The sequence below is a fragment of the Eumetopias jubatus genome, unplaced genomic scaffold, assembly GCF_037043125.1.
Source record: "Eumetopias jubatus isolate StellerSeaLion01/CBP00866 unplaced genomic scaffold, mEumJub1_p1.0 scaffold_3, whole genome shotgun sequence".
In the NCBI taxonomy this organism is placed as follows: domain Eukaryota; kingdom Metazoa; phylum Chordata; class Mammalia; order Carnivora; family Otariidae; genus Eumetopias; species Eumetopias jubatus.
In genome coordinates this window covers 136,505,876-136,650,054 of record NW_028274809.1, presented here as the reverse complement: position 1 = coordinate 136,650,054, position 144,179 = coordinate 136,505,876, and the positions used below count along the sequence as shown (strand labels likewise).

The window sequence follows — 144,179 nt, the reverse complement described above, 5'->3', positions numbered from 1 at the left end:
ACACATTGGGTTAAACGAGCTGCAGATGGCTCTACATGAGACTGTGCATCCTTGTTCAGACGCCCTCCACTGTCCTCGACACAGTTTCCCCTCATTTCCTCGTTCTCCAAACCTCCAACACCTCCTTCCCCTGATTCCCACTCTCAACTTAGGACCTTGCTTTCTAACTCACTGAGAAAGAGGAGAAACCTGAACGTCCACACACTGTGGCCACCCCGAGTGCCTGGCCACCAGCATCGTGCACCTCCGCCCTGCTGCTGGGCCGGCTACTGCCCGTGCCCTTTCCCTGCTCCAAGCCAGAGAACATTCGCTCTCTGTAGCTCTATCTCTCTGAAGGCATTGCACCAGTGGTCCACCCACCTTCCAACTGTCAGTGTTTCATCCTGTACTTATCATTCCCATCACCATATCTGCTGCTATTTTCCTACTTTTAGAACATGCTTATCCCACTTTCCTCACCAGCAACCGCTTCACTTCTTTGCTCTCCTCTGCAGCAAAACACCTACAAAGAGTTATCTAAATATTTTGTTTCCAATTCCATTCCTTCCTTATACCCATTTCAATTAGTTTTCATCCTCACTTCCCCACCAAAACTCAGATTGCAAAGGTCATTGAAAACCACCGTGTTGCTGAATGTTAATGGTTGGCATGCATTGTGCTCAATGGCACTGCAGCTCTGCACCTGTCAGTCACTCCCTTATCCTGGAGAACACTGTCTCCACTTGGATTTCTAGCATTTCTCTCTTCTTTTTTCCTCCTTCCTCCCTGGTCTCTCCTCTCAATCTCTCTGGCTGGTTCCTCCTCTCAACCCTGACCCCTACACAGAGGAGCATTTGGGGGACTCTACTTAGTCTTCATTTCCACCAACTCACTTTTGGTCATCTCACCCATTCCAGGGGCTTTATTTTTTTATTTTTTTAAGATTTTATTTATTTATTTGAGAGAGAGAGAGAACACAAACAGGGGGAAGGGCCAAGGGAGAAGCAGACTCCCCACCGAGCAGGGGACCTGATGCAGGACTCAATCCCCGGACCCTGAGATCATGACCTGAACTGAAGACAGACGCTTAATCCAGTGAGCCACCCAGGTGCCCTGAGGGGCTTTAAATACTATCCGTAGGCTGACTCCCAAATGTATATTTCCCACCTAGACCTGACCTCTGAATTCAGGCTTGTATATCCAGCTCCTACTACATACTTCTGTTACCGCACAGAGAACTGGTTCTGAACTCAGGTGGGGCTACACCCTGCTGGAAAATCAATACTCGAGACATAAGTACTGCGAGGAAAGGAACGGTTGCTCCATTCAAGAAGTGGGGGGCGACCTGGGAAGATGGTGGACTAATGTCCCAAAGACCATCCTCCCCATCCAGGTGAAGCTGGAGGGTTCTAAAGGAGAAGGCTCGGGAAATGGAGGGGGCTGCTCCATGCTTGAGAAGCAGGTGCCCTGACCGTTAGTCCAAGGTAGACATGACCCTGAACAGACTTGCTGGCATCAGCCGCGGCTGCTTTCCAATGCAGTCAGGCCTTATCTTCTGTGAAAGTCTGATCCTTCACTCCTCAAGGCCGGTGGTATGCAAGTCTCATGGGAGGTAGGTTAGCTCTGCTGCACACCAAGGGACTTCGGTCAGCCAGCGAGGCGTGCATAAGCTTGAGGCAAGTTAGCCCTTGAGACCAGTTGGAGGGCTGTTACACCTCCACTTGGGTGTCTCAAATACATAGGCAAAACCGAATTCCTGATCTACACCCCCCACCCCCAACACACACAACACTACCTGCAGCCCCCCCAACCCAGTTGATAGCAGCTTCTTCATTTTCATTGTCCAGGCAAGAAACATAGGGTTCTTCTGGACTCTTCTTGTTTCTCACACACCACATCCATCCAGAAATCAACATAGTTCTACCTTCAGGACACGTCCAGGACTGGTCCATGTCTCGTTTTTCCACTTCTAATCGCAGGTCCACATCTCCATCATCCTCAGCTGCGTTTACCTTCCCACTGTTCTCTCTGCTTCTCCCCTCACATCTGTGGGCTATTCCCAACATAGCAGTCACAGGGGTCTCTTTAAAATTCAAGTTAGAGCTTGTTATTCCTCTGCTCAAAGTTCTGCAGTGGCTCTCCTTCCACTCAGAGTAAAAACTAAACAATTGACCTATGAGGCCTGGCACCATCTGACCTGGCATTGCCCTTCTGACCGTTCCTTCTTTGCTTCCCTCTGCTCACTCTGCCCCAGCCATTCCAGTCCTCAAGCACACCAGAACAGTTCTGCCTGAGGGTCCCCCCACTGGCTAGTCTCCATGCCTTCATCTGTTGGTCCCCCATAGTCAAATGGCTAACTTCTCACTTCCTGCAGGCATCTCCCTTTTGCAAGGAGGTCCACCTGGTTGTCCTTTTTCCTACTTCAGTCTACCCCCACATTCCATTCTCTTTACCCTGCTCTGCTTTTTTCCATAGCATTTTTCATCTTCTAACATTCTAGGGCGCCTGGGTGGCTCAGTTGGTTAAGCAACTGCCTTCGGCTCAGGTCATGATCCTGGAGTCCCGGGATCGAGTCCCACATCGGGCTCCCTGCTCAGCGGGGAGTCTGCTTCTCCCTCTGACCCTCTTCCCTCTCGTGCTATCTCTCATTCTCTCTCTCTCATCTTCTAACATTCTATAAGTTAGTTGATGTGTATTTTGCTAACTGTCGCTTCCACTGGAATGTGAGCTACGTGAGGCCAGAATTTCTTGTCTTTTGCTCACTGATATGGCCCCAGTGCCAAAATGCTGCCTGACCCAGGGTGGGCACCAATGACTGTTACTGGGTTTGTTGTTGACAGAGGTGCTAAAATCACCAAACAAACTGTCAATATCTGTAGTTTTGCCTCTAAATGGTAACAGTTTATTTTCAGTCTTTTCCGTCCATATTCTCCTTGGGAATTCTCAAAGGCAACTCCAAATAGTTATAAAATCCTCAACCAGAAATGGAATATTCCATTGCCAGTGGTCATGGTTACTCTGCAACCCAACAAACACTAGTCCTAAAGCTTGTTTCCCCAGCCAGTTACCAAAGTAAGTTTGAAGGCTCATGTTCAAGGTCAAACCCACTAAAAGTGATGTAGAGAGTCAGATTCAGGCAATTCTCTCCCAGTAGTTAGGCCGTGAGAAAAGGAAAACAGGCTCAATACATCCATTAACTCTCTTCAAGAAGCAAAAACCTTGAAACTCTACTTCAGAGCATGGGCCTCAGAGCCTCTAATCCCAGATGAAAATAACACTCAATTCAGGATCAAGCTTCCATCTCAAAAACACCATTTATGGTTTTTGAAACCATGAATTACCTCTCAAAAAGCTACTGGGGGAAGAGGTGGTTTCCCAGCAACTAGCTGGCTTTTAGGACGGCAACTTCAGTTTTTAAATCAATTGCAAAGCCTCAAATGTGCCATTTAAACTGCTCTTTTTTTTTAGAGAGGAGGGGGAGGGGCCGAGGGAGAGGGAGAGAGAGAATCTCAAACAGACTCAGCGCTGAGCATGGAGCCAGATGTGGGCTCGATCTTATAACCCTGAGATTATGACCTGAGCCAAAATCAGAAGTCACATGCTTAACCAACTAAGCCACCCAGGGGCCCCTAAACTGCTTTTAATAAACCAAGTTATTTCTGGTAAATCCAACTGGGGCTGCTCTACATCAAGAGAAGTTTCACAGTCTGAATAAAGCCTCTTATCTCCTTCACCCCCTTGTCCAAGTTACATCATGGAGGCTTCATCAGAAAAACTTAATCCTCCTCATTCTAAAACACAACACAACAAAAAACTTCTACTGTCCAAAATTTCTCAATGTTAGTTAAAATCATTAGCTCCATGGAAAGCATGGCATTTGTCTTTAACTCCCTACATCCTTGGTCCTTGAGAATAAAAAAAAAAATAAAAATAAAAAAAAAACAGTTTAGGTTAAACATCTTATTCTCTTTAAATATTTGTGGTGTGGTTTCAATGGAAAGGTTTTCTAGAATGAACAGACCTTCTATAAATAAAGTCTTGTCTTCCTGAAATTCCCCAGGCATCATTGAAAACTAACTACTTCTTAGTAACTCAAAGGAAAGGTGGGTAACATTATTGGCCTTCTTTCATAGATTCATTTATTTTTTTTCAACAAATATTTATTAAGCCCTGTTTACATGCCAGGGACCACACTAAATGCTGGGCCTATAAAGGTGAACAAGACAATAGCGGTCAAGGAAGTCTTCCTGGAGGAAGTGAAAGCAGAAACTCCTAAGAAAGCAGATGGGGCAGAAAGACTGGCAGGTATCGATAGAGGAAGGAAAAACTAGAGTAAGGAGTTAATGTCAGGTAGAGAATGGTTAAAATATCTCATCAACTTTTTTTAAATTTAATTTAATTTAATTAATTTATTTATTTGAGAGAGAGAGAGAGGGCAAGAGAGCAAGCTGTGGGGGGTGGAGAGAGGAGCAGAGGGAGAGGAACAAGTAGACTCTGTGCTGAGTGTGGAGCCTGGCGCAGGGCTTGATCTCAAGACTCTGAGATCACAACCTGCGCTGAAACCAAGAGTTGGTCGCTGAACCAACTGAGCCACCCAGGCGCCCCTGGTTTGTGTCAATTTATGACAGCAGTCCTAGGGAACTCATACAAGCTGGTTTGAATGAGTAGATGTTTTCAATTCAATTCTAAGAAGATAGGGGTTCATTTCTTCTCATACCAAAAGCCACTTGCTAAGTGTTTCTTGGGCGCCTGAAGATTCATAAACTGAGTGCATTCATATTAGCAGCATTGATTTGTGCATCATGAGCTGAAACAATTAAAAACATGTTGTGCTCATTAGTAGAAGCCCAGGTTATGGAACAAAAGCTGAAAGAGACCTGAGGCCATCTGCTCTAGTCTGACCCCAGCCTGGGATGAAACATTTTCTGGTGGAGGAATGCTAGCCTCCTCACCCATCAGCCATTTTCATTTATTTTGAGCCCAAAGGTACATCAAGATAATTTTCACACATTGGGCTTAACCTGTCTTCAGGGTAATAAGTAATACATAAGTATTACATTTAATCTGTCTTTCACAGAACAGACTGTCAAGGTCTTTTTTTCTTTCTTTCTTTCTTCTCAATGTGAACTGTATTTATAGAATTAACAAGGGGAAAAATGGTTATGTTTTCAAATATGCATTTCGAAATTCTCAGTTTTAGATTTCAAAATAAAACCTGAATAATTCATTTTTTTAAAAAAGGGGCTAAATATTATGCTGGATATTTATATATAACTATTATTTTGTTCTAGTTTTATTGAGATACAAATGACATATAATATTCTATAACTTAAGATATACAACATAATGATTTGATTTTTGTATATATTATGAAATGATTGCCAGAATAAGTTTAGTTAACTTCCATCACTCAAGTTTCTCTCTCTTTTTTTAAAAGGATTTTATTTATTTATTCGTAAGAGACAGAGAGAGAAAGAGAGAGGCAGAGGGAGAAGCAGCCTCCCTGCTGAGCAGAGAGCCCAATGCAGGACTCGATCCCAGGACCCTGGGATCATGACCTGAGCCAAAGGCAGACGCTTAACCATCTGAGCCACCCATGCCCTCAAGTTTCTCTCTTAACTATGATCTCTTAAAGTGTTTTTTCTTTTATTATAAAAGTATAAAAAATAAAGGCAACCCAAAAGAAAAACATGTTCGTCTTTAAAAATCTGGAAAACATAAAGAAAAAATAAAATTACTTGTTAACCCACCATTAATAGACACATATTGTCACCATTTTACTGTATTTCCTTCCCACCTTTTGTTTTCCATACCAATCATCCCTAGTTCCTTCAGTAGCGCCTCATTTAAAAGGGTTTCTAGATGTTTCAGCACTCTGATTACTGTCTCTTTCGCACGTTCCAGTTGGCCCTTCATAAAATGTAGCAATTCAAAGTGAAGATGATGCTCCAGCTAGTTTGTCTACAGCTGAATAAAATGGGACTTCTCTTATGCTCTGGAGAAGCACTGCAGTAAAGTTAAGGGATCAGAGCCTTTGCAATGTTGTAGGACTCAGTTCAAATCTTGATTCTATTGATTTATGGCCTGTGCATTTCAGGTTCTCCATCTATAAATGTTGATAATTTTACCCATTTGAAAGCTTGTTGGAAGGCATAAAATAATATATATAAAGTGCTTGTTATGTGATATGTGGAAACATTGTAAGTTATAATAATAGCTAACGTTTATCAAGCCAAGTACTGTTTAATGCTCTATAGGTACAATTATTCTCCCTGTTTACAAGCAAGGACGCTGAGGCCCAGAACGTTTAGGTAACCTAGCCCAGCTCACACATCTTGGGAGGTCACGGTCCAAATTCAGAGCCTATGTTCTTCACCACTATGCTATATTGTACAGCAACTAACATTATAACTGCTTTACCTCTCTCAGTGCATACTAGAATTGCAGTAACTTTTTTGGAAGTCATAAAATTTTTGCGACTCATTTTAAGTTTGCAATTTATTAAAACAATTTTTTAAAATTTTATTTATTTGTCAGGGAGAGAGAGAGAGAGAGCACAAGCAGGGGAGTGGCAGGCAGAGGGAGAAGCAGGCTCCCCACTGAGCAAGGAGCCTGATGTAGGACTCAATCCCAGGACCCTGGGATCATGACCTGAGCAGAAGGCAGACGCTTAACTGACTGAGCCACCCAGGTGTCGCTAAAACAATTCTTAAGTGGAAACAACCAATATGTCTTTCAATATGTTGAATAAGCAATAGAATAAACAAACATTGGTATATCCATATAATATATTACTATTTATCAATAAAAAAGAATGAGCTATCAAGCCAAGCAATGACATGAAAGAATCTTAAATGCATATTGCTAAGTGAAAGAACCCAGTCCAAAAAGGCTACATTCTGTATGATTCCTTTTATATTACATTCTAAAAGAGGCTTAACTATTGAGATGATAAACAGATCAGTGGTTGCCAAGGGCTCAGGAAGTGGGGAGGGTTGAAAAGGTGAAGCACCAAGGATTTTTTTAGGGTTACAAAACTATTCCCTATGATGTTGCAATGGTGGATACATGACGCTATGCTATTGTAAAAACTCATAGAACTTTAAGACACGAAGAGTGAACCTTAATGTATACAAATTTAAAAAGTTGTTTAGGAGGTTGGAAGACCCTAGGAGGGAATGCAGAATGTGATAAAATCATCTAACTACATTATAAATGTATGAAACAACCTCACTGAAGGGGGTGAGTATAAAAGGTGCTGATTTAAGTAACTTTCATCTGGCAAAAATAAATGATATATAAACACTGTAGTCTAGTTAATAAAGGCTTTTTTTGTCAAGTGAGTATAGGTTAACAATTCTGATACCACTATACACGTATATTGGAATTGAACAGGTAAGTAAATAGAAGGCAGATGTAGGAGCCAAATTTCTCACTATGGGGGTAGGATGTTATAAACAAGCAAGGTGACAAGGCTAGAATAATCCATATGGTAGTGGATTAGAGCGGGACACATCAGTGTGAACTCATGTTTACTTAACAGAGATACAGATGGTTAAAAAGAGCAATATTTATGTGTGTGTGTGTGTGTGTGTGTATGTTTGTGTGTGTATTCTGATTAGTACATACACATATATTTCCTTGATCCGTCAGCTGGAGAGGGCCTAGAAAGCAATGATCCCTTTCCCCTGGTAGCAACAAGAACACTTAGGGTCTAGATCTTGGTTCTTGGTTTACAATACCATTCTTCATTTCCTTGGAGAAATGGCTGATTCTAACACTGGGACAAGAAATATACAACATGAACCTGGGCATCTATTTAGTGCCAGAGGAATTGTTGAAAAGAAAAGAAAAGATCTACAATGGTGAGGTATGTCAAAGGGTCATAAGAGCCAACTGAAAGAGTTCCCAATGACGAAAGGTGGAAAAATTTGAGTAACAAAATAAGTAACACAGTATTGAGTTATAACCTAAAATATAAAATAAGTATCCATGAGTCCATGCTGATGTAAATAAATGATTGGATAAATAAATAAATTGGAGAGGATTGACAAATCTCTCATGTAGAATTCTAAGTAACTTACGTAGCTACTCTACCCTCAAGGAGTTGGTGCATAAACTCCCTGCTCCCTCAGTGTATGCTATTCATGGAAACTTCCTTCCAAACAGTACAGTAGGGAAAGGGTTGGGGGGGGGGGCAGAAATCTCACAGTTGAGAAATCTGACAAATACTATTTCAGCCAGGTGATCAAAATTAATATCAGCAGTAATAAGTCGAGTAGGTAGTAAGTACCCTTGATATAATGTGATGAGAATGGCATTTTACTGTTGTGAACTTCCTCCAAACTCATAACCTCATCAAACAAATCCAACTGAGGGACATTCTACAAAGCAGCTGACTTCTCCAAAATGTCAAGGTCATTGGAACCAAGGAAAGTTTGAGAAACTGGCACAATCAAGAGGAGCCCTAGGAGAAATGACAACTAAATGTAAGGTAGTATCCTGGATGGATTCTGGAACAAAGAAAGAACACAAGGTAAAAACTAAGGAAATCTGAATAAAGCATGGGCTTTAGTTAATAATAATGTATCAGAATTGCTTCATTAATTGTGACAAATGTACCAATATAAGATATTAATGGTAGGGGAAACTAGTGTGTAATATATTGGAATCTCTCTACTTCTGATTCATAATATTTTCTGTTAGTCTGAAATTATTCTAAAATAAAAGTTTATTTTTAAAACTTCTGGTGGTGCCTGGGTGGCTCTGTCGGTTAAGTGTTCGACTCTTGATTTCAGCTCAGGTCATGATCTCAGGGTCCTGAGTCCGGCTCTGGTTGAGTATGGAACCTGCTTAAGATTCTCTCTCTCCTGCTCACTCTGCCCTTCCCTCCCCCCAGTCAGCGCCCCCAGGGGTGCTACTCTCTCTCTCAAAAAAAAAATTTTTTTTCTGATGTTTTTCAGGTAAACTACCATTAAACCATGTTTAAGTGCTCAACAATGTTTACAATATCATAATTTATATAATTGTCACTCAGAGCAGAACAAAGCAGGATATTAATGTCATAATCTCTTCTTATACAGCTTTTAGTTTTTCCAGTAATTTCTATTTCTTTTTCTTCTTGTAATCTCTTACAATAATTCTCCATTTATTTTTACAAAAGTTCCAATGTATCAGATAGTTTTCATGCCCCCTTTTTTTTGTGGAAGCCTTGTCTCCCAGAGCCCTCTGGGGCCAACAAAGACAATTTTGTGAGAGGCTAACTTAATATAGTCTTCTGGTGGTATAACCTGATTTAAGGATAGAATTTAAGGTAGCTGGAGGAATGAATGAATTACATACACTTTAAATGTTCTTTCCTGCTTTTCTCAGCTAGTGTTTGCTGAATAAAGTCAATATAATTTCAATCCAAAGCAAAGATATGTGATATTTCAGTTAGCCTCAATAGCCTTAATGCATTCAAGAATCTTCTGGGATGGGGTGCCTGGGTGGCTCAGTTGGTTAAGTGTCCAACTCTTGGTTTCAACTCAGGTCATGATTTCAGGGTTGTGAGATTGAGCCCTGCATGTGTCGGGCTCTGGGCTCAGTGGGGAGTCTGTTTGAGATTCTCTCTCCCTGTGCCCCTCCCCCCCTTCCACACACACTCTCTCTCATAAATAAATAAATAAATAAATAAATAAATAAATCTAAAAAAAAAAGAAGAATCTTCAGGGATGCAGCTGCCATCATTCAACAAACCAGTGCTGCTGGGTATGGCCAATTAACCAGATACAAATCCACCTAATTATACCATTACCCACATGGCTTCAGTTGGTACACAAGGAATCCATAATAGATTTTGCCAAATTCATGAACTTCAAATACAACATTTTAAAAAAATTCTTCTATATCTAACATCACTAAACAACAACAACCCCAAAAAAATGTTTGAGGACAAAGGAATATTTTTTTGCTTGGAATAATATACGTTTAAATTTATTATTTATTATGTTGGCCATGTCTTTTTAACCTCATAGAACCAGTACCTACCACATAGTAAAGTTTCAGTATTTTTATTGAAGTTGGTTGACTTTCCTAGTATCTTAATGTGAAGATCAGTTTTACATTCATTTTAACTTTTCTTTTCTCCAAGATCTAAATATTTGTTTTGGCTAGATTAAGGGAGATTTCCCAGAAAAGTTTCCTTTTTGGCTGTTACAAAGTTAGTTCTCTTCCTGTCTCTAACTGTGGAGACAATTCAGAAAAGATTAACTGTAATCTCCATGCTGCCGGTTTGTTTTTCATTTCCTTGCATTTCAAATCCTGTTCATTTTTGTGTGTTAGCCCCTCGTATGATAGGCAGATGCTTGATAAATATTTACTGATTTGATTTAATTTAGGAAAAGACCTTATGAGCTAAACCCTATAGTTCAATTGGCAAAACTGGCCTCAGATCACCTTAACCTTGTCTCTGAATGTTTATCACAATCCAGAGAGTACTGTATGACCCTGTGTGCAAATGAGTCACTGTATCCCCTGCAAAGGCAGAGTTAAATATCAAAGTGCCAGGAAATGAAGAATTGAATCCACCTCAAAACCACCAAATTTCTAGCCCGTTGAGCCTTCTTAATAGAACTACATCATCATTCTTTCCCATTTTTCCATTTACGTTCAAGTACGTTTATCCTTATATTATCTGATTTCAACCCTGGCCAGAAGATTTTTACCATTAAAGGCATATGGATGAGTTTTCTGCTAAATGGTTTGAATAAAAGCAATGAGGTTAAAGGAGGTTTCTTGGCTACTCATCAGGGCAGAACAGTAGCTTCTTTGTCTTTTCAGATTCTCTGGTGCTTGGCCCTTGCCTCTTCTTGGATAACTTGTTGCTCTTGGACATGCTGGGCCTCAGCCAGGTCTGGTCCTCAAACCAACCCACAACTTATTCCCTTCAGGCAGCCCAAAGCCGGCCATGAGCACAGAGACCCTCTGTCCTCAGCAGTCAGGCTTCCAGAGTGGCCGGCCCATTTTGTGAATCTAACACCTGATATAAAATTTCTAATTACAGACACCAAATTCTCTCGCCTAGGAGATCTGAAAACGCAAGCTCCGCTCTTTGTTAGGACGTTTTATTTTCATTGGAAAGCCCCTGCCAAATGTTGGCCACATTTCACTCTGTCTGATCCATGCTTTTTATCTCTTCTCAACCAGACAAACACATAATGCTTCATTTGCTGGATGACCAGGCAATCCATCCATTTCCGAGATCAACTGGTACGCAATGCTCCTGCCGGGCCACTGTGCTGTGCAAAGTGCTCCAAAGGTATTTCTCAGGTTCTGGCAGGACTATCATTCCTCAACAAAGGCCTTACAATTTCAAAGGGAATTGAGATCATTCGGTTTCAGCTGCATCAGTGGTTCTTCCCTGAGTCTTTAGACACCAATGCTAGATTTAGAGATAAAATGGTGAAATGGGTTTGATGCCGGATTTAGAGATCAAATGGTGGAATGGTGGTATATAAACATTTGACAAGTGGCCATTCTGACACATGCATATTTAAATCTTTTTGCAAAATTGTACCTTTTTGGATGGTTTACATCCTAAGATATTGGTCAGTCGACTTTCCATCCACAGTACTAATGGAGAGCCTGGCCCATGTCTGTGCATCAGGGACAGTGAGACAGGAAGAAGTCCAAGGATTATAAAGCTCTGACTAACCCTCTTTCTTATTCCAAGTAATGCTTGATATTCATGCAGCTTCTGTTGCACGTGCACCCCAGGAACCTGGGTAGTACTCAGAATGGCCCCAGCCAACGGGAAAAAAGAGACTGCTGAGGTCTGACACTGCCCTGGGCTGTCAGGACAGAGGGTCAAGGTCAGAAGTGGGTCAGGGAGAGATGAGGGATCCTGGAGGAGTCTGCTGGGAAGAGCAGATAGTGTCCAGGCCTCTGCCTGGGATAGCTGGCATACATTTGGCAAGACTGTCTCCTTCTTGTGTTTCTTTTGGGAAACAGTATAGTAATGGAACGCTGAAGAGGATTCAGATAAAAAAAAAAATCCTGCATCAACTCTGGGCCCAAGCCTTCACATTCATCCATTCATTCGTTCATTTGTTCAGTGATTTATTGAGCAACTATGGTCATAAGTACTATTCTAGATTCTTACAATACAGCAGAGAATGAACCAAATGAGTCCCCTGCTCTTTTAGAGCTTACCTTCTAAATGGGGATGGCAGAGAACTGACAAGCAAACATACCAGATAATTTTAGTTTATGATAAGTATTTTGAAGGAGTGGGGGCCATTTTACAGGGAAGGACTCTCTGAAGAAGGTGATGTTTTTGGTAAGAACCAAAGGACATAAAGGGGGACCTCACTGTGCAGTGATCTAAGGAAGAGAGCTCTAAGCAGAATGAACAACAAGTGCAAAGGCCCTGAGATAGGAAACATCTGGGGTTATTTGAGGGATTGAAGAGGCTGGAGCAAGCATAGTGAGTGAAACCGTGGCTGGGATGAGCTGAGAGTGTCACACAGAGGCCTCATCTGGTGAGCGCTTGCAGGCCATGGCAAGGAGTTGGTATTTTAGTTTTGTTACAATGGGAGGGCAGAGGGCAGTCACTAAGCTGCTTTGGGTTGAGCTTCCCAGGATTCCCACAACCTAGTAGTCATTTAATCTTCTGGGTCACAAAGACAAATTAAATTTTGCGTAACTGTGTTAAATGTTTCAGTCATGTTGTCTAACAGGACCACAGCCCCTACTAAGGGAAGCTCCCCTTCTCACATACCTGCTTAAGACACATTAGTTAGAATAAAGGTACATCCATATGTCATGAACTGACCCTGCTCCCAATAACTGATAGTATCAGTTACCTGTGGTAGGCCCTACACTCATTTATCGAATGTTTATTAAGTGACTGTTATATACCAGGAATACAATGGTGAGCAAAACTGACACATTCTTTGCTATCATGTGTCTTACACTTTACCTAGAAAGCCTGACAATTAAATAGGCCAGACATCAATTGTTCTGCTATGATAGGGAAAGTTATGGGAGCATCTAGCAGCATAGTCAAGTAACCTGATCAAGGAAGACTTCCTGGAAGAAGTGATGTTTAAGCTGAAGGCTGAAGACTAAGTAAGAGAAGGACAGCTGGAGAAGAGGAAGAGTTTTCCAGGTGGAAGGAAGAACATATAACCAGAAGTAAGAGAAAACACAGCCTATTTTAAGCAACTTAAATAATTTCAGTACGAGGTGAGGGAGAGTACAAGATTGAGAAGTAAGACATGAGGCTGGTGAGGTACCTAGGGACCAAGTCATGAAGCTAGAACATGAAGTGTTGTATAAGGATGTTAAAGTAGCTGTACTTTATCATGTAGGCAATGGGAACTCTCTGAAGGATATGGAAAAATGGATTGGGATTGGAGGAAGATACTGGCAGGAAAATCATTGTACTGATTCAGGTGAGAAATGATAAGTCATTTGGCCAAAAATAGTAGTCATAGAGATGGAGCAAAGTTGACTAATTGCAGATACATTTATCCACAGCTTAAAAAGATAATGGGGCACCAACTCTCTTTCTGAAAAATTAGAGGGAAGTGAGCAGAGAAAGAAAGAGAGAATGAAACTAACAGAGAGAAAAGCTGAAGAGGCCATGATAGATTGTGTAAGCCAAATTTATAATGCAGTAAGAATATGTAGATGCTATGAAGAAAAGGAAAGATATGCAGAGTATAGGGAAAGAAAAGTACGTGTGACCCACGAGAGAGGGAGGGAGGGCTGGCCCAATTCCTGACAGTTCCCTGGTTCAGTTCCCAAAAGGTTCAGCTTTCTCATAAGCTCTGTTCCATGAATTCCCATGATCTTCAGATCCCTTAATGTTGCACCTAAAGGATCCTCCCCCTGCCCCCCACACAAGCTAGTTTGATTGAGTTATAGTTCTTGCAACTTAAGGAATCTGAATAAATCAGAAATAGTTATACAAACTAATTCTTCAAGGGGCGCTTGGGGGGCTCAGTCAGTTGAACCTCAGACTCATGGTTTCGGCTTAGGTCATGATCTTGGGGTCCTGGGATCGGGCCCTGCACCAGGCTCCAGGCTCCGTACAGATTCTGCTTGTCCCCCTCCCTCTGCTCCTCCCCCTGCACTCTCTCTCTCATAAATAAATAAAAAATCTTTTAAAAAACTAAGTATTCAAGAAGCTAATTAATTAATACAGAATACAAATTAATGCAGTTATAATGAAAAGTATAACTTCTGAGTGATCACAGATGTTCTTTTTTATGGATCAACTACTTTTCAATATAGTAAATCCAACAACAATCAAAACGTGGCTTGAAGAGCATAGATTCAGAACAAAAAGTATTGAATGGCCATGATGTCTGATGGGCCCATCTCTCTGCCACTCAGTCTCTAAGGGGTGATGCTGAATCACAAGAAATCACTTCTGAGGCAAGAGAACACAAACCCTGAGCTGGTTACTCACAGAAGATGAGGCAAAAGAACCTGGATGAGAAGCTACCTCTTGGTTAAGAAGCTCTCCAGTTTATACTGGAGAAGTCAGGTCAAACATCCAGGGCGAAGTGAAGGGATGAGGGAAACCCAAGACGATCGATCATGTTGGACATCAGGAGGATGGGTTAGAATGGGACAAGGCTCCAAGTGTGGTGACCACTGGGAGTCCAGTTTGGTTGGGTACAGTACAAGAAAATTAAGTAAACTACCATGTTTCAGGCCTGTGTGGGAACAAAAAAAAATGTGAAAATCTGGCCCATGCTCTTTTTTTTTTAAATATTTTATTTATTTATTTGACAGAGAGAGACACAGCAAGAGAGGGAACACAAGCAGGGGGAGCGGGAGAGGGAGAAGCAGGCCCCCCGCTGAGCAGGGAGCCCGATGCGGGGCTCGATCCCAGGACCCTCAGATCATGACCTGAGCCGAAGGCAGACGCTTAACCGACTGAGCCACCCAGGCGCCCCGTGGCCCATGTTCTTAAAGGACTTACGGTCTAGTGAGAAACACAGACATGTACACAGATAACATAAGGTGGGAAGTGAGAAGACAGGTAAGTACAGGTGGTAGGGGTTTACAATGAGGTTCAAGATAATAACAGCTGAGCTCAGATAGGAAGGTCGAGTCATAGTTATGTAGGAATGTCAGGAAGTGCAAAATTTTAAGTATATTTGGAAGGAGCTGAAGCACCAGAAGCAGGCTGTATTAGTGGTATGTAAAAAGAAAAGTAGGGACTAGCAGAAGAAAAGCCTGGAGAGTTAAAGGGAAGTCATATCATGAAAGACATTTTTATTTCCAAGACTTTTAAAAAAAAATAAACAATGGTAAAAATTTTTTCAACAAAGAAGTTTGCTCAGTTGCAAAAATGAATGCTTAAAATATGTCTAAAAAAACCTAAAAAACAAAAACAAACCAACAAACTAGAAATATAAGGAAATTGACAAAACACCATTATAACATAGCCGTTGGTAAGTAGATTTTTGAATTCCAAATATCAAGTAAACACAAAATAACAAACATTCTGCTGAAAAAAATAATCGAACTCAATTTAGTAGAAACATGTTAAGATATGGACACTACAAATAGGGAATATAAACTTTTCTCTTTGTGAACTGGAGACAAAAAACATACACTCTTTCCTATTTTGATGTAACATCTCTTAATATTGGTCATGTGTTTAGCTACAAAGAAAATCTTAGCAAGGTATCTTACATAGAGATTTTATAGATTTTTTTTCTGATTAGATTCAATTAAGCTAGATATCATAATAAAATTGGACTTGGTTTTATAAGAAGTCACTGAAAGATTTTTAAGCAAGAGAGTGACACAACCAACCATGTAGCAATGGGTTGGAGGGGAGTTAGGAGAGACTGGAGGAGGGAAATCAGGTAAGGAAATACTGCAACAGTCCTGGAAAGAAAGAATGTGGGTCTGAGGCAAGATAGAAGTAGTGGGGAATGGAAAGAGTAGACAATTTAAAATACATTCAGTAGATAAAGAACAAGGACTGGCTGGCTGATTGAATTTAAGAGAGAGAGAAGTGGGGGTGGGGGGATGCAGAAGAGTTAAATGATTAAATTAGGTGGTGACCTGGTAGAAGTAGTGTCATTAATTTAGATGAGGAAGACACATGAAGGAACAGGTCTGGGGAAATGGGGAGTTCGTATTTGGGCTTGTTGGATTTGAGCCCATAGTCCAGTTTAAGGAGACAAAGAAAATTGTAAATTGACATTACCAGGAAGGTTATCCTTTTTCATAGAAGAAATTCAGAACTAAGGCCATGATAGATGGGAAAGCATCAGGGTTCCTCTTTTATTTGGTGCCCAGTAGGGGATGAGGGTGGCTTATCAATAGTATTTAATAAGACTTAACACCGCCTACCTCTTACACCCAGGAACAGTTAAGACATGTTTAGGAGTATCTTAAGATGGGACAAAAAATGTCCAGTCCAGTTGGGAAGACAAGACTAGGGACTATACAGCCAGTGCCACAAATGTCCACTAAAGCAAATGTCCACTATTGGAAAAGGGGGCAGGACTGTAAGTGAAATGAGAAAAGGCCTTGCTTTTAATAAGTCATGGGGAGAAACTGACCGCTCTGCGCGCGCGCACACACACACACACACACACACACACACACACACACACACACACACGAGTCATGGGGAGACACAGAAGTCTTTCAGGTGTGGGATGGATCATAAACAATGGCCCACAGATAACAATACACTGAGGGGGAGCAGTGGAAGGCTCAGGACACAGAACGGGCATGCTGGGGAGCAGGAGGGAGGGAGGAGGGACCTGAAGCCTGGGAAGGAGTTGGAGCTCAACAGGGCAGACAAAGGGCGATGTGGCAAAGATTGTGTCAAGAAGCTAGAGTTACTTCATGGCTCTTACGTAAATTAAAGCCATTAAAACTAATTTTGCCCTGTAAATTTTCCTGAGAATGTTTCTACACTTCTTTGGATAATTGATATCCAAGACCAATGAGGTTCAGGAGAGACTTTTATCTAACACAGACACAAAGATAAAGCCTAACTTTTTGCTTTCACATTTGAGGATTACAGGATTTTGATTACTTGAGGGGGCTTAGTAAGTGTTGATTACAATGATTTAGAAAATCCTTAGGGCGTCAGATGGTGATGCGACATAAGCCTTCTCAAAGAGTATATTTAACGACTTACTGGTCTAAAGCACGTGCTACAGAGGGCCCGGACAGGGGAGAGGCAGACCTGCTTGGCCATTAAGTGGTCTCGAAACAACATGACCTCTTTCATCTGTGGTTTTCTGACTGTCTTAGGGTCTGTTTTCTGACTTTCTTACTGTCTTTTTCTGACTGCATCTTTCTAGACTGTAAGATAGGAACTGTAATTTCTTCATTCATTCAACAAGTGTTCTATGAGTGTCCACTGTGTACCAGGCACTATTCTACTTACCTTATAATATTATTTTGAGAATTAAATGAAATAACATAAGTGAAAATACTTAGCAGAGTGTCTAGAATCTATCAGGTGCTAATTGTACTCATTCTTCTATACAAGAGGATTTTTTTGGGGTATTTGAGCCATTATTGGGTCAGGCCAACAATGGGCCAAGACACTCAGGGCGTTTATTACAAATACCAGGGTGTTTTGCAGAGCAAAAGAAATGACTAAATCGGGGATCCCAGAATGAAAAGACATTTAACTTTATACATTTTTGAAGCAGTAGGATGAAGAGCGAAATTTTGCCCTTGGGAAAGTGAAGCAGGTTTAAGTCAAGGCTATTCTGGGAAACCTGTGGAGGGTGCAATGAAGCAGCAGGGGTGCTCCAAGTTAAAATCCATTGGAAATATGAATGCCCTACTAGGTCTAGAACATTTAGAAAGAACTACAAGGTAGTTTGCTTCATCAACATGTTCAGAGTTAAGGTGCATGACAAAATAATTGAGACATCTTTAACTGTAAACACTGCAATGCACCCACCGAAGCCTGGAATGTGAATTTGCAATTCAGGATAAATATTTTGAATTGACCGGGTAAGGGCCTTGATAACTCAGATATTAGCATTTCCCAGTGCTCCAAATAAGTCATTTGAAAAAAGAAAGGAAGACAGGTTGACTCAAGCTGGAAAACATGTTTTCTCTCAGTATTACTTTTGCTTTTGAAGTGAGCTGGTTTCATTATCAAAGAGTGTAGCATTTGCCACTTCCCTTTTATAAATTGACCTTTAGCCCTGACCTTGAAGAGCCTAATAAGGTTGGTCAGAAGTCACAATGAGATGGAATATGCCTGATTCCCAAAGAGAAAATGGCAAGATTAAGGTTATTTACATGTTCCCCCTTAGTGCCCAGAAAGGCAATAACATTACTTATTACAATATGTGATAACTATAACTGTCTATTTATTTTTCAGTCTTTTCCAAAAGACTAGAAACTCCTTAAGGGCACAACCTGTGTGTTATTAATCATTGTAACCCCAACTGCTTGAAAATCTCCTTGGAGGAGAGGCTCTGTAAATGCTTTATAGTAAGCAAGCAGATCAATGAATGGAGAGAAAGAGGGAAGGAGGAATGAATGGATGGATGGATGGATGGATGGATGGATGGATGGATGGATAGAAGGATTCCTGGCTGTAAAGAAAAATGCCATAAAAATACAGGAAATGGTACTGAAGTAAGGGGAAGACAAGATAGCCTGATTGACTTAGACCCGTAAGAATCACTGATGAGGGATCTCATCCTAGAGTCATTGGGAAGAAGAAAACTTGGATTCATTTTTCCTGTAGTTTCTCCTAATCCATCATCCCAAAATTCTGCTCTGTTCCTCCAGCAAAGCAAGATTCTATTGGATAAATAAGGCTACCTTGTGAGGCCCAAGAACACGTAAGAGCATCAGGACTCTCTGAGAAGGGCACAAAGTCTATCTATCTCATTCCTGTCCATGGAGTAGCTATCCTGAGAGGCAAGGGCTCCATCTGCCTGAACTAGACTGGATGATGGGTGTCTTGGGCCACTGAGATGGATAGACTCATAATGGATAGACTATGGGGGAGTGAGGGGTGGAGGAGCTTTAGGAATGGAGTCAGCGTAGCCTTGCTTGCAGATTTCAGAGTGTCAGTGGTGAGTTCCAGGGACCATACTTGCTATTTAGGGATTTGGTAAGGTCAGCACCATAGGACACCCACAGCAAAATCCATCTCCTGCCAGGGCAACTCAGACTGAGACTGACAATATTATTCCATCTTGGAATAATAAGAGAACAGTTAATTCATTGACCCCCTCCAAAAGATGGAGAAATGGCTCCCTGGCAAAGGCCTCTGCAGACGTATGAGCAGCCAGGAGGAGACAGCACATCCAGGAACTGAAAGAGCTGGGGGGATGGAGGGGCCTGAGGTTCCCCTCCCTGAGCAATGCTGACCTTCGGGAGGAGGTTGTAGCACAAGAATGGTCATCAGAGAACATAGTCTTTGCCATTCTATTGGCCTGTGGAATTTGGGAACTCTCAACTAACTGCATGGAAAACAGCCCAGGGACTCACTTGCACAAGGGTGCCACCTGGGGACACGATTCACACAAATTCCAAGCTTATAATTCAGGCATTCATCAAGGTGGGTATGTTGGGAGGGAGGGCCAAACATATGGTACAAAGGGAAAGCTTGACTCGTAGAAGATTATTCTGCAGCAATTGCCTCTGACTGTTAAGGAGGTAGCAGAGCAGGGTGTTAGGAGCATGGACTTGGGAGCCAAATGCTAGGGCTTCAGTCTTCTCTTGATTTCTTTTGCTCCAAGACTTTGAGTGAGTTTCCTCATTCCCTAGGTCCCTGCTTCTTCATCTGTTGAAGGGGATAATAAGAGCACTTACGTCACAGAGTGGGTAAGAAGATTAAATAATCCAAGTCAGAGCTGTCATATAAGTACTTGATAAATATTAGCATACATGCAAAGTATAACCTGACTTATAAAATGTGAATCATATCTTATGTGTCCAAACACAGGGAAGGTTCCTACGTAATTGCCTGTAGAGCAATAGTTGGGTATGGAGTGGTGACTGAAGAAGATGAACCGGGACATGAATCAAAAGCATACTTTGTGATACACTCTTTTTTTTCTAAGATACTAAAAAATCCCTTGTTGACCTAAAGTATTTAAGGAACATAGTTTGGAAACCATTGCATTATTGGACCAAAAATAAAAGCTATATGTCCTAGGGGCGCCTGGGTGGCTTAGTTGGTCAAGTGTGTGACTCTTGATCTCGGGGTTGTGGGTTGAAGCCCCATGCAGGGTGTAGAGATTGCTTAAAAAATAGAATCTGAAGGGGAAAAAAAAGCAATATATCCTAAACCGATTATAGTGAGGTCAGGTGTACTGCCCATTCTTGCTGGAATAACCAGAGGCAACGTTTAGAGCTGGGCCCACTGAAGACATTCCTTCTGACATTTGGGGCCTATGCCAACAGGTGTGATCTTGATTTTATTTAAGGGGTTTATGATTGACAATGCCAAGGAAAACATTTAACAGGACCCCAGCTTAGAGGAAATAAAAATCTGTTATTTGGGGTTAGTGAATACACACAGAAGCTTCTAAAACATGTATAATAGGACGTTGGTGAGATAGTGAGTAAAAAATCTAAATCTAAATGCCTGTGAGTTTCACATACTAATACAAATAATAAAGTTTTAAACAAAGGACACAAAAAGAGTAAAGAGCAAGTTAGGAAACATTGACTAAGAAATTAACAATCACCTCAAATTTGCTCCGCGCCATAAGAAGTGGCCAGGGTTTTTGTTAAGTTATTTAGGTCATTTAAAACTGCCACATGAACTGTAATTTCCATTTCTGTTTAAAAAAAAAAAAGGCTTTGAAAGGTAAATTGTCATTCGAAGATGACTAGAGCTTAAATCTGAGAATCATTAATGTTTATGGCTTGTGGTTTTTTTAAATATTACCCCTAGGTGGTGACGTTGAGGGAAAGGCCTGGGGGAAAATGATCTCTGGCCTCTGGGAATTCTTTGTCTCATCTACCCTCCCCTGGTCCTTTCTCCTCTCCATTCCTTACCTTTATCTCCCCGGGGTAGCAAAGGATTAGGAGTTGAGTTTCATGTATTTAATTACACACACCTGGCAGGAAAAATGCCATGGACAAGGCTGTGATCAAATGATAAGGCTACAGTCAGCGACTAATTAAGAATGCCAAGCATGGGGCGCCTGGGTGGTTCAGTTGCTAAACGACAGCCTTTGGCTCAGATCATGATCCAGGATCCAGTCCCGCATCGGGCTTCCTGCTCAGCAGGGAGTCTGCTTCTCCCTCTGACCCTTCCCCCTCTCATGTGCTCTCTCTCTTTCTCAAATAAATATATAAATAAATCTTAAAAAAAGAAAAAGAACACCAAGCATATGAGATAGTTTCATTATTTCCGAATAGTCTAATAAAGTCAATGTTTTATATATTTAATAATATAAACTCTATATGATTATGCCTATAGAGAACGAGGCATAACTGGTATATGCAAGTTATACTTTCAGAGTTTAAATCTTCTCACTTTTGGTCTGCACAACAGTGTCATCAAGGCAAAGCAGAGTTGGGGCGAAGAGAACCAAGGCCAGAAATGGCTGATGGAGCAGAAGACACATGAAAAAAGGCCCTGCGTTCCTGGTAATTAAAGGTCTTGGTGTAGAGTAGGAGGAAATAAGGATAAAATACTAAGGATGAGTAAAGGAAAAGTTGTTCGTTTTGAGATGAGAAGGAACAGAATAGGGATGGAGATGGATTTTAAAAGAAGGAATGGGTTCTGGTCAAATAGGTAGACCTGTTCTTAAGCAGAAGACAAGCTGTAAATACTTACACGCAGGTTCCTTCATATATTTTTGAGGCTAACTGAGATTTTTCCTGTTCTCATCTCTCACCTTCCCCTACTCCCTCAAAATATTTATGGTATCCGAGCTTCTTTGAACCGAGAATCAAGTTTTCCATTCCACAATTAGAGACAATGCTTGATAAGCAAACTAGCTGGCCCAGGTAACATGAAACTCTTTCTCACTAAAATGTTAATAGCTGATACTGGATCCTTTGCTCTTTTGATAGGAAGAGGAAGTAAGAATGGGAAGGCCCTGGCATGAAAAGCCTTCCCAAAGAAGGAGAGGAAAAACAAGAGAAACAAGTCATGTTTATGACATACTTATGTGTCAGGTGTTCTAAGTGCTTTGCATGAATTAACTTGTCTAATCCCCACAGCAACATATCTGAGGGACATCCTATTACTAATCACCATTTTACGGATGAGGAAACTGAGTCATAGAGAGGTTAGGAAACTTGCCTAGGGTCATACTGGTAGGGCCAAGGTTTGAATTCTGGCATTTCTAGTCCTAGTACCCATACTCTTGGCCATGGCTGAAAAAAAATTGGCTCAGAGAGAAGATGGCCCAGGAAGCAAAACTTTCCTATGTGAATCATGTTCCCTAAAGTCAGCTTGTTTACTCCTAAGTGTCAGGGGTAAGGAGGAGTCCAGTGCAGAGGTGGTTTATGTTGCCACAGCATTGTGAATCTGCTACTTACAGGAACACCAGCAGAGGTTACTACATTCAGTCCTATGGAACATTGTGACACCCTCTCGGTCCCATGTGTGTACTGGTTTGCCGCCTGAATTAGTGATCCTGTTGCAGTTATTAAAGCTTCCTGTGCCTCTGAGTCCACATTTGGAAACTGGGTTATTTCCACTTGTCAGCTCTCTGACTCAGGGGAATGCAGAGGGCTAATGGGCTGATAACATGCAAAGTGCTTTGAGCCATAAACCAGGACTAACTGAACTTTTAGAGAATAGTATGACTTGGAAGTGGTATTTAAATTGACATAAATGGCAGAATATTCTCCTAGTAGCTCCTTTGGATGTTCTTGGTTGAGCTGCCTGGTCCACCATGGCTGCCTGAGTTCTTCTCTAGACTTTCACACTGAGCAGCGTTAATGGAAAACTGTCTGGTGGACCTGGACAATGCCCCTATGGCCTGGGATTGTACAAATTATGTGGAGATAAGGATTCCTAATTCAAAATAACAATCTTCCAGTCAGGACCTTGACAGCCATTGCTTATCAAAAAAGATAAAAAGAACTGGATCCACTCCAAGGAAACATTTAACTTAATTGCAAACACCATACCTTAGCATTTAATGCAAATGAGAGTGATCTAACTGACACCACCAAGGGCAGAACCAATTGCAAAACTTTAAAAAAAATAATGATTTACAAAGAGATGTGGGTAAGGAGATACCTGAGACTAAATGAATGGGGAGAGAAGGAGTCTCAGCTGTAGCTATGATTAAGGACCAACAGGCACAAAACGAAATATAAAGCTAGGGTTTTTTAAAAAGAAAAATGTGTCTGATTAATCCACACCATCTAATGGAATTTCCGTCCCATTTTTTTACAGCATAGAAATATTAGTTGTCAACCTATGTTTTCAAATAAAACAAATGACAACAGAAGGGTGATCAAAATATTTTTAATAGATGCAGTCACCAACTCAATGATACTTATGTCTTGTATTCATGTTTTTTAAGGGTCAGAGTCATACCTGAGCACAGTTATGCCCTTCCAGACCTGAGAAAGGAAGCAATCACTGTGAGCCAATAAATAAACACGACCAGCGGGAATCAAGGGGGAAATTCAGGAGCAGAAATGGGACAGCTTAAAATAGTTTACAAAAGAGTTTGAGAGCAAAGAGAGGACATTGAACAACGAAAGGAAGGTGGTAGACGGTCAAGACCATACAGTATTTAAGAAACTACAAATCCAAAACAAGGAAAATAAAAGACCATTTTCCAGAGCGCAGTTGTGATTCAAGCCATTTCAGATAAAAGCTATGACAAATTTCCAAAAAAATTTAGGAGCAAGAAATTTGATTTTAAGATGCTAAGCCTTCCTTTTTGGCAGCATTTTCTCATATCTGCAGACACTTCCTTTTAAGTACTCAAGGCCCTACCTATTACTCACCAAAGGGAAAATATTGATGCGGATTCATTAGTGTGAGAGTTAAGACAGGCATAATATTCCCAGGAGAATTTACAGATTAAAGCTCATCTCTAAATGAGAAGGAATTTTTAGATGGAAAGCTTGTGGAAGAGGCATGAGACCCTTCCTCACGTCCCTTCTCCCAAATCTCACTGAAGGTACATTTTGTGTTTGCCTCTGTCTTCCTTGGTCCCATTTATGACAGTGGTTGTTATCCCGTTCATAAACACGTCTTCACGTTGTCTTTGCCCGGATGGAAAGGGTTTCCTTTCAACAAAGAACAATGGGATTTGTGTAAGGAAAAAGTCATTTAGGTAAAATTGTGCTGTGATATTTTGTTATGTCCAATCTCTGATAAGGTCACTGAAAACCCACTAATGAGCCATAAAGTGTAAGGGAGACCAGTAGTCATTTAACAGTCCCATTTCATGTACAAATGTTCATTGCTTTTGCTGAGAATTGGGGCGTAGGGCTGATGCTCCAAGTCTCTGCGCCAAAGCTTGTTTACAAGGGGGGGAAGGATAGCTTCCTTGGCCACACTCTGCGAGCCGCCCTACTCTGCACTGCACTCAATAGGAAGAAGGGTGGAGTTAGGCACACAGGGTTTGGACAATGCTCCAGTTCTTTGCACCCCAAATATTTACTGAGACAGGTCATTCTTCGGAGATGCCAGGCCTCACCTACAAAAGGTGGCAGAAGGACAGGAGTAGAAAGAAGAGCTCCCTCTGTTCGGTAAAGATGTGCTCACTGGGTCGGGCGCCTGGGTGGCTCAGATGGTTAAGCATCTGCCTTCGGCTCAGGTCATGATTCCAGGGTCCTGGGATCAAGTCCCCCATTGGGGTCCCTGCTCCTTGGGTGCCTACTTCTCCCTCTGCTTCTCTCTCTCTCTCTCTCTCTCCCTCTGTCTCTCGTGAATAAATAAATAAAATCTTAAAAAAAAAAAAAAAAGATGTGCTCACTGGGTCTACAGTGATTGCCAAAGCAGCAGTATAGAAATACAAGAATTGTCCGACACACCCTCTTCAAACCGATCACCCATTTAAAAACTCAGCTTCAGGGCCACTCGCCTATGCACGTCCCACCCAGGCATTTCTGAGTGTCCAGGCAGCTGTTCCTGCTACCTGGAAAAGTCTTCTCCTCATCTTGAGTCTACCTTTTCTTCTGGATTCCCCTCTAGCTCTCTCCACATCCCACTTCCTGTTTCAAGCCTCTCCCGGTATCCCAGTGCACAGTAATCACTTTGTGCTTCAGCCTCCTGCACCACTCGCCCAGCACTGGTAATTCTGCGGCCGTTACCTGTTTACTGCTTCAGCTCCCCATCCCCAGCACCAGATCTGCCACGTAATAGTCAACCTCCACGCTGTGCCTAGAAACGGTGACACATTCTTATTTAGACTGGTGTAAGCATCCCTGTCTCGAGTTCATGTTTATGTAAATTTTATGTAATTTTTAAACGCCGATGAAAGGTTTTTCCATGGTCAACATGTTTGAAATGTAGTACATCCTTGATATGTAGTCATTTTCAGACATCGTGGGTTTTATTAGGATGCATAAGAAACAACACTCTGCCGATCTGGGGAAAAAGGAAGAACAATCACCTATAGAGAGTGAGAGGAGCAAAGAGGATTCATACAGTCCTAAACCCACACTGGTATGACCAACTAGTCCAGTTTACCTGGGACTTTGCCAGGTTTAACACTGGAAATCCCACGTCCTGGACAACCCCTCAATTCCAGACACACTGGCACAGTTGTTCACCTACCGGGTGGCCAGTGAGCATTTTGACAAGAAGCAAATGCAAGTTTTAAAAGCTGGGCTGAGTCCCCTTTCTCCTCTCTTACCTCAAATCCTGGTGCCACAAGCTTCTCCAAGACAGTCTACTCTTCGATGACAAGTACCCAGTTCCCAGGAAGGAATCCCGGGTTTATTCAATTCTCTCGACTTCAGAAGCAGTCTCAGGCCTGGGAGGACAAATGGTCAAGGGAAAAAGCTTTATACAGAGTTCTCACAAAACAGAAACTAAAAGGAATATTTGGAACAGGAAACAGTGACCTTCATGGCATGAGTCCCAAAGGGAAAGTCAAAGGCAGAGACTCAGGAAGGCAGATGTCCAGAGTCCAGGAGAACTCCAACTCACAGCAAACATTCCATACCAGGCCTGCTAATTGGAGAGCCAGAGCAGCTGGTGTGATAATGTTCCTGTGCAATCAACCCAACTGTGACAATTCGAGTGACTACATTAACGAGAAAACTGGAACCTATGATTACAAACACATCTGAATGTTGTCACATGTAGCAGAAAGTAGTGATATATTCTGAGCGACAAAAATCTATACTACACAATAGACACATTCTGAAAAAAAAAATGGACCTCAAAGAAGCGTAACAATAACAATACCATAAATAATGGTGTATTCAAAAATCAACCCCAGCTCTGTAGTTTGCAGAATGACAGGAATTTTTTTCCATAATAGAATGATAGCACATTTAATAATTTCAATCTGCATAATGTTTAACACAGTAACTCAGAACAATAAAACAATAAAAATATAATTGGGAAATGGAAATTTTATTGTTTGTATTTCTATACTATCACTCAAGATAAAGGTGGAGTTGATTTCTTTAAGTATAGATCTCTAGGGGCACCTGGCTGGCTCAGTAGAGTCCGTAGAGCATGCGACTCTTGATCTCAGGGTTGTGAGTTCGAGCCCCATGTGAGGCGTAGAGATTAGATCAAACAAACAAATAAATAAATAAATAAACTTCCTGTGTACTGAGGTACAAGTGCAAGTAAGGCAACTTGGCTTAGAGCTGAAATTTAGGGTACATGGTGCAGGATATAATCTTACCACCAGAGGGTATTGTTTCCTCTTCCGGATGGTTGGCAAGTTTATGTAACCAACAAACTAACCCTAAACCAGCCCCCACTAAAAATGGGCCAGGCCAGATCACAGCAAAGTGGATTAATCTGTAATATTCCCACAAATTCCCTCTCGTCTTCTCATTTTAGAGAGAGAGCAGTTTTCTTTCGGTTGAGAGAATCAGGCTGGCAGCAAGCCAACTTACACACACACTGTATGTAGAAAACAGATCACACCCCTTGTGCTGGTCAAAACAAAGAGAATGGCCACTTAGGAAATTAGCCCAGGTGGCTAGTTCTGATTACCCCGCGAGGCAGGAGTTTCAAGGGAGTCAGAGCTCAGCGGCTAGAATGAGTGAACAGAAGGGATTTCAGGGGCAGCATGGCCTCCTGCTTGAATTTTGATGTAAGCTGATTTACAACTGAAAAAGGTCCATGTCTTGTTAGAGACCAAAAAGCCTAGGAAAGTTACCAGAGAGATTTTGACAACTTCCAAAGTCAGCCAGGGCATCTGTCCCAGCCCATCAGTATACCGAATTTAGAAAGCAAGGCCCTGGAAAGGTGCCCCAGGAAGATGCCCAAGGGAGTCAGTGTGAATCCGGCTAAACGCTTACTCTTGAAAAAGGAAGGCTTTGTCCCCTCCAGCTCGCTCAGTGCCAGAGGCTCTGTCAGGGAGACAGGTTTGAAGTGCAGAAATATGGGATATTAGGTCATCTGCCTGGCCGAAGGCAAGTTCAACAAATCCAAACTTCGAGTCAATAAGTAATTTCCGTTTTTTTAATGACCAAAAATAACACTTGTTCATCGCTAAAACTTCAAACAACACAGAGGTAAGAGTAACAAGTGTGGGACTTCCTTCTCACAGGCAGCGCACTCCCCTCAGCCCCACGCGCCAGGAATATTCCCTGTTGATGATTTGCCCATATTTTTCAGGGCCTCCAATTTCTTTTTCTTTTCTTTCTTTTTTTTTTTTTTTAAGATTTTATGTATTTATTTGAGAGAGAGAGAGAGAGCACAAGGAGGGAGAGGGGCAGAGGGAGAGGGAGAAGAAGGCTCCCCATTGAGCAGGGAGCCTGACATGGGGCTCCATCCTGGGACCTTGAGATCATGACCTGAGCCGAAGGCAGATGCTTAACCGACGGGGCCACCCAGGTGCCCCCAGGGCCTCCGATTTCTGTGAATAATAAAAAAAATCGATCAGTCTTATCTGTCTAGCTCTCCATCTATCTATTCATCCCATGCATGTCTCAATTGCCCATTTGGTTTGGTCTTATTTTTGCAAAAAGGAGATGCTAAAATACATGTTCTTCGGGCGCCTGGGTGGCTCAGTTGGTTAAACGATTGCCTTCGGCTCAGGTCATGATCCCTGGGTCCTGGGATCGAGTCCCGCATCGGGCTCCCTGTTCGGCAGGGAGTCTGCTTCTCCCTCTGACCCTCTTCCCTCTCATGCTCTCTATCTCTCATTCTCTCTCTCTCAAATAAATAAATAAAATCTTTTAAAAAAATAAAATACATGTTCTTCTACGTGAGTTGTTCATTCCGTAGATCATTGAATTTTTTCAAGTCTATCTCATTCTTTTTAATAGTGACACAGTATCCCATTGTACAGACGTCCCATAACTCTATTTAGCCCTTGCTCTATTGATGGACATTTATGCTGTTTCCAACTTCTTTTTCTATTACAAAACTGCTATAATAAAAGTCTTAGTTAAAAGAAATAGTTATTGGGGCGCCTGGGTGGCTCAGTCGGTTAAGCGTCTGCCTTCGGCTCAGGTCATGATCCCAGGGTCCTGGGATCGAGCCCCGCATCAGGCTCCCTGCTCCACGGGAAGCCTGCTTCTCCCTCTCCCACTCCCCCTGCTTGTGTTCCCTCTCTCGCTGTGTCTCTTTGTAAAATAAATAAATAAAATCTTTTAAAAAGAGTTATTAATGGGTATGTTGTGTTCAGGATCATACACTGTGCTAAGCCCTCTATAGGATATTAAGATGAATAAAATATATTTTTGCCTACTAGAAGTTCACTCTCTAGTGGGGAAGAACTATACATATCTCACATATGAAAAAAAGACCTAATAATAAGTCATTATACAAATAATATTTTCAAACAAACAAAATTCTGTGCCTGGGGAGCTGAGAAAAGGGAGGCATCTAATTCTAATAGCTGGATTAGGAAAGGTTTCAGGAATTGACTTCATCTATGTAGAGATTTGCTTTAGTGTGTTTCATGTAGGGAAGTTGAGGTGGAAGCTTGTAGAACTCTTAACAAAGTCATTCTTTTCACCATGCACTGAGATACGATTTTTTAAAATAATTTTTTATTGTTATGTTAATCACCATATGTTACATCATTAGTTTTTGATGTAGTGTTCCATGATTCATTGTTTGCGCATAACACCCAGTGCTCCACGCAGAATGTGCCCTCTTTAATACCCATCACCAGGCTAACCCATCCCCCCACCCCTCTCCCCTCTAGAACCCCCAGTTTGTTTTTCAGAGTCCATCGTCTCTAATGGTTCGTCTGAGATACGATTTTTACTATCTGAATTTCCCTTAGCAGATATAATTTCAGAAAGGTCTGGGAACGCTTTGTCCTTCTTCTAAGCTTATTTTGCTGGGTTTAGTCTGAAACTGAAAACTCACTACCAATATCCAACACGGTAGCGCTTTCTGCTCTAACTGCAACATTTTCTGGGTAAAAGTATGCTTTCCAAATCAAGCATGTCAGAGACTGTTGAATTATTCTTGTTACATGTGGTGTGACTGTCCAGAGGAGGATTTTATCAGTACACTAAATCCAACAATGTGTTTTAAAAAGCAAAACGTGCAATAACTCACTTGTGATAACAAATCTCTTTAGGTCGGAATCCTCCTGGCAATCTGTAAACATGCTGAAAGGAGAGTTTTTATTTTTAAGCAATCTTAATTAGCAGGTCTTTTTCTTATTAACGTCTTCAAAGTGCTTTGAGCTCCTCCCCAGATGAAAGCTTCTGTGTGCGTACAAATTATTATTATGCTCACAAAATACACACACTAAATGCAGGAAAAGTGCAAACAGTTTAACTCTGCAGCCTGCGATGCCCTTGCGACACTTTGATCTGCCAATATAGCCATCAATTATTCTATATCCTTTACTCTCTAAATGCATGCATCAAAGCATTCTCATGCACACCCTTGTAAATCCAGCTGTTTATTCCAAAATAGTTCCTCTTAATTAACCCTTGTTTCCTTCCCCTTTGTTGGCATCTGCTGAATGAGCTTTTCTTCTTTTGAGGAGAAGGTATATGTAACCTTGGCTTTGGAATGGAAAATAACTCACGTTTTTTCTCTACAAAGATGGTCATGACATAAAAGATGGGTATTAATAAAGATTCTTTGATGCCCTGGGAAAATGCATGTGATATAGTAAGTAAAAAAAAGCATGGTACAAAAATGGAGAGAATATTATCTCAGCTGTACTACCAATAATTGCTAATATGAATTGAACACAATCATTTAGCTCACCGACCTGAACGCCTTCCCTATGCAATATACTTTAATCTTCACCATGAGGTGAATTCTATCATCTCCCAGGTAGCTCGGAAAGGTTAAATGATGGGGTTCTGGCCGGCACTGTCCGGTTCCAAAGCTCATTCCCTTAGTGATGGTCATGCTGCCTTTTAACAATGACTGTCCCTGGGTAGAGAGATTTGGGATGATTTTTTTTCTCCCAACTTTTTTATACTTACACATTTTAAAAAGAATCCAAACTCGCATACTAACCACATGAATTAATCAAATAAAAATAAAGAAGGCATTATTTATGGGCGTGCTGCCTTGGGATAAACATAAGAAACATGTCATTAACCTCAGAGTTCTCTGGGTCTTTACCTCTTCATCTTTAAAATGAGGGGATTGAACCAAGAGATTTCACAGGCACCTTTCAGTTCTAATGTTACTTTAGTCTTTTAGTTCCTGATTATGCCACAGAAATGGCACTTTCCTTCAAAAATAAGTAGGTTCTAGTTCCCTAAATTTGCTCAAAGAGCTCTGTTAAGCACTGAGGGAAGAACCACAGAACTGAATGTTAAATGAATCCAGGTCGTGATTCATCTTTGAACACCAAAGAAGAATAAAGACTACTTTTGTTAATGATGAATACTGAATAACTAATGTAAAATTATTACATAATTAATAAATTATAATCACAAGTGAAGAATACGCACATTTTTCTGATCTAATTCCAGAGTAAAAGACAAGTTGCACTGAAACTCAGGGCCAGGTCTTTTTCTGACCAGGGTTTAGTTTGGACATGTCTGGCATGCAGGAGTGAGAAACCCTTTGAAACAACATGGAGAGTGGGTGTTTCCAGCTGAGAGGAGCATTTGATCTTTTCTTGGAAAATAACTACCTGCGCTACAAAGGAAGGTTGCTCGTCCCCACAGAGGGACACAGGAAGCCTGTGGCACCAAGCATGAAGAAAGGACAGGACCATTTATAATACTATAAATGTTAAGATGTCTGGGAAGCATGAAGAATGTTTATTTCTGGCCACAGAGCATTATATTTATTTGTTATTCCTATTTCTGAAAGTAGATGAGTCTTTACTTTCTTTACTTGGAACTCTTCCGTGCCCAGAGTCACGGTTTTCAATGAGAGAAATGTAAAGATTTAGCATATAATGGGTGTTCAAGAAATACCAACTCATTGAAGGAAGCATATTAATAATTAAACTTCAATAAGAAGTAGAGTTTGTTATTTTTTTTGTTTGTTTTTTGTTTTTTTCCAAAAGCACTGTTTTTATTTATACAGAGTCCTAACCACTTCAGCGGCAGGGCAGTAGTGGGAGAGGTTCCTTTTTCAATCCAGGGGCCTCCATAATGTTGGTCTGTTGCTACCAAACACACAGGCAAGTGGCGTCATGGATTTGGTAAACTAACTACAATGTTTAGCCTCTCTCTGCTAGAGCGACAAGGTGAGCATCAGTCTCTGCTTCTGAAAGAATCCTGAATTTAGGGTTTTCAACTGTAACTACTCCAACTTCTATTTCTGAAGGTTGGAAATCAACTGATAGAACAGTAGATAGGCATGTAATTGCAGTTTCCACTGTCTGTTCAAATGTCCAATCAAATTTCTTCTTCACTTTTTTTTCAAGGAAGCTGGTTGACTCCGTCTGTTTAACTCCTGCTGCAGTGGCTTTAAACCCACAGTAGTAACCTGCAGGATCACACTTGTACACCTGAGGGCCTTGTTCTTCATCTATACCAATTAAAATCATACAACAACCAAGAGGCCTCATTTCAGCATTCTGTGTTGTAGACCTGAGAAATATCAGCAATTCTTTTGCACAGCATGTCCACAGGAATCTCATAGCCATACTTGTATTTCCAATTAGCTGCCTCATAGGGTGCCCTCTGTACCTGGGATCTGCTGTCAGCTGTCATTCCTGTCATCACACAGCCAATGTTTTCAGTTATCTTGAATAAGTGAGTCACTGTGCTGGAATCCAGTAATTTGTCAGGTACTTTCTTCTGTGTGACAATTACTGCACAGTCTTTCCCTCTGACAGCTACCGATGTAAGGCCACCCTGGTTAATAGCCTTAAAAGCATATTCTACTTGGTAGAGCCGGCCCTCGGGTGAAAAAATGGTAATGTGGCGGTCAAAACCAGCGCTGGAACCACGGGACATGTCGGCGCACCCACTACTTCAAGCACTGTCTCTGAGCCCCCAGAGTTTGTTTTTTTTTTTAAGGGGAGACTTAGGAACAGTACTCTTTCCTTGTTGAATGTCTGGAATTCCATCTTCTACAGTTGGTAGAATCTTCATGTAAACCATCAATTAAAAAAAAAAACTTTCCATACTATGTGGATCAAAGATTCAAATATAAAAAATGAAATCATGATAAAGTTAACAATATAATAATATAAAATTTCAGTGTGGCAATAAGAGCAACAAAAACATACACACATAAGAAGAAAAAAATGGATGAAACGGGTGAAAGTTTACAAACTTCCAGTTATAAAATAAAGAAGTCTTGGGGATGTCATGGACAGCATGGTGACTATAGTTAATAACACTGTACTGTATACTTGAAAGTTGCTAAGAGAGTAGATCACAAAAGTCCTCATCACAAGGGAAAAATAATTTTTGTTGCCATGTATGGCAACAGATATTAACTAGACTAGTTGTGGTGATCCCTTTGCAAATGTATACAAATATCAAATCATTATGTTGTAAACTTGAAACTAACGTAATGTTAGAGGTCAATTACACCTCAACAAAAAATAATACTAAAGAGTCTAAGAGATAATAAATAAATAAATAAATAACAAAAAAACAGATAAAAAAGATTTGCAATTCATATCAAGATAAAAATGCCTCTACCAATGTATAAAGAGTTCCTAGCAATCAATAAGAAAAGGACCAACAACCCATTAGAAACAAGAGGGGAAAAAATGAACTGAGAGTTCACAGAAAAAGAAACACATATGGCTCTTAAGCCTAAGAAAAAATGCTCAATTTAACTCATAATTTGAGAAACGCAAGCTACAACTGTTCTAAGTTGTTTTGCCCTCTCCAACAGATTGGCAAAAATCTACAGATTTGATAACACGCTCTGCATTCAAGACCTTGGGAAAGGAAGCCTTTGCATTATGGCTAGAACAGTAACTTGGAATAATCACTATGAAGGGCAATTTGGCAGATTTACTGTGGACTAATGAAGCATAAAATTCGGGACTCCTCACTTGTACAGACCCCCTTTTGAGGCCCTGAGAAAAGTCCCACCAATTTTTCAAAATGTTATTTTTGAGAACTTTTCAAACTAAGATATTTTAATCACAATCGATTAAGCCCACTCTTCCCTTTCCACTCAGACTTCCTCTCCATCATGCTTTCCTTTGTGAAGTGTAGCATTGCAATGGCATCAGGAACTCCTGAAATCAGGTAAAGAGAAGCAGACTTGGAGATACATTCAGCTTGGATGTCGTAGGATATATTTATGTGGTATGCAGTCACTTCCATGAGAGCCAGCTTATTGCTAGGCGTCCTGGGATTGGCTTGGTTTCCACAAATACTCCTACCACTCACTCTGCCAACCACCTGCTAGTCTGACTACGAGCTACAGGGCCAGAGATCATACTGAAATATGAATATGTTTTATGGCGCCTGATATTAGAATTATGTAGGTAGTGGAAAGGAAATGAGGCTTGAAATAAATGGAGCCAGAAACTAATCTGTGGGCAATTACTTTAATCATTAGATATGTAAAATTATAAGCAGAACTCTTTTTGCTTACTTTTTACAGATATTTGATTAAAATGGATATTTTTGCCTGCTAGGATATACTTGATAATGTAGCAATTATAAATGCACCATATATTTATAATCTTTTTTTAAACGGGAATCATGTGAGATAGAATTTATCAGAATTTCTGAGTTGTAGGACACAAACCTGTAACAGCACTACACATTGTAAGCATGTTCGTGTGAAATTGGATGCTTTATGCGTCCCAACCGTCAAAAATTTTAAAAAAGGAATTTCAACCAACCATGCTAAAGATTGAATTATCTTTCTGCTTTCTGTCTTTAAAATGATATTACAGGGGTGCGTAGGTGGTTCAGTCGTTAAGTGTCTGCCTTTGGCTCAGGTCATGATCCCGGGGTCCTGGGATCGAGCCCCTCATCCGGCTCCCTGCTTAGCGGGAAGCCTGCTTCTCCCTCTCCCACTCCCCCTGCTTGTGTTCCTTCTCTCGCTGTGTATCTCTCTCTGTCAAATAAATAAATAAAATCTTAAAAAAAAATTAAAAAATTAAAATAAAATGATATTTCAAAATTCTGGCCATAGAAGAGGTAATTAGTGTATATAGCCAAAAAAAAGGGGTGGGGGGAGAGTGAGAAAAGCATTATAGAGATATGTCGGGTAGTTCATTAGTAAAGATATTATCTTATTTTTCAAGAATCTGTGATATTCATGGCATTTTTCAGCTTTTTAACATTTTATTTATTTATTTATTTTTTAAAGATTTTATTTATTTATTTGAGAGAGAGAGAATGAGAGATAGCACGAGAGGGAAGAGGGTCAGAGGGAGAAGCAGCCGACTCCCCACTGAGCAGGGAGCCTGATGTGAGACTCGATCCCAGGACTCCAGGATCATGACCTGAGCCGAAGGCAGTCGCTTAACCAACTGAGCCACCCAGGCACCCCTCAGCTTTTTACCATTTAAAAAGCTATTGTGATTTCCTTTCATATTCTACATAAATATTCATTTCCTTTCATATTCAAAAAATATTCATTTTGTATCTACTTTGAATTAGATAATTTTGTATCTTTTTTCTTAGTGAAGGCCCACAAAATTATAATCTTCAGGCTCCACACAACCAGAATCCATCTTTGTAATTACCCAAGCCCTAGAAAACCTTACATGTGGGAATTTGTCTTACAGTTGTTCTTCACATGTGTGAAATGATGTGTGTATGATTATTCAGAGCCAGATTGTTTGTAATAAAAAAAAGGTTGAACTCAAGTAGGTTGAACAGATCATGGGGTACAGGCACATAATGTAATACTACACAGCTCTAAAAAATGAGGACACACTGTATTTTGATATGGAAAGGGCTATGTGTGACGTTGTTCAATGAATAAACCGTAGGGTAGGACAATGTGTATAGTATGTTACTTTTTATTTTAAAAATAAGCAGGAAGAATGAGATCATAGATTAATATTTGTTTATCTTTCATAAGTATGTTCTGAAAATTAAAAGAAGTGATTGCAGGGAGGGAGCATTGAGTGGAATGGACACAGAAGAGGGAATGAAATTTGCTCACCATTTACCTCTATAAGAGAGATGTATAATAACTATTCAGAAGTTAAAATTTAAAATACTGGATTCCACGTTGGTCATATTCATGGGGGTGGGGGATGGGCAAGGGGCATCCTTTTGACACCTCTTTGAAACACTAATTTAGTTGCTCATTAGCCATCAGCTTTACATTCATACCTATTCATTTTAGCATTATTTATATATAGTCAGCCTTCAATCAAAAGAATTGTGAAAATAACCTGGCTGAATTTACTGTAAGCATCCAAAAAATTGAAATGAAAATATGTAATTACATGAAAAATTTAAAATTAGCATACTTCGAAAGAAATAAAGGCAAAAAAGGGATTTATTGTCTTTAATATCCCATTCATATAAAGCAAAAGAAGCTCTCAAAACTACCAAATAAATACAAGCAATGGACAGGAATACACTAGTCAGAAAAGGAGGAAAAAAACCATAAAAAGATTAAACTAGGAAGTCATCATTCATTTCACCCTCTGCTACAACCCCATATCCAGTATATTGCAAGGTGGTGTCAATTTTACCTGCTAAGTGTCTTCACCATTGTCACTGTCATCACCCTGGTTGGTTAAGACTAGTACAGTACCCCTTAAGTGGCCTCCCTAATTATATCTCGACTTCACACACAATTAATACCCTTCCCTGACCTCCCATTACTTATAAGGCTAAGATCAAGATCCTTTAAGGATCCTTCTCATTTTAGGGCCTTTAAACACTGATGTACCCTTCCCCCTCACCCTAACCCATCCATTCACTCCCGTGAGCTAGCCAATGTTTGTTCACCCTTCAGATCTCACCTGAAAGCTCACTTTCTCAAGCAGAACTCCCAGGCGAGGCCAGGGGTTCATTACAAATCTGAGAAACACCCATGCGGCTCCTTCCTGGTGCTTAACACAGGTATAATTCCAGTTCACGGTGTGAGAAGTGAGAGTGGGTAGGGACTGCCCCTACCAGTGACTCCACCAGGACACCGGCTGTCCTGTGTGACCTCCTAACCCCAGCACCAAGCGCGTTGTCTGATGGCTGGGATGACATTTAAGCATTTGTTGAACGAATGAATGAACATTACTGATAATAAAAGATAGGGACCTCAGAACAACTAGATACTGATTTAGCCTGTAAAACTGGTAGAAATTAAAAAGGAAAGCGAGTGTCTACTTTTCATTAGCAGATGTTCAACACCCTTCTACTTAAAAAAAAAAAAAAAACCAGTGGCAAAAAACACAATGTAAAATTTACCATCTTAACTATTTTGAAGTGTACAGTTCAGTAGTGTTGAGTATATTCACACTGTTGTGCAACAGATCTCAAAGTTTTTCAGCTTGCAACACTGAAACTCTGTACCCACTAAACAATAACTCATTTCTCTCACCCCCCAGCCCCATCCATTTTACTTTCTGCTTCTATGAATTTAACTACTTTAGATACCTCATGTAAGTGGAATCATACAGTACTTGTCTTTTTGTGACTGACTTATTTCACTTAGTATAACGTCCTCAAGTTTCATCCATGTTGTAGCATACGATAGGAACTCCTTCGTTTTTAAGGCTGAATAATTTTCCATTACATGTGTATGTTATTTTTCCTTTCTCCATTCCTCCATCAGCGGACATTTGGGTTGCTTCTACTTCTTGGTATTGTGAATAATGTTGCTATGAGCACGGTGTGCAAATATCTCTTTGAGACCTTGGTTTCAACTCTTATGCATATATATACCAAGAGAAGGATTGCTGAGTATCTTTTTGGGGGGATGAAATTCACATACCATCAAATTAACCAGCATAAAGCAAACAATTCAGTGGCATTTAGTACATTTACAGTGTTGTACAACCACCACCTCTGTCTAGTTCCAAATCATTTTCATCATTCCAAAAAGAAATCCCAACCCCATTAAGCCATTGCTCCCCATTCCCCCAGCCCTTGGCAACCAACAATCTACTTTCTGTCTCTACGGATTTACCTATTCCAGATATTTCATGTAAATGGAATCATACAATATGTGGTCCTCTGTGTCTGGCTTCTTTCACTTAGAATAATGTTTCCAAGGCTCATCCACATTGTAGCTTGTATCAATACTTCTTTCCTTTTTTATGGACGAACACTACTCCACTATATGAATATGCCCCACATTTTGATTTATGCATTCATCCATTGATGGACACGGGTCTTTTCCACATTTTGGCTATTGTGAATAGTGCTGCCATGATTTCCTATCTTTATGATGGGTGTGTAAACTGGTACTGAATAGACTGACCACCAAGCCTGCCAGTTCCTCATCTAGACATGGTACCTGGTAGGGATACTCCATCATGGCACATTCTCTGGAACTGAATGGTCAGTGCCCTGCCACTGATGGTTAAATATTTTGAAGAATTACAAGCAAATTACCACAAGATCAATGCAGGAAAGTCATGTTCTGTTTCCTCTAACCCCACAAAGGATTGTGACAGAAATGGGCACTTAGCCAAGAATAGCCAAAGATAATCTGTCCAAGCAACCAATGATGAAGCTTGAAGTAAAAATTCAGTCTAAATAGGCATAATGACGATTGGCTGAGCCAATTAGATTAGTTCTGTGTTGAAAATGAACTGAAAATAAGATAGAGTGTCGAACAGTTGGTGATACAGGCAGAAGATGAAATAGACCAGTTGTTAACGGTGGATCTCTAGGGCGGAGCCTCCTGAGCTGTGACTGCTGATGGGTGACAAGGTGATAGGCTGGTCCCCAGAGCTCCCTGCATCCTGAATGGCCTTCAGTTGCAGTCTGCATGGCTCAGCTAATTCTTTTTCATTCTGTGACATTACATGAGGCCTGGCTTTATGGTTTGGATTCCTGCCCTGAATATTTCTCCAGTTGTCATTCCTATAAACCTCTCAGTGACTGAAGTGACCTGAGTGACTCCTTGCATCTAAAGGAGCTTAAGGAAAACAGCGCTGAAAAGAAGTTAGGTTGTATATCAAGAGCTTTCTCTCTGGAACTCCAGTTTAAGACAATAATCCCAAGTCAGGAAAGCCATATGCAGAAAGAAGTTAATCTCGATTTCAGTTTAATGCAAGAAATTGGAAATATGTGTCCAAATGTAGGAAGATGATTTTAAAAAGGAAAAAATAAATGAAGTTACTTAAATTAGATTACTTATTTATTCAGAATTATACATACGAAGAGTTTTGTATTAACATTGCCATATTGTTATATATAATCTTAATTGGAAAAAAAGCAAGAAATATATATTCATGAGAAGAATATTCAATAGAAAGAAACATGATAAAATATGAACAGTGATTGTACCAAAAATCTTTGGATGGTTTTTCCCTATATTTACATTTTTTAAGTGAAATGTGCATATGTTGTTTTTATAATGAGGAAAAAAAAATAGAAGCAGAATATAATACGGCTTTTAGACAAAATTAATCACTCTATTCTAAATAGTCTAAAAATATTTACTGATTGAAAAAGAGGGAAGGACCAAGACTTCAGTGCAAGTAGAAAACTGAAAGAAAAAGATCATGGATTCTTGCCCCATATTCCCGGGGGAACCAAATGGGTCTCTGCTTTTCCAGAAGGTACAGTATACTGCCTTTTGTAGCAAGGACAAAGAACGGTTGGGGTAGCTGAGAACACCACCACTCTGACAATTCTAAGCCCTTAACGGCTGAGAAAGGCCAAGACACAGAGCTTATTAGAAAAAGCGAGCGCTATTCCAGATGGCAGTTCCAACCGGCCAGATTTATAATTTTTCCATGTGGGTCAGAAACATATGCCCAGGATGTAGCATTGGCATTGTAGCAAGACTATAAGAATGTAGCCTATGGAAACTATTTGAATATTTGTTTTATATGAATTTTATTTGCTTTTCACACACTCTACTAAAGTATGCCCCTCAGCTGCTGAGCAAGCATTTATAGCTTGTATAGTGGCCGAATGGGCCAAAAGCTTAGTGTCGTGACCTGTTTTAAAAATAAAGTATCTTGAAATAGTTTAAAAAGAAAGCAGACAAACAATGGTGGCAGGGAGAGATCGAGTACTCAATTAATGGATGAAACATTAAGTTACTGAGTGTTTACTATGTGCCGGACACTGTAGTGAGCCTTGGGGATATTAATTCCTGCCCCTGGGTGCACATATTTTCCCGGGTAAGGTTGCAAAGTAGGGAAAGGGGGATACAACAAGTAAAAAGAATAAGTAAGTTACGTAGCATGTTGGAGAGCTATGGAGAAAATAAAACAGTGGAAGGGGTTAAGGAGAATCAGTCACCAGATACTTAGAGTTTAAAGAAGGTGATTAGGAAAGCTGACGCAAGGATATTTGAGCAGAGATGTGAAGAAGACAAGGAGGAGAGCTCAGGAAAAGGGTTTCGGGCAAAGGGAACAGCAGATGCAAAAGCCCTGGGAGCAGGTAAGCAAGGGGAGAGTAGTGAGGGAGGAGAAGTGATGGGGGAGGGCCAAGTCACCGACAGTCTTGAAGGGCATTGTAAAAAGAAGAAAGGGGGTAGATGCATCAGCAGATGCTGATTAGCTGTGGAAGGTAATAAAGACATTCATCACTCCAAGATCTTTAGCCCATGCGACTAGGAGTAGGCAGTGTCATCAGCCAAGACAGGGAACACAGAAGAGGGACATATTTGTGCCAGCGGGGGCATGAGAGGAGAGAAAGGGGAGAAATTTTGAGTTTGTTTGGAAGGTATTTCTTTTAAGTGCCAGTGGGGCCCCCAGAAGTTTGAGCTGCAACCTCAGGAAACAGGTCAGGTTGGAGATGCAATTGGTGAATTACCAAGAGAGAGAGGAGTGCTCAAAGTTACGGGAGTGAATGGTAAATGCTAATAAATGGTTGTTGAATCAACCCAGTGAAACTGCTCGGGGAGGGTCTTGGTTAGGTTCTTGTCATGTGAGGAAAGATAAATGACCTCAGATATAGATGGAAAGCCAGAAGACATTCTTTAAAAAAAAAAAATTATTTCAAAGAGCAGGGAGCAAAAGGAGAGAATCTTCAGCAGACTCCCTGCCCACTAAGTGCAGAGCCCTACGCAGGGATCAGTCTAGGACCCATGAGATCATGACCTGAGCCAAAACCAAGAGGCAGATGCTTAACTGACTGAGCCACCCAGGTGCCCCCGGAGACATTCTCAAATAGCAGCAGGACTCATGGAGCCTGAAAGGTCATGAGGATACAGTGAAGTTGTTGTGACCAGGCTACGTGTCCATCCGCCCAGCACGGGCGTCCTTGTCATCATCAAGCACTCTCTGTCCCAGCTTCTCCTGCTCTTGATACAGTGTCTCTCTCTCATGCTCCCTCTTACTCTCTGTCCACATTCCGCAGGAAAAGTGAGTTAATTTATTTAGTTGGTTATCGCCCATCGCAGAGAACACCCAGGCCAACCCAAAGATGCTGCCTTGGGATCAGGTGCTCGTCTCTTGTCCAGTCAGTTGTGGGCAAGCAACACATGGGACCAGGCGTGGAAAGAATTATTCTAGAGTCATCCGGTGGGGGTTGTGTCAGAGAAGGTGCTCGGAGGCATTCCAGGGGCGGCGAAACTAGAAGTGTATGGCATCGAAAAGGCCAGAAGAGGAGGCAATGCTCACAAGGAGCACATGCAGCAGAGAGATGTAATAATTAATAGCAGTAATAATAATAGCAGCCATCATATCTGAGGGCTTACTATTGCATCAAATGCTATACTTAGTGCTGTACATAATTATCCCCCTTAATTTTTACAATAATTCTGTGACATTGGTATTCCAATGCCAAATTAAGCAACTTTCCTAGTACATCTGGTAAGCAGTGGAGCAGAAATTCAAAGCAACGTCTCTCAACATCCAGAGATCAATTTACTGATTTATTTTCAAACATCATTGGTTGACTATATATTTTTGTACCAAGCATTGTTCTAGGTACTTTCCTGGGGCTTACATTCACAAGAGGGAGACAGGCCATCAGTAGGTAAACAAATAATATAATTTAAAATAGCAATAAAGGCCACATGAAATAAAACAGAACAACAGACTATGAATTGATTGAAAGTGGATGGGGGGAACTCCCTTCCAGACAGGTAGAGATCTAGCAGTCTAGATCTAGATCTCTAGACTTCTGTGGGGAGGTGACATTTGAGGTAAGGTTTTAGGATGAAAAGGAGCCAGCCATACAAAGATCTAGGGGAAACCTTCCAGGCAGAAGGTACAGCAAATAATAGAGCCAGGCAGGAATTAACTCTGGTATTCAAAGAAACAAAATAAGGCAGGAGTGAGGGGAGAGAAGGAGGAGAACTTAGAAAGGCAGGCAGGAGTCAGATCAAGTGGGGCTGAAGGAAGCCTGGATTCTGTTCTGATCCCAAAGGTAAATCACTGGAGGGTTTTAATCAAAGAAGTGTCATAACACAGTTTGGAGGGTTTTAATCAAAGAAGTGTCATAACACAGTTTGAGTTTTTAAAAGACCAGTTTGGTACCATGTGCAAAATAAAGAGTTAGAAGGAAGAATCTAGAGCAGAAGTCTAGTTAAGGGATGATCGTGGCTGGAACGGGGTGGCATTGCAGAGAGTGGGAAGTGGCTAGAGGGCTGACATCACTTGCTGATCAGCTGTGAAAGATGAGGAAGAGAGGAGTCAAGATCTGTTCATTTTGATAAGAGTGGTGATAGTATCATAGATATGCACAAAAATGCCTTTACATTTTAGAGTTGCAAACCGAAGAATTTCAGTTCAATGTCACAGTGACTGTACTTTAAAATACTTCACCTCAAAAAACAGTTGAAACAAGCATGATAGATGCTGGATCAATTTATTGGTGTTTATTAGACTATTTGCTCTACTTTTCAGTATGAGTTTTCATAACAAAAGTTTTTTTTTTTTTAATGACTTTAGGTTTTTAGTCTGAAATGGAAAAGGTTGGGAGGAGCAGGTTTGAGGGTGAAGGGAATCAAGAGGTTTGTCCAAGTTTAGTATGAAAAGCCCATTAGGCATCCACATGGAGATATTATGGACATCAAGATATGTAAGTCCACAGCACAGGGAAAAGTCAGGGTTAGTGTGGCAGAGACTGCTAAATCTCTACCTGACACCCACTCTCCTCTTCTTCCTCTGTAACAGAACCCTGATATTTAGCTGGCATAGTGCCATATCTGAAATAAAGACTAAATTTACCAGCCTTCCTGGTAGCTAGGTGTGGCCATATGACTCAGTTTTGAATAATGAGATGTAAGTGAACATTTCGTGAAGAAACTAGAAAGCCTCCTTAAAGTGAATTGACTCCACTGGGAAGTGAACACTTTTGTCTTCCTGCTTTTCTCCTATCTGCAGTCTGGAATGTGTACGATATGGCTGGATCTCCAGCAGCCATCTTGAAATAATGAGGTACCCTTGAGGATGGAAGCCAAGGGCTGGGATCGTGAAACAGATAAGGGAAGTTCCCGGGTCTCTGATGGCAATCAAGCCACCATACAAGTCCTAGTTTGCTTTCCTTTAAACTTATACATCAAATATATTTCCTTATACACTGAATAAATATCCCTGTATACTGAATTTCCTCATGTATTGAAATAAAAGCACAAACTTTTGTTTTGTTTAAGCCACTATTATTTGGGTTTTTTCTGATACATGCAACCTAATGTGAGCTAATCCTAAGGGCCAAAACTAGAGACATTGATTTGAGAGTCAATATCATATAAATGGTATTTAAAACAGTGGGATTGATGAGATTACCAAGTAGAGCTTGTAGAGAGATGGCCTGAAGCCAAACCCTGGAATCAATCAATATTTCAAAGTCATACCTAGAAGGTGGGACCCAAAAATGAGTGACAAGGCAGAGTGAAATAAGTAGAAAACCAGGAGAGCTGTGGTGTCAACAGAGGCCCAGAGTACAAGTTATTTCTGGAAAGAAGGAGACTGAACTATGTCAAACACTACTGAGAAGTGAAATGAGGACAGGGAATTGACCACTATATTTGGCAAACTGGAAGCCACTGATGATCTTGTTAAGAGTCCTTTCAGTAGAGTGAAGACAGCCCTACTGAAGCCAATTGAAGAGTACTGGAGGGGAAAAGGTGGAGGAGGCAAATACAGGTATCTCTTTTGAGATCTTTCTATAAAGAGGAGTGGAGAGGAGGTAATGGGTTTAAGGAAGAGCTTAAGATATGCACTATTAAGGTGGGTTTGCCGACTGATGGGAGTGACCCACTAAAGGGGAGAACTGCTAATGCAGGCAAAGGAGAGTGATGGCAGAAGTCAAGTCCTTGAGAAGGAAAATGAGATGGATTCCAGGCCACACCAGGAAGCGTGCCCCTGACAGACGCTGACCTATGGGAGAAGTAGTTCCAAGAAAATGGTGGAAGCAGAATCCGATTGTGTGAGGTTCAGGAGTGAACGTGGAGCTAAAAATACACACGAACAATGACATACTAATAGTGGCTGTCTCTCGGCAATACAGGATTTGGGAGGACTTTTGTTGTTGTTTTTTTTTCCTGTGCTTATTTATGCATTTCTGTGACTTGCAAATTTCCTAGGAGTACTTACTCCTACCATAACTAGAAAAATCTTGAAAAAAGTGAAAGAAAAGTGAAGTCAGCAAGTGCGTTGATTTCTGTCTGGGCACCAGGCCCACCCCTGGAAATTAGAGGAAGTATACAGCAAAAGCAGTTCGACACAGAAGGCTTTATGCATGATGAAATCGTTCCTTCTTTTTTAATCTCTAGTCCCCTCTCTATTGAGAGCTACTAACCGGAAGCATTCCAGTAGGCAAAATGCAATGGTACAGTCGATGTAGTTGTTCAGTGTTGTGACTGGCCCAGGCTCAGCAGATGGGCGGAGGATAGGAATGGGACATCATTAGCGTGAGAACCTTGGAAGTTTAGGTCGATAGGCAGTTAGCACTAGAAATGCCTACCTGCAAGCAGCCAGCCAACTCCAGTTCAAAAGCAGGACCGGTGACGTTAGTGGTGGGCTTGGACTGACAAAGCTAAGCCCCAGTAGGGCCCATCATGATGCTCCACTTATCGGAGACGTCCTCATAAGGAAGGCGCTCCCTGCTGGTTATTGCCAAGTGAAGTTTCATGTACGTTACAGAGCTGCACTCAGAGGATCGAAGGAAGAAAACGCTCCTCGTGCAGCTTGGAACATGCCTCCCATTACCAGACCATTCATCTGTCATGCATTATGCATTAAGATATTTATAATCCCTAATTATACTGGAATTTTAAAAAAGATATTTGTAATCCCACAATTACCTTATAAGCAGCACAATTACATTGCATTATATTTTTGTTTTATAATCACTGAGTTTTTAAATGGAGATATTTAAAATAAACCACATTTAAAGTGAACACTGTTTTAGTATTTCTTTATTTTCTTAATTAATAGATTTTACTTTTTAGAACAGTTTTAGATTTATAGAAGAGTTGAGCAGATAGCACAGAGCTCCCATATCCTCCCCTCCCTCACCTGTACACACAGTTTTTCCTATTCTTAATATTTTGTATTACTGTGGTATATTTGTTACAATTGTTGAATCAGGATTGACACATAATTATTAACTGAAGTCCACAATTTACATTGAGGTTCACTCTTTGTGTTGGGTTGATCTATGGTCTTAGCAAATGCATAAAGTCATATACCCACCTTTACGGTACCATACAGACCAGCTTTGTTGCTTTAGAAGTCCCCTGTGTTTTACCTGTTCATTTCTCATTCCTCCCCCTTGGGCCCTTGGCAACCACTGATCTTTTCAGTGTCTCCATAGTTTTTCCTTTTCCAGAACGTCATGGAGTTGGAATCATACAGTATGTACCCTTTTCAGACTAACTTCTTTCACTTAGCAATATGCATTTAAGGTTCCTCTATGTCTTTTCCTGGTTGATGTCTCATTTTTTTTTATAAAACAGAATAATATTTAATTGTCTAGAGGTACCACAATTTATTTATCCCCTCATCTAATGAAGGATTCCGTGGTTGCTTCCAAGTTTTAGCAATTATGAACAAAGCTGCTATAAACATCCATGTGCAGGTTTTTGTGTGAACATAAGTTTTCGTCTCATTTGGGTAAAATCAAGGAGTGCAAATTTTGGATCATATGGTAAGAGTATGTTTAGTTTTGCAAGAAACCATCAAATTGTCTTCTAAAGTAGCTGTGCCATTTTGCCTTTCATCAGCAATGAATGAGAGTTTTTTTTGCTCCAAACCCTTACCAGCATTTGGTGTTACCAATGTTCTGGATTTTAGCCATTCTCATAGGCATGCAGTAGTATATCTTATTTTAATTTGTAATTTCCTAATGACATATTATGTTAAGGATCCTTTCGTATGAGTGTTTGCCATCTGTATATCTTCTTTGGTGAGGTATCTTTCCGGATCCTTTGCCCACTTTTTAATGGGTTGTTTGTTTCCTTGTTTTGAGTTTTAAGAGGTTTTTTGTTTTTTGTTTGTTACCTATATCTTGGACACAAGTCCTTGATCAGATATGTGTTTTGCAAATATTTTCTTTGGTCTGTGCCTTGGTTTTTCATTATTTTAACATTTATTTATATACAAAGAGCCTCCAAAATTGCACGTGACTCGGCCTTTCTTGACTTCTAAGAAAGTAGAGATGAGATAGGTCATCCAGATAAGAATTTCTGGACCTGTTTGGCCATGAGATGTGTGGGGTGTTTAGCCACACAGACCAGTAGTCACTGGGGGACAAGTAAGAAAAAAGAAATAGTATCACCCTACCATAGGCCAAGCACAAGGCATTTTACATACATTATTCCACAACTACCTTATGAAGTAGATCAGCTCATTTAGATGGAAAGAAACCTATCAAATCTATTAAGGATCAAACAAGTTAAGCAAACTTCAGGATCTCACATCTATTATATGTTAGAATTGGAACTCAGATAACCACATGATACCACAGGGCCAGATGGAAGGCTGACCTGTCTCAAGGAAGGTCTTCCAAAGGGTGGACAACACAGCAAACCACTACACCCAGAGGTGCTGAAGCTATTCTGGGCAGGTGTTGAGATCCAAGGGGCTCTCATCTCAGGGGAGATCTTGCTCCATCAAGATGGATCCAGAGGGTCTGCTTGGTTTGGAGCAGGATCTCAATGAGCAGCTGTAGATATAGAGAAGGGGATCTAATCCTTGCGTTAGAAGAAATGCATAAATGAAGAGGGAATTAAAGCCTCAGACGAGCAGGCCAGGGCCAAGTTTAAGACTGCAAATAGCCCTGGGGTCTAGAGCCCAAATGCAGAAAGCCGAGGTACACAGCCATGTGCTACAATATCATGGGCATTTGAGATAGTCCATAGTGAAGGGGGTGTGGGTGGCCAGGCCCTCAGAGGATCCTAGCTCAGGAGAACAAGTCATTCTGAAGCCACTGGTTGGTGGGTCTGAACCTGTCTCTTCAGAACCTGTGCTGCTCAGGTTCTGCTCATGGCTACGGTCTCAAGTTAAATGTCTGAGAGCCTGCCGTTGAGGAGCAGTAGAAAGCTCCAAGGAAGGGAGCACCTGGGTGATTCAGTCAGTTAAGCATCTGACTTTTTGATTTCAGCTCAGGTCATGATCTGAGTGAGCATCATGAGATTGAGCTCAAGCCCAGAGCCAGGCCCTGGGCTGGGCGTGGAGCCTGCTTAAGATTCTCCCTCTCCCCCTCCTCCAACCCCTCCCCACTCTAAAAAAGAAGAAAAAAAGCTCCAAGGAAGGCAGGCACCCCAAGCAGAAGCTCAAGCTGTAGGCCAGCACTTGGGGAAGAAAGCCAAGATCCCAATTATGGGAAGTGAGTACCAAGGTCAGAGCTATCTGGTGCTTGTTCTCAGTGCTGAGCTGGGGATTCTGAAACTCCTGTGACCTCAGGACTCATCCCAGGCATGAGTGCAGGGCTGAGCCTAAAGGTGGGGCCAGGTGGGCACAACCATGGACAAGGTTGTGGCCAATAGCACACCTGGTGCTGGGACACCACCCAGTGGAAGACCTGGGCAACCGAGTCTACAGACCAGTCAACTTTGTTGTTTTTCCTTCCACTCAAATTTTCAAACTGAAAGCCCAGCTTCATCAGGATTTGGGTGCACCATGCTTGATTCACTAGAAATGCTCCTGAAAAATAATATATAAACTGAATTTTTGTGCATTGACCGATATTTTAAGAGACCTAGAGGGATTTGTTGTTGAAAGGGAATAATACAATGAATTACTTTGTAATATAAATAATTACCCCTTAATTATTATTATTTGTAAATCTGGTTTCAATCCATTGGTTTTCCTTAAATAGAACATCCTTTCAATCTGATTTTTTTTCTATCAGAGAGTAATATATAAGAATAACATTTATATGTTATTAATATATATTAACATTTTATATATGCTATATAATATATATAAAATATGTAATGTATGTTAATAATATATAAGAATCTGATATTTCCAAAAAAGTAATAGATGCTACTAATACATCTTGATTTTAGCAAGGTTTCAGTTTTAATCCTTACAGTATATTCATTAAACTAAAAAATATGATCTAAACCAGTAGTTCCTAAACTTGACTATACACAGAATTAAACGGGAAGTTTTAAAGAACACAGATTCCTGGGCGCCACTTTGAGCTTCTGATTCACTGGAGAACATAGGAAGGCACCAGGGACTTTCCAATGGAAACTTAGAGCGCAGAATCCTTTGTGCAGCCACAGAGATTGAGAACGGATTGGTTAACCCAGGGATGAGTGTATAGTTTCTGTTCTAGGCCCACCCTCTCCCAGTGCCCATGAGAAAGAGATTTCCAGCTCACACTGAACACAGTGATCCCAGACTGGGGGCTACTGGCCTAACGAGGTGGTCTCCAGATCCAAAGGGTGGACAATTGCCCTGCAGTCGGCTATGGGAGGCCCTGGTCACAGTAGGTCCCTGGGCTCCGGGAATCACCCTTTAGTTCTAGTAGAAGGCAAGATATGTCACTATGCCTAGGGGGCTGTGAGCTCTGTGTAGAATTCTAGCTGAGGAGTTTTATATCCACTCATATCTTACCTAAAAATTATTAGGAGAAAACTGAATATTCTCCTGTGGTAAGCAGAATAATACTCCCCACTCCCCATCCACAATAATATCCAGGTCCTACTCCCTGAAATTGGGACCATGTTAGGCTACACGGCAAAAACAAATGATTTTTTTTTTTAAATAAGTAGGCTCCACACCCAGCATGGAGCCCAAGGAGGGGCTTGAACTCACGACCGTGAGATTGAGACCTGAGGTGAGATCAAGAGTCAATGCCCAACCAACTGAGCCACCCACTCGACCCCAAAACAAATGATTTCTAATCAGCTGACCTTGAAATAGGGAGATTATCCTGGATTATCTGCGCAGGGCCAAAGGCAATCACAAATTTCCTTAAAAGCAGAAAGAGGGAGGTGAGAGAGAGAGCCAGAGAGGTAACAGCATGAGTGGACTCCACATTGCTGGAAAAATGAGGCCACAAGCCAAGGAATGTGGGTGGTCTCTAGATGGTGGAAAAGGCAAGAAAGAGAGCCAGAATGAAACACAGTGCTGCTGGCTTGATTTTAGCCCAGGGAGACCCATACCAAACTTCTGGCTTCCAGTACTCTAAGATAATCAATCTGTATTGTTTTAAGCCACTACATTTGTAGGAATCGTTTTTTTTTTTTTTTTACAACAGAAATAGGAAACCAATACAGCACCCATGACAAGTTTAAAAACATTTTTTTCCCTTTAGAATTCAAGAAAAGAAGAACTAGAACTTAAAATCAGATAGTCCGTCACCTCTTTGTATTACAAGATCCTGCAAACCCTCTCTAATATTTTCCTTTCCTTCTCTTCGAAGAGACAAAGAAGATTCTGTATCCAAGGTGACCAGGCTCACTTATTGGGCTGAGTTTTAAACCTAGTAGGATAGGATTGCTGTAAGATCCAGGATCCATATTTTAAAACTCTCCTCCAGCGTCTCTAGCATGCAGCCAGGTTTTCGAACCACTGGTCTAAAATTTAAATTCTAAACCACATAATTACGAGTGGCTGCATGCCTAGAGAATGAGTACAGTGGATTCTTATTAACCTGGGAGGACATAAGAAATGCGGTGTCCACAGAGGTTGGGGCTGGTGATGTAACATTTCATCAGTGACCTGAATAATGGAATGGCGAGCATGCTCATTAAATGTGAATGTGGTACCAAAATGGAAAACAGGCGGAGAAGGGCATTTTAATTAATTAATGAGGGTTGTTAGGATGGAGAGCATATTGATTCAAAGGACAGGTGACAGCAGGGTGAGGAGGTACCAGAGGAATTGCTCAGAACTGAATGAAGCTCAGTGAAGGCAAAGGCAGAATTAATACACATTCCAGAGAAGGGAAGGAGATGGCACAGTAACAGGCAGGGCGAGGGGAGATGGTAAAATTAAGACCTTTCCTAATTTCCCTGGGTAAGGCTGAGCACAGAACGGGCGGGAGCTGGGGTGAGGCGGCGGAGAGGCAGTGGAGGGAGGCAACTTGGCCTGGGCCTCCCGTTGGCCTCACAGAAGCCCTGAAATGTAAAATTCTGACATCACTTTGGTATCTGATAAAGGTATTCCTTTATTAATACAAACATGTATGGCTCACCCACAGTTTTAAATCCCATTGTTGCAACTTTTCCTTTCACAATCTCTCGGGAGCCTCAAAAAATGAATGTCTCTACGGCGCCTGGGTAGCTCAGTCGGTTAAGTGTCTGCCTTCGGCTCATGGTCCCAGGGTCCTGGGATCGAGCCCCGCCTCGGGCTCCCTGCTCCACGGGAAGCCTGCTTCTCCCTCTCCCACTCCCCCTGCTTGTGTTCCCTCTCTCGCTGTGTTAAAAAAAAAAAAAATTAATGTCTCTGGTCAAGATCATGGTGGGTCACAAGATTCAATCAGGACTGCAGGTTATGAGGCAAGCCTAAGTGTACAGCTGTAGAATATTTTGGAGGCGCTCACAAGGAACAGCGAAGGTCTCTAGCAAGCAGAGCTGTGGGAATCAGAATCCAGAGAGGAAAGGAGATGGACTTTTTTCTTAAATAAAATATTAATAGGTACTTTTTTGATTTTCTTTTTGTCCCCAGAGTTAGTTGTACATGCACATAATCTACAATGTTCAATAGTTCTATAAGGCTTGTCATAAGAAACAACAATCCCCTACCCCTCCTTACCATTTTCCACACTTAAGCCTCTTTTGATATTTGTCTCCAGGTTTCCAAATTAACAAGCTTGAAGTGCTATTCCTTGCTCTATCAATGTTAGCCATTATCTGGTTTGTCTCCAGGATAGAAGATAAGGATTTGGTGTCTTTCTTTTTTTTTTTTTAAAGATTTTTATTTATTTATTTGAGAGAGAGAGAGAGAGAGAAACAGCATGAGAGGGGAGAAGGTCAGAGGGAGAAGCAGGCTCCCCGCTGAGCCGGGAGCCTAATGTGGGACTCGATCCCAGGACTCCGGGATCATGACCTGAGCCGAAGGCAGTCGCTTAACCAACTGAGCCACCCAGGCGCCCCTGGTGTCTTTCTTCCTGCTGCTCCCACCATACATGTTCATCCTTCCCCGTTCTCCATTCTTGCAGTTCCATTATGTTTTCATCTGTCAGTGTTTGTGTTACGGTGACTATAAAACACTATTCACTATTCAGCTAATAACTCTCTTATTTTTTGTTTGCTTCGTTTTCTACACATTTATATTTGTCATCTGCCGATGTCTGCTCTCAAGACATCCAGAATATTTTTTTTTAAGATTTTATTTGACAGAGAGAGAGAGGGAGAGAGAGAGCTCGCACAAGCAGGGGGAGGGGCAGAGGGAGAAACAAGACTCCCTGCTGCGCAGGGAGCCTGATGTGGGGCTCGATCCCAGGACCCTGGGATCATGACCTGAGCCGAAGGCAGATACTCAACTGACTGAGCCACCCAAGTACCCAAGACATCCAAAATCTTTAGGTACTCTAACAATTTCACCAATTTCCCCAAAAATCTCTCCCAACACCTTCTATACACTGCAAACTGGACCCAAGGCAGAGCTCCCATCTTTGGAATCTCCCCTTACGGTCATCCCAGGGTGCTTTCCTCCTGGGTGAGCTCTGGTGTCCTCTTTCCTTATTTGCTTCACGTTTTGACACATGTACTGGGGACTTCCTGAGGTAGGGGCATGGGAGATAAATTCTTGAGAATTTGCATGTCTAAAACATTTTTAATCTCTCCTGACACTTGATAGATAGTTTGGACTGGGTATAGAATTCTATTTTTTTAATTATTTTTTTTTATTTTTTAAAGATTTTATTTATTTATTTGACAGAGACAGAGACAGCAAAACAGGGAATACAAGCAAGGGGAGTGGGGGAGGGAGAAGCAGGCTTCCCACCGAGCAGGGAGCCCGATGCGGGGCTTGATCCCAGGACCCTGGGATCATGACCTGAGCCAAAGGCAGACGCTTAACGACTGAGCCACCCAGGCGCCCCTGGGTATAGAATTCTAAACTGGAAATCCATTTTCTTGGAGAATTTTGAAGGCTGTTGCCATCTGGCCACCAGGGTTGCTCTTGAGAAGCTTGAAACCATTCTGATTCACCATCCTCTACGTAGGAGCTATTTTCTCCTCTTCTGTGGAAGCTTGTGGCATCTTTTCATTGTCCTCCTTGTTCTGAGATTTCACACTGGTGTGTCTTGGTATGGGTCTATTTTCAATCCTTGTGTAGGCATTTGGTGGCCCTTTCATTCCAGAAACACATGTTCCTCTGCTGTTATTATGTCATTAAAGACATAATTCAAAAATATTTCCCTGGTTTCTCTGTTCTCTCTTTTTGGAAATCCTATTTTCATGTATTAGATCTTCTGTTCTGGATTTCTCTTTTTTCTTATCTTTCATTTCTTTCTCTTTTGCTCTAATTTCAGAGATTTGTTCTTCTCAATTTTCTAACCCTTTTATTGAATTTTAACTTTTATTATCCTATTTCTAATTTCCAAGAAGTCTTATTTGTTCCTGGATTTCCTTTTTCTAATGTCATATACTTATTTAATGGTTACATAACTTAGCTCTGAGGATATTAATCAGAGGGTATTGAATATTTTCTTCAACCTGCGTGGTCTCTCTTTTCTCCAGGTCGCTTTCTTCTGTTCATTCTGGTCTCTGTATTTCATGTAAGAGGCTCTCCTCAGTGTCTGGGAAACCTTGATTATCATGCTCCTATTTAAGAATGGGGGCTGAAAAGCTGAGTGGAAGTTCTGAACCTTAGGGGCTTATTGACCAGAGGCTCCACTATACATTCTGGCTGGGCTGTTTGCTTGGAGAACCCTCAAATCAGTGCCTTTGTTTTGACTCTTGGGGAGACCAAACTCCCCAGAGAGGACTCTTGAGGGCTTATGCCCAGAGACATCACTCTGGCTGTAGGCACTGAGGGAGTGCAGCAGGGAAAGAGCCTTGGGTCTCCATCTTCATCATTCTGTTTTCAGTACAGCACCCGTCCTCATCTCTGCCCGATGTCCTCCAATCTACAGTCCCCTGATCCAGTCTCTCTGTGATGGGGAAAGGGGTACTGGCCTGACTGTGCAGAGAGGGGAGGGGTGGATCTGGGAGTCTCATTGCTTTCTAAAGAGAGTTGGAACCACTCCTTGTGGTTTTGTATGACCCCACCTCACTGCCAGAGGTCTCTGGTGCTGCCAATTCCTGAGCCTTTGGGAAATTCTAGTTAGTTTCTTGAATTTCCCCACTGCTGGCTTAGGATTCAGTTTTCCCCTGTCTGCTGTGTCATTGGCCACATTTCTTACTTTTCTGCTTTCAAAATTTTTTTTAATTGCTATTATTTCTTCCCTTTAAAAAATTTGTTTACCATCATTTTACTGAGGTTTCAGAAAAAAGCAAAGGGAGATGTGTGCATATTCAATTTTCTATCTTTACCTAGAAGATTTACTTCTCACTCTTCACTTTTTCCTATAGTTTTATTTTTTAATCAATACTTATTTACTAATTATTATTCATTGTTTTACACTAAGATAATCCAGTTGCTGTTTTCAAAGCAGCTGTAGGAGTTTAACACGTAGGAACCACGAAATAATGATCAGCCTTTTGAAGGCTTTGAGAGCTTCCAAATGCTGACGTCTGTAGTTGGGGCATGTATGTGCATGTGTATTTACCAAGGACAGAGCTGCAGCCTACCTGGGGAAGATCATACACCACAAATGATGACCCAGGACCAGTAATTTAAGAGGGAAACAAAGTCGGTCAAAATGAGTCATCATCCATAGTGTGACGTTTCTCTATCTCAGCCTGGAGAAAAATTTCTAATTTGGTTGGACACTTGAGTTATCCCACTTACAATTAATTCTCTGAAGCAGTTGTCTCCATTTTTTTTTTATTGTACATCCTTATAAAAAAAAGTCTTTAACACACCCTCCAATATGTAAATTTATTTGCAAATTATACATGTCTTATGATATCAATATTATATACAGCATTAATACACATACAAGTAGAGATTTTTAAAGGATGCCATAGAAAATCAGTAAGATTAGAAGTTCTAATATTGTGAATTATCTTGCACACCATGAAATTCTCAACCAGGATGAGTATCAGAACACCTGGGAAGGTTTTTTAAAAGACTCCTACCCAGGCCCTAGGTCGGTATTCTGAATTAGAACTTCTGAGGGTGGGACCCTGGCAAGGATATGTTGAAAAAAATTCCCTGCTGAATCCCACGTGCGCCTCTGCTTAAGAAATACAGCTCTACAGATTTAAAAATTAGAGGCCTTAAAAAACCGTAAATAGTAGTCAAATGGGTACCCTGAGTGCAACGAACAGGTGATTAAAACAGGGAAATGCATAGCTTGATTAAATATCTGCATTATCACATGCCTCAGAAAACTTTGTCTCCTTCCCTTGACTCCACTGTTTCTTCCTCTGTGTCTGTCTCTTCCTTCCCTTTTTAGTATGACTTTAACTTTTCTATCATAAACAACAGTCATCCATTGTCAAAAGTAGAGATTGGCAAAAAGAACAGAAAAACTCATCTATAATTACACCCTCCCGAGATAACACTTAAAATTTCTATCTATGGCCTTCCAAACCCTTATGCCAACAAATACTTCAAAGGGGGATCATCCGTACAGGCTGTTTTCAACCTGACTTTTTTTCTCACTTGGTAATTACATATTTTTTCATGACAAGAAGAATGAAAAAGCTCCACGAGAGGAATGAACAGTGGCGAGAACCCTGATCCAAATGCGAATGCGCAGAGCAGAGAGTAAGGCTGGAGGCTTCCTGCGCCCAGATGACCCGCTAGGTCCCCCACTCCCATTCTTTCCTTTCCTCCTTCTGGTTCTCCCTTAGCGTCTCTCACTCTGCTTTCTACATGCTCTTTCTCTTTCTCTTTTCTTTTCCCTTCCACCCTCCTCTCTCTTCACCAAAGCAACCAAGGACAAGGGTTAATATTTGACAGAATTAAACATCCTGATAATCTGACAGGGGATGCATACCCAGGGATATGGAGAGACAGCGGCACCCCCTCCGCAAAGGGGGTTTTCTGAGCAAGCCCAGGCAAGAGCTCTGTTCTTGATGACTATCTGTTATTTCCACTTGGGAGCCCAAACTAAAGGTGCTTATTTGCCTTGGAGGCAAGGTGTGGCCAGAGGCAGCCACCAGCCCAAGTTGTCAGAGAAGAGCCATTTCAGGGAAATTGCGTTTCGGGAATTGCAACTAAGGGAGATGGAACTATACATTTGACACAAGGCAGGGACTGAGAAGGAGGCAGGCGAGATGATCCAGGACAAACCAGCTGCCGCGCTTCCAGCTGGAGGGGAATCTGTTTCCCCACTGGTGTTATAAAACCGGTTACAGAAAACCAGTTCCTCTTGCTTTAGGTGGCAAGGTGGCAAGAATCCTCCAAGGGCTGGTTACCCTCTCACGGCTCCTCAGCCTGCTGCCAAAGAAATTTCCATCTGTAGTGATTAACCCGCTGGTAGCGAGGAGAGTTTCTGAACTTTGAAAACTTCTTTGGGCTGGTATGAAAGAAAATAAGCACTTGCCACCACGATAGAGCCAAATTGTGTTTTCTAGAAGTTGTGGAAAGTTAATGTTTTCATGAAATGCAAATCATTGCCTCCAAACCAACAATGTTCTTGGGACTGAAACTGTCATTGGCTCTGTGGACTCTGAGAGGTTACAACAGCCAGTTCTCTAAAGGCACTCTGCTATGGAAGGTTCTAAAAAATAAGTAGAAAGTGAATTGTTTTCCACCCCAAGTCCCAGCAGCAGTTTATCAGCTCTCTGTTGGAGTGGGGTGTAGCATGCTTGCGCTTAGTCTCTGAAGACTTGTCAGAGGACAGCAATTAAGTGCTTCAACAGAAGTGTTAGTCACAGTGGGTGGGACACTCCCTGTCCTGCTCCTGAAGCAGAGCCAGAGAATCTCACGATAGCTGAGGAGAAGGAGGGCCCCCCAACACAACCTCTCCCTTTTCCCAGCAACAGCTACTTGATAAGTAACACCATGTGTATGTACAAGCTCAGAAAGGAGGTGAGAAATAGGGTGAGAATATTTTGATGTAAGTATGTCTACAAAGGATCTCTTATAGGAAGAGCATCTCTGGCCTGTGGCAGAGGTGAAACAAACAAACAACAAAAACAGCAACAACAAAAGGAAAAATTCTCCCCTCCCTGCAGGGAAACAAATCTTTATGTGGAGTGGCACCTGACCTCCCATCAATAGTAACTCATTCCTTTGTGTATTACAGGCAACCTGGCTTTTAAGAGGCCTCTATCAAAATGCAGATACTTTCTATGAGGGCAGCCAGGGATTCTTACTGGAGTCAGAATTCTTGAGAGGACTTTTACATGCAGAATCCTGGCAAACATACATACTCCATCCCCCCAACCCCTACTATGACCATGACCTTTAGCCAGTAGGTGGTTGTCCAATTCTCTGGTGTCTTAGTCATCTCAGTCTGCTATTATGAAATACCATAGGCTGGGTGACTTAACCAACAGACATTTATTTCTCACAGTTCTGAAGGGTGAAAGTCCAAGATCCAGGTGCCAACAGACTCAGTTTCTTGGTAAGAACCCTTCCTAACTTGTAGATGACCACTTTCTCACTGCCACTTCATATGGCCTTTTTTGGGGGGTGTGTGTTCACAGGGAGAGAGTAAGATCTCTCTGTGTTCCTCTTCTTAGAAAGATACTTATCCCGACGTCATAAGGGTCCCACCCTCATGACCTCATTGAAACCTAATTAACTCCCAAAGGCCCTAGCTCCAAATACCATCACACTGGGGATCAGGGCTGCAATATATATGAATTTGTGGGGGGACACAAACATTCAGCCCTTAACATCTGGCTTCTGACAGAACCTTGCAGGAGTTAACTTTAGTTCCTGCTTTTGAGGTTAGAAAATGATTTCACTGAGGATGATGATTTGGTTGCCTCAGTCAAAACCAACAGTTAAGAATGAAAGCAATGGAAAATTGGAAATAGTTGTTTTAATATTTTGACACTTCAAGGGGGTATGTATACAAGAGTCAACGCTGTTGCTTTTCTCCATTGAATCCCTGGCCCCCTCCTATATCCTGTCTCTCTCTCTTTTCTCCCTACTTCCTCTGCTAATACATTCCCTTTCTTCTCCTCTTCAAGAGGCCAACATTTAAGAATGTGATCTGTGTTTTAGTTATGCTTAATGGTTTTGTCTTCTCTTTACATAACATAGGTTTAATATTTTACTTGAGGGTGTAGTTATTTCAGTATGTTGGCCATTTTTACTTGATGGGTTAGTGGCTGTAACAGGAGAAAAGGTCCTGACCCCTGCCTCATGACCGTAAGAGTGAAAGAATCGTGTATCAGGTACTAAGGGCCACAGGACCTTTTGACAAGTAATGATGAGTGTAAGAAGGCAGTAAGAGGTGAGCTGGGGGTTCAAAAAAACAAGACAAAGGACAAGATTCCTCTACCTCCTGCTTTTACAAAGAATAAGCTTCTATTATGCTAAAATCACCCCTGGTCAATAACCTACTATGGGGAAACAGCAACCAAAGAAGTCACAGATGTCTATTCTGAGATTTCCCTGGTGGGGTAAGATGTAAAATGGAGCCTAGTCATTCTATGGGTTTGGGACAACACAGTGTGCCTCTCCTATCCGCTGGCCTCCTTTTCCCCACCTAAACACATGTTGGTAAAATCAAATTGAACTTAACACCAACGACCCCACAAAGGGTTAAGAAGCTACTCTGGTGCCACATAGGCAGAGTATGTAGACAGAAGGGGGAAGGCCATCCCAGATTCTCTAGGTATTGAGGGGTGCTTTGGATGATCCAGTTACTTGTATTTTCAAGCCTTGGCTGGCCAAGGCCACTTATCCCCGATGTGGGGATGCCAATAGGTGGCCTCTTGCCTCCAAGCTCCACTCTGCAGCTCAGGACCTCATTCTGTGGAGAAGGTGCAAACAAAACAAAAAAAGGACCCGCACGGGAAAAACCACCAGAAACAAAGCCAGCTGCCTGGGCCGTTCACCTCCTCAGACCAGTAAGGCTTTGTCGGCTGGTCTGAGACCACTTCTGGAGATGAGCATGTGACAGAGTCACGATCTCCAGTCACTCTGTCAGCTATCTTGCAGTTCCTCCTTTTTTTCCTTTTCCCGATCTTATAAACAATGACTGTAAAAAGTCTCACTGTCTATAGATGCTGAGCCAAGATTAGCTTTGGTTAGGAGGAACCTCTTCATTCTCCAAAACGGTGGTCAACATGTTTTTTCAGGAGTGGAAATTTACTTGTTCTGAAAGAGATTTTTTTCATATGTTATTCACCATTCCTGTTTTTGTTCTCTGTAGTTGTAGTTCATAGCAAAATTGATGTTACCCAAGAAATAGACAAGGAACTTCTTGATAAAGGGAGGAAGTAACCAAGTAGTTGAAAACAAAAAGCAGCTTACTTCTGCAGTTTCTGCTGTCATTTGTATGACCTCCCCCGGTCAGGAAAAAAAAAAAAAAAAAAGATAAGAAGAACAAAATCAACACATTGTATAACTGTGTTTTCCCATTGCCCTAAGAACTTGTGTGTTCCCTGTCCTATCCCTGCCACATACAGAATTCTTAATAGGAAATTAAAGCAAATGGAGAACTCTACCGTGTCAAGCAGGTAGCTATATGTTTCTACTGTCACTTCCCAAAGACAGCAAGGGCCAGCTCTCTTTGGTTTAAATGGCAGGTACCAACCTTCCAATTTTCTCTTCTATAAATTAATGTCTAAAGGTGGCATTTCAAAACAAGAGGAAAAAGTGGATTGCTCAACACATAATACGGAGGCAACTGTACGCCACATAGAAAAAATCATAAAAGTAGAACAAAATCCATATGAAGAAGCAATTTAAATGTAAAAATGAAAACATAAAGGTACTAGAGAAATTTGGGCTACATTTTTAATAGGTTTTGAATGATTTTTGGAGCGAGGAAGGATTACATAAAACCAAGAAACCATAAAAGATTCAACTATATAAAACTGGTAGATTTGACTATATGAAATTTTTTTTAAAAACAAAACAAAAAAGACCCGCATGGGAAAAACCACCAGAAACAAAGCCAGAAGACAAATGACAAAATGAGAAAACAGTGTCTGAGGATAATTTCCTTCAACTAACAAGAACTGCTAAAATTTAATATTAAAAGTACCCCAAACCTGGGGCGCCTGGGTGGCTCAGTCGTTAAGCGTCTGCCTTCGGCTCAGGTCATGATCCCAGCGTCCTGGGATCGAGCCCCGCATTGAGCCCCACATCGAGCCCCACATCGAGCCCCACATCAGGCTCCCTGCTCCGCGGGAAGCCTGCTTCTCCCTCTCCCACTCCTCCTGCTTGTGTTCCCTCTCTCGCTGTGTCTCTCTCTCTGTCAAATAAATAAAATCTTAAAAAAAAAAAGTACCCCAAACCCAATAAAATAAATGGAAAAAGATCCAAGGAGATAGTTTACAAAAAAAAAAAAAAAAGATACAGAAAGGGCCCCTGAACCTATAAAAAGATGAGCAACATACTCACAATAAAAGGAAAGGAAATTTATATCACACTGATATACCATTTTTTTTTCCCTATCAGATCGACAAAGAACCAAAAGTTTGATAACATGCTTTGTGGACAGGGCTGTGAGGAAACAAGCATATTGCTAATGAAAATGTAAACTGGGGCATTATCAACAGAAGGCAATTTAACAACGCCCTTCAACTTCCAAATATATATAGACTTTGACCAGCATTTCTGCTTGTAGGACTTGGTCCTACAGATATATCCATATATATACGCAAAAAAGAACTGTTCAAAGTCCTTCACCATAGCTGCTTGTATGTGAATGGATTACCATGCAGCTATAAGAGAAAATGAGGTTCTGTATGTACTGGTATGGAACCGTCCCAGAAACGTTCTGTTAGATGAAGAAAAGCCAGGCTAAAGCAGTGCGTGTGTGTGTTTAAAAGTATTCCGAGAATTCATTTATTTAAGAATTTTCAGAAAGGGGTGCCTGGGTGGCTCAGATGGTTAAGCATCTGCCTTCGGCTCAGGTCATGATCCCGGGATCCTGGGATCGAGTCCCGCATCGGGCTCCCTGCTCCTTGGGAGCCTGCTTCTCCCTCTGCTTCTCTCTCTCTCTCTCTCCCTCTGTCTCTCATGAATAAATAAATAAAATCTTTAAAAAAAAAAAGAATTTTCAGAAAGTATACCGAAAGATCCATTATCCTGGGTTTTCTCCAAGGAAGGAAATTGGATGACTGGAGAACAGAAACCGGAGGAACACTTTTTACTGGATTTTTTTTTTTGTACCTTCTGAATGTAAATGTGTTACCTTCTCAAAAATAAAACGTGATGATGAATAAAGAGGCGATAACTATGAGCTTGAATAAACTTCAAAAAGGATGAGTATGATGGTGAATTTTATGTTCTGTGAATTTCACCTCAATTAAAAAAAAAAAAAAAAGAGCAGGATTCCCAACAGGAAGATAAAAACCAACCCTGTTCCTCCTCCAGTGTGTCTGTCTTGGGGCCCTTCATGTGCTGGTAAAGGTTTAAAGATGGATTTCTAGAGGAAAACACTGATTTGTAGCATTGGCTATTTTCTGTGAAATAAATATTCCCATCATTTAATACAGAATTGGGACAGCACACAGACACTTTGCTCTCATGAGCCAGTACAATCCTGCTCTAGTTTACCACTGGCCTCTATACAGTTACTGAAACCAGACCCTTGGAAACATCCTTGGTTCCTAAACCCGTGGTGTCCCCTCTCCTAACCACCCATTGTGTCCTTACTAACCAGTCTACTCTTCCTCCACCGAGTAGAAGTCTCATAGTTTGGGAATGGATCCTTTCCCTAGGGGCTGGTTCCTAACTGGTCTAACCCAACATGCAAGTTGCTACAACCCACTGGTGTGTAGAGATATTTATCCCTTGAGACAGCCAGGCAGACCCTGGGAGGTCTGGAGCCCCAAGGTGCTTGTTTTGAGCCATTCTAGTCTGTCAGCCATACGGGCATCATTACTTGTGAAAGAGGTTGGGAGGCCCTGATCTAAGGCAATCATAACCTTCCCTTCCCCTCACTACTGACTGACTCTGGCTAAGTCTCCTAGTGCCTAGTATTCACTAGTCACAAGATTAACCCAAATATGGACCCAGGATCCAATTCAGGCCAATGAGACTTGAGAGGAGTTTTGCTGGAGGCATTTAAAAAGTTCCCCAGTCTTCAAAGAGTAATTGGAAGATACGATTTCTCTCTTTCTCATGCCGACGAGGCCTGGAACTGCTGCAGCCACACTGGGAAGCAGCCTGAGAATGGAGTCAGCAAGGATGGAGCCATACAGATGGCCAGAGCCAAAGCACTCCACCCTATTCTTGGTTTTCTTGTGTTGCAAACCAATCAATGTATTGTTCAAGACACTTGGGCTTAGATTCTTTGTTTCTTTCCATTGGATGCATACTTTAGCAACATACTTTAGTAACATATTTTAACCCTCTTTTTCAAATGGTTTTCCATTTTACTATAGCTTGTCGATCATCTGTATTTTGTATTGCTCTTGATATTTTACCCTCTTGTGCTAGTTCACTTTATGCTCTAGTTAGGCTAGAGTACTCCGTCATCCAATCAAACACAAATCTAGGTGTCGCTGTGAAGGTATTTTAATATATGTGATTAAAATCTACTTAAATTGATTTTAAGTAAAGGGGGTTATTTTTTGATAATCTGGGTGGGCCTCATCCAATCAGTTGAAAGGCCCTAAAAACAAAACTGAAGTTTCTCTGAGGGAAAAGAAATTCCAACTGTGGAATTGCAGCATCAGTCCCTGGCCAAAATTCTCCAGCCTTCCCTTCCTGCCGACCTGCCCTACAGATTTCAGACTTGCCTAGCCAGCTCCGGAACTGCATAAGCCGACTCCTTGTAATAAACCTGTCTCTCATAAATAGATAAATATAAATACATAACACACACACACACACACACACACACACACATACACACAGACACTACTGGTTCCAGTAGAAACCTGGATGATAGCAGTTCTTTTTTCCTTTATGTACTTGATACATCAATTTGAGATACTTTGCATTTATTTATATGTGTGTCAATATTCTCAGTTACACTGTAGGCTTTATGTGCATATGTGAGTAATTCCTAAAGTGTAATAGCTGGTCGAAAGTTATGCACATTTGAAAGATTCAAAATGTTGTTCAATTACCTTCTTTAGAGATTGTACCTATTCATACTCTTACTCCACTATAGGTTTTACATCTTTGTATTACTATGCGTTCTCAACATATATTAAGTGCTCAGTAAGTATGAGCAGAATTCTAGAAGAAACATGAATTAAGGTAGAAAGACATGAAGGTGTGCTAGACTGGAGGGTTATTTGACTAAACCATTTTTTTTTTTTTAGTTGCCCTTTCTTCTATAGGTGACATGAGAATTTGGAATGACTCACCCTCATGGTATTTCCCCTGCAGCAGCAGCAAGCAGAGCTCTGAATTTGAGGTCAGACCTGCGTCTGAACACTCTCCATAACATTCCACTTTGCGACCTTGGGGAGATGCCTTAGCATCCTCAGTGGTGATCCTCAGTTTCCAAATCTGTAAAAGGAAGGTGATGACCTTCCAGACTCGTGTGAAGATCAAAAGAGATACATATGTAAAGAACCTGGTCCATTGGGGTTATAAAAGGTCTGGAACATGAAGGTTATAATAAGGTCCTTTCTCCAAATCTGGGAACAAGAAGCAACAATGTCTCAGAGCCAACCTATAAACTGAGCACAGAAGGCATCTGAGCAGAGATGTGAGGTGACCTTGAAAGGACAAGACACCAACCAGGCTGACTTGAGTAAAATACCTAACGGAGGCTATACCAACCAGAAGGGGATTAGTTAGAGATAAAACCTAGAAAAAGCAGAGTCAGAGACAAAGTGGAGCTGTGCCACTGAAGCCTTCTCTCATTAGGCCCCAAAATTCCAGCTAAAAGGTAATTCCACTCATAGCAACATACCCATCTGGCTGCCCAAGCTTAGTGTCGTTCAGTCTTTCATGGCTTTTTTATGTTCTGTTTCCATGCTGAGCAAGACCTTTCTGATAGTTTGGGTTCCTCTATGGCCTGTCTATAGGAAATAGTCTCTGGTCGGATTCGCCTGGCCAGCCAGCTCTCTCAAAACCAACATCCCACTTAAACGCTTGTGTTCTTTTTCATTCTAGGGGTCAGGCAGGACAGTCTGACCCAGATGGCAGAAGAAAGAGCAATCACATTTGTGTCTAATTCACAGTTCTAATTAAGATGAGAAAAAGAAAAATAGAGCACGAGGAGAAATTGTCTGAGAGCTGGGAAATTATGAAAGCTCCCACATCTCTATGGGGATGGCATCCTTGTGAACCTTGCTTTCATTGTTAAGCTGATCTCACACCATCACTGTCAGGAAAACAGTGCAAGAATTTGTCCTGCTTGTTCCTGAAAAGGCTTAAGGCAGGCAGGCAGGCATTAACGGCTATCCTCCTTGACTAATGATAAAACCAAACTGGTAATAAGAAGATATTTGTCCAGGATCACATAATTTTTATATAGAAGTCTAGAAACCAAATCTTCATGTTCTCAGTCCAAATACAAAGCTCTTGCCAGAGAACTAAAGTAAAGATGAGAAAGGAAGGACATCTGATCTAAATAGAATGCCAAGTTGGAAACACTTGATGATGGTTGTAGAGTTCTTTTAGATTTTTAGATTTTAGAGCTCTTGAATTTAGATTTCTTATTTATAATATTGAGTGTACCAAATTGTAATAGAGGAAAACTTTTGATTCCACCAGCCATAATAGAGTAGCTGGTACTGAACCAACTATCCTGCTGAAAACAACTATTAGCAGATGCACAGAACATGAAACACAAGCATTTGAAGGCACTGAAGACCAACCAATGCAGACCATTCCTAAGAGGAGGTAAGCACACCAAGGTGAGCTCCATAGTCTCCCCGGCCCAATTCACAGGGCAGGGAATAGAGTAAGTGGCGGTTACTCTATTATTCTACTGGGCTGAGGAGACAGATTGGAGTTCAAAGCCGCCAAAGTGGCTGGAACATAGGCGGTAAAATCTCACAGAGGAGGGAATTGCAGACAAGTGAACCGGGAAGGCTAGAAGCAATCCCCCATTGAGATGTTTGCTAACTCCCAAAGGGAGTTAGTGACTATAGGAAAGCTAACGGAAAGCCACAGCTGGGTGGCTGGCTGAAGTGCTGTGCAAAGATTTTGCCGGAGAATGGTACTGAAGAGACTGAGGCTGGACTTCAGGTTTCACCAGCATGGAAAAGCAACGCCCAAACCTCTGACTGAGACTCCAGAAAGACCATATCTTGGTAATGAAGGTAAACCCAAAAGGACCAACCCTAACAAAGCCTAAAACCAATCCTCGACAGGATTAAGGTGATTCGCCCGTACCGTCTGCCTCCCTTTTAGAAAAAAGATGAAATAATCCAGAACCTCTAAAAGCTAATAACCAGTAAGCTAAAATAGGGGGAAAAAAAAATAGAATAATAAAAAAAATGCTTGATTCTTCTCCCAAAAAAAGACAAAAAAGGAGAAATAAAGGACTAAAGAAGAGAAATAGAAATATAACAAGATAGTAAATATAAATGTTTCAATAATTACATCAAATGTTAATAGATTATTACTCCAATTAAAAGACCAAAATTGCTTTTGGATTAAAAAAGCAAAATCCATGTGCTGTTTACTAGAGACTCAACTTAATTACAAAAACACAAAGTTTTTATTTATTTATTTGACAGAGAGAGACACAGTGAGAGAGGGAACACAAGCAGGGGGAATGGGAGAGGGAGAAGCAGGCTTCCCACTGAGCAGGGAGCCCGATGTGGGGCTCGATCCCAGGACCCTAGGATCATGACCCGAGCCGAAGGCAGATGCTTAACGACAGAGCCACGCAGGCACCCCAAACACAAAGTTTTAAAGAAAAAAAAAAATGAAAAAAACGTGCCATGCAAACACTAACCAAAAGAAAGCTGGTATAGCTATATGTTAATATCAGACAACAAAAGCTTTGGGGGAAGAAATATTTCTAGAGATTGAAAAGGGACATTGCATAATGATAAAATGTCAGTTTACATAAAATAAAGCAGTCCTAAATTTGTATGCATCTAATAATTTGTAATGTAGAAATAATTTGTGGGAAATGTAGCATAGTTCCAATATATATTAAGGGAAGTTGACAGAACTAAAAGAAGACATAGATAAACTAACAATCATTACAGGAGATTTTAGCACCTCTTTAAATAACCAATAGGACAAGCAGACAAAAAATCAGCAAGGATATAGAAAACTTGAGCAACACAAATAACCAAATTGACATAATTGACATATACAGAACCTTATACTTAACAACTCCCACATACATGCTGTTTGTGTGAGCATATGAACACTTATCAACATGGGCCATCTGCTAGGCCATAAAGCAAGACTCAAACAATTCCTAAGGAGTGAAATCATACAAAATGCGTTCTTTGACCACAGTGGAATCAAACTAGAAATTAGTAACAGGAAGATAACTAGACAACCTCCATGTGTTTGAAAATTAAGCAACACATTTTTAAATAGCTTCTAGGTCCAAGAAAACATTGCAGTGAAATTATAAACTATCTTAAACTGAATAATAATGAAAATGTGACATATCAAGATACTTGAGGTACAGATAAAGCAGTGCTCAAAGGGAAATTCATAGCTTTAAGTGTATATACTTGAGAAGAACAGAAATTGAAAGTCCACGTGATTTTAGCTTCCATCTTAAGAAGCTAGAAAAAGAACAGCAACATAAACTCAAGGAAATAGAAGCAAGGCAATAATAAAATAAGAGTAGATATCTTTGAAACAGAAAACAAATATGCAATAAAGTCTACAAATTCTAAAAGGGACTTGAGGTGCCTACCTTTGTTTCTGAGTAAAGATTTGTTTTGGTGCTTTTTCTCGCTCTGTTTACCTTTTATTTCCTTCTATTGTCTTATTGCACTAGCTAGAAGTTTCAGTATGTTGTTAATTAGGAGTGGTGAGAGAGGACATCTCGACTTTTTCCTGACCTTAAAAAAAGTATACAGTTTCTCACAATTAAGTAGGATGTTTGATGTAGGTTTTTGTAGATGCTTTCTTTTTTTATCATGTTGAGAAAGTTCCTCTCTACTCCTAGTTTGTGGAAAGTTTTCATAATGAAGAAGTGTTAGATTTTGCCAAATGTTTTTTCTGCATCAATCAATATAATCGTGATTTTTTTCTTTAGTCTATTGATGTAGTGGATTACACTGGTTGATTTTCAAACGTTGAACCAGCTTTGCACTTCTGGAATAAATCCAACTTGGTTGTGGTATGTAATTCTTTTTATACGTTGTTGGATTTGACTTGCTGATATTTTGTTGAGGATTTCTGCACCTATGTTCATGAGAGCTATTGGTCTGTAATTTTCTTTCTTGTAGTATTTTTATCTGGTTTTGGTATTAGGGGAATGCTGGCCTCATAGAAAAGTTAGGAAGTCAAGTTTTGTTTTTAAAAGTTTTCTTGAGAGTGCTTGCCTCAGCAGCACACATACTAAGATCGGAATAATACAGAGAAGTATAGCATGACCCCTGCACAAGGATGACTTACAAAATTTGTAAGATGGATGGTGGTGATAGTTGCATAGTATGATGAATCTATTTAATACCACTGACTTGTACACTTAAAAATGGTCAAGACAGTACATTTTATGCTATGTATATTTTGCTATAATAAAAAGTTCCCTTGAGCTTGGGTTGTACTAAGTGGTGGTCTGTGTGAGACCTAGGCCTTAATTGAAGGATCCAGAATGATCTGGTGGAAGTGGAGCAGAAAACCAGGTAAAGACTCTGGAACCAAGGATTGTAGGGGGTAGCTATGGTGGTTTGCTCCCCTGCTAAGCAAAAATCTAACTGGGAAGGTTATATACACAGTTATGAATATTAAATTAACAACGGAAGACAGTATATTGGCCAAAAAACAACTCAGGGACTAAATGATGTAGGATTTGAGAAAGGGATGTTGCTAAGTCTTTTTCTTCTCCTAAACTAATGGTACTTTCTTTAGCTCTTGCCCCACCTATGTGGCTGGGGCAGGTTGTGGGGTGAGGGTGGGTATGGGACACACGGCCACAGTTACAGGAAAAGGTTCAGCATTTTACACTCAGGGAAAAGGGATGACGGATTGAATTTCAAAAGCATATTATTCTATACAAGGTTGACAAAACATACCTTTGTAATGTGGAGACAGAGACAGCTAATCAAGTTAACATGTAGGCAAAATTATGTTGCAGGTAGAAACAGGAGCAAGGAATGGTCGAGACTTAGAAAGAACAGACACCTCAAGCCCATAAGAGTTGTGGTTAAAGCTCCATTACTAGAACTTTACCAGTTCGGCATTTGTGTCAAATATTAGTGCTACTGCTGCATTTTACTTTTACTAAATAGGATTTTTTTTTTTAAAGATAAAAGAGTGTTTTATTTTTTTTAAGATTTTATTTATTTATTTGTCAGAGAGAGAGAGAGAGTGCACAAGCAGGGGGAACTGCAGAGACAGAGGGAGAAGCAGGCTCCCTACTGAGCAGGGAGCCCCACCTGGGACTCAATCCCAGGACCCTGGGATCATGACCTGAGCCAAAGGCAGACGCTTAACCCACTGAGCCATCCAGGCGCCCCAAAAGAGTGTTTTAAAGGCTTTCCTTCCCTGACATCTCAAAACACAATTAAATACAAATTAGTTATGTTTTTATGAAATATTCTTATTTTATAGACTATCGTCTATTTTAAGACACCACCAATTATAGTTCACTGTTAAAACACTATTTTTACTAAACAAACTGTTTTTAAGCCACGTAATTTTAAAAGTCATAAATATGAAAAATGTCCATCTTAGAGTCAAAGAAATCTTGTAGCCCAATTCCCCCTTCCTGACCTGTACAAGCCAAGTGCCAGCTGGACACATCCACTTCTGTGTCAACACCCCTGAAATTCAATCCGTCACTCTTGTCAATCCCTGCACCCAAATCTGCTTCTGTTTCTGTTGTCCATTTCTGCTTCCATTATCAAAACCTTACTCAAGTCAGAGAACTTGACTCCTCCTCCCCCTCCCTCATCCTCCACCTTCAGTTAGTCTCCGGGTTCTGCTCACTCCACCTCCTAAACCTGTTTTGGCCACATCCGCTTCCCTGGATCCTGGCTGCCCCCACCCTTGTTCATCCAGCCAGCCTCCCTCTCCTGTGGGACGGTAGCAACCTCCCAACTGACCTCTGCCTTCTCCCTGCAGCTCAGCAGTCTGCCTCAAATCTTTTTGTTGCCCAAGGCCCTTAGAATAAAACACCAGATCCTTATGATCCTTAGATAAAATACCAAATCCCAGGCCCTTTGTTCTCCGGCATCACCTCACTCCACTTGTTTCTCTGCTCTAGAAACTCCGGCTGCACTGCACGGACTTCTCTTAGTTCCTCAGGCAGTCATGGAAGGCTCTGCCCTGCTGGAGGTCTCCCTCCTCCCTTTAATGTAGACCACATGTGCATGGCCTCCAGGCTTTGGATAAAATGTCCCCTCCTCACAGAGGCCTTCTCTGAGCTCCGAATGAGCCTTGGTCCCCTGCTCTATGCTCCCACCCCACAGTGTTCCTTCATCTTCGTAACACACAACCCACTGGTGATCATTTGTCCAAACCCATCTTCCCCACTAGAAAGCAAGCTGTGTTCCTGCCCTAAGCTTCATCCCTGGCACACAGTGAGCGCTCCTTAAATTCCGATAAGTGTATTAAAGAATCATGTCAGTAAAAAACAAATGTGATTAAAGAATAAACATTCACAGATATGCTGTCTGTGAGCATGGAGTCTAGAAAGTCGGCTGGGTTCATGTCCCAGCTTCCCCAGTTATTAAGCAAGGGGACAAGCTCAAACTTTTGGGATCTTAGTTCTCCCTTTAGAAGAAAGCACAACAATGCTACATATGTCTTCTAAGTTGGGGCAGTTATGAGGACTCAATAAATTAGTGTGTGTGTGTGTGTGTGTGTGTGTGTGTGTAAAGCACTTAGGACATCGTCCGGCACGTTGTCAGCACTCAAACAAGTATTTGTTATTATTATCACCTCATTTTTCTGTCTTAACAACCTTAGGAGTAATGGGAGTTGGTAAATTTGGGGCCATATACAGTAAAAGTCTCCAGAAGTTGAGGATGTGGTGGGGAGAAGTTTACCATCTTGGGATGGAACTACCCAAAGTCAATATAAAAAAGCCCCACATCAGCCCTCTGCTGAAGCAGCCCTTCCTTCAGCGACAGACGCACTGCATGGAAGCTGCTTCAGACAAAGCTTGGGATCCATCCAAATCAACGGAGGTCACAGATACGTCTTCGAGCCCAGACTCCAAGATTAAAGGAGATAATGCACATTAAGAGCACTTAGAAAATCATAAATTACAATATAAACATTTGTGGTTGTGATTACTGTTACTGTTAGTAGTAGAGTAATTCTATTACACAATCGATGGTATTGCAATCTGACTGTCTGAAACAACCCAATGTCTCGTAATCACACAAACTATTAGTAGGCAGAGATGCTGAAGAGCTGGGGAGGAATGGGGCACCTGGGTGGCTCAGTCGTTAAGCGTCTGCTTTCGGCTCAGGTCATGATCCCGGGGTCTGGGGATCGAGCCCCGCGTCGGGCTCCCTGCTTGGCGGGAAGCCTGCTTCTCCCTCTCCCCCTCCCCCTGCTTGTGTTCCTTCTCTCGCTGTGTCTCTCTCTGTCAAGTAAATAAATAAAATCTTAAAAAAAAAAAAAGAGAGAGAGAGATGGGGAGGAAAAAATGAGTAATGTTTATCTGGCCCAATCTAATCAAGAGGGATGCTCATATGAGATGAGGGTGGTGAAGTTCATGGGACAAAGTTTCTCCTGACACCGTGCAAATATTTTGGTTCTAATTGTCAGTGTTTATCACGCATGTGATTTTCCTTGGATCAGCTTCGCAGGCACCAGGAAAGGGAACAACCTGGAGGTGAATCACTATAAAGTGAACAAATGAATAGTCATTCATCAAACACTTACCGAGCCCCTACACTCTGCCTGGCACCATAGAGTAGTAAGTAGTTTCTGCCCTCAAGTTACAGTCCATAGGGGAGACAGACAAACAAGTAATCACACAAATAAAACCACAACTACATCTTGTGCTAAGTGCTGCATTAGACTAGAGGAGTAAGAGAGGCTTTTCTGATACTTTACGTGAAACCAGGAGTCAACCAGCTGATGGAATGAAGAGAAAGCTGTCAGGCAGAAAACAGCAAAGAGCTTGGTGTGTTTGAGGATGAGGAGAGCCAATACAGATTGGAAGGGGTTTAAGGGAGAGAAGGACCACAAGGAATGACCTGGGGAAGGAAACAGACCAGATCACAAAGGGCTGCAGAGGCCACTCAGAGATGATTTGGAGTTATTTTGGGTACAAAATATAAAGATAAGATGAGATATGATGACATTTGTGCTCTAAAAATATCCTTCTGGTTGCTATGGAAAGAATGGGTGAGAGGGAGAATTAAAGTAGAAACAGAGAGACCAGGTTGGAGAATTTTGCAATAATGCGGCCAAGGGATAATGGTAATATGGACAGGAATGGTGGCAGTAGACAGAAGGGGACAGGGTTGTGATATGCTTAGGAACAGGATTACTAGACTGGATGTGCGGGAGGGGCAGTTCCCAGATACCAGCCTGAGCAACTGGGTGGAAGAGGAGCCATCCATTCACTAAAATGAACAAGGATGGACAAGGAATAGATTAGATGTGGCTCTGGGTGGGAATGTAGATGTTATGGAGTGAACAAGAGTACAGTTTGAACATATTACATTTGAGAAGCATGTGAGATCTCCCAGGGGGAATGTCAAGTGGCCATCTAGATTCATGGCTATGAAGCTTAGTAGAGAGATCCAGGCTGCCACGGACATCTGTTGGTCACTGGTGTGTAAAGACAAACAGTGCTTGGGAGTAGAGAAATGACCTAGGAAGAAAAATGTAGAAAGGAAGCAAAAAGAACCACCAGTCTCTTGTGAGCTATAATCTTAGGAGTCAGATTCTTACAACCCATCAACTCTGGGTGGGTTAATAAGATTGGGTTTCTTTCTTTCTTTTTTTATTTTTTTAAAGATTGTATTTATTTATCTGACAGAGAGAGAGAGACAGCGAGAGCAGGAACATGAGCAGGGGGAGTGGGGGAGGGAGAAGCAGGCTTCCCGTGGAGCAGGGAGCCTGATGCGGGGCCCGATCCCAGGACCCCGATCCCAGGACCCCGATCCCAGGACCCCGGGATCATGACCTGAGCCCAAGGCAGACGCTTAACGACTGAGCCACCCAGGCGCTCCAGATTGGGTTTCTAAACCAGAACAACTCCATAATCATTTCCTCATCCATGGTAACTCCAGTAAGGTAACTAGCCTAAACCAGCAGAAGACCACTCCATCTGTGACCACTGTATTCTAAAACAGCAGATTTTATTATTCCCATTTTACAGAGGGGAAAATGAGACTATTAAAGTTTAAGTGTTTTGGTTAAAATTACAGAAATCAGTGAGTGACAGACAGGACTGAGGCTAAATTCAGGGCATGTAACTGCAGCCAAGAACTCTACCCACCCTTCAAGGCTAGAGCCCCATAGTCATCACAAGCTTGTGAAGAAATAGATAAGTTCATGATCCTGGTGGGAAGACCACAGAACAAAGAAAGCAAAATTAGGCAAAATTAAATACAAGCCTGTGGGAAGAAGAGATCATCATGGACTCAGGAAGGTAATAAAGGGTCTGCAGGTGTGTGGACTGTGAAGGCTGGCGAAGAACAGGACAGGTGAAAGGCGGGAGGGAAGAGTCTCAGATTTAGGGACGCAATGAACCAAGATGCAGAACACCCTGGGGAGTAGAGAAGAGCTGATGGCAAATGGGCTTCATTCCTCAGGCCACCTCCTAGATGGGTGGTGGCCCAGTGTGGGGGGGTTAACAAGACCGGTCAAGGGCAGCAGGCAAGGAAGCAGGGGCACAGTGACCTTTCCCAGACTCGAGAGTCTGTGCGGGCAACTAGGAAAAAACATATTTGGATAAGCTAACGTCAGGTCAGATGATTTCTGCCTTGGAAAGCCAGGCCGGAAACGCTGAATTTAGTTTTGTAGTCTACAAGGAGCCTGAAATCTAGAGGAAAAGTTAAGAGGCTTTTAGCTGGGAGTAAATCAGTGGCTTCCCAAACTTTCCTTAGCAGAGAATCCCTTCTAAAAATGAACTCCGGGCGCCTGGGTGGCTCAGATGGTTAAGCGTCTGCCTTCGGCTCAGGTCATGATCCCAGGGTCCTGGGATCGAGTCCCGCATCGGGCTCCTTGCTCAGCAGGTTGTCTGCTTCTCCCTCTCCCTCTGCCTCTCCCCCTGCTTGTTCTCTCTCTGTCTCTCCTGCAAATGAATAAATAAAAGTCTTAAAAAAAAAAAGACTATAAAAAATAAAAAAATAAAAATGAACTCCTATTTGAAATCCCAGTGTATGAAGCAGAAAAAAATAGTGGCCTCTTTATTAGGACAATTTATTTTATAGCTTTAAACATATAACATACGCTTTTAATAAAGGCAGCCAAAAGATAAAGGAGGCTGATTAAATGAACAGAGAAGTTTTAACTCTAAGATGATGCAGTAGAGTTGCATCTTGTATTAGCTTTAGCATCCAAATACCCAATTCATTTATGAATTTTACTGAGGTCTTATAATAGCAAGAAAATCCTCATACACATCAATAAGTCCTTGTATTTGGTCATTTTTGTTTGTTTTTGTATATAAATATACATACATATATATATATATTTGTCTGCAATGACAGGGTACTCTTCCGTTGGACTGATCCAGAAGGTAGTGTTGTAGGAATTTTTCTTTTTCCTTAACAAAAGTACGAATAGCATAAAGCTTCCAGAGCTAAAAAAAGCACGTAGCCATCTAGAGGGTAGGATGATCACTGTTTGCCCTGGTGTAGGCTATCTGCTACGGCATGGTCACTGTGGTGTGAAGAGAGCAAGTAACGTGGAAGAAGCTCTTGAGTCTGGCCAGGCACCTCATCAGGCATGGTGTGCCTGCGCCATGGTAGTGGATTCATTTGTAATTTTATATGAGCAGTGCGCAGTGCAGAAGTAAAGAAAGAGCCGTGTACAGTTTCAGCTTTCCCAATATCAACGACCTTAGGTTTTGCATTTGTGTTTGAATCAGCTGGCATCCCCATTCTTATTTCACTTGGATTGCCCCCAAGAAGAGAAGCCAAGGGAGGGGAGGAGGGTAGCAGGAGGACAGGAAGGGGGTACCAGGTATGAGATATTTATGAGTCTCTGTAACTTGTTTAGTAACAGGCTTTTACAGATCAAGGGAGCAAATTCCATTTCATAATACAAACATATTCCATATCATATGCCTGATAGTTGAAGGAAATTTGCATGTGACAGGAAAGGTTAAAAGTGCTAATAATTCCCTTCCTTAGATTAGGGAAGGATCTTGTGGATCATTTATATTCTAGAAATTTCAAGACCATAAGAAGCAAAGAGACTGTTGGCCAATAAGGGGTCATTTACATGTAAACATATTTAGGGTCTGTCTTTTGATATTATCAGAGGTTTACTTGTTTGTTTTTTTATGTCTTGGACAGAAAGGAAATCTTTAGGGGTAGAAAAAACTATTTATGCTTATTGGGATATCAAATTGATATTCCATTTTTTAAAGTTACAGGATTAAAAATCTAGTTTTCCTCGAGTTCAAATTATTAATCTTATTATGCAAATGAAGAATAATTCTCTCACTTTTCTTTGATTAATATTTGGTTAGCTCATGGTAAAGAAACTAAATTAAACAATCAATATCATTTACAAACTTGGATGATTACATCCCCTTAAACATTTTAAACTGCGTTTATAAATTTAAGTCAATTTTTATTTTAAACGTTTTAAATGCCTGCAGAGCACATTTATAACCTAATGAGTAAAACCTTCCCCAAGTACTTAAATAACTCTTATAAATCTAATGCATTATATGTATACATATGGCTAATTAAATTCTCTTAAACATTCCAATTACTTGGGAAGAAAATTAGCGTTCATACTGATAGGCATGGGTTCTTGGGAAGGAGATGTGATAGAGGCAAGCCAACGGAAGGCCTTAAAGAGGTGCCACAAGACATTGGACTAAGAGGTCTGGAACACACGTTCTCTGAAATCCAGGCCACAGGAGTCCCCACCCCAGCCTACTCCATCTCACCTGCTATAAATATTTTGAAAAGGCTCCCTGATGCCTGGTGTTGCCCAAGTGTCCCCAAACTTCCCATGTCTTCACCATACCCCTATCTTACATCCCCCACCTGCTTGTGAATAGTTGGCTGGAGTGCAGGGAAAAGCTGCTTCAAGAGATGTGGAGGGATGCCTGGGTGGCTCAGTTGGTTAAGCGTCTCCCCCTGGCTCAGGTCATGATCCCTGGCTCCTGGGATTGAGACCCACATTGGGCTCCTTGCTCAGTGGGGAGCCTGCTTCTCCCTCTTCCTCTGCTTGTGCTCTCCCCGCTCACTCTCTCTCATTCTCTCTCTCAAATTAAAAAAAAAAAAAAAAAGAGGGAGAGAGAGAGCTGTGGATTTGGTAGCAATCATCTCGTCTTCCTCATAAGCAACTCCCATGGAACAAATGTTTACGGAGTAGAGCACTAAGGTTGGCGAGGGCCTCCATAGTCAGGGGACATAAAGGAAGGGATGCCTGAAAAAGAAATTATGGAATTCTATGTCTAACTATGTCTTAGACAAAATAATAAAGTCATAAAATTTACCTTTTGTACTTAGCACATATGAGAAGGTTTCTACTTCCCTTTGCCCTCAAATATATGTTTACTTATTTATTATCAAATACCTTATAATAGGAATCTGGTGTCGAAAACCTACATTTGAATTCTGACAGAATGTGGTGAGGGTTTAATAGTCTAATATATACAGGCTCATTGTGGGGTTCTGGTAAGATGTTTTCAAAGGGGTTTCTCTTCCTGAATGACACAAAAAATTCAATGAATCTTTTTTTCTTATTTTAAAACCAGAGCTGCTGTATGCCCAGGACTGTGTGATGTACTGGGGAGGTAGTGGGAGAAATTGAGGTGATGTCCCTTTCCTCCAAGCTGTACAGTGTAGTTGAGGAGATGAAACTAAACCACATATAAGAATAACAACAACATAAAACCACATACAGGGGCACCTGAGTGGCTCAGTCATTAAGCATCTGTCTTTGGCTCAGGTCATGATCCCGGGGTCCTGGCATGGAGCCCCACATCGGGCTCCCTGCTCCGCGGGAAGCCTGCTTCTCCCTCTCCCACTCCCCCTGCTTGTGTTCCCTCTCTCACTGTGTCTCTGTCAAATGGATAAATAAAATCTTAAAAAAAAAAAAAAGACCACATACAATCTGTAGATGGTGTGGGAAATGGAGAAGGAACGTTTCTGAAAATGGTTGCAGAAGGAGGTTGGACTTCACAGAGATGCGAAGACATTAGCTGACTCTTACAGAATGGGTAGAACTCATGCCCCAACCCAGACACAGATTCCTCTGGGTACCTTGAAGGAAAGGCCCATTAGGGAACTATTGAAAATTATGGGTAAGCTGACCACATTTTCCATAAAAATATCAGAACACATGGTCTGACACATGGTCTAACAACAGGAAAGAATATTTTAAATTGGGGCCGTTCCAGAAAATCTACAACATATGGTTACTCAATTTATGGGCCAAGAAAATCCTAACTACAATAAAGGACTGAACTGACCAGCCCTAGATAGACAAGACATAGCCACTACCATCTGAGAAGCTCTGAACTATTACCTCACTGTCATCAGAGTTTATGTTCTTCATGAAGGTTTCTGTTCACCTTTTCAGAGTAAAGATCAGTGCCTCAACAATAAAAGACAAGATAGGGCGCCTGGGTGGCTCAGTCAGTTAAACATCAGTTTTCGGCTCAGATCATGATCACAGGGTCCTGGGATCGAGCCCCACATTGGGCTCCCTGCTGGGCAGGAAGCTTGCTTCTCCCTCTCCCACTACCCCAGCTTATGTTCCCTCTCTCTTGCTATCTCTGTCTCTTTCTCTCAAATAAATAAATAAAATATAAAAAAACAATAAAAGACAAGCTAAAGAATTTATATTCAGATTTCTTAAATTATGTTCTTTAATATTCTCTAAACTCACTTAGATAATTTTTATGCTAGGCAGGGTGAATATTGAATAATGAATATAAAAATGTTTCTTCTACCTGGGACAATAAAATAAAATCCAATGAAAAGTTTCCTTCCCTATAAGAAAGAGAGGGCATCCATACCCTTTGAAGTCCCCAGGCTTGTAACCAGTGCCCTCATGCATACTGAGAAATATATTTTAAACTACCAAGATTGTTGTCTGTTTTTCTCATCTGATGTTTCACTGTTTTTCTCATCAATAGTTTGCTGTCTGAAATAAAATACATGCCAGAAGATTCCTTATCCAGTGTTGCAATTAAAAGTCTTAGCAATTATTGGAAAAGAAACCGTTTTAAAGACTTGAACTCAAGTCTTGGCAGGTTAAAACATCTTCCATTTCACCTTTTAGCCCATCCCAGAGCTCAGAGATCACTTGCCAACTCATTCTCAATATTATCAAGGAAATGCACATTTTTCTCCTTTTATGGTTAGTGAATACATTGGCCAAGATGATGCGGTAATCACTGCTGAAAGAGAACAACAAAGCCACACATTTGAACATTTCCCTTGCTTCTAAAACAAAATCTTTTTCTTTTTAAGATTTTATTTATTTATTTGACAGACAGACACAGCTAGAGAGGGAACACAAGCAGGGGGAGTGAGAGAGGGAGAAGCAGACTCTGCCGAGCAGGGAGCCCGATGCGGGGCTCGATCCCAGGACCCTGGGATCATGACCTGAGCTGAAGGCAGACACTCAATGACTGAGCCACCCAGGGCCCCCTAAAACAAAATCTTAAATGCACCTTAAAATATATTTATTTCTGATAAAAGCAAAACGACATGTTTTTAATGAGATTTCCTGGGCATTAGACTTGTTCTTTTTTTTTTTTTTAACCTTCCATTATTACATTAGGCCTCAAAAAACTTGGGCACGTTTAAAGACCAAGCCCAACTTTCATTAGCAGAGTTGTTAAAAAGGGGGAAACACCTAAAGATACAAAACAGAAAGGGAATGTTTTGCAGCCATTAAAATAAAAAAAAATTTTTCAGCCCTAACAAGGAATGCAATCTGACACACGCTACAACATGGATGAACCTTGAAGACATGCCAAGTGAAATAAACCAGACACAAAGAGACAAATACTGTATGATTCCACTTACATAACGAGAAACCCAGTGTAGTCAAATTCATAGAGATGGGAAGTAGAATGGTGGTTGGCAGGGGCTGGAGAATGAGTGGAATAAGGAGTTATTTTTTGATGGATATAGAGTTTCTGTTCTGGAAGGTAAGGAGAGTACTGGAGATGGATGGTGGTGAGGGCTACATGACATTGTGGACGGATTTAATGCCACTGACATGTACACTTAAAAATGGTTGAGATGGTGGGGCGCCTGGGTGGCTGTCAGTTAAACAGCCAACTTTTGGTTTCGGCTTAGGTAATGATCTCAGGGTCATGATCTCAGGGTTGTGAGATCGAGCCCACAGGGGGCTCCATGCTCAGCGGGGAGTCTGCTTGAAAATTCTCTCCCTCTGCCCTCCCCCCCTCCACGGCTCACTTGCTCTCTCTCTCAAATAAATAAATAAATCCTTTAAGAAATGGTTCAGATGGTAAATTTTATGTTGTATATATCTTACCAAAATATTTATACTTATATTTTAAATCAAAAATTTAGTTATGAATAAAGTTCTAGATATTCATATCACCAGTTATCTATCTGGATAAAAATTCTCTTTCACAAACCTAGGTCCAATGCTGGCAGATAAATTAGCCATAGCCTTTGGAGAATTGAGTCAAATCCTAAGTATTCAATAGGAGCAGGTTGGTCGGGGGGTGCCTAGCTGGCTCAGTCAGTAGATCATACTCTTGATCTCAGGGTCATGAGTTCAAGCCCCATACTAGGGGTAGAGTTTACCTAAATAAATAAATAAATAAATAAATAAATAAATAAATAAATAACAAAATAAAAGCAGGTTGGTGACAGTGGTGTAACAGTTATTTTCCTTGTCTCTTTGTATAAGTAAATGTCAATATATTTTAATATCATTTTACTATAATAATAATAATTATAGCTAAATTTCCTAAGTACTGGCCTAAGGATTAAACTCCTGACAACCCACATATTTTATATATGAATAAACTAGTCTCAGAGAGCTCATTTGCCCTCTGTCACCAGCTAGTAAGCTGTAAATCTGGGACACTAATCACACCCCTCTGGCTTCAGGGTCCATACTTTTTTTTTTTTTAAGATTTTATTTATTTATTTGAGGGAGAGAATGAAATGAGAGAGCACATGAGAGGGAAGAGGGTCAGAGGGAGAAGCAGACTCCCTGCCGAGCAAGGAGCCTGATGTGGGACTCGATCCCAGGACTCCAGGATCATGACCTGAGCCAAAGGCAGTCGCTTAACCAACTGAGCCACCCAGGTGCCCATCAGGGTCCATACTTTGAAGTATCAGTCTAAAGGTAGGTTTTTCGGGGCAACTGGGTGGCTCAGTTGTTAAGCATCTGCCTTCGGCTCACGTCATGATCCTGGAGTACCGGGATCGAGTCCTGCATCGGGCTCCCTGCTCGGCAGGAAGCCTGCTTCTCCCTCTCCCACTCCCCCTGCTTGTGTTCCTGCTCTCTCTGTCTCCCTCTCTCTCTGTCAAATAAACAAATAAAATCTTAAAAAACAAATAAAGCTAGGTTTTTGGAAAATGGATGAACCTAGTGTAAGACCTACTATTTTCATGGGTAAGTCTCCTTGTTCAGTCTTTCATTTCTTCGGCACTTACTGTGTTTCAGGTAAAATGCCAAGTGCTGAAGATTAATATAACTAACAGGACGTGGTCGTCCAATAAAGAGAAAGGGAAGTAAAAGGTAGACAAAGAAAGTGTGATAAAGAATACTGTGGGGACCACAAAGAGAAAGGGCTCAGTTTTACCTGGCATGGACCACTTTGCCTTTTTTCCCCCTTTGCATACTCTTAAGAAACATTTCACCTTTTTTTTTTTTTTTAAAAGTAGACTTCATGCCCAATGTGGGGCTTGAACTCACGACTCTGAGATCAAGAGTCATATGCTCTACCAACTGAGCCAGACAGGTGCCCCAAAACATTTCAACTCTTTAATTTCACTGGGATGATACGTAAATAGATTGTGCAACATAGGAAAGTAAAACAAGTATCAGAAGATACTTGAGGATGCAAGATACTAGAGGACAGAAAACACTCTAGATGGTGTCCTTTCACCGTAAGAACATCAGCTAGAAAGTCCAGGTTACAACATAGAGAAGAATAACTGGGATTGGGGGAAAAGGTAATAAGAAGACAAAGCATGCAATAAGCAATATTTGCATACAAAAATAGTAGGATAAACTACAAAAGAATCCAAAGACACATGTTTCATTGTCAAGGATCCTACAATCTAGCAGAGAGATGAAAGGCACAAATAAGAAACATTTTTAAAGAAATAATTCATAGGGGCAAAATAACATAACATGAAAGTTATGTAAGTATTAATCAGGGACCAGGCAAAAGAATAAAAACAGTCAGCTCCCAGAGGTGTGGGGTCCAATTTAGAAATTAAAGAGGGCTGATGTTGGTGAAGAGGAACAAAGGCATTGCAAACTGGGAAGAGCAACAACATAGCGTGGAAATTGGAAGAGACCCATAAGCCTTGCCCATGAACTTCAGAGGAAGCAAACAGTGAGAGTGACTGTCTGTAGGTGATTATTCACAGATGACCTGGAGGAATTCAAAGAACACAACGTACCTACAAGTTCATGGAAGAACATCAAAGAAGATACTTCTAAAGTTGTACGAATTTTAATTTTGCAAGTTATAGAAAGAGGAATCAGGGCAGTGGTGTGGATCCAGCTAGCCAAAGGCTACACTTCAAATTGTTAGGAGCGGGCGCCTGGGTGGCTCAGATGGTTAAGCGTCTGCCTTCAGCTCAGGTCATGATCCCAGGGTCCTGGGATCGAGTCCCACATCGGGCTCCCTGCTCCTTGGGAGCCTGCGTCTCCCTCTGCTTCTCTCTCTCTCTCTGTCTCTCATGAATAAATAAATAAAATTAAAAAAAAAAAGAGTCTCTTTAAAAAACAAAAACAAACAAACAAAAAAAACAAATTGTTAGGAGCTCCACCAAAAACTAATGATGTAATATATGGTGATTAACATAACAATAAAAAATTAAAAAAAATTGTTAGGAGCTCAAGTATTTACCTTATTAAAATGTAATTAACAAAGAGCTCAAATTTGTCATAGAGCACTCAACGTGTGGGAAAGGGGTGAGAGAGCAAGATCCCATCAAACAGAAAGTCTGCTCTGCAAAGTCTAATAATAGCAACTCTCACCGTATATATTGTATGTGTCACTGTGCACCAGACATGATTCTAAGGGCTCACTGAGGCCTCACTCATTTCCTCTGCATGATCCTGCAGGTGGTGGAAAGTGGTGCTGCTACCCTCAGAGCACAGGCCCTTAACCACAAGGCTATACCAATTTTGTACTGCTTTTCACATAATTATGTAAAACTCTGTTCCTGGAACAGAGGGGCAATGAGTTGTATAAATGCAATGTAACAAACATTATCCAACCGTGGTCTATCTGGCCTCAAGAATCTGTTTTAGTTTTATGAATTTAAAATGAATTTAATGAATTTCCTTATAGCCTGCCACATGCCGTGAAGGATTTGCGAGCAAAACAAATACAGGTTTAGGAAGGAGATCGTGAATTAGGTGGGCTCTACGTATGGTACCATAAAAATTGTTCTGAATTTTGAAAATTGTCAAAAATGAGTCACAGAGAAGTAATTAGACTGGACAGAATTCATTCCCCAGACCTCTGTTTGTTTACAGCTCTGGAGACTTAGAACCAGCCGAGCCCTTTTCGGGAATCATCACATATGCTCATCTGGGAACTCAGCAGGTATCAATTCACAACCCAATCTGTTCCCTGAAAGATAATGAATGACTTTGTAATATCAGGCATCAAAGAATAAATATTCATTTTCTGACACTCTGAAGAGAAGATAAATTTAAAATGTCAGTTGCATTTCATCCTAACTGGATGAAAATTTGTTTTATTCCTGTCAACCTTTTAAATAAAGAAGCCACAAAACATACAAAGGCACTGAAAAAGAAACTGAATGCAGCAAGCATTGTAGTTCGGTGAACACAGCGCCATTCCCTTGAAATGACCAGTAGTGCTTAGAGCGCAATGTCTAGTCTTTGATTTCGGCCTATCCAGTCCTTCTTCTTGATGCCAGTGTTGTTTAATTGCTGTTATGGGCTGAGTTTTGCCTCCTCCAAATTCACATGCTGAAGTTCTAATCACCAGTACCTGTGATCCCTCAGAAAGTGACTGTATTTGGAGATAGGGTCTCTCAAGAGGTAATCAAATTGAAAAGAGGTCATCAGGGTGGACATTCATCCAATATAACTAGTGTCCTTATAAGAAGAGGGAATTTGGACATAGACGCAGTTCTAATGATATGAAGACCCAAGGAGAAGAGGGCCATTTACAAGCCGAGGAGAAAGACCCGGGAAAAAGCCAACCGCGCCAACATCTTCATCTCAGACTTCTGGCCTTCAGAATTGTGGGAAAATCAGTTTCCATTTTTCTAAGCCACCCATCTGTGGTACTGTGTTATGGTGGTCCTAGCAAACTAATGCACTGTACTTTCCCCGAGACCATAAGCTTGATGAGGGCTGGCCTGGGTCGACTCTACCCTCTCATTTCCAGGGCTTGGTGTGCAGTAGGTGCTTAATAAACATTATTGAATGAATAGCTGACTGCAGCTGGATGTCTTGGTCCATTTTACAGGAGTGCAGGGATATAACCGTTACCAAAAATTATCAAAAGGAACTTTCTCCTTTTATTGAAAAATAACTTTATATTCATATTTTTGGAATGATGCGATCCATTCTGGAAACTAGAGAACAGTATAAAGAAGGAGGAAAAATCACTTAAAACCCTGCCAATTAGAGAGGACCACTTCAACTTTTGACACTTGCTGGTCTTTTTTCTCTATACATACACATATTTTAACATAGTAGAATAATACTGTATCACCTACCATATGTCACATTTTCCCTACATTGTTAAAACTTCTTAATAAACATATAAAATGCTTATAAAATGTATCATATCATGTGTATTTTTCATAACTGAAGTCCTCATGATTAGACATTCAAGTGTTTCTAATTTTTGCTATCACTATTAGCACTGAAATGAGTATCTTTTGTGTGAAGAAGCTTTACTCCACTTTTCTGAATTTTTTTTTTTTTAAGAGTCAAGACACTCAACAGACTGAGCCACGCAGGTGCCCCCCAAATGATTTTTAAAGATGTTTTCTTGAGGGCCGCCTGCCTGGCTTGGTCAGCAGAGCATGTGACTCTTTTTTTTTTTTAAGAGTTTATTTATTTTTTGACAGAGAGACACAGTGAGAGAGGGAACACAAGCAGAGGGAGTGGGAGAGGGAGAAGCAGGCTTCCCGCAGAGCGGGACCCTGGGACCCAGGACCCTGGGATCATGATCTGAGCCAAAGGCAGACGCTTAATGACTGAGCCACCCGGGTGCCCCCTGAATTCTTTAAAGGATGACATCCTAGCACTATATTACTGATTCACAAAGGTATGGCCATTTGAATCAATTGTTAGGGCCTTTGATACACATTCTTCTATTGCTTTGCGGAAAAGATGAGCCGACTGATACTCCTATCAGCAGTACATGAGATTTCCCATCATGCTTTACCTTCAGTATGATTTTTACAAATCTTGTTAATTTGATAAGCTAAAACGGCATCTGGGAGTCATTTTCATTTTCATCCTTTGAATATTAATGAAGCTTTCCATTTTCCTTCATGCACTAACCACTTATAATCATGCCTTTTGAATGGCCTAGGTGTGCCTTCTGAAAGGGGGCTTTTTAGGAAGTAGTTTCTAGTGAGGCCTCTATTACAATATTGCCTGCCTTTCAAAAGAGGCCTCTTCTTTTAAGTTAATGAGACAACATATCCTAAAGCTGTCCCAGAATCTTATCACGAGCTGCTGCACTATAATGAAGTCTTCACTATTCTAAGTAGACAGAGAAACTTGGTCCAATTATTCACCTCTTACTAACCAAATTTTGATACATCAAGGGCATGTGGATATATTTAATTCAACTGTCTAAGTATGAAATCAGTTTTCACTTAAAAAAATGGAACTTTTATAAAGAAGGCAGATAGTTTTCTATTTCCAATATAATTTTGGCATAAATGCATCTATTTCTCAGCTGCGTTTATTAAATTCAGTACACAAAGGACATCAAAAGCACCTATATTTTCCAACTGATTTATTCTACAATTCACACCCATAGTGAAACAAAATCTTGTGCCTTGAATAAACCTTAGAAGTCTTCTAATCAAATGCTTATATGTTCAGACAAGGAAAACTTGGTCAGAAATATTTATTAAAGCAGTGGTTTGTGGCAGCGCTCTTTCAGGGAGAATGGTTAGCATTTGCCACGAAATGCTGATGGTGCACAGCTCAGGGGGGCCAGTCAAGTATAGGGAAGTAAAGAAAGACCAGACGACTTTGAACTCCTCCGTTTGCTTCCCTTCCACATCCCCGCTTAGCTAATCTGTACCCATCCTTACGCTCTGGGTCCTGTGTCCCATGTCCTGTGTCTTTCCAAGGATGGCCCCTGTCCCTCCCTGCCTCATCCTCTGCCCTCACGCCTCCGGATGTCATCTGGCTCTTCCCTCTCTTACGTTGTCATCCTTCCCTCTCCATCTGTTCTCAAACTAAAAATACATTCGACTTTCCTTTTCCTAAAGAAAGCTTCATTCTAGGCTTTCCTAGCTAACATTACCCTATTTGTCCCCTTTTCAAACTCCTTGAAATGTACACTTTGTTTTTCTTTTCCACCAATTTCCTACCCACACACATACATTAAGGTAGTTGCTGCTCTGACTCTCCCCCCAACCTCCAGTTAGGTTTGCCTGTTCTTGAACTTCACACAAATGGACGCATACAGTGTGTACTTTTTTGTGTCTGGCTCCTTTCCTGCATTTATTCTTTTTTTTAAATTATGGTAAAATATACATTACATAAAATTTACCATTCCAACCATTCTAAGTATACAGCTCTGTGGTATTGAGTACATTCACGCTGTTGGGCAACCATCACCGCCACCCATCTCCAGAACATCTTCAAATTGAAACCCTGTACCTGTTCAACACTAACTCTCCATTCTCCCCTCCTCTCCCCTCCCGCCCCTGGCAGCTGGTCATCTACTTTCTCTCTCTATGAATTTGCCTATGCTGGATGCCTTATACAAGTGAATTCATACATTATTTGCCCATTGGTGTCTGGCTTATTTACCTAACATAATGTTTTCAAGAGTCACCCATGTCCTAGCGTGTATCAGAACCTCATTCGCTTCCAGGACTGAATGATGTATCACTGTATCTGTGTATCACATTTTGCTTATCTCCTCACCCCTGGATGAGCAGAACCTTTAAATGGTTTCCACTTTTTGGTCACTGTGAATAAGTGCTATATGAACATTGGTGTACAAGTAGCCACTTAAGTCCCTGCTTCAATTCTTCAGAGTATATACCTAGGAATGCATCATGTGGCAACTCTGTTTAACTTATAGTTGCCACACTATTTTCCACAGTGTCTACGCCATTTTACATTCCCACCAGCAATGCTTTTCTCCATATCTTCACCAACACTTGAATTTGTTATCTTTTTCTTCCTTCCTCCCTCCCCCCCTTCCTTCCTTTCTTTCTTTCATAATAGTCATTCTAAGTATCTCATTGTGGTTTTGATTTATGCATTTATTTATTTTTTTTTTTTAAAAAGATTTTATTTATTTATTTGACAGAGAGAGACAGTGAGAGCAGGAACACAAGCAGGGGGAGTGGGAGAGGGAGAAACAGGCTTCCCGCTGAGCAGGGAGCCCGATGTGGGACTCGATCCCAGGGCCCTGGGACCATGACCTGAGCCGAAGGCAGACGCTTAACGACTGAGCCACCCAGGCGCCCCTATGCATTTATTTTTAAAATGCTCTCTGTCCTTGGTTCCTGTCTTCATTTTGGTTCTTTGTTCATTTTTCTTTCTCCCTGGCTGACTCCTCTCTTGGCCTCTTCCCATAGGAGTTTCCCTGGTTCCTGCTGAGCCTCTCCTGCTTTCTTTGCCCAGGGTCCCTGGAGAGTTCATTCACTCCCACACTTAAATGATGGGAGTATCCTACCCATGTTGGGAGCTCTTAAATCTGTATTTCTCCAGTCGGGACCAATCTCTGAGCACCATATTGCCTTTAAATCATCATCTTTGGAAAATAAAAGAAACTTGGTTAAAAATATTGACACAATAGGGCCCTGGGTGGCTCAGTCGTTGGGCGTCTGCCTTCGGCTCGGGTCATGATCCCGGGGTCCTGGGATTGGGTCCCGCGTCGGGCTCCCTGCTCAGCGGGAAGCCTGCTTCTCCCTCTCCCACTCCCCCTGCTTGTGTTCCTGCTCTCGCTATCTCTGTCTCTGTCAGTTCCCGCTCTCGCTATCTCCGTCTCTGTCAGTTCCTGCTCTCGCTATCTCCGTCTCTGTCAAATAAATAAATAAAGTCTTAAAAAAAATATTGACACAATTAATGGTCTTTGCTGCTGGTGAATGAGATTAGGGAGTGAGGAAGAAAGGAAAGACTCACATTTTTAAAAATCGTGGTAAAAAAACACAAAGTTTATCAGAACCATTTTTTTAAAAAATAGACTATTTTTTATAGCACTATTAGTTTCAGAGCAAAATAAGCAGAATATACTCGCATATACTCCCTGCCTCCACATATGCACAGCTCCCCCATTTTAAAATCCCTCATCAGAGTGGCACATTTGTTACAATCAATGAACCTACTTTGATACAACATTATGACCCAGATTCCACAGCTTACATTAAGGTTCACTCTTGGTGGTGAACATTCTATGGGTTTGGACAAATGTATAATGACATGTATGCATCATTACAGTATCATACCAAGTGGTTTCACTGCTCCCCAAATCCCCTGTGCTCTGCCTATTCATCCCTCAATTCCTCCTAACCCCGGGCAATCACTGATCTTTTCACTGTTTCCATAGTCTTGCCTTGTCTAGAATGTCATATAGTTGGAATCACATAATACATAGCTTTTTTTAGATTGTTTTCTTTCACTTAATAATATGTATTTAAGTTCCTCCAGGTCTTTTCACGGCTTCATATCTCATTTCTTTTTATCACTGAATAATATTCCATTGTCTGGATATACCACAGTTTATTTATCCATTTTGAGGGACTTCTTGGTTGCTTCCAGGTTTGGGCGGTTATGAATAAAGCTGCTATAATCATTTGTGTGGACATGAGTTTTCAACTCATGCGGGCAAAATCAAGGAGCACAACTGCTGGATCATACAGTAAAAATATGTTTAGTTTTGCAAGGAACTGCCCAAGTGTCTCCCAAAGCAGCTATATCATTTTGCGTTTCCCACCGGCAGTGAGTAAGAGTTTCCATTGCTCCACCTCCTCGCCAGCATTTGAGGTTGTTAGTGAAAGAAAGAACTGAGAAGCCGGATTTCATTAAAATCAAAAATTTCTGCTCTGCAAAAGATGCTACCAAGAGAATGAGAAGACAAGCCACAGACTGGGAGAAAATATTTATAAAAGACACATCTGACACAGGACTGTTATCTCAAGTATACAAAGAACTCTCAAAACTCAACAATAAGAAAACAAACAACTCGATTAAAAAAGGGGCAAGAGACACCTCCCCAAGGAAGATATACAGATGGCCCAGAAGCATATGAAAAGATGTTCAACACACTATGTCATGAGAAAATTGCAAATTAAAACAAGATACCACTACACCCTTATTAGAATGGCCCAAATCCATCGAAACCATTTTTAAGTGTATAGTTCAGTGGTGGTAAGAATATTCTCATTGCTGTGCAACTAATCTCCAGAACTCTTTTCATCCTGCAAAACTGAAACTATGCACCCATTAAAGCAATAAAACCCATCTCTCCCTCCCTGCTATACCCCAGCCCCTGGTAACCACCTTTCTACTTTCGGTTTCTATGGATTTGACTACTTTAGTGACCCCCCTAAGTAGAATCATACTATATTTGTCTTTCTGTAACTGGTTTATTTCACTTAGCATAATGGTCTCAAAGCTCATCCATTTTGTCACATGTGACAGGATTTCTGGTGTTTTTTAATTAAAAAAAAAAGCATCAACGCTTTCAATGAAGAAGTATAAGCTGTGCTGGGCGTTTGCCCCCCTCCTCCAACATCCATTCCCCATCCTTCTCTTGGCTCCACTGGGAGTCCCAAAAGGCTGACCTCTGTGGATTGCATCACCCTTGCCCTCTAATTTTTGGTTGGGTTTGGCTAATGGAGCCAGAGAGCACGAGGTATTATTTATCCCCCACACAGCACTCCCTTCCTGCCTCACCCTTCGTTCAGGCTGCGGAGGCTCCCGATTCTTCTCGCCCAGCACTAGCTCGCTCCAGGTTCCCTCCACACTGTTCCTTTCCCTCCCAGCCCCCACCCACCCCCTGGCCCCCTCAGGCCTCGGGCTAGGAACAACTTCCTGTTGTGGCCAGTCCCTGCAGGCTTCACCCAGCCCTTTTTTGTTCCTTTCACCTCACCTATGCCTTGGTAAAGAAAATCTCTTTATTAAAGTTGCTTCATTAAACCCTTCTGAGTATGCCATCTGTTCCAAAGCCCCCTGCTGTGATCCTGACTCAGACTCAGGCGGCAAAGAAAAGGAAAAAATTAATGGTGTACGAGGCCAGGAAGTGAAAAATAAAAATCTGTATCTACCCTCATAGCCTTTCACTCCCTTCTAGTCCATATACAGTTGTTGTCGTTTTGTTTGCTGTTTGGTAGGGGTTGGGGGTTGGGGCCGGGGTGCGGGTGGTGGGGGTTGGGGGTTGGGGCCGGGGTGGTAGTATTGACCTTCAGTTCACCTAGTGGGAGAACTTTAATTGGTCTCAATCATGTTAAATCCTTCTCCTTTGCTGGTAACTGGTTCAAAAATCCAGGCCTAAGGCAGAAGCACAGGGTATTTCCCTTTCCCTGGAACTGGGTTCCTGAGTTACCGCCCTGACCCAGCTCAGGCCAGTGAGATCCAAAGGGAAATTTGCTGCGGGGTTTCCTCTCAAGAGTACCCTGCTTGTAAAAGAAGCCCGGACTCCTAGAACCAGTTTGAGGAGTCAGCAGAGGAGGCTGAGCCAGGAGAATCTAGGAAACAGAATTGGGCCAGCAGGTTAAGCTAACCCCTAAACCCAACTGGCCTCCACACATGCAATTACGGTATCTGATAAATTTCAGTGTTCTGTTTACTTGGAACTAAAGCATCCTAACCAAGACTTGTATATACTGTATAACATACATACCCAAATGGAATCATATCACAGGTATTGTACTACAAATTGCTTTTTTCACTAAATCATACAATCCTGAACATCTTTCCAGGTACGCACATTTAGATCAGCACCTGCATTTCAAATATTGGATAGTATTTTGTCAAAAGGAAACATCTCCCTTTATTTATCCTTTCCCCCTCTGAAGAATGTTCAGGTTGTTTGCGGTTGTTCCCTATTACAAACATTGGCAAAATGACACATGCTTTGGTGTGCCTGTTTTAATACGTACATAAGATAAATTCCTACTAGAATTGCTTGGTCAATAAATCTGAGAATTTAAAATGTTCATAAATAGTGCTATAGTGCCTTCCAAAAGGTTTCACCAATTTACATTCCTACTAAGAATATGTGAGTATACTTCTTTCTTCACAACCTTGCCAACATTGGGTATGATAAAGAGTTTAAAACTTTGGTAATCAGATGAAAATTACATATCATCAATGTATTAATATTATTATTTATGAATGTTTTTTTCCTCATAAGCTATTCATGTCCTTTTTTGCTCACTTTTCTGATTAATTTTATTTTTCTTATTGATCTGAAGTAGCTCTTTGTACATACTTTTAAAAAAGCTATTTATTATAGATGTTATAAATTCTGTCCCACTGTGTTTGTTAATCATTTTAGTTCGTTTATGGTACATTTTTATGAGAAAGTCTTATGCGATATAATGTTTTGATTGATGTTTACCTTCATCATTTAAGAAGATTGTTTCATGCCTAGAGTTCTTCTTTCATGCCAAGAATATTTAAATTCACCAATGTTTTCTTCCAGTAATTTTATGGGTTTAAATTACATTTAAATCTCTGATCCAAGTGAAAAGTTTTTGCTCTACACAAATCTGCACTCTTTATTTTGTTACAATGAGTATATACTAGTATTATAATTTTTAAAAAATATAGCCACTAGCTAGTATAGTATAGATATATCTTTCTATGAAAATCTTAACAAAAACAAGCTCAATAACAGATGTAATTTGAAAAACATCAATATGGTAAAAGGATGAAACTAGGCTTCCCGTATTTTGCTTTGAAATGTGAAAGATCACCATATGTGAGCCTCCCTCTGCTCTGTCTAAGCTCCTTTTCCATGTGTACACACTGTTCAGAACGTGAGGACTGTGAGCTTGTTATTGATGACCACCCGTCCTCAGGCTAGATATCAATCCACAGAAAAAAAGGAAGCAGAGAAGTCAAGAGAAAAGGTAACAGAGATATAGTAAGATAGAGCAATCTGTTAAAAGCAGAATCAACATTTTCCATTGGTCAGCAACCACTCTTCCTGTCACGTCCGGACTGCCAGATAGTACAATTCATCTCTTAACTCCCACTTCATAAAAACTTGTCCAAGCCCCCAGTCCCTCCAGTCCACAGCCCCAAAGGGTCTCCACTTCTCACAAAGTTAAGAGCACAGGTTCCAGGGCGCCTGGGTGGCTCAGTTGGTTGAGCGACTGCCTTCGGCTCAGGTCATGATCCTGGAGTCCCGGGATCGAGTCCCGCATCGGGCTCCCTGCTCAGCAGGGAGTCTGCTTCTCCCTCTGACCCTCCCCCCTCTCATGCTCTAGCTCATTCTTTCTCTCAAATAAATAAATAAAATATTTTATAAAAAAAAAAAAGAGCACAGGCTCTGGAGCCAGATCACTGGATTTACACTGGATTCAGCCAGTGACCAGCTATAAGACCTTGCCACATTGCTTGAACATCTCTGGGCTTCAGCTGTCTCACATGTAAAATGGGGATAATGGAAGTAATACCTGGTGAGATGTCCTGTGGATGCATTACCTGAGTTAATACTTATAAAGCATTTAGCACAATGTCTGGAAACTGTGTTCAATATATATTAGCTCCTATCTTTATCAGAGAGCAATTAAGTCTATCTGAGCTACAAGTCCATTGTAGAAGTCCAAAGGAATGTTGGCAAGTTGGAAATTACAGGACATTCCAATTTTCCTGTTGTTTGACAAGTTTACAAAAATCATGCAAGCTCTCCCTTTCTACTTTGTGTAGCTATAATATGTGGATAATTAGTTTCTTATTGCAGTTAACTGCTAATTGTAGAATGCAGTAAATATGCAATCTGGGGGCTACTGTTATTAAAGGGGTTCTTATTCACCTGACTTAAGACATGTTATTTCTTCTCCAAATGACTCAGCGCTCTACTCACTACTATTATGCAATGAAGTTAGAGAGTTACTGAATCATTTCAAACCTATTTATTGATGCTAAGATCCCACTGTGTAAGGGCAAAAGAAGTCTTAGTCATATAGTCATATAGTAAGACAATGGCACCATGATGGAAAAGAAAAATGTCTTACTTGGTAAACTGTGCAACTGAGGTGCATTTTGTGATAATGATTGTACCCAACAACTCTATGAAGTAAGCATTTTCTAAAGTTGTCCTATGAGACATTTCCCTCTTACAGAAAAGGGAACTAAAACTTTTTGATCTTATATTGCTAGCAGGGACCATTAGGGATTATTTTAGAAAACTACTCTAGCATGTCTATATGTAGGTATACATTTTTTTCTTTTTTTTCCAAAAAATTTATTAATGCAATTAAAATGCATTTTATTTATTTGCTGTTTGGTTTATCTACTAGGGCTTTTATTTCAATTATTACATTTTTTTTGTTCTCAAGATCGACAACTGATTCTTTAATTAAAAACTGTCTGCTGGTATGGTTGTAGTATCTTCTCATACCTCTGAGGTTATTGATATAGTTAATTTATTTTTTATTTTTAAAGATTTTATTTATTTGACAGAATAAGGGAGCACAAGCAGGGGGAACAGTAGAGAAGCAGGCTCTCCACCGAGCAGGGTGCCCGATGTGGGGCTCGATCCGAGGACCCTGGGATCATGACCTGAGCCAAAGGCAGATGCTTAACCACCTGAGCCGCCCAGGTGCCCCTATAGTTAATTTAAAATCCTATTTGCTCTAGTAACTATATCCTTGGATTCATGCTTATATTTATTGGGTTTGGTGCCTGTCTTTCATGGTGTTGCTTTTCCTTAAAAGCCTGATGATTCCTGGTTTACTACTTATCGTTGTAATTGAGCACCCGTGTCTGTGGGAGACGTTCTGTTCCAGTGAGCTTGTCTCTCGTCATTGTGGTTGGGCCAGGGTAGAGGTGCTAAGAGAATTTCCCCATTTCGCTCCCATTCCTTCTGCATTTCACTTCTCTCTGGAACAGTGTTTCTCAAGCTTTTTTTCATTATTGTCCTCCAGAGGAATCTTTTTAGATTCTCCCTCTGATCACCCTTATGCCCAACGGAATACCACAGATATGGCCCCAAATTCTAACTTTTTTTGCTTCCTCTTTCCCACCCCCACTGAGAGTGATATCACATACCCCCAGCTGAAAATGCATGCCCTGAGGAAGGTCCCTGCCTTTTCATACCAAGTATGCTGGAGGTAAATGCTCTTACTGCTTTCTGCTTAGAAAGGAGTTACCCAAAGAACTTATTGCCTCCTTTATTCAGTGCTTCTGAACTTAAAACATTCTTACCTTACAAAATCTCTGATGTACTAGGGATTTTTGTTGTTGTTAGTTTTTTATTGATAGACTTTATTTTTTAGGGCAGTTTTAAGTCCACAGTAAACAGAGCAGGAAATACAGAGAGTTTCCACATACCTTCCTCCCCACCCCACACAGCACCTCTCCCTGCCCTTGACATCAGCATGCACACTGGGGACAATGTGCTAGCTTTAGAACTGAGGTTTGCTCTGTTAATCTGATGATACAAGCTTTCAATATTTCTGAAATTTTTTAAAACCTCAGGTTTCCTGATAGTGTATTTTGTTATTTTCAAGCAATAGAATGAATTCCTCTTCATCTTTATAATTTTTGTAATTTTGAGGAACTGGGGCAGGTGGGTAGGGAGGCCTTTCTGCACATCCTCCATCTTGGAGGTGGGTGGGGGGAATAACTTCCATAGACTCTTATTTTAAGTCATACCAACAGTCTTCCAATCTTCTCAATAATTCTTCTAAATTCTAAAAGGCAAGTAAATTATTTTTAACTAAATATTCAGCATTTTTTTAAAGTAATCTCTGTGCCCTACATGGCTCAACCTAGAGATCAAAAGTCACATGCTCTACTGACTGAGCCAGGCAGGCACCCCTAAATAGTCAATATTTTTAATAAGTAGTATATATTAACCTATGTATAATAAAGTAGAATGGCTCTATTTTTATGAGTTTTTTTCTTTAATGTACTGTATTAGTGATTGTTGAATTTGTGGCATATTTAATTTATACAGTGTATTAAAATTATTTATCAATACTATACATTTAAGCAATTTTATAGAAGAAAAAGACCACAAAGGCCATTAAATTCTACTTCTATTGCTCCATATTCAGTTTTAACCTGTCAGTATATATGAATGCATGTTGCATAGTTCTACTATTTTATGCATACTATTTTTGTACTGTTTTGTTATCTAATGTGTATGTTGTTTACTTATATTCACAAGTCTACAAAATTGCCATTTTTACTACCCATATAATTATTAAACAGAATGGAATCATCATGTTTAAGAATATTTTTTATTGTGCTGAAGAGTATGAATACCATGAAGCAGCATTCTAAAAAACTCAAACCAACTTACAGTGTATTATCAACCCTGCCAAACACTGGGTTTAAAATTTTAATTCTTTGGGAGGTTTTTAAATTGATACTTTTTTTTTCTTACATTTGTGAACACATTTTCCCACTCAATGATTTCCTATCTGTATTCTTTTTTTTTTTTTAAAGATTTTATTTATTTATTTGACAGAGAGAGACAGTGAGAGCAGGAACACAAGCAGGGGGAGTGGGAGAGGGAGAAGCAGGCTTCCCGCTGAGCAGGGAGCCCGATGTGGGACTCGATCCCAGGGCCCTGGGACCATGACCTGAGCCGAAGGCAGACGCCCAACGACTGAGCCACCCACGCGCCCTCCTATCTGCATTCTCACACGTATGAAAGTGTTCGTGGTAGATTGTGTTTTCCTAATCTGTCTGTAACAACCAAACTGCCCCAAACCTTCTTCTTGGACCCTCCTCCCATTCAGAGGTAAAAGCATATTAAACAGAATGGAATCATCATGTTTACTGACATCTTGTGAGTGTTGAGAATATTTTTTATTGTGCTGAAGAGTATGAATACCATGAAGCAGCTTTCTAAAAAACTCAAACCAATTTACAGTGTGTTATCGACCCTGCCAAACACTGGGTTTAAAATTTTAATTCTTAATTCTATGCTTTTCTTCTACATTTTGAGTGTGACCCTGTGTGACTCCAAAGCTAGGTTATAGAATGTCTGGGTTCAAAAGAAGTTTATCAAAAGAAACACCTGCTCTTAGAAGTAAGCCACCTAGCTGGGAGGAAGCCCTAGCAAACTGTAAAGAGGCCGGGGTGGAACAGAGTGGAGGGCCTCAACCCACAGTCCTGGCTGAGTTCAGCACACAGCCAGCCCCAGCTTGCTAACCATGTGAGTGAGTCACCTTTATGCACTAGCACCCCAACTAGTCACTCTTGCTAATGCTGTTGGCCGACAGAAGTATGGCATCCCTGCTCAGCTCTGCCCAAATTAAAGATTTATAAGCAAAATAAATAATTGTTTTGTTTCAAACCACAAAATCTGGGGCTGGCTTGTTACCCAGCAATAGATAATTGATACAGTGTGCTTATCTCTTTTAACCATGCATCCAGTGCAATTTGGCACACTGACATGTAGAGGCACACCTTGGAGGTATTGTGGGTTTGGTTCCGGACCACTGCAATAAAGTGAGTATCACAATAAAGTGAGTCAAATGAATTTTTTTGTTTCCTAGTGCATATAAAAGTTATGTTTACAATATACTATAATCTATTACGTGTGCAATTGCATTATATCAAAAAAGGTACATGCTTTAATTTAAAAATATTTTATTGCTAAACAATGCTAACCGTCATTTGAGGTTTCAGTGAGTCAGAATGATCAGAGATCACGATAAAAAATATAATAATAATGAAAAAAATGGAAATTTTGTGAGAATTACCAAAATGTGACAGAGAGATTAAGTGAGCAAATGGTATTGGAAAATGGTGCTGATAGACTTGCTGACACAGGGTCACAAAACTTTAATTTGTAAAAAATTCAGTATCTGTGAAATACAAGAAAGCAAAGCACAGTAAAATGAGGTATGCTTGTATTTGTCTAATCCTTTGGAATAACCACTTTTTTTAATCAGAGAGAAATACAGAGAGGTAAGAGGCAGTATAATATCAAGTGTAAGAACACTCAGGCATATTAGACTGCCTGGGGTCAAATCCTCGCTCTGCCAATCACCAGCAAATTAGCAACAGATACCTTTGTCATCTGTTAAATGGGGCTGATAATGACAGCCATCTCATTATAAGTATTCTGAGGATTAAATGAATTAATGTAGGGCACATGGGTGGTTCAGTCGGTTAAGCGTCTTCCTTCGGCTCAGGTCATGATCCCAGGGTCCTGGGATTGAGCCCTGTGTCTGGCTCCCTGCTCCGTGGGGAGCCTGCTTCTCCCTCTCCCACTCCCCCTGCTCATGCTCTCTCTCTCTCTCACTCACTCTCTCTCTTTCAAATAAATAAATACAATGTTTAAAAAAAATAAATGAGTTAATGTATATAAAAATACTTAGCTCAGTGCTCAGCCCAAAGTAAATCCTCTTTGTTAGCCATTCCTAAGTTACATATTTTCACACATGACTCTATTTTGTTGCTTTTTTAAAAATTGCATTATGACATACACGTTTTCTTTCCTTTTTTTTTTACATTTTCTTTTATACTTGTTAAATCAGTCAAGATTCTTTATAGTGCGATAACAGAAAACTCAATAAAAACTGATTTAAGAAGGACATAGTTTAACTAACTTAATAAGAGGTCTTGCTAGGACCAGATCTGCAGTTGATCAGTCTATCATTTCAGTAACCCCATCAAAGACCCAGGCCCTATCCGGCTCTTAGATTTGCTAATATTGGCAACAAAATGTCTAGGTAATTCCAAGCACCATATCCAGATATGACAAGTCTAGAGGAAGTAGATGGGCCATCTCCTCTTTTGATTCTCTCTCATAGGAGCAAGAAAGTTTTTCTTCACATATTTACATTCATTGGCAAAAATTGTGGATGTACCCAATTCAGAAACAAATCCCTTGCAATATCATTGGAGTGGAAAGAATGTTGGACCATCAACCACAATGTTTACTGAACTTTCTAGCATATTCAATTTGCTCTTGGTAATATATAACCTGTTCCATCCGTAGTTCTGATTTCTCCTCAGACTCAGGTATTTAAGAGAGTGTTCTATGCTTTCCAGATGGTTGGTTACTTTTAAATTCTATTTTTGTTATTCTATCATAGACAAAGTGACATGTAGAATTATGGTCTTTCATGTATTATGCATCTTTGAATCTCATTCTACTTCTCAAGGAGAAAATCTATTTTTTTCTCTCCATGTCTGTTAATTCTACTTTATTTCATTGTTCAGCTATGTAATTAATCATTGTTTAATTGATCTGCCATTTTGATACTGGGATTTTGAAGTCTTCCATTATGAATATATTTCTATTTATTTCTTCCTGTATTTCTCCATTAACTTTTGTTTTAGGTATTTGTTTGCTTTATTTCTTGAAGACAGTTAGATTTAATGTTAATATTTTACCTGTTAATATAGTTTTTACCCTCACATAGCAATCTTGTTTCTCATTTGTATTGTTTTAGTTTCTGATCTATTTTACCTAATGCCATACTAGTAACTCTGCTTCTGCTTCTCTCTTTCTTAACATTTTCTTTCCCTAATTTATTTTTGTTTTGTTTTCAAACAAGTTGAAACTCAGACCATCTCTTAAAAGCCCTCTTATCTCTCGTTTTGATAATGATGCCAATAACAACTTTTAGCTTAGAAAAATCACAAAAATACCTATTGATGATATTTTTTATGCCTATTCTAATTTCCTGGAACTTTGAGAGCCAAGAGCCCATGAAATTTGCATTTTTAAGGATTTTATTTATTTATTTATTTATTTATTTATTTATTTATTTATTCATTTGAGAGAGCGAGAATGAGAGAGAGAGAGAGAGCACATGAGAGGGGGGAGGGTCAGAGGGAGAAGCAGACTCCCCGCCGAGCAGGGAGCCCAATGTGGGACTTGATCCCGGGACTCCAGGATCATGACCTGAGCCGAAGGCAGTCGCCCCACCAACTGAGCCACCCAGGCACCCCTGAAATTTGCATTTTTAAATAAACTCATCTTTTACAAGCCAATTTGTACTTCGTTATGGAGTATCATCAACATCATTATGGTTAATACCATATTTTCTGATAATGAAGGTGACTAGTTAGATAAAAAGATACTACTTCAAGCTTTTGCCAGAGTCAGAAACGCCACAAAGGTTATTTTGTCATCCAGTTTTCTATTCAATAATATTTTGAAGGCATTACAAGTAATTTTGTACAGAATTCCCCAAATAGTGAAAAACATATGGATTCCCTCTGAACATTTGCAGGGTTTTAAATTGTTCTCAAAGTAGTCCACAGTGATGATTCTTAGAATAGTTAGGGTATTGTATATTGCTATGTATGTGAGAGAGAATGGAACATATGTCTGTAGTCAGCTGAAAAAAGACCCCAAAGATATCAGGTCTTAGAACCTATAAATATTACCTTATTCTGAAAAATAGTCTTTGCAGATGTGATTGGGTTAAGGATCTCGAGACAGGGAGATTATCCTGGATTATCTGGTGGGCCCTAAATGTCATCACAAGGGTCCTCTTATGAGACAGGCAGAGGGTGATCACACACACACACACACACACACAGTGGGGGAGCTGAGAGAAAAAGGAAGGAGAAGAAGATGAAGAAGGAGGAGGGAAAAGAAGGAACAGAGGAAGAGCTGAAGATGTTGGCTTTGAAGATTTGAATGAGGAGGCCACAAACCAAGGAACGTCAGCAGCTACCAGAAGCTGGAAGAGGCAATGGATGGATTCTCCCCAAAGCCTCTGGGAGAGAGCAAGGCCCTGTAAACACCTTGATTTCAGTCCAGTGATACCGGTTTAGGAATTCTGGCCTCCAGATTTCTGACAGAATAAATTTGTTGTTTTAAACCATCAAGTTCGTGGTAGTTTGTTAGAGCAGCCATAGGAAATGAATACAATGCCAATGAATAATACATTTTCAGTTATCAGAAGATTTAAGAACCATACCTCTGGGGGCACTTGGAGCTCTTTTCTTCTTCCAGTCCTGACTTCATGGCACCATTACAAGTCAATCACACCGTAGGCTAAAGGGAACCACTCTGCAATATCTTTCAATGCCTATGTTATCAGCCACATTGAATAATTTCTCAAGAAGTCTCAATATTATGTAGGCCAGCAGGCATTTCCACCCACTGCTCCAACAATTCCATATAGGTTGATCTCTAAGGATCTGGCCATTTCTCAAATTCTCTGACCTATCAGGAGACTCTACCTTTAGTGGGGTCCTGTGCAGTGAAAGCAGGGTTCCCAGATATAGTAATAGGAGCCAATCCTGTTATCCACTATAAAACCAGAAGGCTGCATGGAAGTGACCCACAGCGGTAAAGTGAGTTGCCTTTAGACCCAGGAGAAGATTCTGCTAAGATCTTAGGATTCTTCCTAAACAAAATTGGCTTTAATTATCTAGTTAAGAAGAATATGGGAACACTCTAGGTTCAATAAAACCTGAACAAAACACCCTGCCTCTAAAATGCCAAGCAAATGAAACCTACAAATGGAATGCCGCTGTGCAGGTAGGGCGTGTCATTTCTCTGCTCATAGAGATTCCCGTTTGGCAGAGTATCTGTGTGTAGGTTACTTTAGAACCAGCAGGGCCCCCCTCCTTGCCCCCCAAGGCACTGGAGATAGGCGCAAGGTCTTCAAGGGTTTCTCCATCACTTTTTTTTTTTTTTAGATTCCTTTCTTGGTTTTGGTTTGTTTTTCAAACCAGAAGAGTGGCCTGCATTTCCAAGGTCATTAGCTCTTCTCGGATCTCTTCTTTTCATGACCATATTGTTTTGTTTTGTTTTTCTTTAACCTAGGAAAAAAAACGCAACCACAAAAGTAATGTTTATCCCTCAAAATAGTAGCTGAAAAAGGCACAGGATGTGTGAGACTAAAAACGCTCTTTTGGTTTCCTCTCCTTTTTTTGTGTGACTTTCCTTAGGTTCCTCCCAGAGGGAGCCTGCTATAAGTGACATTCTTCTGTTTGGCTTAGGGGGTAAGTTCCCCCAATGACAGCATCATCACCTTAGGAACATAACCTGGTCTGTTCTGTGCCTTTCGGCACGGGCTTAACTGCAGTTGAGCGATGAGTCTCCGCTGCGTTGTCTTCTTCATTATGACATGGCTTCAAGTGGATTAGTTTTCACTCTCTCTGCAGTTGTTTGACACAGATCATGGATCCCAGTGCTTCTGAAATACTGGCTTTCCTAGGGAACTCTGTAAGAAAAACTTCTTAGAACTCTGTCTTCAACAGAGCTGTTTCCTTTCTTTTTGGGTGCATTCCATAAGACAACAGGACTTACGAGTTCAAATTCTTGCCTCACGGAACTACTCGTTCTTAATGACATGTGTCCTTTCTTCCACTTCTCATTTCCTACACCCCCTTTGCTCATTCTATCTTCCTTTATTTCTAGGTCTTGGCACAGTCTTCTGCAACCACCTACCTACTTGCTATTGACTAGGGACCTTTCTCACCCCCCTTATTTTGGATGTGACTTTTATAAAGTATATAGGAACTGTGGCAAGGGGTTTTTCAAAAAACTGAATTGAATTGCTTTGATAAATGCCATTTAGACTCCTTGTCTGCAGAATACATATGTTTGTTTCTGTTACATGTACTCTAATCCTTCATAAAATTAACTCTGGTCTCTCAGAATGATGGTCAGGCTATTTCTTGGTAATGACTATAACACAATGTTTCATTATGCCTCCAAAGTATCATCTTTCTCTTTGTAGGAGATAATTAATTCACTTACAGAAAGAAATGGGTTTCAAAGTTTAAAAACTGACTAATGCAAAGAAAGGAAAAACTGGCTATGGTCTATCTGGAGAAGCATGCTCCATAGGTAGTTTGACCCACAGCACTGAAAGATGAGGCATTGAAAGAGTCAAGAACAAGTGGTCCCCATCTGAGTAGTACAAAGTCACATTGAGGTATCACTCCCCCTTTTATCCTTAAAAAAAATTTTTTTTTTTTTTTAAGTAGGCTCCATGCCCAACATGGGGCTTGAACACAAGACTCTGAGATCAAGAGATCAATGCTCTACTGACTAAGCCAGCCAGGTGCTCCTATTGTCCTTCTTTTTGGTGACTTAAGGAGCTTTAACTGAGACTCTACTACTTTATTTTTTTTTCAAATAAAGATTTTATGTATTCATTTGACAGAGACAGCAAGAAAGGGAACACAAGCAGGGGAAGTAGGAGAGGGATAAGCAGGCTTCCCGCTGAGCAGGGGCTCCATCCCAGGACCCTGGGATCATGACCTGAGCCAAAGGCAGACACGACGCTTAAGGACTGACCCACCCAGGTGCCCTGAGACTCTACTACTTCAGGAAAGTTCATAAGTGTATGGGTATTTCTAGAATGACTAGTAGTTTTTGTTTCTTTTCTATTGACTGGAGGTTTATTTGCAGTTTTACACAGTTCTGTTCTTTCAGGGACTGTCTTCCTGCATTTGTTCCTTTAGTTCTTCTATTCCATAAAAAACTGGCCCTGAGTGAGTACTTAGAAAGGGGAAGAAATGCTCTTTTTTCTTTGCTGTTTTTACTGAGGAAACCAAAGGCAGACCACTTCCTTGGTATATCTCTTAGCGTCTTATCAGATTTTCTTTTATAATATTTTTTTCTCTGTGTGTGGTCTTTTAATGCAATGGCAGTTAAGCGTGCTATTTCTGGCTTAGGTCAGGTATTTTCTAGAGACAGATTTTAGAGGCCTTTTATGCAGTGTGATCAACCAGCCCCAAGAATATCCTAAGGACAAACTTTCATGTTTAATATACCTAACATGCCTGAATTTCCCTTGGCCTTCAAAATGTATGTCCTGAATCAGCTCTTATCTGTCTGAAACATCCTTTAAGGGAAATTACAAAAATAAAAAAGAGGTTTTTACATAAATATTTGGTTCTCGGTTCTCTGGAGTTTTAATAAGTCAAACTTTCTCTCCCTTTGCTTAAAATAAGCCAGAGGAAAACTAGATGAAAGATTACACAGAAACCGTCTCTTTAGATGCTGTCTGCCTCAAAGTACAAACAATTTTTCTTTTGGGTATAAGTTCTCTCTGTTATGCAATGATTCAAAGCATAACAGAAGAAAGTGGATTGTACCAAATTCAAAGTAAAAATCCAAGTAGATTTCTCCAGCTGTGGTGGGCTTATTTGCATTTCCCATTTATTTTTTTCAGGTCCCTTAAAGTGGTCTGGGACCCAGGCTAATTTGCCCAGTATGGACTAGGGAATAAATAACTCCTTTTGTATCTGAGTGCTATGTAGGGGGCAGTCTGCAACAGGGAGGCTCTTAAACACATTTCTTTTTTTTTTTTAAAGATTTTATTTATTTATTTGAGAGAGAGAGAGAATGAGAGATAGAGAGCACGAGAGGGAAGAGGGTCAGAGGGAGAGGCAGACTCCCCGCTGAGCAGGGAGCCCGATATGGGACTCGATCCCGGGACTCCAGGATCATGACCCAAGCCGAAGGCAGTCGCTTAATCAACTGAGCCACCCAGGTGCCCCAAACACATTTCTTTAAGACCTCTTTTTGTCCGGGCGCCTGGGTGGCTCAGTCGTTAAGCGTCTGCCTTTGGCTCAGGTCACGATCTCAGGACCCTGGGATTGAGCCCCACATCGAGCCCCACATCGAGCCCCACATCGAGCCCCGCATCGGGCTCCCTGCTCAGCGGGGAGCCTGCCTCTCCCTCTCCACTCCCCCTGCTTGTGTTCCCTCTCTCGCGCTCTCTCTGTCAAAGAAATAAATAAAATCTTAAAAAAAAAAAAAGACCTCTTTTTGTCCCTGGCATGGGTGAGCGGGCACAATGTACTTCTTACACTTTAATCTCACCTGGAGCTCCTTTGGTTATAAGTTCTCAAATTCCTTTACCATTATCACCTCACTAAAGAGATAAATATTTTTAACAGTCTTCAGCATCAAAACCATCTTAAAAAATGTATTATTATTATTTTTTTTTTAATAGAGAGTATTGGGACAAAAGAAGAAACCAGCTCACTCATTTCACCAGCTCAAGGATCTGGCAATATTACCCAGTTGAAGAAACACAGTTCTCAAGGACGTGCCCTACCGCTGCTGGCCCTGGGAGTGCAGCAGCATGGAGTCTGATCTGGGCAACATAGGTTAACTGTGTGCATCAGTTCTAAGGGTTTCTTTGTCAATAACCCATTGTGAGGCCTTTCCCAGGTCTTTGTGTCTACTAAGGGTGAGGAACACAGGGGACAGTTTTAGGTAGGCACAGACTGCCATGTTGATCTAGGACATATCTCTGAGTAAATAAGAAACAGCCTTCTCATCAATATCTATGGCTGAAAACCATCTATACTGGAAGCTACCTAGAAATCACACACACACAAAAAAGGCCCTTACTGTTTCTGTGCTGCTAATTACGCTGCTTTATGAATGATTTTCTTGTTTAGTAACTACTGCCAGATGCAATGTATCTTGGGGTTCAAAGGTGGAAAGGTCACTTTAGTGATCTTTGACCACAGTTCCAATGACCACAGTTTTGCAGGGGACCAAAATCATTCAAGTTTTTCTTTTGATTTTTGTTTAGTGATCATAAGGAAAGTAATTTCATAGTGGCCTTTAAAAATAAGTCTGTCTAAACAAGCATGACCTTCCCATTAGGTTGAATTGCAATCTGTTCTTGGACTAGGCAGAAAAAGAACTATGAGAACTTCTTGAAGCCTTTTTCCAGGACTTTGATTCTATTAGTTAGAACATTGTTTGCACACAAGGCAAAGTCCTCTGGCTATTAAGTCTGAAGACATGGGACTTCACATTTATAGTTTTCAGAAATTTAAGTGTCTCAAGCCAGCCACATTTGTTTTTTGATTTCCTGCCTAGCACTTCTATTTTGACTTAGATTTAAATTGCACATCTATTTTTTTTTAAAAATTGTATGTCTTAGATGTAATTAATGAGTATGTATGAAATATAAGGTATAATATACAAATATATTTAGAGATGTGGAATATCAAACCCTGAATAGATTATCTCTCTCATTATCATAAAGGTTCTAGACAAAATAATTTTTAAAATTATTTAGCAGTTAAGTTCACAAAATATTTCTGGGAGATAATGTATATTGCCATATGTTCCCCTAATGAATGTAGCTGCATTTTAAACAATATTTTTGGAGTTAGGATTAAGTGATATTATTTTCTTTATTTCATTAAAGGGTCACAGTGTTAAATAATTCACCAGAATCTATATAAAGTTAGCACTGTTTTTGTCTCTGCTGTGGGGAAAAGATTAAAAAATAAGAAAAAAAAATAGGGATCTAATGGGGCCTTTTAATTAGATCCTGGAGTAATTAATACATTTTTTAAAAAATTGGTGTTAAATGGAGTCTGCCTTCACGTGCTTTTTATATGTGCCCTACTATATGTGTCAGGTTTATCTCATTTTAGGAAAGTGCACAAAAAGATGGAATTAACAGTGTGAAAATTTAATCAAGCATCGAAGAAACCCACTGAAAGAAATTTCTTAGTACTAACTTCCTATTCCTCTTCCATTATAACAAAATGGAATTAAAAATGGCAAACTGTTGCTTTCTCCGTACTAATTAAAATAATAATTTTGGTAAAGATAGAAGGAGGGCAAATTCCTATACTGAAAGTCGGCCAGAATAGAGTGGACAGAGCACTGGGGACTTAAGTCTGGCTTAATGACGCAGGGCCTTGAAGTTTAGATTATACACATACACACACTGTGGGCATGGTGGGGGTGGGGAGGAGGGTTGTAGATCACACATGCAGTCATGACAGAGAAATATCAGTGCCTCCTCCCACAATCCATGTTGCCAAAATAATGACTATGATAACAGCAACACCTCTATGTCATTTGCCTGGAAGTTCGAGCCTTCCTGGGTGAAGCCCAACATGACACTTGGTAAGATTTCACCGGAGTAAGGCCGACTTGTTATGATATTTAGCCAGCTTCTGTGCATATTTCTTTTACCTTGCTTGACTTATACACACACACAAGATCTCTATTATATGTTATTAGTAATGTTGGTTTATACAGTACCCCTTCTTCTAACATATGAGTATTAGAAATGCATCTCATTTATCCTCATTAAGAAAAAGAAAAGAGGGAAACTTTTCAATGGCCTGGAAATTTCTGTTTGGTGTTTCCTTCTTTCTCATTCACTCAGAGTGCCAATCAATTTTTACAGAGCAATCTTTTTGTTTTGTTTTGTTCTGAACAGGTTATTTGCAGAAACTTTCAGCAATTCTGTCAGAAAAAAAAATTCCACACTACGCATTGTAACACGACATAGAGCTTCACGGCTCTATCCTCCCTATCTTGCTGTTATGCCCCACATTACTCAGCATGTATCCACTGGAGGCCCCTGCCCAGTCCTCTCTCAAGGTGGTCTCGGTGTCCTTGTTCATGCTGTTTCCTTCACTCAGGCTGTTGTTCTCTCTTCCTTTCTCTGCATCCAAATCTTTTCCATCCCTCCAACTAAAATCCTGTCTCCTCTATGAAACTTCACCAGGTCCTCCAGGTCATTCTAGACTTCATTCGATGTCATATTATGAACACTTGGCTTATTCTGAGTATTACTGGTAAAATTCTAAGTATTACTGGTAAAATATGAGGCATGGTGAAGTTTAAGCAAGACTAGGGTTCAGGTTGTTTGAGTGGATTCTGCCTGTTGGACCATCTCTGTGCCTTTTTGCCATTTCTCTCTCTCTCTCTGACTTGTTTTTCTCATCTTTTCTCTCTTTTCTTCTCCCTCTCTTTTAAATGTGAAGAGACATGTCCCAGGCATGGATGTACTTGGAAAGCCATGCTTTGGAGGAGGGAGGCTAATAGATAGCAACTAAAAGACTGTGGAGAGTATCCAGTCTTTCCACCATCAGAAAGAAACAAAACAAAAAACCCAAATGCCACAGTCAATCAAATCAAGAGAACTCAATTTATTATTAGGACAATTCCCAAAGGCATATTACAGCCTGAGATTCTGAGAGAAAAAAAACAAAACACTGAAAAAAAAAAATAAAGTCAGTTCATCAAGGAAAATAATGACATGGTATAAAATAAAATATTTGAAAAACATATATGGTATTGAGGTAGGGAGGCGGTAAGAAATATAAACCTGGGAGATAAGAAATTTAGAATCAATAAAGATTTATCTAAAGTTATGGAGAGAAGAACAGTGCTTGCTTAAATCTGAAGAGAGGCAAGGTGAAGCCTTCACCATTGCCTGGAAGAAATACTTCTTAAATAAAAACAGACAGCTACAGGAGGTCCAGCCCCAGCCACACACTGGGTTAAGAGAGAAAGTATCAGGAGCACATTTCAAAGGGCATACTGAGTGATGTTTCACCAAGGGCCCTAAATTTACAAAAATTTCCAATTCTCCTGCTAAGCCTGAAAGAGAATGAATTGAAAGTATGGAGATGCAAACAACCTAAAAAAAATCCATCTCCAAGCGCATCATACAAATCCAAATGATCTAAGAACCTTGAATTTAATTCTCTGATTCTGTTTTGTCTTCCCTCCTGGTTAAACAGAAAAACACTGACATCAAGGTGAAACGTAAAGCAAGGATCACTTTTAAAATAGAGTCTCCTTATTCTTCCAAAATCACTGTGATAAAGGAAAATAAAGGTCTTCTGGAAGCCCCTTTACATTCAGTAGTCAATGGTAATCTAACTTTCTTTTGCTGAGTCATCAACTTTCCTCCTCCCCTACTCCTTCCAGGGTCAACAGACAACCTTTTATTAAATCGTGGGACTGTATTTGCTATGTTTGGTTTTGATCCAGCTTCTTTATTATCTCTGCTGTTGTTGTGCACTACACTGTTTTGTAGACACACCAGATAAAATGGGGAAACAAAACCAGGAGAGTATTCCCAGACTGTTTGCCAACTGATTTTATTTATTTATTTATTTTTATATATATATATTTTTTTATTTTTTTTTAAGAATTTATTTATTTATTAGAGAGAGAGAGAGAATGAGAGATAGAGAGCACGAGAGGGAAGAGGGTCAGAGGGAGAAGCAGACTCCCCGCTGAGCAGGGAGCCCGATGCGGGACTCGATCCCGGGACTCCAGGATCATGACCTGAGCCGAAGGCAGTCGCTTAACCAACTGAGCCACCCAGGCGCCCCGCCAACTGATTTTAAACGGTTGCTGGATACTCGTACACAAAATAATGAATGTTTTTTATTCCTACCTCTTGTACAATAGAAATGGGGGGGTGTTAATTTCTGATTCTGTCAAATGCCTTCATTCTTTCTTTGCCTTAGTTTCCTGATCTGTTTAATAGTGTCCCGAATTTTGTTTTCTTTTCTTCCCTAATTCTATGTAGTGCAAATGCCTTGAATATTTTTCCATCATCCCATCATAACAAGAGAAGCAGGAAGGATATATGTATAGTCATTTATAATCCTCCAGATCTTGCTATCAGAATTCCTTAGTTTTCATGCTATCAGAATTCCTTAGTTTTCAATTGTAGTGTCTCAGGAAATCTATGAAACTATGCCAGTTCACAAAGTAAACCTCACAGAGTTGATCCTTGGACAAGTGAGGCCCAGGGAATATGCCACTAGACATATGGCTGGCTAGGGTCAGAACTCACCAGACCTGGAATTCAACTTTTGCCATTCTCAAGTGAACACTTAATTTTCACTGAAATTTCAGAATGCCTAAGCAGACTAAGGTCTGGATTGGGTTTCTCTCTCAGTCCAGTATAATCTTTGGAAACATATGATCAGAAAGACATGAAGATCTTGAACTATTTCACAGGAATTTCGGGTCTGATTCTACAGAGTCGAGACCTAACCTCTTCCTTGAGCAGAGCCACATTTCCAAGGACCTCAGCCACAACCTACTTTCTTCACAGTTGACCCAAGTCAGAGTTGACACAGCTTTAACATTCTAGAGTATATCCACATCTCAGGTTGAACCAGGACAGAGTGGGGTGGGAGAAGGGTGTAAGATCAACCATTTGTCCAAAGGGCCACACAATCATTAACCCAGTAACAGTGCAGGCCAGTATCCTCTCTGACATTAGTTATACGTAAAATATTTTCCAAAATGTAATTTTGCTTTATCCTTAATATATGTATTTTTAATTTTGCACAAAACAACTAAAGACTCATCATCGAGTACCTTGCCTTTGAATCACAAGTCAGCCCGGTGTGCACGTGGGTTTTGTTAAAATCTGCACAAGAGTGGAACATTCTGTTTTAGGAATGTGAGATTTACAAAATACAAATGTGCCAAGAGCCTTCCTCCAACTTGCTCTGGGAGTAGGCAGGGAAGTTACTGACCTTCCGAGGGAGGGAGAGAAGACAGGGCAAGTCTGAATGAGGTAACGCCCTTGGGTGAGGTCCTAGGAAGATAAAAGAAGTCAGATCACAAGGATAGAGCGTATTAAACATTTCTGCGCTCCACTGGGTCGCTTCCACAATAGAGAGGAAATGGAGGTGTGGACGCCCAAAAGTTCCAGTCTTTAGACTTGCGGTGGGGGCAGCAAGCAGCAAAGGGCCGGCCTAATCCGCTGTGCGCGGCAAACCCAGGAGAGTTCACCTGATTTTGTTACAGACTTGCAACATTGAGCCCCGAGGTTAAACTGGCTGGAAACGAACTCAGAACCGGAAAATCCAGGCCCGCACCCAAGGAACGCCCGTCCTAACCCGGCTGGATCCTGCGTGGGACCTGGGGCGAGGGCAGAGTCTGGCGCGGCGCCCGGCCCCGCCCCTCCAGCCCGCCTCCGGCCCCGCCCCTCTTGTCCTCCCCGCTCCGACCCCGCCCCCGGGGGTGAGAGCCGTCTCCGCCCTCGCCCGGGAGCTGCGAGGCTGCGGGAACGGTGCCGCAGTAGCCGCGTTTGCCGCCGCGGAGCCGCTCGCCCCTGGTCAGGCGTTGCTGAGCCGCGCCCGGAGGCCGGCCAAGGAGGCTGCAGCCGCAGCCAGGAGCCCGCAGCCCCCGCCTCGAGCCCTCCGCCGCCCTCCGAGGGCGCCCCAGGCCGCGCCATGGTGAAGGTGACGTTCAACTCGGCTCTGGCCCAGAAGGAGGCCAAGAAGGACGAGCCCAAGTGCGGCGAGGAGGCACTCATCATCCCCCCCGATGCCGTCGCGCTAGACTGCAAGGTCCGCGGGCCGGGGAGGTCGGGGGAGTGGGCGCTCGGCCCGGCCGGCAGGGCTGCACGGGGCCGGGGGCGGCTTTGCGCGCTGAGGAGGCGCGGGGCACGGGCGAGGGTCCCCCGGGGAGCCGGGCTCTCCTTCTGGGGCTGCTCCTCTTTCTTGTCCGGCCGCAGCTTCTCCTTTGTAAGAAAGTGCGTGTGCAGGAAGCGGTGCCTAACACGGGAACGGGGGCTTGGGAGGCCTGGAGAGAAGGATCGAAGAATTGTGCCGAGTTCACGGTCGTTGTGCAGTCGGGGGAATGTGCGTGGGGTCGGGACTGGGTTCGTTCCACCTGCAGACCGGCGGCGACGTGCAAAACAACAGAAACAACAACAGAGTTTGGCACTTCCCTCCCAGTATAAATAATGTGCCTAAAATGGCTGACATCATTCCAAGCCTAAACCTCCGTTGCTTCCTACTTTCGTTTCTAGGCTGAACAGCACTTGGACTAAGACCAGCTGCTGTAAGCCTTTTAATTTTAAAAGCTTTTCTTTACCTCCTTTTCCACGGCCCTTCGGTATTGGCACGTGAACTTTCACATTGGGGTCTGGAGAGGGGGCTGAGGAGCGGTTGAGGGGAGAAAGTGAGGTGAAGATCTGTTCAGAATAGGCTTTGGCTGTTGATTTTATAATTAAAACAAATATTCCCGGTAAAGATCAGTAATTACTGTGTAGATGTTAGTGTAAAACCCACGACTGGTTTTTAAAGTATAAGCATATTTATGAGGACCGCTTAACGCTAAGAAACTAAACGGGAGAGACTCGTTGACGTCCCTTATAAAATTCTCCTTTATTTTTACAAAATCCCTCTTTTTAGTCCTAATTAAAAATCAGGAGTGGAACTATAATTGTGCTAACTTTTAGCGGATTACAATAATAATTTATTTAGAATATGATTGTAATTGTCTCGAGTTAAAAAGGAAAGCCTCGTAGCCTATTTTCTACGAGATCTTCTTTAGGCTGCAAACATTCAATCCTGTAGAAATTAACTGTAGAAGTTATTTATGTTGCACAACTTCCTTTTTCCTTAGCATTTTTCGAGATCTGTTATCAGTAGGGTAAACTTAAATTTTCTAACTTCAAAAAACCCAATAATTGTGTGCAGGTGTAAGTAATAAGTTTTTTTTAAATACGGTTTAAAGAAAATTACTGTTGAAAAATATGGCACTAATATACTCTTAAAAAATTTGAGGTTGTAATGTTAATTTGGACGTCCCTGTACTTATTTTTTGGAAATGTTCTAGTTAAAAACAAAACTGTCAAGGATTGATTTTTAAATGACTGCCTTGCCTTGAAATAGGAACAGTGAGCTAAAAGGATTCCCTAAAAGGATTAAGAGTTTTGGTACTGGTATTGTTTTTCTGAATCCATTGCAAACAGTCTTGGTCTTAAAAGAAAACGTCTGGAATGCACAGAGGATAATTCCAGTAGCAAATTATTATCTTAGATCTATGTTTATCTAACATTCATTGTACCTAAAATAGATTGCCAAGTGCCCTGTCATAACAATCTCAGTTACATATAGAAATTAATCCTATTATGTATCTTTTAAAAATCCTGTAAATAAATGTAATTCCTTCCCTTTAAAAAAAGAGGGAGAAAGCATCGGATGATGTCACTTCAGAGGGCTTTTCTCTTGATCTGTATTGAAGGAGATTTGGAACTCTGGATAAAAGTCACAGTTAATTTGCTAGGCAGCTGTAAATCTGACTTTCGACATTTTCTGTCATTCCTGAAACATTAACCCTGTTTTCAGATTCTCAGAATTTCTCACAGTTTAACCATACTCAAATTTTGTGGTCACAGCAGCTGTGAAAAAGTAACCATTCGTAGCCCTGTGCATTTTCTGTTTCTGTTTTCTTAGATCCCATACTCAAATAAAAATACTGGAACTAAGCTGTGAGGGCATAGTATTCCTTTGTAACCACGCTGCAGTCATGGGTAAATAGGCAGATTAAAAAAAAAATGACAAATTCTTTTTCTAGCTATAAGCTCAAAGACTTTTCTTCAGTGAGTGACAAAATATTGCTCTACATCAAAAGTAGAATCCTACTAATCAGTCACTCAACGGTAAATGAAGAATTTGCTTAATAACACAATTGTGAAAACTTCTGATCTCTTCATCTGCACTTGGGCTGTGATTACATAATGTGCTGTAGCTCCTTGGGGTGACTTTATGGTAACCACGGAGTTTGCCTGGATTCTGCACAGAATCAGCCTTCGTGTGTTTGCCTGGGGCTTATCCTTGCCTGCCTGGTTGGTTGAGAGAATCACGTAAAGCTAGTTATGGTACAGAACTCCTGAAGAAGAAATTTTTAGTACCTTTAAGCCCTTTTGGACCACAATATCCAAATGATGTTTATTTCTCAAAATGTACCCTGTTTCAGGGTCACCTGCCCTGGTGTCAGCTTGGATTCTGGTTTAAAAGTGCAGATTCTACTACCTTAGAATCTACCAAAGAATTCTGGTCTCTTGTCTACCACCAAGAATGCTGATCACTCCAGTCAGCTGTCTTATGTAACACCCATTCCGGTACTTCAGTGTTGCTCCTGTCGCTTGTTATTTCTTTAGCTCTTTTCTCATTGCAGGTTGAGAACCCTCTGAAAGCGGTTCCATTGCCCTGTTTTTCAGTCTTGCCTTTCAGTAGTAGCTCTCAACTCCCAACAGTCATTTTCATTGATGATCTCAACTAGATTGCTATTTACTCTTCTTTTCCTACATTTCCCCCTTAATTTTTCACCTTCCTCTGCCTGTCCCAACTGGTACAAATCTCAGAGATACAGAAATAGCAAAGAGTACGACTTCTGTTTTTTGTAATAGGTGAACTTGAAATTATATGCATGTTTTATGTTACAGGTAGCAATTCATTTATGTTTGTCTACAATTTTGGCCTTTGGAAAGCTGTTATATATGTGCAAATATCAAAGAGAATACCTAATGGACTGAGTCAGAAGTCCCTGTTCTGTCATTACATAACTGCTTGATCTTAGGCTTAAGTTTTTAGTTTACCTTATCTGTAAAAATGAGAGGACCACATGGTCTGTACGACTCTTCCAGTTTTAAAATTCTCTGAAGATGTTAGGATTACATAATTATATTTGTCAGGAATTGTTTTAATTGTGAAAAATAACAGCTATTTCCTCATCCTAACCGGACTGTTCCCTTTCTTCCCCATGTTTAGCATGTTGCATTCCTTCTTCGTGTTAAGTAGCAGTGGGTCAAAGAGAAAAGAAATGGACCGAGGTATTACGTCATAAAACCAAATTTTTATTTTGGGTTACCTCACTTTAGAGCAATAGTTGTTAACACCTCTTTTTTTTTTGGTAATGCCTAATTGTGAAACACCTTTCCCAGTATCAAGACTCAAAAAGCTTAAATTTGCTTCATAGATATCCCTGGAAACTGTACTGCCAAAAAAATAGTGTTGCCCCTCCTCGACCCTGCATCGTAATTGTAGACATAAAAGGGTGAGAAAAGGAAAGTGCTTGCGTAGGAGAGAAGATGGGGCAGGATAGAAGTGGGAGAGAAAAGTGCAGGACTGCTAACCCAGTTAAGTTCCGAGTTACCCATTACAGCATGGCTCTTCGGACCCTAGTTCTCTGCACTTTCTGGTATTTCCTGTATGCATAAATAGGACTGATGGGTTCGGTAATTCAGCGTTTTGGTGGGGTGGTCTTGGGGAAGGTTGGGGATAAGGAGGAACATAAAATACACAGTGACAACAACACAAATACTGATTTGTGTTGACTTTTAGAGAAGCGATTGGGGAGGTTGGTTCTTTTTAAAGTCCGTATCATTACCTAGTTGTGTAATTTAGTGTTTGTAAACAGTGGCCAGTATAAACTTCACAGTTATTACATTCTGGTTCTCCATGAGGGTATTGATAGCTGAAGTGTGAGGGTTTAGTACTGGGAGATAAATTAATTGACCCCCACCCCTGCTGCATACCACGTGACTTGGTAGGCCTGACCGCCCCCCCCCCTTGCCCCACCAGTATCAGTGCAGCGGGTTGGCTGCCGCAGAGGGTGGACAAAGGTTGGATGAGGCTGCATGTTGCACATTTGGAGGACACATTACCTGCCTGGGGCTTCAAAGTGTCATCTTAAAAACATTGGACTAAACAGAAGCCAGTATATTACTAGCAAAATCACAAGCCCGTGAGATGTTGTGGCATTCAGCTCTGCCATGTAAGAGCTTTAAGTGAATACTAGTATTTTTTTAACCAGAAGTCTCTCTTAGAACACATGGCACAGGCTTAAGTTGATTATTTAGCTTATAAAGTTTTAATTATATATTACTAAAGCTTGACTTGCTTTAAATGTTCATCAGAAAATGTAATAAGTAGTAATTCTGGGACATTTCATTTCTCTGTCCTGTCATAATTTAAATATCTGGGGTGTGTATTTAAAAGGCATTTTTTTTTCCAAAAGGACATACTTTTCTTTTTTTAAAGATTTTATTTATTTATTTGAGAGAATGAGAGAGAGCGAGCACATGAGAGGGGGGAGGGTCAGGGAGAAGCAGACTCCCTGCTGAGCAGGGTTCCCGATGCGGGACTTGATCCTAGGACTCCAGGATCATGACCTGAGCCGAAGGCAGTCGCTTAACCAACTGAGCCACCCAGGCGCCCCCAAGGAAATACTTTCTGAATTCAGATTATAACTAAAGCTACTTGGACTGCTTTCATACCATAGTGTCAGTAGAGGAAGATCCAGAAAATACTTGTCTTTTCAAATACAGTATTGATGAATTCATCCTCAACTTTTAGGTAAGCTTGGCAATTTTTATTAGAACTTAGACTGAAGGGATTTAGGACTTTGCCATCTAAGAATTTTTTCAGGTCATACATAACTACTGCCTGTTAAAGGATATGACAGTTGCGAATTTCTCAATGAGGTGGTTTTTGTCCAAAGGATGTAGAAAATATTAACACGAGCTAGTTTTTCAAGAAGCTTGTGTATAAAGTTATTTCCTGGCTCTCTTACTTTCTTTGCAGAAACCTTAACAGTGAATGTTTTTACAAGGTAGATGGGTGAAAGTTGAAGATTAGAAATTTTATTACAAATATGACCTAAGAATATCATTAAAAAATCATTTAATGTGATTATCCCCTTTAATTAGTATTTATGATACATCTTCTTAATAGCTTTAAAGGTAGCTGTAATATAATCCTCTTTATGTGTTACCAACAATTGAATGAACAAAATTTGAAGATTTCCTTAAAGCTCTTTGATTTGAGGGGAAGAAAGAACCTAATGAAGTATTTCTATAATTTTACCATTTGGGGGAAAATCAAGTAAGAATGAACACACAGTTCAGAATATTCAGTGTAGAGTGAACTACACATACTTTATTCTTAAGTACAAGAATTTTAATCTTGAGTTATAGAAATGAGGAAATTATTTTTATGATAAAGGATATTCTAATTTTTCACTTAATGTTTTAACCTTTAGGATTAATGAGTTTCCAGCACTAATTATATGACTTAGAGCTAATGTATATGTGTATATGTATCAGAAGAGAAATTAATGTTGAAATAAAATTTGCCTGATTTATAAAACTGAACATTTTTGAGTTAAATATCTAGGGAATTTATTTTGGGAAATTGACACTAATTACGGTGTTAGATATGCAATACTTGGAGATTTTAAAATATTTGCATCAACTTGTTGACAGTTGAATTTCATACTTTAAGAAATTAAGTTTTGATGGGTTTTTGTATATTTGAAAGTTTGTTTTAATGCCAAAATTATTTTTAAAAATTTGCAGAATGTGCTAAGAATAAAGCTTAAATCCTGAATTGTTCTCTCTGCCTTAAATATGATTATCATGTTTAAAATTATTTAAGATAAAAACCAGAAAGCTAAGTTACATTGTTAAGTAATTACTTGGATCACTGCAGCATCCAAAAGAAGACCCAGCTTTAGTGCTGGGAAAAATGATTTCCAAAATCAGTCTGTGTCTGCATTTCTTAAAATTCATTTTCTCAGCCCACGTTTGTAGTTCTGTTCTGTATACACTATATGTTTTTATCTTTCAATTTATAGCTTTCTCCTTCAATTCATTTTTTCCTTGCTTTCATCTTAGTGCTAGGAAAAACATTTCCCAAGCAAGCCATCAGTGTTAGCCAGGGCAATGCTAGACATCTTAAGCAGAGATCGCAAACTCAATCCTTCCTGGGCCCAAGCAGAATTAGTGAAGCTGGGCTTTTTACCTATTAAACAATTTAGAATATTCTTCATTTTCATTAAAAAAAAAAAAAGGATCCAGTGTTGTTTGGTTTTCCAATCTTTAAAGGCAAGCTAGGATCAGGGTTTTCATTTGAAACTTGAGTTTTAAATATTAACAATTAATTTATACAAGAATTTCAAGCAAGGCAAGAATACTGACAGCCTGACGTGGGACACTGTTTCAGTCTCCTTTACAGTGAAGAGGAGCCCGGTTGGCAAATTATGGCCCATGTGTGCAAATGTGGCCTGCTGCCTGTTTTCGTATGGCCCATGAGCTAAGAATTATTTTTACATTTTTAAATGGTTGGGGAAAATCAACCAGTTTCTCCCTTTTGCCCCACTCTCCTCACTCAGTAGAGGGGGGAACAGTTCAGGAAGCAATACTGTCTACTGGCTGAGAACTCAGGACTATGCACTTGGGTTTAAATCCCATCTCTACCACTTACTGTGGTATGTCGGATAAGTTACTTCAACTCTCTTTCTCGGTTTCTCCTTCAGCAAAATGGGGACTATGAAAATCTGTAAAAAGTTTATCACCATGCCTGGAATAGCGTGAGAATAAGACTCGATAGACATTAGGGGCACCTGGGTGGCTTAGTCCCTTAAACCGCTGACTCTGGATTTGGGCTCAGGTCATGACCTCAGGGTAGTGAGATCAGGTCCTTGTCAGGTGCTGCTTCAGATTCTCTCTTCTCCCTCTGCCCCATCCCACCACCCTGCTCTCTTTAAAAAAAAAAAAAAAAAGACATTAGCTGCTGTTACCACTATTACTGTTACTATTATAATTACAACTGTCACAGGGTTTGGCATTCCTCAGATTGTTAAATAGCCATGTGATGTGACACCAAATGTAGCATCTTTCTAGTTTCCCAGTTGGCTTTGATTCAGCTTTGCAGATGTCACTTGTTTTAAGTCAACTTACCTTAAAAATTTCTAGAAGTGAAGATTTAAAGATAGAAGTAAAGTTAGTGAAGCAGAGCAGTTCTTAATTTCTGTTTTGTTTTTTTCTTAATGGACCAGTGCCACAAACCTAAAGCCACTTTCAGATAGGGTGCGGTCCTGCTGGCAAAGGTTATTGTTGTAACCTGGATTTGGTAACTTGGACAAGTCAGGAAACTTCCCCATGGCTCAGTTTCCTCGTTTGCAAAATAGTCTGGTGGCACCAGCCCTAGAGTGTTGTTGGGATGAAATTCCCAGTGCCTGATGCGTAGAAACTAGTTAAATGTTAATGCGTTTCATCTATCCCCAACTATTATAATAAAGTCTCATCTTTCCCTCTCCTCACTCTCGTTTTGGAGTGTTAACTTCTGTTACTATTACTGTTTATCCCCATGTCACATGTCAGTTACATAACAGTACTGTAGTTAAATCACCCTCTACAAGGTATTCTGGTGAGGATTCCTTCCTGTAACGTAAAGCCCTTAGCACGCAGTAGTTGTATCCTTTTTCATATAAAAGTGGGTATTTCTCCATTACATAAAGGATGTTGAGAGAATTTTGTAAATTTAATTTTGGGTTTTACCAAGTAATACTTTAAGTGTTAAAATGCAAATATTCCTGCCCTCTCATAGAGGAACCCACTTACTGAAAATTGCACCAAATTATATACAGTACAATGCAGATTTTGAGTGTACAGTGACATAATTTTAAACATATGTACCCGAATCACAACCCAGTCAAGATAGAACATTGCTATCAACTCAGAAAGTTCTCATGTCCCTTTAGTGTTTGTCCTCTTCTCCCCTTAGAGGCAACTACTAATCTAATTTCTATCTTTGAAGATTAATTTGAGGCAGTTGGGTTCACTCTAGCTTCTAGGCTTTCTGCAAAATAATAAAGAGTGCCCTCTGCGGTTTTGGTGAGCACAGTACAGACTGGATTCTTGGCTCTGTTCATCTCCCTGGCCTGGCATCCTTGTCCTCAGAAGTCTGCCTAGCCGTATATGATCCTAGCTCCGCATTTCTATAAATCAGTGATTCTCAGACTTTCTGGTCTCAGGACCCCTTTGTACTCTTAAGAATTGTTGAGGATCCCAAAGAGCTTTTGATTTATGTAGGTTATTAGTATTTACTATACTAGAAATTAAGACTATTCATTTAAAATAGCAATAATAAACCTGTAACGGTGCGTAAATGGCATCTTTATGAATACTAAAATTTTCCAAATAACCAGAAATTTTTAAGAGGAAGGGTAACACTTTTGTAACGCTCTACTGAATAACTTAGTAGAAGACTATTAATAATAGCTGATTCTCACATCAGCTTCTGTGGTTGGCCTGTTGTGTTACCACACATTGAGCTTCTGGGAAACTTTATACAAGTCAGAGAATGAGAATGAAAAAAACAGTGTCTTAGTTTTATTATGAGAATATTTTTGACCTTGTAGAAGTCCTAAAAGGGTGTCCCTGGACCACATTTGGAAAACTTACACTCTACATACTTACGCTGCTGCTGTTGGTTTTTGTTTTGTTTGTATTTTTTGCAATTTTAGACCCACCTACTGGCTTCCTAATATGGAAAGTGAGTATTTAGCCTTTTCTATGTATTACCATATTACAAACATATTCTATCTTAAAGGTATAGTTATAGTAGTTTCTGGTTAAATTGCTATTCCGTGCGTTTATTGTAATTGACATAAACATTATTTACACCTGAGTAATGTAGTATAACTTAATAAAGTTATTAAGTCATATAAAATCCCTTTATTTTCCCTGGATTTTAATAATTGTTTCTTGGGCCAAGGCGGGTTGCTTAATTTTCTATGTATTTATTGCTAATTCATCCTCAAGACTCTGACAGCAGTATAATTGCCTTTGCATATTTACAAACTTATTACATAACTTAACAAGTTTTGTATTTTTCTTGGCAGTATTCCATTTGTCATTCTTCAGTCTTACCATCCAGACTGGTGGTAATCTAGGCATATTGCTATCCAAATGCCCGGGAATAATTATCATCCTGGAATTGAATTGGCTTTTGTCTTCATCCTGTGTTGGATCTGCAGTTTTATGAATCTGAGAAAAAGTATCAGATCGATTTTTTTTTTTTTTTAAAACCTTGCATGTCTGAGAATCTTTATCCTCACATTTAATTGGTAATTGGGTATAACATTCTAGGTTAGCTGTAATTTTCTTTCAGCATTTCGATGGCATTACTTCATTATCTTCTGGTCTGATGCCATTCTGATTCCTGGTTCTTTGTACTTGACCAATTTTTTTTTCCCCCTGTAGAAGCTTAAGATTTTTTTCTTTATGCTTCTGGTTCTCAAAATTTTATTGATGTAGTTCGTTTGAGGTCATTCATTTCCATTCTCTGGCTTAAAATGTATTTGTTTGTTTATCCCTTTATTATTACTCTATCGAGCTTTCAGGAAGAAGTAAACATGACCATTTAACTGGAAATCAATCCTAGGACTTCTAAATATGCTGTCTTCATAGCTTTATAAAGATTTATTGGAATATTTCCTTTCACATTAAAAATGGACTTGGATAATAGCTATTAATGGAAACCATTATTGCCTGCATTATTATTGCACTAGGTTTTTTTTTTATGTTTATTTATTTAAGTAATCTCTGTACCCAGTGTGGGGCTCGAACTCATGACCCCAAGATCAAGAGTCGCATGCTTTTCCGTCTGAGCCAGCCAGGCACCCCATACATATTAGCACTAGCTTCAAGGTCATACAGGATGGCCTAAAAAGATACATGAAGCATCTCCTGGTGTCCCTCTTTAAAGTTCCAAAACTGTCTCCTTCATGAGTTATTTTAGAGACAACTCACTCACTACCAACTTTGTGATTTTGCTTTGTGGCTTTGTTATTCTACTTAGGTTTCATTTTTGTAATTAATATCTTGACTTTTCTATTTTCAAATGCCTATATGCTTGTAAGCCTGAGTTATTTTCCTTTGTTGTTTTTGCTTCATGTGCATATAATTTTAATATTCCTGTTACTGTCCTTTGTAATTTGATGAACAGAGAAAAATCCTATTTTTTTGAAACTTTTTTTTTTAAGATTTTATTGGAGAGAGAGTGAGAGAGAATGAGCAGGGAGTGTGGCAGAGGGAGAGGGAGAAGCAGACTCCCCGCTGTGCAGGGAGCCTGATCATGACCCCAGCCAAAGGCAGATGCTTAACCACCTGAGGCATCCAGGCGCCCCTAATTTTTTAAACATAATAATAACACTACTGTTGTAATAGTTAACACATAGTGCTTAGCATGAGTGTGGCTCATTTCAGGTCAACTCATTATAGCAGAACTCAGGCTAAGTCATTTCTGATTGGATATGAGCATTATCCTATTGTGACATGGTCTCACTTCACTTACTATCAGTTAATTTGCATAAGCTATTATTTAGTCAGACGGTTGACATAATAGCCCATGGTTTTCCTTCCCTAAGATGTACATGGAGTGAGAGGATATTTAGGCCTTACTAGTTCTGAGTTACTACACAAATAATTTTACTTACCTGGGCCTCATTATATTTAATCTATAAAACGATGTTTTGCACTAAATGTCCTTTCATGGTCCTTCCATAGTAGATCTTTTCTTTCTGAAAACTATACTGACCACATATTCAGAGGCACCCATTTCATGGCCAGACGCTATATTAGGAATTTAAAAATTACGAAGCATCCCAGCCTTCAAGTAGCACCTAGTAGAACAGAGAGACCAACCAGTTGTGTAGACCAAATTAATCACAACCGACTTAAATGTCACATGTGGAACACAACACCCCTGGAATCCAAGAGCCCGGAGAGTGGTGAAAAAAGGGAGCAATATCCAATGACTACTGACTATGGATTGTGCATGTCCTTGGTGCTAGGCATAGGTTCAAAGCACTTTTTACATGTTCAGGATAGACAAATTATCTCTGATCTCAAGAACTGGAATTTTTTTCTAGTAGTCATTTTGTCTAACTTTAAAAATTCTAAACTTGAACAGAAAACACCACTTTTCACATTTAAATTATTTTATGCTTTTAGAAGAATATACTTGGAATTTTTTTATCAAGAGTTCTGCATTTTAAATGGAATTACTCATATTTGAATATGAATGTAATTATCTTGTTGAATGATGTTAAAATCCAGGGTTTACACAAAAATGATTCCAGAACGAGTTTGCTTTTTTTCTCCTCTCTCATCTTGGCACTTAATTTTAAAATGAATTATAGAGAGAACATTCCTATCACACTTCAAGTTTTAAGAAAACAGTTGATAGATATTCTTATTAGTAACAATAGGAACTCATGGGTGCCTGAGTGGCTCAGTTGTTAAGCGTCTGCCTTCGGCTCAGGTCATGATCCCAGGGTCCTGGGATCGAGTCCCACATCGGGCTCCCTCCTAGGCGGGAAGCCTGCTCTCCCTCTCCCACTCCCGCTCCTGCTTGTGTTCCTGCTCTATCTCTGTCTCTGTCAAATAAATAAATAAAATCTTTAAAAAAAAATAGGAACTCATAATTCAGCCAGTGGCAGAAATCTATCTTAACCACTTTATCGCTCTCTCGTAAAGGCTATGATTAACAATAAATAGCAGTTGTATATAATGCTCTTGACTACCCAGTACCTTTAGTTCTCACCAATATAAGTTTGAAAATCTGGGGCACCTGGCTGGCTTAGTTGGTAGAGCATGGGACTCTTGATCTCAGGGTCCTGAGTTCAAGCCCCCACATTGGGCGTGGAGCCTATTTAAAAACAAAAAACAAAAAAAACAGGAAGAAAATCTGAAATTTCACTTCCTAAAATAGAAAGTTCTCTTCAGTGTAGATTGAATAAACACCTTAATGGCTATCTTTAAAATATATAGAAAAAAGAATAGAGAATGTTTAAGGTATTCCTATATTAACATTCTGCTTTGTGTTAGATACTCTGCTTGTCCCTGATATAAAGTGATTAAATTGTGATCCAGCACTAAAAGCATTTATAGCCAGATTTCTTTTTTTTTTTTTTAGTTCTGACCTATTTTTTTTTTTTTAACCTAGGCCTTGCCAGTTTTATTTAATGCCAATAATTTGGTTCAGGTTTCATAATTTTTCAGAATAGTTAAATTATTATGCAATGGCTTAAAAATTTCATTTCTTTTTGTTTATTGCAGCTTGTGTATTATAGCATTTGTTCACAAAAAAGGACATTAATGAAAAATCTGTTTGTAGACATTGTTTACTATTGATTTCTCACTTTTTATTTAATATTATTTGAAGTAATCTCTACACCCAATGTGGGGCTTGAACCTACAACCCCAGGATCAAGAGTCGCACACCCCACCAACTGAGCCAGCCAGGCACCCCAGTTTCTCACTTTTTAAACCCCTCTTAGTCCAAGTACCAAATAACGCAGTAACTTCATTACCCATATAATGCCAAGCACTTGGAAAACTACATCCTTTTTGTGTGCTGGACACGTTTGTCATGTGGACTTTCTCACCATAGTTGAGATACAGTAGCGATCTTATTTGAAAAGTAAAATGAGAAAGCATAACTCAGATATTGGTTTAAATGAACAAGACAAAATGTCAACAAATGTTTGATGTCTATAGATTTTAGCTTTTTAGCCATAGATCTTGTGTTTTTACATATAGCAGAATATATATTTGATAATCAGTGCAATTAATGATGAACAGATCGCTGGATCATGTCTTTTTGATGCCTCCGTACTTGGGAAAGAAAGCTAATGTATAAGTCAGGTGGATAGAACATGTACCAACAGTAAATGGATAGCACTGATATTCTACCTAATAGTAATCTGTTGTGGCTGTTGCCTACATAACTTTTGTGGTTCTAAGAATATAGCTACGAAAGCATTTTGGAAAAATTTTAAAAAGATCTTAAATGATAACCAAGGTTGGTTTGTTATTTTAATATTCTTACTGATACAGGAAGTGATTTAATTTCCCTGTCCAGTACTATAAATCTTTTCCAGTTGGCCTTTTCAGGATTCTGTTGTAGATTGCTTTTTATTGGCGTCAACCCCAGTGGATACTTGTTTCAGCTTAACCTTTCTCAGCTAAATCACATGGTGGTGGGATAATAATAACTATCATCTATTGAGCACTTACTGTTTACTGTGTACCAAGTAATGTTTGTCATGTTTTACATGTTTCTACAACAACCCTGTGAGTAGGTGCTATTATTTATCCATGTTTAGGATGACATAATTGAGACAGAGAAGTTGAACTTGTCCAACTGTTTCCCATCCTTCAAAATTCTGACATTTTTCATTTGCTGTCAGTCTTTTCAGTTTGTCTTCTCCTATCTTCCCCAGCTGCTTTAGTATCATTTACTTGGTTCTGAGGGAAAAACTGTCCTGTTGCTGGTAAATGGGGACAGGAGAGGAATTTGATTTTACTGGAGTATTATTTACATACTGAAAATTGAGCCCTTTTAAGGTGTATTATTGTGTTAATTTTGACAAATGTAGTTGTGTAATCATCACAGACAAGATACAGAATATTTTCCTCACCCCAAAATGTTCTTTTTTGATACCACTTTGTAGTTCTGGCTCTCGCTGCATCCCTGTTTTGTCTTTGTGTAGTTTGCCTTTTCCAGAATATAGATGGTATTATAACCAAGTAGCCTTCTGTCATTCTCGCTCTTTTTATCTTTTCTGGGAACTGGGAGTTGTCTGGAAAAGGTGTTGGATTCCTGTAGCTCTTGGCCCATGGTTTTCTCTGGGCTTGTCCTTTTCCACCTCTTCTCTGTCACCACTTTTGGCTAGCTGATGCCATCCATATTCGGATTTGATGTTTGTAAGAGAATGCCTTTTGTGTCATTTAAAGCATTAAGGTTTTTTATTCAGAATATTAATCCAGTCTGAAACTCAGATGTTAAAATCCTTTATACGGGGAATGGTTTAGACTGGTTGTTTTTATAAAGTTAGGTTCTCAGAAGGAAGTATACCCAGTCATAGCAGGAAATGAAGATGAAAGTTCAAAAGTAAGCAACACGGTAGAAAAGAATTTGGTACGTTTGGTCTTCAACTGGGGAGAAAAATTTATGAGGAGTTGGGAAAACTAGAACATTGATTCTCATTTGTAAAAATTTGAACCATTTGGGCGGGGCACCTGGGTGGCTCAGTTGGTTAAGCGTCTGCCTTCGGCTCAGGTCATGATCCCAGGGTCCTGGGATCGAGTCCCGCATAGGGCTCCCTGCTCAGCGGGAAGCCTGCTTCTCTCTCTGCTGCTGTTCCCCCTGCTTGTGCTCGCTCTCTCTCTGACAAATAAATAAATGAAAATCTTTAAGAAAAAAAAATTTGAATCATTAGATTTTTTTTTAATGTTGGCAGCTAATTCTATAGTTTGGAAAATAGTATATAGGCCAAATACATCCATGGGCAGCTGGCCCGTGCATCTCCATGTTTATCCATATTCCCAAATGTGTTTTAAAAATGTACATGTTTCGGAAAAAAAAATAAAAATGTACATGTTTCAGGGTGCCTGGGTGGCCCAGTCATTAAGCGTCTGCCTTCAGCTCAGATCATGATCCCAGGGTGCTGGGATCGAGCTCCGCATCGGGCTCCCTGCTCCACGGGAAGCCTGCTTCTCCCTCTCCCACTCCCCCTGCTTGTGTTCCCTCTCTCGCTGTGTCTCTCTCTGTCAAAGAAATAAAATCTTAAAAAAAAAAAATTAAAAAAAAACCTTGATTTTTAAAAAATGTACATGTTCCTAAATTACTAAATCTGTTTCTGAAGGTTCAGTAATTCTCATGCCACTTTGAGTTGAATAAATTGTATTGATTCTTTTCTATATTTGTCTCGTTTTTATACTTAAAGCATTTTTATACTGTCTTCCCCTCCTTCCCTTCTTCCTCCCTCTCTCTTTTCTTTCTTTGCTAATATAATTTTTAACCCTAAGAGATGTTTTCCTCTTTAATATTCTGGTTCCTAAAGCTTTGTGATTGCATTCGCTATAATAATTGCATAATAGTATATCTGAGAGCTTTGGAAGAAATGTGTCTTCATTCATCCTATAAAAACGGCTCAAATAGAAGTGCCTGAGGATGTGAAGTGATTTGTTAGTATAGGAACAGAATCAAAATTATCTGAAAACCCTTGTGTTTTGTCTGAGTTAAGTTGATAATGGAAGCAAATTTACTGAAGCCTCATAGGGAACTGACCGAGGCGACCTAATTCTTAACTAGTTGAAGTACCAGAACAGAATTTATTCTTCATTTTGCTTAAAATATAATCGGTTAAGTAATTTTACTTTATCATATGATGATAAGATTGATTTGAACCAGAAATTCGTGCATTGAGAGAGCAAGAATGCTTCCAAAACCTGTCTTTCCATACTACTGTAGAGGGGTGATTATAGGCCAGCATGTGCGTCAGTGTCTTCCTTTATAAACTGGGGTAAAAACTTGAAGTTTTAGGAAGATTAATGAGATGATAATTGTACAGCACCTGTGGGAGCTCTTTTACCTTATCAGCATAATTTAAGGTGCACCAGTTTTATTGCGGTGCAAGGGGAGGAAATGTGTCCGGGACTTGTTTTAAATTAGGCCAGGAAAACTCATACACCCTGGCAAAGAAGCCCTTGTTCAAGAGTGATTTTCCTTTTTTGTTGTTCTTGATTTTTGTTGTTGTCCTTTAGTTATGAGGTAATCCAAGCATACACCATTTGATACGTTTTTAAAGTCTTATATACTGGTAATGCCTTTTCATTTTGTAATTTGGCATTACGTTTCTGAGATCTTAAAATCAACTATGCTAGTTGATTTCATTTTAATTATTATTATATTATTATATGAACCTATAATACTTTATTCTCCATGTATAAAACTTTATCTAGGGCTACATTCCTAGAATGGAATTGCTGGGTCATAGGGTGTGTGTGTGTGTGTGTGTGTGTGTGTGTGTGTGTGTGTGTGTGCTGGGTCATAGGGGGTGTGTGTGTGTGTGTGTGTGTGTGTGTGTGCTGGGTCATAGGGTGTGTGTGTGTGTGTGTGTGTGTGTGTGGAATTAGATACTGCCAAATTGTTTCCAAGCAGTTGTACAAACTCCTGCCAACTGTATGAAAGTCTCAATTCCCATTGCTCCACACTCTTGGTATCATTAGACTTTTCTTTTTTTTTAAAGATTTATTTATTTATTTGAGAGAACGAGAATGAGAGAGAGAGAGTACATGAGAGGGGGGAGGGTCAGAGGGAGAAGCAGGCTCCCCGCTGAGCAGGGAGCCCGATGCGGGACTCGATCCTGGGACTCCGGGATCATGACCTGAGCCGAAGGCAGTCGCTTAACCAACTGAGCCACCCAGGCGCCCCTCAGACTTTTCTTGTTGCCTGTTATAGTAGGAACTCGGTTGATTTTTTTTTTTTTTCCTCCCCTCACTTCCTATATCAAAATATAATTTACATACAATAAAATTCACCCATTCTATGTGTATGACTTGATTGAATTTATGGTAATTGTATAAAGTTGTATATCCCCCACCATCAAAAGATGAAACATTTCCATTAGCTTAAAAAACTTCCTTATATGTCTTCAATCTCCCCCTCATCAGTTCTTGGCCATGGCAACCACTGAGCTTTTTTGTCAGTATATTTGCCTTTTCTGGAATTTCATAAAAATGGAGTCATGTAATAAGTAATCTTTTATGTTGGATTTGTTTCACTTAGCATATTTTTGATTCAATATGAATATACCACAATTTATCCATTCATCATTTAGTGGATATTTGTGTTGTTCCTAGTTTGGGGCTATTATGAATAATGATGGCATGACTAATATATAAACCTTTGACTCAGTTGATTTTTAATTACTGATCTTCAGCAATCTTGCTGACCTTTAATTAGTTTGAATAATTTTTCTTTCTCAGATTTTCTAGACAATGATACCATTTACACATAATGATAGTTTTGTATTCTCCTTTGTAATCTTTGTATCTGTTCTTGTCCTTGTCAATTGTGAGCTAGGTAGGATCTCTAATAAAATGTTGGATGAAAGCAGTCCGTTTTAGTGGGCAACCCTCGTAATTCCTGACTTGAAAGGTTAATGGTGTAAGTCTGAAGTTCCCCCATTACGTGTGAGTCTGCTATAGGTTTTTGATCATTATTAGCCTTATTCATGTTAAAGAGTCCCACTTCTTTTACCAGTTTGCAAAGAGATTTTATTATGAATGGGAGTTGGGAGTTTGTTAAATGCATTTTTGACATATTTTGAGATGGTCATGGGGCTTTTCTTCTTAAATCTTAAATATGTGGCCTTTTCTTTAAGCTTACTCTTTCCAGTGTTAATCATTTCATTTAAAATACACTTTTAATAAATCACTTAGATTAAAAACTTCGTCTTCCATATATTTTAATGCTTTCTCCATGAGTCAGATTGTAATACGGTATGTCATTTATCTGTCATGAATAATGTTAATTTTGACTGTAAATTACTTAAGACATGAGCCATGCCTTAATCACATTTGGATTTCCCACCGGATCTTGCACAGTATCCCTAACAAATGTTGAACTGGGCTACTTAGGGCTGCTGTTCTTGGCTGAATAGTCGCTCTCTGTTGTGTGTTGTGAATTCTTACGTTGCCCCCACCCCTCGTTATCGTGCTGGCTTTGATGTAACTTTTATGGGTCATTAAAAAAAATAAGTAACCAAGCTTTAAAAATCTAAATTTCATTCATTCATCAAATATTTGTTGAGTGCCAACCAAGGTCTAAGCTTGGCTTGGAGCTACCAGTAATGCAAAATAAATAGGAATGGATTGTCCCAAGAACCTTATAGCCTAGTAGGGAGAGAGAAGATGTGTATGTGAATTATTCTAATGCAAGGTAGGAAATGATCATTAGAAATTAAGAGAAAAAAAAGATTAGGTAGATTTTGGAGACCCGATAGCTCTTTTAGGAAGTAGGAAGTACATGACTGTGGTGCGTGGACTTGGGTCTGTAATGTGGTCATTTGAAGACTTAGTTTCTGATTCTTAAGCCATGGTTCATATTGTTGAAGTGCCAAACAAATGACCTGTAGATAAGTGAAGCATTTTATAAATTAAATTCTTAGAGAAATTTAATTTTTTAAATTGTCATTGTCCAGAAGTGTGATTTTTGAATAAACATGAGAATTCAAACTCCATAGCTTGGTATATAAAGGCCTTTGTGATCTGCCCCAGTTAACTCTCCATTTTTATTGTATCCTTCCCACATATTGGGCACGCCAGCCATAACAGCACATGTGGCCCTTGGAGATGTCATGCATTCTGGTTCCATGATTTTATTCATTCTTTGCCTTCAACATAAAGCCCTTTAACTCTGTCTTCTGTGTGGGTAATGAGCATTTGTCCTTCAACATTCCACGCTAGTATTTTCTCCTCTGGGAGACCTACTTCAAACACTATCCCTTTTTCTGTGCTCTACATTCTTCTGTTAAGAGTCCATATCATGTTTATGTTCTCTTTGTATATTTATTTTCCAGGCTGATCTGAATGATCTCTTTCTTGGTAGAGGCTATATACCAGTGCCTAGCACAGCTCTTGGCACATAGTAGACATTTTATAATTTGTTCTTGAAATTTGCTGACCAGTTAAAAATAATATATTAAAAGGCCTGGAAACTTGTCATCAGTTATGACAGTTGGGGCTGCATATTTTTTTTATAAGTGTGTGCCCATGGTCTTTGGATATTCATTTATGTGCTACTAGAGAAGGGAGTCTGCCAAACAGGGTGGGTGTTGTACTCACATTTGACTGTCTCAGCAGCTGATACCAAATGTTTGGAAATGACTGTTTCCATCTGTCATCTCCATCCCCCCCACCCTGCCTCCACCCTAAAATTAATTATGCTAGGAACTCTTTCTTATCTCCTTAGGTGTTTATATCAGACAAGGGCTCAAGCAAAATACTAGACTTTATCATCCAAGTTTCATATTACTTATGACTCCATGGAATTCTTGTAACTTTCTGTTTACAGATGGAATATCTTAGATGACTTGATAAATTACTCTAGGCTTATTCTTTTTACATACTGCTTTGTAGTACACTTGTCTTAAGTACATGTACAGTACATTGGCAAGATCATCCACTACAGCAAAGTGTAAATGCCCTCACAGTGTCTGATCCAATCCTTAAGTTAAAAGGCATTTGTTTTTTTTTTTTTTAAAGATTTTATTTATTTACTTGAGAGAGAGCACATGAGAGGGGGGAGGGTCAGAGGGAGAAACAGACTCCCTGCTGAGCTGGGAGCCTGATGTGGGACTCGATTCCGGGACTCCAGGATCATGACCTGAGCCGAAGGCAGTCGCTTAACCAACTGAGCCACCGAGGCGCCCAAAAGGCATTTGTTCTACAGTGTTAAATTCTATGTTTAAAACCTGAGTTAACCTAGTCGCACACTGTCTAGCTCTAAAGTGTTCTTGGCTGTTTGGGACATCTGGGATTGGGCTTTTTCTCAGTAGTATCAAGTTGAAATTCCTCATCTTAGCATTGAAAACGTAACCTTAGCTTTCATTCTTTAACTGTATTCTTGCTTCAACCGTATCCAGCATTGTTGATACAAGTTTTCTTCCTTTTTAAGTATATCCTATTTATCTGTAGAGGTGTGGATCAAATCTACTTTCTCCCTTAATACTACACTTGATCTTAGACAAAAGGCCGAGAAGCGATTCTCCCTTAATACATCCTATATTGAGTTTTCCAAGCAAAGATCAGAGTCCTATACGCGAGAGGCTGTACATATATACTACTAACGAGAACATCTTTTATTACGTTGTTTTCAAGTCAATTGGAGCCTTTCTTTTTCTGTCTGTACAATATATCTTGAGCCATGAGTTAGGTAACAGGAGCAGCTAATCTCATTTGTCAGCTCTTTGACATGAAACTGGGTACAAATCAGAAATGAGCTGTAAATCTGAAGTGACAGAGTAGTGTGAGTTAGAAGGGCAATGGGAGTATTTTTAAAGGACTGAATATTGTGACCCCATTTGACATTCTAAGGCTAAATTACTTCTTGAGAGTGGATCAAAATTCTAACTAACTGTATGTCTCTTGACTTTACAAGATTTTTTTTCCTGTTTAATCTTTCCTCATTTTTCTGTTGCTTCTGTCTTAAAAATGAAGACCTTTGTCAAACTGGGATGTGTTTTTAGGGTAGGGCAGTAAAATTAAAGGATTATTTCAAGACTCCAATTGTTTAAAGAATTTGTTTCATATTATTTGTTCTGTCCCTTATTTTCCTGTTTCTTTTTCTTGTGTATTGGTAGGAGTGGTTTGATACCTGTTCTGAAATAATGAACTACCTGTAGCAGGCTAATAACAATTTTATGATACAATGTAATATACACTGAGGTTGTAGTATATAAGGCCCAGCACCATAATATTGCCTGACAAAGTTGTGTTGTAGCCTTTTCTGAATTTTTAAATGTTAGAAGATATCTTAATCGCCAAAGTTGTGCACAGAAAATAGAAATTATGTAGTATGTTACTATTTTGGGGGTATGAGTAGCAAAGGTGTTGAGTTAGAAGAAGGCAAAACTTGCCCAAGAGACTGATGGCTCAGCTCAAGAGACATTGTGGTGAATCCCGGCACCACCACCTAATAATTCCTGGGTTAATTTTGATTAGAGACCTGAGTCCATTGGTCTTTATTATCTTTGTTTATACAGTGATAATCCTTTTTAGGCTTCTTTGAATCCTGACCTTTCTGTGGTTCTGACGGGAGATACAGTATTGACCGTTGTTGGTCTTTTTTCATATTTTAGGACCCAGATGAAGTGGTACCAGTTGGCCAAAGAAGAGCCTGGTGTTGGTGCATGTGCTTTGGACTAGCATTTATGCTTGCAGGTGTCATTCTAGGAGGAGCATACCTGTACAAATATTTTGCACTTCAAGTAAGTAGAAAAATGCTAAGGACTTTTTTGGCCTTTCCTTTCATGCATATTAGAAAATTGGCCCAAATTTGTTCTAAGCCTGCATTTTTTGCCTATGGCCTTTGGCCAGGGTGGTGGTCCTATTTTAAAGTTGTGTTTAAAAATCTGAACGTAAGTTTGCTGAGCCTATTGGATAGTCACTAAAAGCAGAATAATGTTGTTTTGAAATGTTGCTGACTGAAGAGGTTGGATTATTGGATGATTTTTCAAAATTGACTAACCTTCATTTTCCTACTCTAGTAGCTAAGTTACATTATTATTAATTGCCAATTGAGTAAATAACATCAGACAACATCAAATGTCATATTGATGGACTCTTAACTTGATAGCCAATTTGGACTCGTCTATAATTTGCCTTTACTCCTGGACACCCGAGTTCACTGGCACCATGTCTCTCTGCCTCTTTCCCCAGCCATTGGTTTCTCTTTAAGGATTGTGTAACTTCAGCAGTGATGTTGAAGTAATTTGGGATGAACATCATTACATAACTTAAAAGTGTTTAATAGTAATCCGTAATCCCAGTGGGCTAAGACGGATTTGTCTTCTGGTGAAAATCATGATTTATGATCTCTGTTTTGTGATATACTTCTCTTGACAATAATTTAGTAGGTTTATTTATTTTTTTAACATTTTAGAATTTGTTGACATAGATTTTATTAAAATAATGAAACATTCTGTCAGAGGAAATATACATTTCATGCTCATTTGCATGTTGATAGACATTACTGAAATACTAGTCATCTTTTTTTTTTTTTAAATAAATACTTATTTGAGAGAGAGAGAGAATGAGCAGGGGAAGGGGCAGAGGGAGAGGCTGACTCCCTGCAGAGCAGGGACCCTGAGATAATGACCCGAGCCTAAGGCAGATGCCCAACTGACTGGGCCACCCAGGCGCCCCATTAGTCATCGTTTTTAATGCAGTTTTTTTACAAGAAATGTAGTTGATACAGAAAAAAAAACATTTTGTAATTCCACCATCCAGAAATAACATCTTTGCCTTCATGTTTTGTTATATACTCCTAGCCTTTATGTATGCTTTTAAAAAACAATCTTTATAATGATTGCTGTAATCTGATATTTTCCACTTGATTGTAATATATTTTAAGGAAAAAAATCACAACTATACTTGTATTCCTGTAAAAATTACAGAAAAATCATCCCTTTTTTGGCTAACAAGAGAAAAATCATCTAATCAGTGAATCACATCAAAAAGTCTTAAAAGTATCTTCTTTCAGAAAAAAACATTATTCATTTCTGAATATATTCTTTCATAAAAATAATGCCTACAGGTGGAAATAGGCCTATGTATTTCTTCAGATTTACTTGTCACCAGATGAATAATTGCTTTAAATTCTATTTTTGTCGACTGTAAAAAGTAATGGAAAAAATTAGCTGCTTTTCTCCTTCTGAAACCATTTTTTCACAATACTTCAAAACTCCATCTTAAGGGATATGTTAACTCTGTAATTAAACTGTCTGACGTGTCATCTAAAAGTAAGAGTTTGCAAGCAAAATGCTATTTAGATAGCAGTAGCAGCTTAAGTAATGCTTATATTTAAGAACCTGTCTCCCACTGAATTGCTGAAATAGTGTTTAAACTCTCTATAGCCCGATGATGTGTACTACTGTGGAATAAAGTATATCAAAGATGATGTCATCTTAAACGAGCCTTCTGCAGATGCCCCGGCTGCTCGCTACCAGACAATTGAGGAAAATATTAAGATCTTTGAGGAAGAAGAGGTTGAATTCATCAGTGTACCTGTCCCAGAATTTGCAGATAGTGATCCTGCCAACATTGTTCATGACTTTAACAAGGTGAGCCAGGTGCCTGGAACTGTAAAAAGAAAAAAAAATGAAAGTTCTTTAATTAATGCTTTTTACATTTTTAATTTCAGTATTTGCTTATTTCTTCTGCCTCACAAGATAAACTATCCAACATTTGAAGTTGGGCTCACCTTCTGGCTTCTGTTCCTTTGCTAGTAAATCGCTATTTCTTACATGCCCTGTGTTCTTAGATAAGAGGTGATTCATGGTCCCACTTCTGTGTGGCCTTTTCAGAAATAAGTAATTTTAGTTCTGCATCATTTCGTTGATCAGTTTTCATTCTACATTTCCTTCTAGGATTGGATATTGTTATGCAAGGCAGGAAAGATGAAGTGAGAAAATAGTGACTATCCCAAATCCTCCACCTACTTCCAAAATTTTACCATAATAATTTCTTTTTCTCCTATTTGACACTTGACCCCTGCATATTTGAACTGTTGTCTCTTCTACGTAACTCCTGTATCACTATCACATCTAAGAAAATGAACATGATAATATAGTACTATTTAATATCTAGTTGATATTTAAATTGCCCCAATAATTTTTGTCCCAAGAATGTTTTGTTTTCTTAAACCAGGATTCTGAAATTCAGAAGTTTACATATTATCTGTGGATTTTGCACCTGTATGTAAGTTGGCCAGTTGGAACATTTGGGCATATCACTGAAGTTAGCTTTGCAAATATTTCATGCCTGATAAATACATCTGATAAATGTTTATAAAGTAGTTAAAAAATTATGTACTTCAAGATAATAAGCCTATCCAAAGCAAATAGTAGGTAATAACTAACACTGAGCTCTTAGAAATCTAAGTGTTTACATGGTTTGATTTAACTCATTTTAATCCTCAGAGCCATCCTATGAGACAGTCTTTCTCTAACCATAGTCTCCCATCTGAACCACAAGAATACAGAAAATCATTTAATTGACTGTTATTTGAGTTTTTCTAAGGATGGTAGTAACTAGTACCATTCTAGGTGCATAGGAGAGAAATTAAATCTTTACATGTAACATGGATATGTTGGAGGGTGTTAGGGCTTAAAAGTAAGAGAACTATTTCAATCAGATGATAGGCTATTTGCAGTTAATTTTAATAGTTTATTGATAACCATTTATAGAAGCAAACCCCTGATACGAATTTTGTTTACTAGTAGCAGTAATTTTTCTTCTTATTACTACCTTCTGTTCCTATCCCACCAAATACTTCATTTGTTGAAATGCAGGTGATTTACATATTCTAAAGGCAACCCATTTTAATACAAATTATTCTTAAAACTCCAGGTGCTGCCTGTGTTACAAATACTAATCTAATGAAAATGTATCTTTCTCTTTCCAGAAACTCACAGCCTATTTAGATCTTAATCTGGATAAGTGCTATGTGATTCCACTGAACACTTCCATTGTTATGCCACCAAGAAACCTGCTGGAGTTACTTATTAACATAAAGGTATAAGATGTTCAAATATTTTAAAGATTTTATTTATTTGACAGAGCGCACAAGCAAGGGAAGTGGCAGGCAAAGGGAGGGGGAGAGGAGGAAGCAGGCTTCCCACTGAGCAGAGATCCCAGGACCCTGGGGTCATGACCTGAGCTGAAGGCAGAGGCTTAGCTGACTGAGCCACCCAGGCACCCCTGTTCAAATATTTCTTACTAATAATGCTGTTAAAGCATCTTAGAATTCCCAGTTGAGATATTAGCCCTATAAGTGCCCACCTTACTGGAAATAAAGCCAAGAGTTTTATAAAGAGGAATTAAGACTCGCAGTTTTGGGTTTTTTCCTTTTATTATTTTATTTGAAATAAAATATACAGTCTGTTAAATTAGTATCTAAGTTTTCCTAACGGGCCTGATAATAAAGAGTAGGCTTTCAAGAAATAAGATCTATGTTGCAAACTATTGAACTCATGGATAGTATATAAACAGATGGGCATGACTGTACTGCAATAAAATTTTATTAATGAAAACAGATGTTGGGCAGTAGTTTGCCAACCTCTGTTCCCTGCCTTTCCTCATCTGTTCAGGGTATGCTTTGAGGTATTCATATAATATATCTTCTAAATGTAGGCTGGAACCTATTTGCCGCAGTCCTATCTCATTCATGAACACATGGTTATCACTGATCGCATTGAAAACGTCGATCACCTGGGTTTCTTTATTTACCGACTGTGCCATGACAAGGAAACTTACAAACTGCAACGCAGAGAAACCATCAGAGGTAATACTTTTTACCATTAGAATCCTGGCAGAAAACTTTGTTGTTTCACTTAATTTATTGAACTAGATTGAGATGTAAGCTGGTATTGTTCTCAATATGCTTGCCATGAGTAAGAAGGTAAAACCGTATGTATCACTATGCAGTATTTCTAGATTTCCAGAGAATCCTCTAAATTTCTAAATCTGCTCTTTTCAGATAGAATTAGGTGAATGTGAAGTGTCAGTGCCCTGAGATGCTGTTACCTTACTTTGCATGTAGTCACCCAGTCCAACCTTCCATCCCACCACTTTGGTTCAGTCACACTGTGCAGGAGTTCTTCTTGTACAAACAGTCTCTAGAGAAGCTCTGCAGGTGTGTGGCTCAGGGGCCTGAGTTCTAAACAGAGAGTTTGCCTTTTGGATCACATTGAAGACAGTCACAGTCAGGATAATTAGCAGGGGATTTGGCTGAAGAATTGAGAGCATTGACGTAAGTACTGTAGCTTTGCCAAATCATTTAACTTTTTTTTTTTTACCTGAAAAACAAGAATGACAGTATCTCCCCATTTCCTTTCATTTGCTTTATAGTTGATCTTTTTTTTTTTTTAAAGCCAGACTTATACATATAATGAAATTCACCCTCTTCAGTGTGCAGTTCTGAGTTTCAACAAATTACCATCACAGTCAAGATAGAGAATATTTCCAGTACCTTCAAGGTCATAAATTTATATGTGGCATTATTATTGGTTACTAAGATCTGTTAAGATACTTAGGTTAGACAAGAGAGGAAAATTATCTTCTCCAGTGTTAAAAAATCAAACTATAGAAGTTCATGGAATATAGAGTAAAATATTTTTATATGTATTAATAATAACTGATGATAAGTATGAATTATTAAAGAACCAGAAATTTAAAAACTTTTTCCTCATTCCAAACAGGTATTCAGAAACGTGAAGTCAGCAATTGTGTTACAATTCGGCATTTTGAAAACAAATTTGCTGTGGAAACTGTAATTTGTCCTTGAACAGTCAAGAAAAACATTACGGGATAAAAATTTAATATCGCAGCATAACCCCACCCTTTGTATTTTGTGCAGTGATTATTTTTTAAGATCTTCTTTCATGTAAGTAGCAAACAGGGCTTCACTCTCTTTTCATCTCATTAATTCAATTAAAACCATTACCTTTTAAAAATCTTTTCTTTCCAAGTGTGGTGTCTTTTATCTTGAATTAGTAGTTGTGTGAAGTCATAGATAATGATACACTTCACCATAGATCTTATGTGTTAGGAAGAATTTAAATTTCTTTAAATCATTTATTCAGATTTTTATGTTTGAATTATGCATTTTCCAGAGGAGGGGTTATCTAAAGAATAATCATATATATGCATACGTAAAAATGGACCACAGTGACTTACTAGTAGTTGTTAGTTGCCCTGCTACTTAGTTAGAGCGTTTGAACACACATTTTAATTTTCCTCTAATTAAAATGTGCAGTATTTTCAGTGTCATATTTAACTATTTAGAGTATGATTTCCACCTTGATGTTTTAATGTCCTAGACATCTGCTGTAATAATATTTTAGAAAGAAAATGTTTGGAATTTAAGAAATAACTTGTGTTACTAATTTGTATAACCCATATCTGTGCAATGGAATATAAATATCACAAAGTTGTTTGACTAAAGGACTGTGTGTTGTTTTTCCCATATAACAAAACCAAAGAGTTATTTGGTTCTTTATATCTTAAGATAATCCATGTAAAAGAAGTGTTTCTTAAAAATTCAGTTCACTATATGCAGTGGGTAAAATTGTAGATTTTTCTAAAAATAAAAACAGACTTTTACAGTAAGTTATATTCTTCGTGGATACTATTGAAGTAACATCTAAGACTCAACCTAGACAGATGCTGTGTAATACATTTCAACTAATGTTTTTGTAGTTAATGGAAGGGCTATCATTAACCCTAAAGTTTCTTCCAAGGAGCGTAATATATTGCTTTTCTGTGAATGTCTCTTTCACAAATGGGTCATTTCAAGTTACAGTGGTGATTCTTAGATTTCCAAGGTTACTTCCTATCTGAAATAATTTAGAATCCACCACCATTTAGAATATCTTAAGATAATTTTGGGGTGCCTGGGTGGCTCAGTTGGTTGAGCCCCCTGACTCCTTGGTTTTGGCTCAGGTTGTGATATTGGGGTCATGGGATTGGGCCCCATGTCGGGCTCAATGCAGAGCCTCAATGCGAAGTCTGCTTCTCTCCCTCCCTCCCTCTCTCTCCGCCTCTGCCCCTCTCCCTATTCGCGCACTCTCAATAAAATAAATCTTAAAAATATATATATATGTGTGTGTTTATGTAAGTAATTTCACTAAATTCCTAAGACAAATTTCAATTCTGAATTTAGGAAGTTAAGAATTTTTAGTTTCACAAACCCATACACAACTTGGTCTAGGAACCAGTTCTAGTCTAAAAAGGCATTTAATTCCTGGCTCCTGGTTTTATATCAGTAATATTTTAAGAGCTTTAGGCTAGTCAGATATTCAGAGGTTGAGAATTTATCTTAGAAGAAAATATATCCTGATAAAATGAGAATTGTTTTTCCCTACCTTCCAGGTTCTAAAATTTCATGTTTTTTGGGGGGGCTATGAAGATTTAAGAAAACATTATTTCAGCAAATACTTGCTAGCATTCTTTACATGCCCAGCACATAGTGTTAAGCGTTGTCTGTGAAGAAGAAAGACAGCTGTTGCCTTAGAGGAGACTCACAATCTGGGGAAAGGAACTGGTGAATAGATACCTAATTATAATACAGTTGTGATCGGTACTGTGATGGGGAAGAACAGGTCTAGGAACTTTGGGAGCATTCAGGAGGGACAATGAGATATTTGGGATATGAGGCGCATGGAGCCAGCTTATGGAGGACCTTGTATGCCATCTCGAGGACTTCAGTAGATCATGAGCTGCTGTTGAAGGTTTATATTTTGGGAGGACCATTTTAGTTTCTGTTTTCGCACAGATAATAGTAATGCTCTATTAGTTAGGATAGGTGAATTGCTTGTAACAACCCCCAACATCCCCGTGGCTTCAGAGAGTAGGAGTTTATCTGCTTCTATCATACTCCATTGTGACAGGAAGGCTCCAGGCTTCCAGGGATCCAGATTTCTCTATCTTGTAACAGTGTCAGCTTTGACTCCTCAAATCTGTGGAAGGAGAGGAGCTAGAGGGGTAGATCCTGCAGCGTTTTATGGCTGGACCTGACAAATAGGCATACATCATTTCTCTCCTGATCCACTGACCGGGGCCCAGCCATATGACCCCAGGCCAATGGTAAGGAAGATGGGGAAATGTAGTTATCCTGTGTGTAAATAAAGAGAACCATAATGTTTTACCGCACATACAGCATTGTCTTTACCACCGAGGTCAATTTGAATGAATGAACAAAGGAATGAAAAAAATAGCAAATAAAGATCATCTGCAGTTCCGTAACACAGAAATCATCATAACAAAATTTTGAGTGTGTGTGTTTAAAACTTGTTATCTTACTACAATAGTGACATGTTCTTGGTGGATTTGGAAAACAGATAAAAGCACAAGGAGAACAAAAGTTGTTCCCTACCAAGAACTTACTATTGTTTTGGTTATTTGGGTATGTACACTTGACTTCTTAACATTTCTTTACTGTTTTACAGTCTTTTCCCTCCACTTATACATCATAAACACTTGCCCATATCATTGAAAATTCTACATTTAAAATTTTTTTTAAAGATTTTATTTATTTATTTGAGAGAGAGAATGAGAGAGAGAGAGAGCATGAGAGGGGGGATGGCCAGAGGGAGAAGCAGACTCCCCGTTGAGCAGGGAGTCCGATGTGGGACTCGATCTCGGGACTCCAGGATCATGACCTGAGCCAAAGGCAGTTGCTTAACCAACTGAGCCACCCAGGCGCCCTGAAAATTCTACATTTAAAAGCTGCATTATACTTATTGTAGATATACCATAATTTTTTTAATGAATTCTCTCTTATTGGACATTTTGGTAATTTTAAGACATTTTTGCCATTAAAAACACTGAGATGTGTTCCTTTTAATAAGCTTTATATACATACCCATGATTATTTCCATCTGTTCTTGCTATTTTTCCTTTTTCATTTGCTTTTCAAAAAACTATTCAATAGATGCAAATAGAAATCAAGTACTATCAGAAGGAACTTTAAAAATTAAAGTCTCCCATCTCCTTCCCTATGCCCAGATCAGACTCTCTTAACTGTTAATTCTTTTAACTGTTAATTCTGATACTTATTTCTACTTTTATCCTCATACTTGTTATGCTATTTTTAATATCTCTTTAAGTTTTTCTTCCCTGTCTATACTTTTTATTTCCTATTCTTGTCTTCTTCTATCTTGTATTAATGTTGAGAAGTGCTGCGAGGCAACATCTTTGCCCTGTACCTGAGAGTGGGAAAGCTTCTAGTTTCTCACCACCAAGTGTGATGTTTGCTGTAGGTTTTTGTAGACAGTATTTATCAAGTTGAGGAAGTTCCTCTCCTGGTTCACTGAGAGTTTTTATCATGAATGGGTATTGGAGTTAGTCAAATGCTTTTTCTCCATCTGTTGATAAGATCATGTGTTTGTTTTTTTTTTTTCAAGTCTGTTGATGATGGTGGATTACATTAATTGATTTTTGAATGCTGAACCAGCCTTGAGTATCTGGGATAAATCTCACTTGATCATGGTGTATAATTCTTTTTATACTTTTTTGGGTTTGATTTGCTAATATTTGTTCACTCTATGTTCAAGGGAGATTTGGCCTATAGTTTTCTTATAACATCTTTGTCTGGTTTGGGTATTTGGTAATGCTGGCCTCATAGAACGAGTTGGGAAGTATTGCCTCTGCATCTGTCCTCTGAAGGAGATTGTAGAGGATTGGTATAATTTCTTCCTTAAATGTTTGATAGAATTCACAGTGAACCTATCTCGGCATGGTGCTTTGTGTTTCAGAAGGTTAATTATTGATTCCATTTCTTTTATAGATGTAGGCCCATTCCGATAATCTCATTCTTCTTGTGTGAGTTTTGGTAGATTGTGTCTTCAAGGAACTGGTCCATTTTTTCTGCCCAAATTCGTGGGCACAGACCTACTTGTTCATAGTTATCCTTTATTATCCTTTTAATTTCCATGGGATCTATAGTGATACCTCTTCTTTTATTTCTGATAATAGTAATTTGTATCTCTCTTGTTTTTTCTTAGTTAGCCTGGTTAGGCACTTATTGATTTACTTGATCTTTTCATAGAACCAGCTTTTGGTTTTGTTGACTTTTCTCTATTGATTTCCATTCCTAAATGGCATGAAAGCAAGGTAGTCCTAGCTCTTTCCTGCTTACGTTTGTAAATAATCTGATGGGATTTCTATATTCTTTTTTTTAAACTTCTATTTGTATTCATATTTTCATTGTACAAAATCACACAGAAGTGTTGATGGTCAAAAATGAATGCCCTCCTCTTTTCTCCCATCCTCCTCTCCAGTCCCATTTTCCAAGGGAAACCATTGTTAATAGTTTAATGTGTAACATAATTTTTAGATGACCTGGTTCTTACCCTAGTGAGTAAGAAGAAGAAAATGCCTTCCTCTGGTCAGATGATGTGGTCTTACGTGTCATGAACTGTGTGAGAAGCCCAGGCCAGAAACTCCGTACTCTGCACAGCCTCCCAAGTCATCCACCTCCCAGCGTCTTCTGGTTGGCCTTCTGCAGTCATGGTGTATGTAACCCACTTAACCACATCCACTTCCATGCCCCCTACAATCCGTTCCTTATGCCGCAGCCACCACAGGTTTCAAAACACAAATTTGATGTTTTCTTTATCACATCCCCTGCTTAAAGCACTTCCATGTCTTCCCCTGGCTCTTAGGATAAAGACCAGATTACTTAATCTGCATGATCTAGTCCCAACCCACCTCTCCAGCCTCACTTTCTAGCACTCCTTTTTGCTCTTTGCGTTCTGCCACAATGGCTACACTTGTTTCTTGATAAATGGAATTTTCCCTCCCTTGAAATTTATTCCCATCCATTCCTCACTGTGCCCTTCAGTTGGCTTCTAGTCATCTTGCAGAACTTTGTTCAGATGTGCTTTCCTCAAGAGAAACCTTTCTTGAAGCATTAGGAAAGGTTCTGTTTTTTATATTTTGTCATTCTTGCTTGTTTGATTAATATATTTCCCCCACTAGACTCCTCAACATATATATAGGATGGCTGGCACATAGTTGGAGCTTTTCATTATCTAAAACACTCCTTCCTGTACCACCCTAGTCTTGCCTACAGTCAGCTTTATTCTGGATAGTACAGCCTTTCCCAACCAGTTGTCTATACGTGTCTTCCAGAATCTTTGCTGGCTTTCTTACTCTTTAAATATAAATCTGATTATGTTTTTTTATAAATGTTCATGAGTGTTCTGCTGCACTTGGGGACAAAATCTCTTTCCAAGCCCAAAATTCTGCCCTGGCTAAACTTTTCTTGACCACTTAACTGTTTCCTAACCTCTTCTCTCTGCTCTGGCTTTCATGTAAACTGATGGCCCTCCCTGAAACTGTCTTCTCTCTGCCTGTCCCCACCCCCGCTCCCACAAACAAAACATTGAGTTAACTCCCACTCATTCTTCAGCTTTCTTATTAAACATTCCCTCAGAGAGGCTTCCATACCTCTCTATTTCTTTTAACTCCCGTGTTACTTTATTATTTGTCTCCTGAAACCTTTCATTAGACTTACTAGCAAAGCTCATGCACGATTGTGTCCTCTATCTGGCACATAATAGGTCTAACATTGAATGAAAGAATAATTTCTTGGTCAGCTGTAGCTAGGAAAACAAAAACAGTTCAATATCAACTTCATTAACGCCAAAATATTTTTTGGCAGAGGATCTTCAGCATTTGAACGGACCATTCAGTTAATAATGAATGAGCTACATGTTGTGGATCAATTCATTCAGCTGATGTGGGTTTTACTTGGAGGCTACTTCATCCTGGCTGGCTCACTGTGCAGACACAAGCTTGTTCTAAATAAAATGTGCTGTGGGAGCCATATTAAGGTTTTTATAGGATGGAAGTGATAACTGATACTATTTATCCTCAAATGTTTCAAACCAAGATTGTCTTTTTCCATGCCATGTCCTTCCATGGAACTCGAGGCCAGATTCTTCCATCTTCAAAAGGATACCAACATTCTTTTAGGCCCAGTGATTACCAATAGGAGGTAGAACTGAGTTTTTAAATGTAGGCCAAAAAGTAAATAAATAAAAATAAAAATAATAATGTAGGCACACTACTTAGTTGTCACAGGACTGGAGATAGGCTGTTTATATTTGTTGGGTGGGGCCACAGATGCTAAGTGACTTAAAAGTAGGGAGTCCTACCCAACAAAGTATTGCCTTGCCTAATTTGTCAATTATACCCCTGCTGGGAAGCTTGGAAGGATACTCAGAAGAGTTTCTTGAATACCAGGGATAAAGGCAGCCATTAAGCCCCTGATTCAGTAAAGCCAGGCGTAGTTTCCCCTTTGGGCATGAATATGGCGGTTTCTTAGAACATATTTTTTTATAACAAAACATATAATTAGCCAAATACAAGTTCAGTAGCTAAACCCCATGTATCTAATTTTAATCAGCTCCAGGGAATATTGCACTTTAGTCAGCCCCTAATTATCTGATACCCAACTCCTGTCTCAAACCCAGCTGAGGCATGCAGGAAGGTAGGCCTGGGAAATCAGAATCCTCTATTCCTTGGGAATGAGTCCAGATTCTATCCCTGCGGGTAGGGCACTCTAGAAAACTGTGAATACCTTCCTTTAACTCCCTGTAGAAATGCCTTCATAGAATCATAACTTAGTATCATCCTCTTGATTTTTATTGAGGACTGATAGAAATAAAAATGAACCAAAAATGGTTCTGCTTTTATAAAAGCCCTAAAGTATTATGTAATATCTAGTGTTTCTTATCCAAATACTCTTAAAGTTAGTGTTAGGAAAAATTTTTTTCTCTTCTGATACACACTAATATTAGATAATAGAGCCAAGCAGTTGTTTCCCTTTTGCCTTGGTGCCTGGGAAACTCTGAACAAAACTCTGCTCAATTAGATTAATTGCTTTTAGCCTAAGTTTTCCTGTATATAACCTTTTCAGTAGCTGGCTTATGTTTTGTTGCATATTTTAGATAGAAAATGCACATGTGTTCAATGAGTTTTAACAATTTTAAATGTCAGTGTTAACAATGATCAGAACATTTTCATCACCCCAGAAGGTTTGCTTGTGTCCCTTTGCACTCAGTGTCCACTCTGTTGCAACTACTTCCTGGTTTCTGTGACCATAGATCAGTTTTTGGCTGTTCTTGAACTTTACTTGAATCATTTTAGTCTGGCTTTTTCCACTCAACATTTTTGACATTCTGTGCTATTGCTTGAATCAGTAGTTCTTTTTAATTACTGAGTAGTATTTCGCTCTTAAATATACTTCAATTTGTTGATCATTTCTCCTGCAGATGAATATTTCAGTTGTTTCTAATATTTGGCTATTATGAATAAAGTTGTTTCGAACATTCTTGTGCAATTCTTGGTGGACAGCTCATGTTCGAAAATCTTTGTTTAATTTTATTGTGAAAGCATCTTTATTATACACCTTATCTTTATGAGAGGGGGAGTGAGGGTAAATAAAATAACATGAAAATATAGCAGGCCCCTATGATTAGATTTATAGTCATTAACTTAAAACACTAAACAATGTACCAATATCAATTTCCCATTGTTTTTTTTTGATTTTTTTTTTTAAAGATTTTATTTATTTACTTATTTGAGAGAGAGAGCGAGAGAGCACAAGCAGGGAGAGCGGCAGAGGGAGAAGGAGAAGCAGGCTTCCTGCTGAGCAGGGAGCCCGATGTGGGGCTCGATCCCAGGACCCTGGGATCATGACCTGAGCCGTAGGCAGACACTTAACGACTGAGCCACCCAGTCACCCCAGTTTCCCATTGTTTTAGAATTGAAGGCCAAGGTAGATATGTAACTTAACCCTTCAAACAAACTGATACAATTTGGATAACTTCTCATTTAGATCCCTTATAAAATACAGGTTGCTATCTTTTCAAATCCCCCTTTTCCTAGTCCGGTAGTCAGACACTGTATTCAAAGCCAAACTTGATTTCTTTCCCTAAACCTAACCCTCCCATGGCTTCCTCATCTCAACTCTTTTTCAGTTGCTCAGCCTGAAAATGTGGTCTCATCCTTGATTCCTCTCTTTTTCATAAACATCACATGGAATCCATCAGCGAATCTGGTGCACTCTGCCTTCAAAATGCAGATTATTAGGGATGCACTTCTCACTCTTCCTAATGCTAACATGCTAGTCAAAGCCACTATCATCTCTTCGGATTGGTGCCATAGCCACCATCTTTGGCCCCTAAAGCCTATTCTAAATAGCTGGTGTAGGATCCTTTCTCACTCTCAGTCACATCAGCTCACCCTGCTCAAAATCCAGCATTCCCATTCAGAATAAAAACCAAAGTTTCTTGAGCGATGGTCTACAAGGCCATAAGTGGCCTCCAAGAACCTCTCCTCACATCTCTCTGACCGCTCTCCCCCATTCCTGCCCCTCGCCAGTCACACAGCAGTCTCACTTTCCTTTGCACTGACCAAGAGCAATCCTGCCTTAGACATTGTACTTGTTTCTGAGTCAGGAATTCCACTCCCCTCTAGCCTATATCCCAAGGCACACCGCGTTACTCTATTCTTGTCTGGACTCAACTGTTGCTTCATTCAGTAGGTCTTCCCTGATCACCTTTGTAATGTGAGTCCCACCTCCAGCCCCAAAGCCAACTGTTTGTGTTTGTATTATATTCTTACTTAGCCCCACCCAGGCCAGACCTTGAAGACTGCTTCAAGTTTGAGGATGGGCAGAAATGCCAATGAGAACTTGGCTCAAGTTTCCTGAAACAGCTACTATCCAATGCAAAGAAGAACAAAGTGATTGAGGATACTTTCTCAAAACCTCCCTTGTTTTCTCATGGAGGCTCCTCTGGGATTTGATGGTCTCCACAGCCCCCACATGGAGTGAGATGTTCACCAGGGTAGAGAAGCCTAGAACTGTGGGCTCTGCCTCGTCCCTTCACTTCCTTGCAGCTGTTCAACAACCAGAAACAACCTGTACTATCTTATTCTGCTGCACAGTGAGCCTGATCAACAAGGCCTCATAGCTGGGTGGAAGTCCTTGTGGCTTTGACAATCTCCCATTATCTATACCTGCACTCCAGTAGGGTCTAAGAGTTTTGCAGTCTGCTCCCTTATAGGCCCTCTTGGCCATAACCTACCACAATGCCTTATTTTCTCCATGGTGCATATCATCATCTGACCTATTACATACTTATTTTTCGTGCTTGTTCATTGTCTGTCTCTCCAAGTAAAATGTAAGTTCCCTGAGAACACAGACTTTTTGTTAATAGAATAGCACCTGACACAGAATAAATACTTAGTAAATATTTACTGAATTAATTTTGTTCAATGTATTTAACATGGGTTTATGTAGTCTCCTTCTAAAAAATTGGCATCATTCTATAGATTTAAGTGGCTACTAATGTCAAACCAAACCAAACTTCCCTTTTTGCTTTTCTCTTTACTTTTAGTTCCAGAATCTTATTTAGAGGTTGGAATGGCCACGGGAATGCAAGTTGCATACACCTCAGGTTTGGTACAAGTTTTGTTGCCATGTTAAAGGGAGCTGGGAATTGTGTCTTTAGTAGCTGGAGTAGAAAAAAAAATTATTCTTTGTATTAATAGCTGAAGTTCAAATTCCCTCTAATACAGGGATCTCTTGAATGTGGTAATGCTGAATCACACCAGAGAATAAAAGATGGCAAAGACTGGATTGAAATCAGATTGATTCACAAGTAAAGACCCTTGGAAATAACATTTTGAGAAAGGGCCTGCATCTTTGAAAATCTGCATTTTGGGGTCTGGGTGGTGTGAATGGTACAGA

The 144,179-nt window shown here is 40.0% G+C and overlaps 2 protein-coding genes, 1 non-coding gene and 1 pseudogene across 6 annotated transcripts; 3 read left to right on the top strand and 1 right to left on the bottom strand.

Moving 5' to 3' along the window:
- Nucleotides 1–31,586: 31,586 nt before the first annotated feature.
- On the bottom strand, nt 31,587–32,503 carry LOC114211214 (proteasome subunit alpha type-6 pseudogene; annotated as a pseudogene).
- Nucleotides 32,504–56,560: 24,057 nt separating this feature from the next.
- Nucleotides 56,561–102,072, top strand: LOC148164754 (uncharacterized). 4 transcript variants are annotated; one of them, XM_088021840.1, is made up of 5 exons: nt 56,561–56,622; nt 62,462–62,556; nt 63,867–63,995; nt 81,120–81,189; nt 101,909–102,072. In XM_088021840.1, exons 2-5 carry the CDS (start codon nt 62,498–62,500, stop codon nt 101,981–101,983), a joined length of 333 nt encoding a protein of 110 aa, XP_087877966.1. In that variant the 5' UTR covers nt 56,561–56,622; nt 62,462–62,497; the 3' UTR covers nt 101,984–102,072. The 4 variants fall into 4 exon arrangements, 1 of the variants encoding a protein (XP_087877966.1); XR_015767900.1 differs by lacking the exon at nt 81,120–81,189 and having other exon boundaries at nt 62,462–63,036; XR_015767898.1 differs by lacking the exon at nt 101,909–102,072 and having other exon boundaries at nt 62,462–63,036; nt 81,120–82,406.
- On the top strand, nt 66,615–66,722 carry LOC114213203 (U6 spliceosomal RNA). Its single transcript, XR_003610168.1, has one exon. It is a non-coding gene; the product is annotated as a U6 spliceosomal RNA (small nuclear RNA).
- A 5,688-nt stretch (nt 102,073–107,760) lies between the features above and the next one.
- ITM2B (integral membrane protein 2B) lies at nt 107,761–134,372 on the top strand. Its single transcript, XM_028103840.2, has 6 exons — nt 107,761–108,053; nt 128,995–129,123; nt 130,771–130,977; nt 132,321–132,431; nt 133,049–133,199; nt 134,116–134,372. The coding sequence occupies exons 1-6, from the start codon at nt 107,937–107,939 to the stop codon at nt 134,199–134,201; spliced, it is 801 nt and encodes a 266-aa protein (XP_027959641.1). The 5' UTR covers nt 107,761–107,936; the 3' UTR covers nt 134,202–134,372.
- Nucleotides 134,373–144,179: the final 9,807 nt, after the last annotated feature.

Coding starts and splice junctions, on each gene's coding strand:
- LOC148164754 (XM_088021840.1), top strand. CDS start 62,498: ATGACTCACCCTCATGGTATTTCCCCTGCAGCAGCAGCAAGCAGAGCT. Junction 62,557..63,866: donor AGCAGAGCTCTGAATTTGAG/GTCAGACCTGCG, acceptor TGATTCCACCAG/CCATAATAGAGTAGCTGGTA. Junction 63,996..81,119: donor CAGACCATTCCTAAGAGGAG/GTAAGCACACCA, acceptor GTTTGTTTACAG/CTCTGGAGACTTAGAACCAG.
- ITM2B (XM_028103840.2), top strand. CDS start 107,937: ATGGTGAAGGTGACGTTCAACTCGGCTCTGGCCCAGAAGGAGGCCAAG. Junction 132,432..133,048: donor AGTTACTTATTAACATAAAG/GTATAAGATGTT, acceptor TTCTAAATGTAG/GCTGGAACCTATTTGCCGCA. Junction 133,200..134,115: donor ACGCAGAGAAACCATCAGAG/GTAATACTTTTT, acceptor CATTCCAAACAG/GTATTCAGAAACGTGAAGTC.